Raw genomic sequence first — 120,394 nt, 5'->3', positions numbered from 1 at the left:
CAAGTCCCTTGTCTGGTTCTTTTGGTTAAAGACTTGCATATATATATATATGCAATGTGTATATATATATATATACACACATATGTGTTTTTGTTTTTTGGTTGTTTTTTTTTTTTCCTTGAATAGAGGTGGCCGAAGTCCCGATGTGGGTGGCCCTGCTCTGGCAGGGACACACGGGGACGCACAGCTTTTGGGGTGTTCCTGCGCCCTCGGCGGCGGTCGGTGGCAGGCCGAGGGCCGCGCTGGGGCTCTGGCCCGGCCCGGGCGGCCCGGGCGGTGGCGGGGCCCTCACGGCCGCCATGGCGGGCCGGGCCGCGGCCCGGTCGCCACACGCTGACGTTGCCATAGCGACAAGAGGGCGCTCTTCCCTTTCCCCGCCCTCACGGCGCTGCGTGCGTCTGACGCCACATCCGGCGCCGCGGGATGGCTCCCCCCGCCCCCGGCGCGCTGAGGCGGGGGGGCCGCCATCTTCTCAGGGCCGGGGGGTCCCGGTGCCGCCGCCTCCCCCGGGGCACGGTGGGGCTGGTGGTCCTGCGGCCCCTCCTCGCCTCCGTAAGGCTCAAGCGGGCTGGGCCGAGGGCTGATGGCGGGGTTAGTGGCGCCGCTGCCCCCCCTCCGAGGCTCAAGGGAGAGGGGTACGAGGCCTGGTGGGGGGTGGCTGGTGGCCCCACTGCTCCCATAAGCCTCGAGGGGAAGGTGGGAGGCCTGGTGACGGGTTAGTGGTCCTATGCCGCCCCAAAAAATGCTCAAGGGGGGGTACAGGGCTGGATATGGGGTGGCTGGTGGGTCCTGTTGACCCCATAAGCCTCAAGGGTGAGGCCTGGGTGTGGTGTCAGTGGTCCTGCTGCCCCCATAGCACTCAAAAGGTGGAACAAGGCCTGCTGGGGGGGTTAGTGGTCCTGCTACCCCCTCATAAGGCTCACAGAAGGGGATGCAAAGCCTGGTAGAGGGCTTGATGGTTCCTTGAGGAGGTGTATGAGGTCTTGGGGGGGGGGGGCAGGTAGTGCTGCAGTCCTGCCCCAGGGGTCAAGGCCTGCCTGTGCTGCAGGGAGAAGCAGGGTCCTCTCCGTCAGGTTGTTCTTTGGGGTCTCAGGGCCTGCGAGGCGATGGCAGAGTGCAGGTGATGTTGTCCCAAGGCAGGTGGGGCAGCGGTGTGCTGTCCCCAGTGCCAGCGAAGAGCACAGCTTTACAAGGGGCTTCTTACAAACGCCTGTTTCACAAGGCAGCGCGCAGCTGAACAGCGCTCGTGTTTTGTAGGTAGTGAGAAATAAGGACGGTGGCACCGCACTTGATGTTGGTGATGTGCTGGCATCTTGCTTTGTTCTCCCCTGATCAAAGCCATCCGCGTGGATTTATTCCAGTAACACTCAGTCGTATTGAGGTGAGGAGAGAGAGCACTGATTCTCTACTATTTTCTGACCTAGCTTTTAGCAGTTCTGCCTAGAGGAGTTAAGAGTTCAGTCCTGCTTCCTGCAGCGCTCCCCCTAGGCTGCGCTAGAGCCCTGCAGCACCTACACCCCTGCTCCGACAACCAGCTTTTTAAGACAGAGGATGTTTGCGGGTTCTGCCCCCTGCCCCCCCGCCAAGAAATATGCTCAGTTTGCAAGGAAATTACTTTTTTTTTTTTTTTTTTTTTTTTTTTTTTAAAGCTACCTGAGCAGCCTGGTGCCTGAGCATGTGGTTTGCCAATCACTAGCATCAGAATTTGGGCTGGGAGGTTTGCTTAGCGCAAAGCAGAATATAGGCTCGAATTAAGCTGTTGTGTGAATTAAGCAGAACCAGTGTAAGAATGAGCAAAGTTTCTGGCTTACTATTAATGACAGAGAACCATATGCATGTAGAAGCAGGGCAGGTGAAGAGTTTAGTGTGTTAGTTTAGTAACTTCATTTTTACAGTTACTCCTGTAGATACAGCAGAAAACACATAAATGTGGAAAGCAAGAGAACTTTGGAAGATCAGTGACCATGAGCTGACTGTAGCAGAAGTAGCGGTGTATGCTTTCTGTCAAATGATCTTCAGCTAGCGTTGAGCAAAAGGGTGACTGCTGCTCTTCTCTCTTTGCTCTCGGAGGTTTGACAGACCTTTGACAGGATGTTGGGATTTCTGAAGAACCCAGTTGTGGTTACTGCGGAGATAAATATGAACCTCGTGGCATTGACTGTGATGGGATTAATAAGCCGTCTTTGGGGACTTTCCTATCCACGGGCTGTAGTGTGAGTAGAATAGTTTATTTTCTACTTGAATGACACAGACTTTTGTTTTTTAAATGTTTGTGAGTAAGAATGCAGGAGCGGAGAGCAGAGCTTGCCCGATGTCAGCCTTTGTAAATAGTGTTTCCCTAATAGAAACTCCTGAGGGGAAGGCAAGGGGGCAAAGCCACCACGCTTCATTGTATTCTTAGCCTTTTGCCAGCAAATTAGTCTTTCCTTCCCTAGTATCCCCATAGCCTGCAGGATACTTCCAGTTAGACTTGACATGTTTCTGCCTCTTGTGTTTCAGTTTTGATGAAGTTTATTATGGCCAATTTGTTTCCCTCTACATGAAGAGGATCTTCTTCGTGGATGACAGTGGCCCACCTTTTGGCCATATGCTGCTAGCTTTGGGAGGTAGGGCATCTCCTGAAACTGGGAAGTGTCTATTGCCTCTTGCTGTGGAAGAGAGAAGTGCTGGTTAGAAATGAGTTGTCAGATCCTGTTACTGGGGAAAACCTGAGAGATTCTGATTCAGGATTTCCCTTATTTAGTATTGTTAGGGGGCTATAGCATAAGTACTGGGGAGGTGACGGAGCCATGTGTCCATTACCTCATTGTTATCCAATCCTTTGGATAAAGAGAGAGGTAAGATGAGAACTGCTAGTGACTAGAAACAGTAAGCAGACTTTCAGGCCTGGGTTCCTTTCTGTAGCTGAGATACGCACAACATAAAAGTGTCTGTATGGGAAGGAGAGATTAAATATACACATAACTTTGTCACCGAGAATCTGTTGTTCCCAATTAAAATTCTTCGTGCCTCTGCACGTTATCAAGGACTGCTGCAGGCAAAACAGTATGAAAGAGGACCCGTTTGGGAAAGAGGGCTTTAATGTGTGGAAAAGCTATGTGTTTAGGAAATGGTTCCAGGACCAATTTAGCACCAGATTTTATACTTGTTTTGAGACTGGAAATTCTGAACTGTTGCTTATGTTGTAGGTTACTTAGGAGGATTTGATGGAAACTTCTTATGGAACAGGATTGGAGCTGGTAAGAGCTGATTTTAACTGTCTCATTCTTCTGAGAAAATAAGCAGTATTTCAGCAGCTGACAGATTCCTTGTGCCTAACTAGTGGAAATGATGCTTTATCTGAAACCGTCACTTCTCCTCTTAAGTAAGACTTCTGCAGGTCTCTAACAGAAGTTTAAGGCATTATGATTCCATAGCACAGATTTTTTAAATTAGTTAAAACAGTCCAACAAGATGGACAATAAATTACTAAGAGTAGGAGTTAGATTCAACAACTTCTTGTAGTCATAAGGAATTCTGTATTGATCCGTCTTCTCTGGAATTAATAGTTTCTGAGTTTGTGCACCACTGTTGCCTCCTGTTTCAGAATATAGCATGAATGTTCCTGTTCGGTCCTTGCGACTCCTGCCAGCACTGGCTGGTGCTCTCTGTGTGCCTTTAGCCTACCAGATTTTGGTAGAACTGCAATTTTCCCACTGTGCTGCACTTGGAGCTGCTCTTCTGATTCTCCTAGGTAAGATTATTCCCCTGGGCCCCATTCTTCATGCAGGGGGAGAAGGGTCCCTTTTCCCCTTGTGAATTTTTAAGGCACATAAAAGGCTGGAGTAGCATCTCCCCACAGAATGCTAACAACACGTCGGAGCCCACTTTCGGCCCTGGCCTGTATCAGTCTCCGGTCCCCTCAGTCCTTACAGCTCTGCAGCAGGCTGCCATTCTAGGCTGAGGCTTTATACAAATTCATTTCATTATTAAGCAAAGTGGGCAGCCTTAATAGCCTCACAGAAAATCATGTTTCTTGTATCCAAGGAGGCCCGTACTCTCTTCCTCAGAGGTTTACAGGATGAGTTACAACACACTGGTTTTTAACAGCAGGGTGACCCTAGTTACAGTCAGAGCTCATCAAATTTCTTCATCTGCAGCAAACTGCAGCAAACCAGTCTGTGTCCTTAGCACCATGATTTGACACTGTTCTGGTGCGTAGAACTCAGTTGTTTTTTTTTCTCTGAGGGTCTGCCGGCAGCTGCCTGAAAGGGAAAGAGCCTCTCCACAGCCCTTTAGCAGTCTGATAAGAGAAACCTCTCCTTGCTACCAGCTGCTCTGATTCTGGCTCAGGGAATCCTGCACAAAGCAGCTCGTTGCAGCTCCCTTTCTTGAAGATTTGTCATCATGCTCATTGCCTGCTGCGCTCACTGCCTTGACTCTCTTTGCCTCGAGAAGCACTTCTCGGGATTTCCCAGCATTGATTTCCTTTGCCTTTGCAGGCAAGCACAGCACCTTTATCTGCCTCCTGCCAGACTTTACTACTTGCCCCCCTCTTTGTCCTTGGAGACAGTTATGGCCATGTACTTTGCCCCTGCTGGAAGGTTTTTGTCCCTTTAAACCCAACACCTCCCTATTACAGCCAGTAAGTTTTTAAATGAATTGGCTGCCCTTAAAGGGGCAGGTCCTTCTGCTGGATAATGATGTGATTGTCTGAGGTAGCACTTGCCTATGGATAAATTTCTCTAATTTTGTGTCTGTCTCTCTTTTCCAACAGAGAACTCTTTGATCACTCAGTCAAGGTTCATGCTCCTGGAATCAATATTGATTTTTTTTATCCTACTTGCAGTTTTGTCCTACCTGAAATTCTACAATTTGCAAAGGCACAGGTAAAGCTGGATTGTCTGCCATCCTTTTGGATGTTCTTGTGGTGACTCTTTTTTTGTCACAGACTGTGTGTTTTTTTCTGTAAGTCAGTTCATCCTTCTGCAGCTCACCTCATCTGTCTGTAAAATCCAATGCTTTGACAAAGTTTTCTCTTCTGAGCAGTGTTAAAGACTGTTTTAACTGGTAGCAAGGTTGTCTTTTTTATTTTACAATAAAAATAAAATCCCTTTGGAGCGGTCCTTTGCCCACCCAGATTTTTTATTGTCCTTCTGTGCACAGAAACACTGATGATAACAGGTTGCTTAACGCTCCTTTGTTACTGTTTACAGGCACTGAATTTAGAGATCTTTGTCGCTTTTCTTGTGACTTCACATGTTCTCTGATCCTTGCAGAGGATAAAGTAATCTTTCGTAAAGTAAAATTATCTTTAAACTGAGCCCAGCAAGTGATTTAATACATTTCTTTTATCTGTAGTGTTAGAAGGCAGGTAGCGTTCAGTTTTGCTTTCCAGGATAGAGAGAAGTACATTTCACAACACTCTGTACGTCAGGGCTGAGAGTTGGTGGCATGGGAGGTTCAGAATGAGATGTCTCTGAGTAGAATAAGGAATACTGGAGTCGTGCAAGTTTTTTTCAAGTTAAATTACCTGAATTCAGGACCCTAAGAAGGTGCCCAGCATAACATCCTTTCCTTTGTCCTTTTATTTAAGTTCCTTCTCTGGAAGCTGGTGGTTTTGGCTTCTGTTGACTGGAGTAGCTTGTTCTTGTGCAGTTGGGTAAGTGATGACGTCTTTCTTACTTTTAGAAAGCTGACTTTCCTGCCTGCCATCCAAGGTATCAGTGGGGCTTTGGATTTTGAAGACCGGTTCTTGGTGCTATTCTGAGCAGACATCTCCATGACTTTTTAGTGAGTTAGATCGTTTCTATAGAGAGGATGTCGGTTCACAGTGGGCAATACCAGGCATTAGAGGGTACTGTCCAGGGAAGAACAAAATGCATTTCTCAGAGATGGCTTTATGTTATAAATTGGCATCAGCATTTCACTCCTCCCTCCTAGTTGCCTCAAGCTTCAGTAAGTCTGAATTTAGGGACTCTATGCTTTGTGATCTGCCACCAGGTTCTCTGTCACTGCAGTTATTTAATGTATTTATATATTTAATGTAATGTTGTGAGGTTATGCAGGGAAAAGATTAGAAAGGCGAAGGCCCAGCTAGAACTTAAACTGGCCACCGCTGTTAAAGATAACAAAGAATGTTTTTACAAATATATCAGCGACAAAAGGAGGGCCAGGGAGAATCTCCATCCTTTGTTGGATGCGGAGGGAAACATGAGGTACTTAATGCCTTCTTTGCCTCAGTCTTTAATAGTCAGACTGGTCATCCACAGGGTTTTCAGGCCCCTGAGCTGGGAGATGGAGATAGGATGCAGAGTGAAGCCCCAGTTTTCGAAGAGGTGGCAGCTCCTCCACCTGGATGCTCACAAGTCCGTGGGGCCAGAAGGGATCCACCCGAGGGTACTAGAGGAGCTTGCCAAGCCACTCTCCATCATTTATCAGCAGTCCTGGTCAAGCGGGGAGGTCCCAGATGACTGGAAGTTAGCAAATGTGACACAAGAAGGGTCGGAAGGAGGATCCGGGGAAGTACAGGCCCGTCAGCCTGACCTCGATGCCGGGGAAGGTCATGGAACAGATCATCTTGAGTGCCATTATGTGGCATGTGCAGGACAACCCGGGGATCAGGCTTAGCCAGCATGGGTTTATGAAAGGGAGGTCCTGCTTCACTAACCTGATCTCCTTCTATGACAAGGTAATTGTGTAGTTTTTAACCGTGTTCATTTTTTTTTTGCGCTTTCTTCTCAGAGTGAAATACATGGGCCTGTTTACCTATATGCTGCTCTTGGCCATCGCAGGACTCCACTTCTGGCACATGATAGGAGACCAGAACTTGTCAAATGTAGGTAGCACAACATGCAAAATATATTATGTGTAACTGTTCAGTACAGGAGCCAGCCAGCTCTGCAAACCTGCAGATAACAATGCTGTCTGTAGCTGGGTTTTGTACTAAAAATCCTTGTCATAGTCTGCAAACTCTTGTGTCATAGAACAGTTTCCCAGCTCAGTTGCTGGAAAAGATGGAGTTAAATTTAAGATAAGCATGTGTGCGCGGCTGGCTTTTCTGCTCTTATCCATGTCTTGGTGATTTGTGGCTCAAAACCTATAGTGTTTCACATACCTCCTGCTGGCGCCAGTTCATATCCTCGGAGGAAGTTATCCAGCTGTCCACGAAGTTAGAGCCGAATGAGGGTGGTTGCGGAAACTTAAAAAAGACAAACAAAACAAGCCAAGTGCACTGGTATTTTTAATATTTTTAGTATCTGGAGCACGATACCATTGAGTTCTCCATGTTCTTCTAGGTTTCCTTGATGTGCCATTTTCTAGCTAGGGGACTGGCCCTCATCATCATCCCAGTGGCAATGTACCTGTCCTTCTTCTATGTTCACTTGACTTTGCTGTATCGCTCTGGGCCTCATGACCAGATTATGACAAGTGCTTTCCAAGCCAGCTTAGAGGTAAAGGAAGCATCGTTATGAAACTGATTTATTAGGGGAGAAGAGGAGGAAATCTGTCTTGTGTTCACTATTAAAAGAAAGGTGTGCATTCTTGTTCCTTTGGTCCTGCATATTTGTTCCTTTTATGTCATTTAGCTACTTTGCTGCTGTAGTACTGCTTTAAGATGAAGCAATAGTGACTGAAATCCTAATAACGGATGAAAAGCTTTTCCCAGTGAACCAAGAACAATATGTTCACTCTTCTGCTGAAGATTTGTCCCTTCCTGCAGGAAACTCCACAGAAGCGGATACAGTACTGAGCTCTTAAGTGATGACGTTGTATACTACAGGATGATAGTATGATTTTCTGTAGAAGAGTGCTTAGCCTGTCTTTTAGAACAGCATGGCTTTAGGGATATTCCCTAAGACCCTGTAGCCTTTCAGGCATTGCTGTACTTAGTCTGTTGCAAGACTTGATTTTTGTAGATAGATAGAACCAAAAGAGAAGGCATTGTGCTAAGATACTGCTATGACTAGTGACTCTTAATAGAATTTAAACAGTGTCTGGGTTCTTTCTTCTTTCCACTTATCCTATCATTATGCTTCTTAGGGCGGGCTGGCTCGAATCACTCAGGGTCAGCCCTTAGAGGTGGCCTACGGCTCTCAGATTACCCTGCGGAATGTGTTGGGCAAGCCCATGCAGTGTTGGCTCCATTCGCACACAAATACTTACCCCATCAGGTGAGGAATCTGGTTGGGTGGGTATTGTTAGGGTGAAAGTATGCTCTGGTCCTTCACCTGCCAGCCCAAGTATCTCAGTTTGGGTTCTGGCAATCTCTTCACTAATCCTTCAGAGCACACTGCAGATGCGCAGATTCTCTGTGCTCTGTAGGAATTCAGCCAGTGATCTGGTGCTGGTTTGTATTGCTGTGACTCTGTTGAGCTCAGAAATGTACTGTTACACACTTGTGGGGTTTTTTTTAACCTTCTGTACAGGTATGAGAATGGCCGAGGTAGTTCCCATCAACAGCAGGTGACCTGCTATCCCTTCAAGGATGTGAACAACTGGTGGATTGTCAAAGATCCTGGAATGTGAGTATGCAAGAGATTTAAATGCCAATTTAATGCGTAGCTTCTATATGCTTCCAAAACCTAACCAGGGCATAGCTTGGATTGGACATAACTATTCTCTGCTTATGGGCGTAGAGGCCATGTGTGATCCTGAGCAAGTAATTTCAGCTGCAGAGTTGGTAAGGGCAGCTGTTTGCACAGTCCTCCTCAATATGGTAAAAGCATTATTGAGGACTCCGAAATTCTGTCTGAACTGCTTCTGCCAGAACGTGGGCTGTGCTCTGCGCAAGGGGAACTTTAAAGACTCATGAGACTGGTGGGAACTCTGCAGGTGCTTTGCATGAAAGGGAAGTTCTGCTTTTTGAAGTGTGTGAGCCATGGCATTAGAGTGCCTTGATGAGTTTTATGAAACTTGAATGGGTCTCAGAAGAGAGTAGAAATCACTTTTGCAGAATGAGTATTTCTTTGTATTTAAAGTGTGGGATGAGCTGTAGAATCTGCCACATGGGGAGAGGGATTCCAGGTGGGTGCCTGTGCCTGAGAGGCCTGGTTCGTGCTGAAGTGTTTTTCCATTGTAACTGTCAGTGAGGAGCAGGACTCTTTGTTCTTGTAGTTTTGCCAATAAAAGCCCTTGTGTGATCATTTCATACTGATCAAAAAGTTGCTTTTGTAGGCTTCTTATGTTGCTCTGGGAACTGTATAAACAGTCCTACCAGAAGGACTGTGTGCCACTATAAATCATATCCACATTGGGAAGGTTTGTCCATAGTGCAGACCTTTCAAGCAGGGACTCTACCAGAACCACAGAAACCCGGTATCTTCTTAAAATTCTTCAAACTTAAGACTCCTACGAGCCCCGGAGGATATGAAGTCCTTCTATAGAACAGTAAAACAGAGGCAGCATTTAGGTGAACTGCAGCGTTCTCCCTTGCCAAAGGGGGGGACCTGTCCAGAAACAAGATGAGAGTTTGGTCTTCATGGTGGAGATAGCCATTGATCTCTCTTATAATTCTGCCAAAAGTGACATCAGTTGTAGTAAGAACACCTGTCAGATGTCACTGGAGCACTTACTCATTTCACAGAAGCCACCAAACAGCTGCGTGGTGGGAATAATCTGAATTCGCTCCTGACTGACCTAGATTCAGATCACTGACCTAATGGCTGGGGTATCGATATCCCATTACTGATCCTCTGAGTCATTCTGCCCTTAACTCACCTTTGGCTCGATGAGCTTTGTTTCTATTCTGATACAATCTATAGATTGCTTGAATTTCTCATCTTAACTGCCCAAGTGTCTGTCCCTGCCTACAGCTTCTTGACCTAACAGTTTGGTCATGACAAGGTTGCATTATATAGAAAACAGAATGTAACCACTTCCTCTTGGCTGTCACTCCACCAGGCAGCAGCTGGTGGTGAGTAACCCACCCCGTCCCGTCAGGCACGGACACATCGTGCAGCTGGTCCACGGCATCACGACTCGGTACCTCAACACGTAAGTCCTTTCCTCATCCTCTGCTCTGCCGAGCCTGCTGCCTCATTCTGCTTTGTTGTCTCAGAATAACTGTTGAGGGGTTGATTCAGATGTGCTATAAACTGCCTGTTATTCATGGATTCTTAAAAGGGTGGGACTAGGAGGGACCTCACATCGTTAGTTATATAAGCCATCCCTGTGGCCCAGAGAAAGGACGCTGTTTATTTTTTGCAGTTAACTTGGCAGTAGGATTTGATACTAACCACAGACTGTTCAGTGGCTTCTAGCTGTTTCTGTCTTCTCTACTAGTGGCCTTTAGAGGGGCTAGTGGTGGTTTCACCCATGTTCACAATTCCATGATAGTTCTGCAGAGTCCTAAATACATAGTCCCCTTGATGAGCCTTCATCCTTGCCCCTTCACTGCTTCTGCTCCAGGCAGGTGCAGATATTTAGTATTTTGTGTGACTGTTAACCCAAAGTCATCTACAAGCTCCACTGATTTTGATGGCATACTCCTGCATGAAGGTTGTGCTCTGAAAGTTAGGAAGATGTGTTGGAGCTTCCTGCAGCATGAAATTGCCTCCTCACTGCTTCCCAAAGGGTGTCTGCGTGTACTTGAATATCACTCAGATTAGGAAGGGGGTTGTTCTGACCTTGGGTTTTTGCTATGTCGCTTCCAAACCTAATTTGTTCATTATTGGAAACCCCAGTGAACAGCATCTCTGTTTGTCACAATCAGAGCTTGTTTTTCAGCCTGGCATAACGTGCATCTGTAATGGCTTCCTCTGAGCCTGTTCCTGGCAGCTCTTGGTAGTGGGGAGTGTTCTCTTTCACAATAAACAGTGCAATCTGCCTAAGTGAGTTACTTGGTTTTGCGTTATTACTGAATCTGGTCTAAGCCAATTCAGTATGGGTTTTGCTTTTTATATTAATTTAGGAAAGGTGTTGGAGGATCTTACTTTACTTGTCTTCTAGGCATGATGTTGCTGCCCCTCTTAGCCCTCACTCCCAAGAAGTTTCCTGCTATATTGATTATAACATCTCCATGCCAGCACAGAACCTCTGGAGAGTGGTGAGCAGTCAAAGGGAAGGGAGGAGCTCATCATGTTCCAGCAGAAACAGCTGAGGCAACATGATGATCAAAAGACATCTTTCTGTTGCAGGAAATTGTAAATCGGGAGTCTGACACAGATGTGTGGAAGACGATTCTGTCAGAAGTGAGGTTTGTTCATGTGAACACCTCTGCAGTGCTCAAGGCAAGTGGATTTATATTTATTTGCCTATAGCTTTTCCTCCATGGAGCTTTCGTTATCTCATAAACTACTAATCTCTCTGCTCCAAAATGCCTAAACCACTAAAACAAATGACCAAGGAAACATTAAACTTCTGCAATGTGATAAAAGGGCAGCGTGTGTTTCAGGTAGTCATACTCATACCTCATTCCTTTTCAGCCTGCAGAGCTGTCCTGCTTCTCAGGAGGTTGTGACCACTGTTCACAACTGGGCCTTAGATACTGTCTCAGAAATCGATGCTGAGTCTGTGTAGTATGACACACAGCAGCTGGAATAGTTACGGATCTCTTCACGGAGTTTGTCAGAATGACTGACTTTATGGCTCTAGCATTTGTTGAGACAGTATTGCGTGGTGACTCTTCACATACTTTCTAGCAGTCCCTTGCTGTGATCCACTGCTCAGGCAGGGCCTAGGAACTTCCAGCCTGAAGTTCAAATTGGCAGGAGTGTATGTTTACAGTCATCTTTCACTTTCAGCTCAGTGGAGCATCTTTACCCGAGTGGGGATACCGGCAGCTGGAGGTGGTTGGAGAGAAGCTGTCGAAAGGCTACCACCAGAGCATGCTGTGGAATGTGGAAGAGCACAGATATGGGAAAAGTACGTCTCAGCCATGTTCTTGAAGCAGATTTCTGTGACTGTCTGTGTGTGTTCAGCAGGCTCTGGCTCTACCATGATGTCAGAATCCTTACAAATCCCCTTAGAGCACTCTTGTAGTCGGACTATGTATTGGAGAAGGACTCCCAGGAGTCTGAGGAGCCGGGGGTATATCATCTGTGCCCTCTTCCCTTTCTAGCTTTCTACCTGTTATGTGGTTATCTCTGAGCTATGCTGTTTCCTTCCAGGCCAAGAGCAAAAAGAGAGAGAAGTGGAACTCCACTCTCCCACGCAGATGGACATAAGTAAAAACCTCAGCTTCATGGCAAAGTTCACAGAATTGCAGGTGAGTGTCTCTCGTACTCCCTTCATCTTTGCTTCTGCTGCAGAGCGGGAACCTGGGCATTTCTGCAAACTCTGAGCCTGAGGACTCATTGTTTATTCCTTGCTGATAGAGTAGTTTGGCTTCCTTGCTGAAAAAAAGTATTTCTGAATGCACTTAGAAGGGCATTGGAGAACTGTGCAACTATGCTATTCAGTAACGAATACCCAAGTAAGTGATTGTGTAAAAAAAGGAAGGGGAGGAAGATCAGTTGGGCACCCAGAAGCTGTCTGAAACTGAACTGTAACGTGTTGTATATGCAATCAGTGGTGTTGAGACCCCCTACTAACATTGCAGAAATTCACTAAGGAAAGTGCATTATATAACAAAATAAACCCATTATATTGATTGGTATTCAGTATGAGATAGGCAAAAATCTTTCTCCACTCCCAGGTTAAGAACTTGCCATCTTACATCTGGAGCTGTTCACCCATGCCTGCTCATTGTTCCAAGTCTGAAAGCCTTCTGTTTACTTTTTTCCCTAGTGGAAAATACTCACATTAAAAAATGAAGACACAGAACATAAGTACAGCTCCTCTGCTCTTGACTGGATCACAATGGACACAAATATCGCCTACTGGCTCCACCCGACCTCTGGTGTAAGTACAAGAGGTAGAAGTAAACGTGAACCTGGTGAAGAAAGCAGACTTCAGGTCAGGTGTGAGCTCCATGAGTGTGGGTGAGAGCAGGGCTGCAGTTCCAGCCAAGGAGCTGCTCCAGGATGGACTCTTCCTCTATTAAGAATATATTTTTCCCTGAGGGTTGGGAGTGTTTTTTTTAGCATGTGATACAGCTTTGACAATAGTTGGTTTTAATTAAATTATGTCGTCTTGCACATTTTTTTGGGTAAAGGAAAACTGCAGTTTAATATATTTCCATTTTTGATTCCATTTAGAAGATGAGTTCATCTCCAATAGCATCTTTTAAATGCCTTACTTTACAAAAGAGTCTTAAAGCAGCAAAGTTTATCAACTGGCTTTGTTCCAGGAAAGATCAGGTTACTAGCCAAGCACATTCTGACATTTAATTTAACAAGTATAAGTAGTATGTAAACTTACCTAAAAGAACTGCAGCATGCTCCTGCTTCTGGCTTAGACCATCTTCTGTTCTTCAGGCCCAGATCCACCTCCTTGGGAACGTTGTCATCTGGGCTTCAGCTAACGTTGCTGCCCTGGTCTACACGTGTCTGTCCCTGTGGTACTTGATACGACGAAGGAGAAAGATGTACGACATTCCCGAAGGTCTGATTCCATTGTGGGTGTCTGCGTCGAGGTTGGGGGGTTGTCTCTTGTTGTGCTACGCTTTAATGGATCCAAAGCCACATTTTTTTGCAACTATGTGCTTGGCTATGCTAGCACTTTTCCTGCCCTCCAACCCTGAAATTTTTATTTGGGACACACAAACATCTAGAGTAGCCCACAGAGAGACCGATTACGGTCATCACAATGTGCCCATCACCTCATGAGACAATATAGTAGCCAGCATAATATTTATTTGAATCATTCCCTGGATGTAAGAAATCACCAGGCATTAGATTTGGATTCTACTGAGCCCTTTTGTGATGACTTAAAAGAGGTGGGTGCTGGCTGTGTGGGGAGGGGTTTATTTTAGATGTTCCTTCCAGCAGAGGTACCATCTCCTCTGTGTGGCCGGGCAGTTTACGCCTTTCTGGCAGTACATTTTGTTGTCATGCCGTGAAGCTGCCTCACGTTGGCTGTAATCGGCCTTGATGGGTACTTCATAAAAGTGTGACAAAATTTAACCATTTCCCTCCGTTGAGTGTGGGCAAGTTAAAGGTCATATTAGCACAAACCCTAGAGAGTGGGGGGAAAAAAAAACCAAACCGTGCAAGGAGGCAACCTCTTGGAGACCTTAGGTTTCCAGGGTCCATGCTTTGAGATCTCTCCTGTCTCCTGCAGGTGCATGGCAGCTGTGGGTGTCAGCCGGGGGGATCTGTGTTGGAGGCTGGGCTGTGAATTACCTGCCCTTCTTCCTGATGGAGAAAACACTTTTCCTGTACCACTACCTGCCTGCCCTCACATTCCAGATTCTTCTGATTCCCATCGTATTACAGCATCTCAGCGATCACCTCTGCAGGTACTTAACAGATGATAGACAAGTGATGCAGTTCTTCTCTCCAGGGTTGTCACCTTGGCCAGCTGCTGCAGGGAAAGCAGTGATTTTTTTCCAGCAGTGGCCATACTTTGGCATTTAGAGAAGATAGGCCATTTGTAGGTCTTCCTTTTGGTTGAAGTGTTTAGCCAGCCTTGATGTAACTTGACTGCTCTTTCCCTCTCTCATCCCAGATCCCTGCTTCTCAAGAGCATGTTCAGTGCCTTGATCGTAGCCTGGTTCTCCTCCGTTTACCTTGTCTATTGCACATTCAGCCCCGTGACCTATGGGGAGCCCTCGCTGTCTGTTACCGAACTCAAGGACTTGCGCTGGAAGGACAGCTGGAACATCCTTATCCGCAAACAGTAACAATTACACTCTTGTTACAGGCAAAAGGGAACGCCTTTTATGCAAAGCCAAGAATTTATTGTTAGTATAATTGAAATCTTAACAGTCTGATCAAATAACTGATAGTAGTCCAGATTAATTACAGAAAAAGAAAATAAAAGAATACTGTTACAAAAAAAAAAAAAAGGTCTCAACAGTAACATAGCTGTTATGAGCACAATTCCCCATCTCTACCCCGGTTACATTCACCCTTCCACTGCCCCTCAGGGTCTGAAGGTTGCTGACTTTAGTCAACAGCATCCCAGGCCCTTTGCTGGGAAGAGCATGCCGCAAGGGTTTCTTCCTCCTCTTCCCTGGGAGCATGATGTTGATGGTGTCTTCCTTCTTGCACTATGTTGCACTTAGGGCTATTCTGTATGTTCCCTAGCACCTTGGTCTGCAGTTCCACCTTACAACAAGTTACTATAAATGGATACTCTCCGACATAGCAGATACTTTTCTGTTTTCTTTGTTACTCCTAAAAGCTGGGTTTTCCCAGCTCCAGAGTTTACACATCTTTAGCTATCAGTAATCAGCCCTGCAGTCTTCAGCATCATCCCATGACTCTATTCCTCAACAACGCGTTATTTGCCCCCACTTTCAGTACTCTGCTATCGGTCATCCCTGTTTCATTACATTACAGCATTAAGCTAAGTTTATAAATAGTTCGTTCTGCATAGAATAATGACTTGTTACTATTATCTATGTATAATCATTTGGCATAACCATAATTTTTATGAAGCTAAGCAAAAATAAAACAAATAGACATTAAAAAATTGCTGTTACAGCTAAACAAGCTAAAACAAAGCTTCGGGCAGGCCAAGAAGCCAGCCAAAGCCAGAAGAATCCTGTGGCCTGTTACTAGCAATGTCAATGTTGTATTTACTGGGCTGCAGGGTTACACCGCAGATCTCCTGGGAAGAGGAACTCTGAGCAAGATAGACCTGATCATGCTGACAAAGAAAGAAACCTGTTCTAACTTGTACACGTGGGTTCAGGGTAAAAACAGTGTAGGTAACTCAGCCCGTGCCCTGGCTTGCACCAGCAGTGGAATTCACAGGGCAGGAGGAGGTGCAAGTGAAGGACTGGGGAATTTGTAACAACAAGGGTTACAGTACCTACGCCACAGGTGATTTTTTTTTTTTCCACGTGGCTGCAGCAGCAGGATCTTGCACTACAGCTCAAAGCTGACCAAGAACAGCAGTCCTAGACAGACCAGGGTGTTTGTTACTGCTCTAACAAATGCTATTCAAGGCTGGTTTTAGCCCCCTCCTCCCCCCCACCAGAGGAAGGCATGAGCAACCACCACAGTCATTCAAAGTGACTATTTTGCTCCTACTTAAATCAGCGCCAATAGCTAATGCTTCAGTGCAGCAGCTCACACTCTGTCACCCTGAGCTAAACAGCACCCAGCAGCAGTTAGGAGATGAACTGCTTTCTCCTCGGCATTACAGAGGCGCACCACTGAACCGCGGTGATCGCTAATAGCTAACGAACCTTTACCAATTTCCAGTGTTGAAAAGACTATAGAGATGACAGTGCAGACTGCATTTTTTAAGTTTTCGCTAAAGCTTCAGCCATTACAGAACTAAAGCTACCAATTCTGCATTAAGGGGAGAAAGAACTGTTGAGTAGAAGAGCAACCTGAACACCCGAAGTGTTCCCTTCTGTACCTTTGTGCTGGTGTCGTGCAAGTAGCACAAACACCTTTTATATAAAATGGTCATTTCTGCTGTTTGTTCACTTGTTTATTAGCCACAGTAACACACCCACAACCAACACAGCCAGACCCTGGTTTTAGAAAACTAGCAAATAGGAAAAAGTTCCTCTTAATATTTCCCCCCCACCCCCATTCTTAAAATTACACCGTAAGTCCAGATTCAGGAAGGATACCGCAAGGGCATTGTCAAAGGCCCACCCGGCACTTCATTTCAGAAATTTTTTCCAGAAACTTCATGTTGCTGCAGTATCACTTATCCAGAGTAAGCTACAGAAACTGGGATGTCACTGTTTATACTTCCAGTCTCTCATCTGCTCTTTTTAAAAAACAGACATTCTTGAGTTTAAACTGCCCGAGTGCAAGGCAAGCGCTTTGGCCCTGTTGGAGGGTAGGAGCGTGTCCAGAGAGCTGTCTGTGCCGTCAGAAGGAGGGTCTTGCAATTCACAGCTTTCCCCCTTGCTGATCTCACCTCCCAGCTCTGGAAGTGGATGGATTCCGCACAGCAGAATCTGCAACCAGCACTACAGAAATTCCCTAAAAGCCACTAATACTGACAAGGTCAGGTTTCTCCTTCCATGAGCAACTCAATCCAGCTGGAGCTCACGCATTCAGTAACTCTGGTAAAGGAGACTATTTGGGTACAAAAAACCAATCATCATAGTTGTAGCAGGGTTCAGGAGCTTATACAGGAATACATTAAGAACCAGAATCGCACAACTTCTCGGGCCTGTCCCCCGATGAACTGCGAGTTCCCATTTGTCCCAGACAGTCCCTGTTTCGCCTCTCTCTTGGGAGAGATTCCTCTACAGGCAATCCTTCTGCCCCCACGTGCTGCTACAGGCTAACAAGGAGGCTGGCCAGCGGGAGAGCAACGCTCAAGGTCCCAACAAGGTACAGAAGAGTAAGGACTGCACCTGCTTGTTAAAATTAACAGGGTGTGAGCTAGTCTGGGATAAAAAGAGACTGGTTTTTCATTTGAAAAAACAGGCAGCTAATTTTCCTGCTAAGGAAGATCAGCATCAGGGAAATGGGGTATCCTGCTAATCACCTGGTAGCACTTAATTTTCAGGGGAGACTTCGGCATTAGATCTCATTTTGAAAATTAAAAAAAGGCAAGTAGCACTGCCTTTAACCAGTTCATCAAGTAACATAATTACTCCAGACATTGCAGGGAGGGGTTTTGGAGGGGAGAGGGGCTGTAGGCCAACTCCCTCCTCTCCCCTCTGCGAGAATTTTCCACCATGGGACGATTTAAAGGGCACTTCACCAACCGTTCTGTTGAAGTCCTTTCCCAAAGTTGTCTTCAGTGTTGGTCTGGACCAGAGGCAAATCCTTCAGCCGCTGACAGGTTAGTGCGGCCGGCTGCTGGACTCCAGGTGGGAGCGCTTGCCGGCCGCCAGCACGCTGCTGCTCTCTGTTTGTTCGGGGAACGGGCGCTTGTAGGTCCGACCGTGCCCGTTCATTGCCCCTCGCTGCCACTTGCAGATGTCTCCATTTAGGATGTCCTGGATGTGCTGCACTATGAGGTTTATAGCAACTGCAGAGAGGAATGGGAAATGTAGGACATGAGGGCTTTCTTGGTCGAGATATCTAGAAAATGCGGAGCACCCAGCCCTGTTCAGCTCAAGTTTTAACAACAAGCCCTTAAATGAAACCATGCCTGCCCTCTGCAGCGAGGCCAGACAGAAACCAGCAACCGCAGCACCAGCTTTGACACTGGTGTCCTGCTCCGCGTCTCCGATGGCATGCCACTTTTCCCAGCCCTCCACAGGCCGAGCAGCTCCCTCCCCTCCAAACACCTTTCCCTAGAAGCACGCAGGCAAGGCGGCCGCGTGCCGCCTGCTCTCCTCCCAACCCCAAAGCGGTCTCCCCAGAGAAAGCAGGCGCAGAACTGAACTCCCTATTTACCCATGTTGTCGACTCCTCGGGGGATGATCACGTCCGCATACTTCTTTGTCTGCAAAACAGCAACGGTGGTGGAGACTGTTAATGGGAAAAGTCAGCTTTATTCTAGGGAGAGGCTACCAAACGCCAGAAAGCTGGGGGCAAAGATGGAGGGGTTCCTGTGCTCTGGGGCTGCAAGTTAAAGCTCTCCGTCACGGTAACACCTAAACGAATCGAGAAGTACTGGCTAACACGCACTGGATTTAAGGTCAGGGATTGTTCTTACTGTCCCTTTGCAGTGAATCACCAGGTAGAAGCAGCAGGTCAAGCGCTTCTACCAAAGCGTACTTGCTTTTACACTTCTGAAGGGTACGCTGCCTTCAAACGGGTCGCCCGCTTCAAGGCTGAGGTCTGTTTGCTAAGAGCTGGTTCTAATCAGCCTTTCACAAGCCATTGCTAAATCTCTGCCGAGGTGCATGTGAAATCCCTTCCTGCCGCTGATGACATTTTATTGATCTTTACCACCACAGAGCCCCTGCTTTCCCCCCGCACCCCCTTCTAAAAAGGCTGGCAAATTCAGCATTTCTAATGAGTGCTTTTACAATCCCAGAATTGCTTTGATCTAGAGCAAGAGGCGCCTGAGCTAGCCTTTTCCATCTTCTTTAAGCCAGACACAGGATTTTGTTCTCAAAGAGTTGGGTTTTTTTTTGTTTGTTTTTTCCAAATTAATTTGATTATGTGAGCACCTAAATTGGCCCTACATGATACGGCATAGCAAGCAGATGCTATAATGGTCTGCCCCAGCTTTTCACCAGCGTTCCCTGTTGAGAGAGAGTCTGCTGGCAACCAAGCTCGTCTTTCTTCCTGCAAGACTTAAGAACAAATGCAGAGTGGGAGTGTTTCAGTCAAAGGGACCCACACTCAAACAGCCACGGCAGCCAGCCGTGAGAAAATGCACGCAGCCTCTAGGGATTTCCACGGTGCTTGGCCAGCAGAAGGGACCGACGGTTTAAGTTCCTTAAACAAGCAGCTTGTAATGGTTACGTAGATGAGGAAGAGGGGAGAGCGTGGGACCCGTGAAATACGAATATCAAAAGCCGCCGCTGCTGCATCTACAGTGCAGCGAAGCCCCAGGTGACCCTGCTCCTTCTCCCCCCCAAAAAGCACAAATCAAATTAGTGCAACATTCAGTACCGGTAAGCAGAACTCCTCAAAGGCAGGCTTGACGAACGTGGTGTACTGGCTGAGGATCTGCTCGAGGTCCCTCCCACGTTTCATATCTCGCAGAACTGGGACGGGAAGATAAAACCCATGAGTTTTACCGCATGGCGGAGTACGGATAAGGAACACGAGCTGGCTGACGCTGCCCGTGACGGCAGAGCGTTACCTCTGCGGGACAGCCGGACATCGGAGTCCGTGTCGACAAAGAGCCGGAGGTGGAACATGTCCCGAATGTCTTGATTGTAGAAAACCAGGATCCCCTCAAAGAGAACAACGTCAGCGGGATAGACCACCGTCGTCTCTGCCAGCCTGCCAGGAAAAGACACCCAGCGCACGTTGGGTCTCGCACCACGGTCAAGCGGGGGGACACCCACGTGCACGCCCCACGACTTCGCACAAAACTGAAACCCACCTAGAATGGGTCACAAAGTCGTAGGTTGGTACCTCAACCGTTTTGCCCTCGACAATATTTTTCAGGGTTGTATGCATCAAGTCATTATCGAACGCGTCTGCAAGAGGAAGGTTTAAAGAGGAGGAAGTTCAGATGTTGCTATATCCAATGTTCTGCTCAGATTTTCTGCTCAGATTTTTTTTTTGAGGGAAAAAACTCTCTGTCCGGTACTACACCGGGAAAAAAGGAACTTATGGCTTATTCTTTCCTACCAGCAGCAATCCAACGCTCCCTGCCCAACCTAGAATTGCTGTACTTGGTTACAGAGTTAAGGAAGAGAGAATTTGTTGTTTGTAAGCAGCTACAATACAATGAAATTAAGAACCCAAATGTGAAGTTGGTACTTGCATAATTTTGCCAAACCGCTTGGTTAATTGTATAATTTTGTGCAACTCTTTTAGTCCGTTAGCTAAGAGTAATTTAGAAAACCTCAGGCATCTTTAAGGCTTTTCATCATCCACCCTGGTGAGCCTACAGCGGGCTCTAGGCTTCAGCCAAGGGCAGATCGCTGTCCCGTTTGCAATCCCGAGCGAGGAGAGCAGCTGTTTATGTGGACGAGAAATGTCAGGGAAGGATTTGGGGAGGGATGCAGTTTATTACAGATCCTCTCAACAGCCGAGAAGGAGGAGACGGAGCGCCGCGCAAACCGGGACGCCCTCCAGCTCCCCAGCATCGCTCTCCGCAAAGGAGCGCCCAAAGGGCCGTCGGCTCTCACAGCAACGCGTGCAGGTGACAGACAGGCGTTTTGGTGGGGGAAAGAGCATTTCTGTTATCTGATATTTCCCATTTTCTACGAGCCCTTTCAGGAAGCCCCAGCTGCTCTCCGACCGCTGACCCAACCGCGGCGGAGACGGGGGGAAAGGGCCGCGGGGCCCCAGGGCGAGCGGCCTCACCCGGGTGGTCGAAGTTGTACTGGCCCTTCAGCGCCTTGGCCTGCTGCTCGGCGGTCAGCACCTTGTAGAAGCTGTCCTGGCTGAGGATGAGGACCTTCCGCTGCCGCCGCTCCACCTCGTTCTGCCCCAGCAGCTCCATGATCTTCTCGCAGACTGTGGACTGAGGGGGGGGATCGGGCAGGGCGGCAGGGACCCCGCCCGCGCGCCCCCCCCCCCCCCGGCACCGGCCCGAGCCCTGCCCGCCGCCTGCCCGAGCCCCCCGCCCGCTGCCGGGGGCGGAGGAGGGAAGCGGCGCCGGCCGCCGGAGCCCGGGCCCGCCGCGCCGCGCTGCCCCGGGGCCGGCAGCGGCGGGGCCCCGGCCGGGCGCTGAGCGCCGACCGCGGGCCGGGGTCTCACCTTGCCGCTGGCGGTGCCGCCGCTGACGCCGATGAGGAAGGGCTTGGGGCGGGGGAGCGGCCGCTCCGGCTCGGCGCCGCCGGCGGAGGCCATGGCGGGGCGCGCGGCGGCCGCGGGGCCCGACGGGAGGTGTAGTCCGGGGGCGGGGCCGGGAAGGGGCGGGGCCACAAGGGGCGGGGCCACGGCGGAGCCACGGGGCGGTGCCAAGGCGGGGCCACATGCGCTGAGCGCGTCCGGCCTCAGCCCGGGGCGGTGCAGCCCCGCCGCGGCGGGAGCGGGCAGAGCTCATCGCCTATAGACCTCCTATAGGGCACCGCTCACCTAGAGACCTCCTATGGGGCACAGCCCATCACCTATAGACCTCCTATAGGTCACCGCTCATCTAGAGACCTCCTACAGGTCTCAGCTCATCACCTATAGACCTCCTATAGGGCACCGCTCACCTAGAGACCTCCTACAGGCATGTGTGCACGCAGACAGCTGCGCAGGTATGCGTGTGTGCACGCGTAGGTGCGTGCAAATACACGCGTACGCACGTGAGGAAACGCATGAACGCACAACATAGAAGGGCACGGACACAAAAACGTGTATTTGTCTGCGCATATATGTATTTGTGTATATATAAATACGTGTATTTGTGTGTATTTCTGTATATGCCTATACGCGCACACACGCACGATGTGCATGGGAATATACGTACGCGACGAAAAAAAGGGGTTTAAATGGGTGCAAATGCCCACCGGCCCCATCGCCCCCCCCGGCCGGGGGGACCCCGCTCCCCGCCCCGCTCCCGGGGGCGACGGGGCCGGGGTGGCCGTGCCGGGCGCGGCCCTCGCCCGCCCAGGGCCCTGGGCAAACACCCGGTCAATGATTAACCCGCCCGGCCCCGCACCCGTCCCGCCGGCGCTGCGCTCCCGGCCGGGGCCATGCGGGGGCCGGGGGCCGCGGCGGGGCCGTAGCGGGGCGGGGGGGGGGGGGGAGGGGGGTCCGGGCCCCGAGCATCCGGCTGCGGGGACCCCCGCGGGCACCGACGTGAGTGGGGACGCGGCTGGGGAGGGGGGGCGTCTCGGCGGGATGGAGGGCGAGGCGCCGGCCGGGCCCCGGGGCCGCGGCCCCGCGGGCGAGGGAGCGGGGCGGGGGGCGGCCGCGGGGCCGCCCGGCTCCGGCCGCCGCTGGGAGCCCCCCCCCGGCCGCGGGGACGGGCCCGCCGTGGTGGCGGCGGTCATCAACGCGGCCTTCGAGGGGGACCCGCCGCCCTACTCGCCCCCGGAGCCCAAGAGCGTCCATCTCCTCTACCCGCCCTTCCCGGCCGGCTTCTCCCAGCAAGCGTCCGTCCTCTACCAGCCGGAGCCGGGGCTGGGGTCCTTCCCGCCCCAGGGCATCCCGCCTGCGCCCCTGCCCTACCCCACCGTACGTATCCCCCACCCGCCCCGCTCTGCAGCGGGGTCACCCCTTATCCCCCCCGCCCCGGGTTCCTGGGGTCCCAAGCGGCGCCTGGAGCACCACAGCCCGGGGGGGGGACGGGGGGCACAGGGGGGCTCGCGGCTCTGACCACCGCCCCCCGTGTCGCAGTACGACGGGCAACCGAACGCGGGGCCATCGCCCGCCGGCCACGGGCAGCGCCTGCCCAAGGACTACATGGTGGAGTCGGTGCTGGTGACCATCTTCTGCTGCCTGCTGACTGGGGTCGTCGCCCTCGTCTACTCCCACGAGGTAAGGATGGCGCGGTTCTGGTTTACACCGAGCCCGCCTGGCGCCTCCAATCCCCCCGCCCGGTGCCGCGGGTCTCCTCTAACCTCTCCCCTTCTCCTCCTGTGCCAGACGCGGGCTGCGCTCAGCCGTGGGGACATGGCCCAGGCGAACGCGGCATCCAAAAAGGCCCAGTCCCTGGTCCTCTTCAGCCTCCTCTTCGGGTTGTTCGCCTCCATCAGCTGGGTCATCTACGTCCTGGTAGCCCTGTACCTATGACAGGGGCCCCGAGCCCCGGGGACACGGCGCGTGCGGGGGGCTCCTCGCGGCTCCCCAGGGGCACGGGCAGGTGGAGCGGCCGCAGCCCCCGCCTGGCATTGCCGGGGCTGCCGCGGAAAATGGGCGACCACAAAGTGTTATCGATGGGTGACCGCAGCGCGTTATCGGGGCTGAGGGCCGGCGTCCGGCCTTCCTGGCGGGGCAGGAGCCGCTCCGGAGCCGCCCGCGCCTTCGCCCGCCCGCTCTCAGCCCCACGAACCACAGCATGGGCCAGACAAACCCAGACTGAAGCCATGCCGGTGCCGTGCCCCACCGGAGCCGGCTCTGGGCAAGGAGCCTCGTCGGAGCGGCGGCGCCACGTACGGGATCAGGCTCTGCTGCGGGATGCTGAATCCCATCACCGTGGGCTGTCGCCCGGAGATGCAGAAGGGGACTCTGTGGCACGGGGAGCGTCTTGCTGGAGCCGGAGCAAAGGGCCGAGGCGTAAGGGAGAGGCCGAGGTGTGCGGCCGCTCCGCCGCAGCTGCTGCTCTGGGCGTGAGAAGCCCTCGCTGGTAATTAATAATGTGAGAAGATACAAACCCACGTATTTAGCTTCTGTGGTAATTTTGCACGCAAATACACACACATGCTGTATCACCACCTTCTTGCTGCTTCCAGATTGAAATAAAATACAGGTGTAGCCAAAGCTGCTGTTTTCTCTGCACACCAAGGACCTTCCCCCCACCCCGTGGCTTTTGTCCGCCACAAAATTCAGGGCAAGTTCTCCTGTAATCGGGCAAATCAGGGCCTCCTCCGAAAGCAGGGGGGTGCCGGGGCTCCGGCCCCCGGGGAAGGGGAGCCCAGACGGGGCCGTGGTGGGGACGCAGCGGGTGCCACCCGCAGAGCCGCTGCGGGGACGGGGAGGACGAGCCGCTGGGTCGTCCCAAGGCTGCTCCGACGAGCCCCGCGGGGATGTAAGCGTGCCCCGTGCCAGGCCCCGGCTCTGCTGGCGGCCACGCTCACGTCTGCCTGCCGGGGGGCTGTGACGGACCCCGCGGCCCCCTCGCGCTTGGCCGGGCCGGTGGGATGCGGCACCGCGGTCCAGCCCCGGCGAGCGAGCGGTGGTATGTGCTCGGTCAGTGTCTGGGCATCCTCCTCCCGAGCTGGCCAATGCCGATTATTTCCAGAGGAATTTTGAACCCCGTCCAGGACTGAAATAGTGCGGGAGCATGCTCAGCCGCCCCGGGGGTTATTTATAGCCCTCAGCCGCCCGGCCTGCGGCCGCTGCACGGGCTGGGCCGTGGCCGGGCACGCGCCTGCCAGCGCGCCTCTGGGGAGCAAAGCCCCCCGGCACGGGGACATGGGTGCCCGGAGGAAGGTGACGGGAGCAGATATCCCCCCTCAAGTGTAGGGCTTGTACGGGGGCGAGACCATCTCCCTGGGAGGTAAGGAAGAGATTTACAGGGGAAAAGTGAAAGGGGAAAGGGCAGAGGAAAAGCCCGAGGGGCACACTGGAAAACACGAGGCCACACCAGCGCCAGAAGCGGATTCGATTGTCACTTTAATCCACAGACTGCTGCATGCACTGTAAACAGGATCATCAGGCAGGTTTGTTATCGGTGTTTATTTGTCTTCAATATAAAAGGTACAGGTCTGAAATGTTCACAGAAGATGCCACCATCGAGACTCAGTTAGTGGTGAATATATATAATACATCCGAACAGCTGGGGAGAGGCCTGGGAGCGGGGCCGGGGGCTGGCGACCGGGGCCATGGCTTCTCCCCGCTCCCTGCCCTGCACGGGGAGGGGACCGAGACCCTCCCTCCCCCAGAAAAGAGAGGCGATGGCCCCCAGGACCCCGCCTGCGAGACAGGCGAGCATGGCCATGGCCAGCCTTGCAAAGGGCTCCCGCTCCCCAGGGGGGGTGCCCTGGCGGGGGGCGTCTCTGGTCAGCAAACCTGAAGCTGGCCCCTTCTCTGGGGCCCTCCCAGCCCTCCCAGCCCGGCCCCAGGCCGGGGCAGGGGCCAGGAGCCGTGGTGGACACCCCGCGCGGCTGGGGCTGGCCGCAGAGCCAAGGGGAGAAGCGGGGTGAGGAAAGCCGGGGGGCTCAGCCCCACCGCGCTGGACGAGGTGCCGCGGCCGTGCAGACCGTGCCGCGGGCTGAGCCTCCGGCTTTCGGGGGGCTGGCGGAGGGCAGAGAGCGAGACCCCCCCTTTGGCACTAAGAGGGCTCGGGGTTTCAAGCGCAGGGAAGAACCTAGAGACGGCGAGAGAGGAGGCGAGCACCCCGGCAGGGCTGAAGACAAGATGCACCCTCCTGTCCCCGCCGTGGCATCGAGCCCCAGCCATGACCGCCGCACCCCCGCGGTCCCCGCACGGGGAAAGGGGAGCGATGGGCTGCGGCTTTACTGCTACCACCACACACGACACTCCTAGCTACGCCGCAGCACGCCGCCCGCGGGAGGTGCTCGGAGCTGGCCGGGGGGAAGCCTGCGCCAGACACGGCCTGTATTTGCCTTTTCACAGTCTTGCCATGTTGGGTTTTTTTTTTTTTAATCTTATTTACAAAGGAAAGCACAGGCATTACTTCCTGCGTGGAAGGCTGGGAAGCCTTTGGGGATTGCAGAGCCTCAGCTGGACCCGACACGCTGCTCCAATGTGCTGTAAAAATAAACCGGTTTTGAAGTGTTCTGGCTTGGACGCCGCGTTTCAGCGCAGGAAGATCCCCGCTCCTCCGGCTCGGGGGTTGCACAGCACAAAGCAGTGCTGTACCCCACGCTCTCCTCCCCCAGAAGATGCCCTCGTGGGTGGGGGGGGTCTCCCTGCGCTTCAGCATTTGGCCACGGCGTTGAGTACTGTACATAAATCTTCAGGAAGATAACCGAGCTGCGTACGATCCTACAAACAGGGCAATGCCGCTGTCGCTCCCTCCTGCCGCCCGTCAGGCAGAGGTGCCGTCTGCAGGGAGCTGGCTAAGACTTTGCAAACTGTTTGTAGAAGGAAGTGTTTGCAACTCTGATTCACCCAGAATAAACCGAGGCTTTAGCAAACACGGAGCTGCTATTGAGAAATAAGTTAAGGATGCTCTGTGAAACACCCCGTCTGTATTCCTTGCGAGCCGCTGCCCTAAAACCACAGGATTTTGTTAGACAGAACTCTGTAAAAACCTGTGACCGCACGACACAGTGCTGAGAAAGGCCTCGCAAGGCTGCTAAGACCTACAGCGTACGCTGAAACCCACAACCCATGCCGTAAACCATCGGATGAGGAGCGAGAGGAGGGACGTGGAATGGCCTGGCTGGGGCTGCGCTGGCGAGGACACCCCAGGGGACACACGGAGAGGGGACAGAGGGGCTGAATAAGGCACACCGAACAGATTGGGGTTAACGCCGCGTGGGTGGGAAGTGAGACCCCTCCTCGCTCTTCCATGCCGGGCCGCCCCTGCCCTGCTGGCTCTGGCACGGTGGGACTGGGGATGGGGACCTGCTGGGGCTCCTGCCAAAGCACGGATGACAAAGCACAGCACCAAGGGTCAGCCAGACGGGGACCCCCCGAAAGAACCATTTGGCAACAGTGAGAGGAGAGAGGAGTGGGGTGGAGGGGACGGGGCGGCTCGGCCGGGCGCAGGGCTCCTTCCCGGTTCCCATTTCCAACCCCAGTACGGCACCCGCTGGCTCCTTCGCCCGGCTCCTGCACCTGCTCCGCAGCCAGCACCCACGCGGCCGCCCCGAGCCTCCTTTCTTCCAGCACTTGGAACAACATTATCACTGGTTGTGAATTGTATACACACTGTTTTGCACTTTTGTTTTTTTCCTATAAACCCATCAGTATTCAGACATGCATCAAAAAAATCTTCAATGGATTCTAACACTAGCTATTTACAGTCTTGTATACTACAGCATTCACTGTGCAAAAGCTAGTACCATTGCTAAAAGATACGGGTTCCCAGGACAGGTGAACCGCAGTACCTTGGGTAGACGATGTTTCCAGGGTTTGGAGAGATTACTGTTGCTTAAATAACGAGATCTGAGAGGAGGAGGGGGATACGATGACTGGAGATGGCGGGTCCCTGCCCACATTTTCAGTGCCTCTTCCGTATCTACGACCGGTGCCTTCCTCCCACGAAGAAGGCGCGAGAGATCTGGGGTAAACCGAAGACCCCTGTAAACACAAGCAGCTCTCTGAAGACAGAGCTCCTCTGGCAGGCAGCGGGAGACTCTTTCGTCCTCATCTCCTAGGGATGAACACGTTTCGAGGTGGCATCGCAGGGGAGACTCAAACCCTTGGCTTCCACGGCTGCTGCCTGCTGAACACCACTCCGGAGACAAATTTGGGGGTGCTGAGCTCTTGCTGACCCTCCTTCGTGGATGAAAACAAAAGCCCGGGTATTCCCGGATGCAATCGGCCAGCAAACCAGTAACACGCTTGCATGGGACCCTCCTTCCACAAAGCTCTCTCCCCGGGTTTAAAGCTGATTCATGGCACAGAGGGACGGGAGGAGAAGGAGGGCGAGTGCAGCGAGCACCGGCTGATCTGCACCCTTCGTGGCTGACGCCTGCGGTCACTTCTTGCCTGCCGCGAGAGCCCGACATTCACACGCCCAGGGATCGCTGCCAGCTGGGAGGGAGGGTGCGCCATCCAGTAACAGGTACAAACACTGAACTCCAGTCTCATAGCTGCCCTCGGTGCGTCTGCGGAGCAATTCTCGCTCGCACAACCCCTCCTCCTAGGTTTTCTCTTCTCGGTCTGTTTTCCGCCTCGTAATGTTCCGAGGTTTGATTTTGAGGGACAGTTCCCACAAGGCCTCCTCAGCCAGGTGGTCGCTGAAATCGTTGAAGAATGACACTATGTCGTCATTTCTTTTGATGTCGTAATGTCTGGAAAACCACAGAGTAGGGTGGCAGTTAAACACGGGGCGACCTGGGGACCTCTCCCAACTTCGAGCCACCCCTGCCCTGCTCTAAGGGACGTTCAGCGCTGTGGGGTCTGCATTACCTGAGCCTGATACTTGTGACTGCGGCGTGACACCAAAAAGGGGAAAAACCATCATGCCCATCGCTGAATTGGGGAAAAAAAAAAGACCCTATCATGCTGAAATCAGCAGTTAGATCTGCTGCCTCTGCTGCAAGACAGCAGTGAAGAAAACCCTCCGTGACCTAAAGAACATAGGAACCAGCAACAGCAAAACCAGGAGGAAAAACTGTTGTCTGAAAGAGCAGTGGCAGAACTTTACTGCACTGGATCTCAAAAGTAATACAGGAAAAATGTCTTCACAACTTTTAGTCATAGCTAACCTAGCGAGGGAAGGAGATTGTGACCAGAGCCCCGTCGTTCCCAGGTCTCCTTACATCTCCATCACCATGCTTTCACCTCAGACTCCCTTCCCTCCCACGGGGGCTCCCGTGCCCCAGCCACCCCCACCCACACCAGTCCCCACCGTGCTGCCTCGAAGCCAGCTCTGCCCCCCTGTTGCTGCACTTACACTTGTTGGAAGCACCTCATGCTGTCCAGGATGTTAAACTGCTGCCAGCGTTTGGAAAAGTTCACTTTGCTGTCAATGTAATCAGGGTTTCCCAGATGAACAAAGGTCAGGTCCTGCAGAATCAGGCCTCTGAAAGAGAGAAAGGGGCAGCAGGCCAGGGAGCAGGCAAACAAGTACAGAGGTTAGTCACACAGGCAGGACGGCCAGCAAAAAGGCAGCCACAGGCAATTTAACGGCCTCCTGCTGCTGCCACCATCGGCACTGCAACTTTAAGCTAGAGGGGACGTCCCCCCGGCAGCAGATCCAAAGGTGTTCGGGTGCAAGGCGCCCACCATGCCCAGCTGAGGGACCTCTGAGGCGAGGCACTCATGGTCACACCACGGGCGCCGAGGTTGCTCTTTCGCCCTCCATGGAAAGGATGACCAGGCTGGAAGAAGGTGGTGATGGGAAGTGCCTGCCAGGGGTTAAACCTTCCTTCCAGTTTTAGGCAAACCTCAAGCTGCGGTTTGGCTAGTGAGGGGGTCTGTGCTCCCTTCCTCCCTCTGCTTCCCCGGCTCAACCATGTCTCTGCACAGTCCTGCTGCGGCCCCCTGCCAGATGAGATGCCATGTACCTATGCAACCTCCTCCTACAGAACTCTTTCCATGGAAGAAAGCAAGACCTTTAGTGGTGTAAACCCAGAGTAAATCTGGTGTTTAGATCAGAAGCCCCTTACGGAGAAGGGCAATGGCTTCAACCTTTCTTCTAGAAACAGGATGAAGCAGTGTGTTTGACAAGGCAGGCTTCTCATTTATCAGCTCTTGCAGTCAGCAGAACCAGAGCTGTCGCAGAGGAGCAAGCAGCAGCTTGAAGCTGTGGGATCTGTTGCATCTCATGGGAAAACTTCTCTTTCTGCACACAGACCCCAGAGAAAATAGTCAAAAAGCATCAACTAAAGATCCAGGCACTTGATCTTTCCTTTTCCATAGTAATTCACAAAAGCCTTCTTTACCAAAAGACAGCTGCCACCCTGCTTTCCTCTGCTACAGGACAAATTGCTCCAGAGAGGGCGCGTGGGTTGATGTGGCACATTGCCGTCTTACTCTAGATGTTGGGCAAAAGGCAAGTGCTGAGCTGAGCAGAAGCTGCTGAGAAATCCTTGAAGGAACGATCTGAACATGCAGAAGTAACGGCAGAGGAAAGAAAGTACCAACTCACAGGTAAGGTATGCAGGGAGGCTCCACATCAGCCAGAGCTGCTCGGTAGGCGCGGAAGGACGAGGAGCTGTCGATCAGCGTGCAGTACTCAGCCAGGCCCTGGCAGAACACAAAGCCCATGGTGACACCACTGCTGCAAACCCATCTTCTTTGTAACCTCTCCCCAGAGAGCCATGCAGGCCAGGGAGTTAATGCCATCCTGCAAACACCTCCAACTGATTTCCTCAGCCTGACCCCGAGTGCGTATACACAGAGCCTCGCTGCCTTCAGCCTCACCAAGCCTTCGATTTGCAGGGAGGAGGAGGAGGAGGCTGTTCTCACCCGTGACCGCGCTGGCACTCCTGCAGCTGTCAGAACGCCCAGCCACGCTGCAGGCTTCCAGCACTGTGGCATTACACGCACTGGAGAGCGGTTATCCGCCACCCGTTGCCGAGCTGTTAAAACTACCCAGCGGTGTCATACCGTTAACAGTTCTCTTTTTCCCCTGAAGGTGACAGCCCTCGCTGCTCCTCACCTCTGAGGTTTGTTTCTGCCACTCCAGCCTTCGGATGGGTGCAGAATCCAGTGCAGAAAGAATGGCCAGATAGGAATTAAAATTATTCAGCTTCCGTAAGTGCTGTGAAGAGGGAGAATATTCCAGTTACTCCAGAGGTCTGAAAAGTCTTCTAGCATCAAACAGCTCTACCAAGCAGAAGGTCCCACTCCCCTGCTCCTTTAAGGAGCAGTGTGTCCGATTCACAGCAAGAACAAAGCTCATACCTTCATAATCTTTATAAATTTAAGGAGCAGCCTCTCTCGGTCTTGGGCCTTCTCTTGTAGCATAATTATTGAACGGACCCTGGAAGAACAGACAGAAAAAGAAGATAAACCCACTTAAGCAGATCTCAGATTTCTTCTTGTTTCATTTAAAAAACTGATAGCTGATAAGGATGGCCCAACGATACTAAAACGCTCATGATACCTCCAACTTAAATGGAGCACTCTAATTCACAACAGAGTAATTTTGAGGATGACCACAATAACCCTTCACAGAGTACATTTATTTGCAAGGGGAATGTCTGTTGGAAGGGCTCAATGGTACTGACAATAATTCCTCTGGGTTACAGTGCCCTCCATAACCCTCCCGATTTTCTTTCTCGTGTGCTCTGGGGTCTTTGATGATTTCTATTCCTGGCCAAAAATATATGTTATCCCACTTGTAACAAGTGAACCCAATTCTGCAAGGAATATTTTGAATATTTGTAGGGCACTGGAGGTTAAGCACAGTTCAGGGCCAGGGTTGTTCTGAGCTCCTTACCAGTAGGACATGTTATTAAAGTGCTCTGTGAACTGGGTCAGGTTGGGGCTCTTCTCTTCATTTTGCTCCTTTGCCCAAAGCAAAACTTCTGGGATCTGCCGAGGAAGAAGAGGAGAGGGGTGGGAAAATACCACACATTAAAATGGGATTTCTGCCTCAAGATTCCCAGTCGCAGTCTGTGCTCACAGCCACTTGCTGACACAAGTTCAGCTGTCTCCTACAACGCAACAGATGCGCTGGGAGAGCTGGCAGGGCATACCAGGGATTGCAGAGGGTATGTGGTTGAATCCCTCCCACCGCCCTTACCCCATCCTCATCCCTATACCTCGATTTTATAGAAGAGTTCGGCGTCTAGGAGGGTCAGCTGCTCGGCTATTTCATGACTGTGGAAATCATGCAGGGTCCCTGGCCTGTAGGAAACAAGGATGAAGTATAAAGGCTCAGAAAATGTGACCTGGTTTTCTTTTTCTTTCTTACATTTTCGACTGAAAAAACTCTTGTGTCCACAAGAAAGGGATGCCCTGTCTTTCAAAGGACCAAGATATGGTTACGTGCATCTTTCCTCACCTGGCTGCCACCCCACGGGCTGCAAGAGGTTTGATGGAATTGGCGTAGCTCAGCATTTTCTTCTGATCCACTTTATCAAGGATATTCTTGCGTAACACTCTGGCGAGGCTCAGCTCCCCGTTGCAGACCAGTCGGAAGACCAGGTCCATCAGCAGCTTGAGAATTTCCTCCGTCAGCTCCACTAAGCTGAGTGAAAGATGGAAAACCCAGGGAAGGCATCAGAGCTACGACTCTGAGCTAGAGAGTTTGTATCTGTACGAAGTCTTGTTGCTCTTTCCCACAAGCAGAACCGAGTGACTGAAATTCCTCCCCTTCCCAGCTCTTCCCTTTTTACAGATTCCCCTTTTACTAGTTATTTTAAAATCCCTGACAGGCATAGGACACACCGAGAACCTGCTGAAGAAGAAGGTTCAGCACTACAGGTGTCTCCCTGGTCAGGGGAGGGGATTTCAGCTGTCATCATAGATGAGAATTAAACAATACATCTTCGTAACTGCCAGACTTCTGTATTGTTACTGACCCCGCATCTCCCATCCTGAAGCGAAGAACGCAACTCACCACAGCTCATCCACCACTCTGACCAGCACGAAGAAGGTGTTCTTACTGACTCGCTTCTTAAACGTGTCTGGGAAGTGGCAAAACTTCTCATATGTGGTTGCAAATTAAAGAATCAACTGAGTGTGGTCAGATCAGCATCAGTGCAACTAACAGCTGCCTTGAGGAACATTAGAATAGCTACTATTTGGTCTTGACTGAAACTGGTGTTCCATTTCCAGGAAATAAGGGACGCCGACATGGCTCTAATTAACATGGTATTAAGCTGCCACCAGCCGCAGGCAGGAGGGGTGTGAGGAGGTACTTACACCTTGCAGAACTGACGCTAGAAGAGCAGGTGTACCCTGAAACTGTTCTCTCTAAGGTGGGATTTAATGAGCAGCACTCCTCTACTGGGATCTCCCCCACTGGTCTGTGACATCTGGTCTCAACAGATCTCAGATGTCACCTCTACCTTCCTCACTGCCCAATTTGCTGCAAGGGGAATGGCGGCAGGGGAGACGGCACGGGTTGAAAAAGCTTCTGCCAGGTGGACAAAGGGAAAGAGAAAAAGGTTACCCGTAAGTCAAGTACTGACAAGGGCCTGCAGGAATGCCCCAGCCTGTATTGTCACTGACAACCGCTCTGCAGTGAGATCTGCTGTGTCCTTGGCTGCGCTGATCCCAGCAGGAGCAAGGGGAGCAGCAGCTCTGCTGCAGATGGCAGTGATGAGCTGCGACGCAGGACAGGGTGACGTCAGGCTCCCTTTGACGTGCGTGTACAGGACCAAAGCCCACGAGGCCTTTGCACTGCCTTTGCACTGCCTGAACGGAGACACTGACCCGCTCAGCTGATGGCGAAGGGAGCTGCGGGAACAGAGCCTAAGGGAAGGAACTGCAGGCAGCGTGCTCAACAAGAAGCCTTCTCCATACTCTGCCAGAAATGCTAATGCTCACCCTGCCACGTAGGGGCCCTCGCCTTGCCAAGCAGTTACAAGCTCAGTTCAGAACTGGGAGGCCAAGAGGACATTATCTTCCGTGCTGCATGTCTTGTAATAAGAGAGAGAATAGCTCTTGATGGTTTTGTCATCTCTAGTATCAAACTACACCTGCCCAAGCAGGCAATCCCCACGGCCCCTCCGGAAGGCGGAAGGCGGGGTGATCCCCATTCTACAAACGAGATGCCGCAAACAAATGACCAATTCCCCAGTGACGTACAGAAAATCTGCACTGCTCTTCTCCCCTGCCAGGGCCCTCAGGAGACTACTCTCAGGTCTCTCTACTCCGCCCTGCCTGGACCTGCCCAGCAGCGTTTCCCATTTGCAGTGTGCAGAGGTGAAGAAAGTCCTGCTTGGGACACCTCCAGGGCAAGCACATTACTGACCACGTTGTCAGCAGGCTTTTGACCAAACAACTTGCCACCAACTCCCTCCACGATGACTGCTCAGCTCTGGTTCCTGGTGGGGGTGAACTGCCACTCATGCAAAAGGATATCTGTACTGCAGCTTCTTGATGAGCTCCTCAGGGGTAATAAATGTCCTGTACGTAGTCAGAAAGGCTTCACAGTACAGCACCAGATCTACAGAGAAAGACAAGAAAGCCTCAGTCAACCCTGCGTTCAGAAAAAGGAAGCTTCTTGTAAGGTTGAATCCAGTCTTACAGGAAGAGGACACGGACGCATTTTGACACAAATGGACTTTACAGAAATGCTGTGCTGTAGTTTCTTACCAGCAGATGGACCCTACGGCACAAGAGCAACAGCGAAACTGCCCTGTCCCCACCAGCCTGGCTCCCATTTGCAGCACTCAGGCTTGCTGCTTCGCTTATGCGACCACCAAAGGGGTCAGTGAAAAACACCTGTTTGTGGGACAGGAACTTTCAATAATGGGTCAAGGCAAAATGTGGTTTAGACCTTGGGGATACTTTCAAGAGAAGATCTGATGGTGAGAGGTGCGTGCCTGTTCTCTGTCTTTACCGCTTACGCAGCACAGAGCCCTGCAGAAAGACACGGTCACTGTTCCCTCCTGATCAGGAACGCACGTGTTTCGACATGATGATATGGTGCTGCAGACCCTCTGCCCTTGCTATGTTCCAGGAAATCTGCCCCAGGACAGTGTAAATATAAGATTATTTTCAGCCAAAAGAAGAGTAAATTGCACTGCAAAAACCGACGCTACCATGACCATGACCCTGCCACAACACAGACGCTGACGCAGTGCACGTCAACTTCTGTTTATTAATCTGCAGCAGTGGGTGCTACAGGCCCCAGAATCGCCAAGGCTTTGGCCATCATCACGGGCACAAAGGACGGAATTTGAAAAAGCAGGAGCTGCAAACGGGAAAGAAGATTTCAGGTCAAGACTGCGGTACACTCGCAGTCCCGGGCAAGGTTTGGTCACTGTGGACAGCAGCGGTCAAAATGGAAACTTGTGAGCCCTGGTATAAACCACGCAGCGCTGCAGGCAGCATGTGCAGCGGGATGGCACGCTGCCCCTGCCCGGTGCACTGCAACCACTGGCAGAGCCTTGTTAAGGGAGAAAAAGCTTCTGCCGTGCCTGCCCAGGCTAGGCTGTACACGTAAAGCTTGTTTCAGCCAGGACAGGGATCACCCCACACCCATCTGCTGTACCATCCATCCATTGCGTATGGAGGGTGGGAAAGAGCCGGGCACAGTGTGCTAGCTGTGCCTCTCTACCTGAGGTGTTTCTCTTGGCAGGAGCCTGACAGAGACGCCGCTTCCTCCTGCTCTTAAATCAGAGCGCGCTGCTGCCTTTTGGTTAAAGGCAATCAGACATAAGCTCTAAAGCCGGAGGCTGGGTGGTCATGTCAGGGGTGAGTCCTAGGCCTCGTCCAGCTGTAATCCTGCAGGCACAGCAAGCGCGTGTGGCTGCGAGGACTTAACTGACCATGGATTTTATTCCTAAAGACCACAAGTCTCTCTTTATCCCTTATTCCATTTAGCTCTTGAGAAAACTCAAATGGACAAGAAGCATCATGCAACAGGGCGTGGAGTTACATTTATTCTGGGTTCCCATCTGCCCAAAAGGCAACGTGAGGTAATACAGCTGGTCTGCTCTGGCACTTGAAGCTGCCAAGAAATTCATCTTTAAAGGAAAGCCTCTTAACTATACCCCTCTGTGCCGTTTGGCTGATTGATTTACAAGCCCTGAATTCTTCTCATTGTAAGCTTAATTCATTAACCCTCTCAGTCACCCAAACACTGGGTTAGCATAGCAGAAATTCCTCCGTGCTCCATTCAGCTCAGCGGCTTGGCAGAGCCTGCGAGGCTAAGCTCTGTGACTATTCTGAGAAACGTGCCCCGCAGAGCTCCCTCCACCCAGCCGCTCTCCCCGTCCGCACCGCTGTGCATTCAAAATCCTGCTCTAGTTTTTCCTAGTCTTGAGGGGTTCTCCACGGCTTCCACCTCACTGCCTGCAGCACCCTCAGAGCTCCCCATTCATGAACCGGAGCTCTAGCACACATCCCTTCACCAAGTAGCCGTCTTTCAACAGGAACAGTAGGGAAGTTCCTCCAATGTGATGCTTGTTCTGGAGAACAGCAGGAGTAAATCAGAGCTTCTCTGTTCCAGTTTCAGCATTTTTATAAGGGGTATTTCCACCACCTCATTTAGACTTTTTTTTTTTTTAAATATACGTATGTAGCCTTTGCGCAATCAGTTGCCTCCTCCTCTCTAGAATGTTCCTAACTTTGGTCCTTTCTGCCTGGATTCGATGCCTGATGTAAACAGGGAAACAGGTGTCAGGGGAAGGATTTTCTTGCTAGCTGAATGGTGCTGGTAAGTCATTGCAAACACCTTATGCTATAGTAAAAACCCTGCCATTTAAAAATGCACATCGAAGGTATTTCCCCTTTGACTATCAAACCTCTAAAATATGAGCGCTGAGTGGTTCAGCGGGTTAGTGCATTTTGCCTTGCATCCCAGGAGATAAGGAGATCAATTCTGGTTAAGGCCATCAGCAGAAATGTGTTTGGCAGGTTCAAAATCACTCTCTGGAGACATTGCAAAGGCTGTCTTTGCCACAGGTCTCGGAAGAGAGCTGCTTTGTGTGGGTGGTGACTGGGTTTGGAGAGATAAAGCGGGGTTTTAACAGACCTAGAGCTAAGGGTTGCTAGCCTCCCTTTTCCTCCCCCACATCTCCTTTCTTGTACTGTGGATTCCCTCTCTGAACTGGTCTGGGTGGCTACCAGCATGCAAGTGGCACAGAGCGGGACTAGGAAGTAACACGGTAAGATGAAAATGAGGGGTGCCAGCAGACCAGCGCCTGGACAGCTTGCCCGATGCCCACAGGTACTGCATTAGACCCAAACCAACGTCCATCCTCTCCCGCTTTGATGCAACAGTCACTCCAGCAACCCCTACATCACCACTGCCCTGAAGTTCAAAGGGCAAGGAGCACCTCTGAAAACAGGATCCATGCCAGAACACGCCACAGTCCCACCTGCACTCGCAGAGGGCAGTGGCCTACCTCGGCAGGTACAGACACCCCAACACAGCACTGTCACCAGCTCCGCTGGTGCGCCTCGCCTTCCTTTTCTGGGCAAGGGCTATGGGGAGTTAATACCATCCCTGCTGCTAAATGGAATGAACAGGCGCTTATCCAGCTTACCTCTGTTTCACCAAAGATAAGCACAATCCCCCCCGCAACTCGGAGGATCACGAATGCAGTCCTCTCCACCCCGGCCCAGCTGCCTGCAGTCGCATCGCGACTGCGCACGCTACAGAGACGCAGAAGACAAGCAGCAAAAGGCCGCGCCAGGCTGCGCTGCTCAGCGCCGTTTTGTGCACCCACTGTACCTTTCCTGTCGGTCTCTGTCGCGTGCACTAACAAAATATCTCCGGATCCACCGCGAACATCTGGCCCATCATCTCCCTGCAATGAGAACAGAAACACGTAAGGCATGGCCCAAGCTCCCTTCGGCCTGGTTTACCATCTCTGGGGTTCAAGCTCAGCAACAACCGGCAGAGTACGCAATGTTCCTGGCACTGCTCACGGCGCGAGCTGGGACATGGCCTTCAGTGCTGGGCTAACCCTGGAATTTGAATAAAACATTTTGCGTCGCAGATGAGGATCTGGGCTGATCCTCAATCGGGGTCTCTGACTCCTTAAGGCCAGGCTGTGAACCTCAGTGAAAGCTGAATCTTCTGTCCACAGCAGAATGAACAGAAATGTCCCAGACTCCCAAACGCTCCCAGAAGGCCGTTAACAGAGCAGCAACACTGCGGGAACTGTCTCAAAGCGCGGGATCACGTACCGCAGCGGCTGTGGGGTGAGAGGTCATGCATTCAACCTGCATGTTCCTGGAACATCAAAACCTAGCAAGTTAATTCCCTAATCTGGAACTATTTGGCTGGAGGTCACCTGAAGTGATCCAATAACTGGGAGCAGAAAACAGCCCTGCTAACGGCTTGACCTCTGCCTTACCACTCTCTAAAAACATCTTTCTTCTAGCTACTGCAATTCACAACTAAAAATATGCAAAACTGATCTATCACTCAGCCAGTGGTTCCCATGCTGCAGGAAACAGCTCACAGTGGCAGTTCTATACCGTTTCAAACACGCAGACCGTAAAGAAAAGAAAGAAAAAAGAAGTGAAGGGTTGACACAGATCTGCTAGTCCCAAATGTTCAGAAATCACTGGTTTTTAATTGTTTTTAAAAGGAAATATTCCTGCAGAGGAGACTGGAGTCGTGCCTGGCTTCCCTTAGCAATGTCTTTGTCATTTCAATATGCAAAACACTGAAAAAACCATGGATTACAGCCACGGAGCAGCTATGTCTAAGATGTGAATTTTTCAGGTGACTCTCTGGCAAGACTCATGAAATACTACTTAAGGAATGAGTAATAGCTTCTCACTCTCTCCTGCACATCTCGGCTGACCAAAGAACACTCCTAAAGTGCCAGTAACTGATCCATTCTCTCTGTTTTTCAGACTAGCGCCCTGACAGTCTGAAAGCTTCAAAAGCCTGCATATTCCCTCAAGCTGCATGTCAAAGACAGCTTGGTTCAAGAGCATAGTGAGCAAAGCTGTCTGGGAGTGCACCCAAGGCTAGAAACAAAGCCATTTCTCAAATATAGAAACAGCTACTTTGGCTGCTCTTCCACATCAGTAATTTAACGTCCTGCTCGGGAAATCTGCTAAACCTGCCTTCAGATTGAAAGGCCAACACCATAAACCCGCACCTGGATTTACTGCGCTCAGGCGCTTTATTTCAGACTGTAGCAGGTTGAAGAGGTGGGAAGGAGCAGACTGGGAAAAGGGCACAAGATGAGCTGGTTTCTAGAGATACCTCACATTTTGTTAAAGCCTCATTCCTTGCTGATGCTCCCTGCCTGTACCAGCATCTCATACTTTCACAACAGCCTGCACACATAAAGCTGCATACCACTTCTGCTGCAACCTAGTTTTTCCCACCAAATAAAAGCTGATGCCTTGCTTGTGCACACAGAGAATCAAATTTCAATACAGCATAAACCAAAGAGTGTGAAAGCAAACCCTGAATGCACCTACCTCTTGCTTCAGTGTTAACCTAGACATAATTTCACTGTGGTCAATAAGGGATAGCTCATCTACCTCTTCTTCCAACTGTGATGATTCCAAAGCATCTGGTGACTGCTGCTGCCTGTAAAAAAAAAAAAAAAGGCAAATACCCATCAGTGTCACTGCCCACCCCAGAGAAGAGATGCTGGGTCCACTCGAGCTCAGTGTACAAACCTTCATTAAATGACAGTAAGTACACAGACAGTCTGGAGGTAAATCTTTTGCAAACAAGCTCAAATGTCTAGCTCTAATTCTGTTGCTTTGTGCATCTCTTGAAAAAGAGAAAGATGAACCTCTAGGACCTGAACACTTGTCTGCTTGCGTTTCTGGCAGACAGGATTTTACTATGCCCTGCATAAATACACGCTTCCATGTCTCCTTAATCCACCAAATTTTTAGTGCACACAAATCTAAGCCCTTCCTCAAATGTATAGAGACTGAGCATACTCTACACGTCCATATCTTAGTCAGCTCATGACCCATTGTGCTGCTACAAGGGGAGATGACAGGCTCTCTTTTTGCAGGAAGACAGAGCAGAAAGCTCTGATCGCTTTTTTGGTGTACATCCACAACTCCAGTATTCCTTCCCCCAAAGGCTGGTACTCCTGAGCCTGGACACATGCTCTCTGTGCCTCTATTCCTAGAAAAAAAAAAAGTACGCAGGTACTTTATAGCTTTCCCCAGGCACAGGCCAAAATCCTGGGCACCAGTCAGTACTTTCAGCAGATAGCGAGCTCTGCAGAGCACTCCTGCATTGTCTCCTTCACTGCAGGGATTAAAACCCTCAAACCAACTGCAGGAAAATGGGGGAGGGAAGCTGACTGTCACACACAAAACAATGCTGTTCTCTATTTTTGCTTTAGAAATGCAATTGAAGAGCAATCTCAAGCAGCAGGGAAGCACGCACTCCGCTCCTCCTGAAGCCCATCTGTTACAGCCTGCACCTCTTTATTTACATAGACAAATGATAGCTAAGAGCATTAGAAGGGATATAAAGCCTCCTGCTTTGGGGCCTCGGCCAGCCTGTAACTGGCAGGGTTTGGAAGAAATTCCCCTCTGAAAGACTATTTCCCAACCAGACTTTTTTTTGCACGTTTCCCTGGAAGCGGGAGGGAGCAGCCACTGTCAATGACAGGACTGTCAATTAGATGGACTTAGGATGGCTAACACAGGCCGCATTAACCCCTACAGGCTCCCTGAGTTAAGTGACGACATCTGGCCGGGATCCTCCTTGTTCAGCAGGATCCCACCGCTCACCAGTTACGCAAAAAAAGCGGGCTTAAAGTTTAGAGAACACCGAGAAGGCTGAGGGCAGAGCAGGCAGCCCCAAGGACGGTTTGGTAGAGGGCAGGGCTAAGGGGACGTTGGTGAGACTCTGTACCCTTCGAGGCCGGGAAGCAGGGGTGCCAGGGGAGGCAGGCTCACCTTTCAGCACCATCTTTGCCCTCCTTCCCCATGGCACTGCTGTTCGAAGTGGAGTCTTTGGAGTGGCCGTCTTTGATAGAGGGAGATTCCTGCGAAGAGAAGGAAGTTTTTTGTTATTATATGGGGTCCTATGCCACAGCTAGCCTTGCATTTACAGTCTGACTGCCTCTAAATGGCCCTTTACTGTAAATTCCTACAGAGCGGTTAAAGACTGATGCAAGTTAATGCCAAATGCCAGGAAAACACAGAAGTTAATTAGACAGGAAATTTGGGACCATCTCTGGAGACTAGTGTAATTAGTACTGTTTGCTTTTAACATTGTGAAATGATGCTGAAAGTTACAACACAAGTCAGCTGTTGTCTTGGATTTTAACCCTCTCTCAACTTTTTTTTTTTTCTGTAGCCCTTACTGTTGAAATACACTTGCCTTCTGCTTTAATCAAAACGGACACAGCCAGCTCTAAGCTCTCCCATTTCAGTTCCCCTCCTAGTCACAGCCCCCCAAACCAGCCTGTCTTAGGGGGTGGATGCACACTGTTCCTACCTCCCTTCTCTCCCATCAGAAGAGGTCACGCAATGATGCAACCTTTCCACTTCACAATTCACGGCTGTGGAAATGAGGCTAATGCAAAAAAGCAGAACCATCTGAACCTGCCGCATGGAACAGCAGGTAGAGGGCTCAAAGCAAAGACATAGCATTTTAAATTAGCCATTTATTAAGGAAAAAAATACCCATGAATGGCAAATGGGAATATTAATCTAACAGTGCTAGAGTTCAGAATTATTTAATACCATGCAGACTGAAACTTGGAAATTCAACCTGCTGAACAGACTGAATGGAAACCACCTACACGCTATCCACCTAGCCTGGAAAACGCACTGGTGAGTTTAGGTTTCTTAGTGCCTGCAGAATTTTTCCAGACTATATCTGTAAAGCCCTTTGCTTCAAAGTTGAGAACCAGCTCGCAGCTGCCCAAAAGGATGGGCCTGCCTAGATGTGTCTCTTGAAGGGAAGTGATGGGAGCATTATCTCTTGGAGTATTTCACACCAGCACGGATAAAGGTCTCGGAGACATCCTGTAGGAGATGTGCCTTCCAAGATGAGGGCAGGCAAAAAGATCGCCACAGACCTCTGCCGCTGCTTCCTATGACCCAACAGGAAGACGGTACCTCCCTGCAATGGAAAACGCCCTGTCTCCTCTAGGAAATATCTAAGATACAAAGCTTGAGTAAAGGAAGAAACAGTGTGCGATTACAATGCTAAATCAATCACTTAGTTTGCATCTAAACGGTGAAGGAAAAAAAAAATAGAGAATAAGGCTTTCTGTATTAAAAAAGGGAAGCCAAAGCAGTTACAAGAATAGACACGGCCCCAGGACAGCGCTGGTCAGGGTGCAGCTTTCTGGAAGGGAACCTCACACAAGCAGCTCCAAACAGACAGCGAAGCACAAACGAAACAGCGCGGCTGGAAAAGCTGTCCCTACCTCCTGCCGGGGCTCACCGCGACCCCGAAAGCATTGCTGCTCTCCACCCAGACCAGGAGGCCACCCAAGCCTGCAAGCCAGGAGTGGGCAAGCAGAGGGACTGCCAGCAAGGGAGCCGGGGCAGCAGGACGGACACAGGAGCTCCACGGTGTGCGGAAGAGGCCGGTGCCAAGCGTGTCAGCCCTGGCGTGAACTCAGCATGCACCAGGCAGCCCCTTCCCGGTGTCCGGCCCTCTCCAGGTTACTTACTCCTTCAGAGCGAGGGAGTTCCCCGTTGCTCTGGCCAGAGGAATACAGATTGACGTATTCACCCTCACCAGCCTCCTCACTGGCGTTTTCACTCTAAGGGAGACAGGACGAAAGGAAATACATGATGGTGTCCCCCGCCAGCACTTAATGTTAGTGAGCGAACGTGCCCACGGGCTGGGAGGAGAAGCGCTCTTGGCGGCTGCTATCACCTAACTGGGAGCCCTTCCTCCGGCTCAGTGGCCAACATTGGCCACCGAGGCTGTACTTTCCCGGAGGTAATTATTTTCTGGTTCTTGAGGACTATCCCGAAGGCCCTGAGCTGCAGCAGGACAGCAGCAAGCACTGCTTTGCAAGAGCTGCCACGGACTCCGCGTGAAGACTGCGAAAGTGCAATATGCACGTGCGGATTTCAAGGTTACGGTAGCTGAGCGTTCAGAGCTTGACACACAAGCGCCTGTCCTACCCGCGCTGTAGTCCTGCCGCCGAACACCCATCAGTCCTGCAGCCCAGAGGGTACCAAATGTGTCTCCCAAACTATGCTGCAAGCACAGACTAGAGCCATCACGCCCAACTAAACCAAATTCGAGGGCTTCTGGGCTGTAACAAGGACCTAACGCAAGGAAGATGCAACAGCAAGGTCAGGTCCAAAGTGTGAAAACTTGATCATTTAGTCTGCAATCTGTGTCCTTCTTCCAAACGTTGTGAAGAGGCAGCACTACGGTGCGCTGTGCTGACAGCTCTAATCCCATCAACTCTAGGCTTTGTAGCAAACAAAAGAGGAACTGCCTTGAAAACAAGGTGTTTAAAGAAGTAGCTGTAATGCACAAACCTGCCAAGTGATCTGCAGAACTGACGTGGAAACTTAAACTAGTAGTACTGTACCAGCGTGGGAACTGTGTTAGTCTAACTTCACCAACACGCCACGCTTTGCACCAACGTGCGCTGCCTCCAAGCACGCAGGTAGGGCTGCTGGTGAGTGGAAAGAGCAGGAGCCTGGAGAGAGCAACAGGTTTATGCACAGGAGAGAGCGAGCTGGACTGCAGCCACCGCTGCTGGGGCTCACCAGTGGCTCAGGAGGGAGCAGGGCAGCAATCACCAAATCCTGCCATGGCAGCAACTGCAGGATGCGAACCACTGTTAGGAGCCTGTGTTTAGAAACCACCAACCTCACAAAACACTCCTTTACCTTCCTCAGCTTGGTATTACAATTGCAGGAAGCTACAGCAACTTCTCCTCTCCCCTTCACCAGCATTTGACATTTTATGTTTCCTACAGATGTGCTAACATTTTCTCAAACCTGCTGAGGTTGTTAATTTTTTCTAGGCACCATTTGTATATGAAATTACCTCTCTGCAATTCACACGCATGTTTGGAAACCAGATCACATTAAGCATGTATTAATACAAGACACATTTTCTTTTAAAAAAAAACCAAAACAAAACAAATAAACCCAGCCTTGTGTTAAGGTGCATTATCTCTTTGGATAGTCTCACCGAAGGCGTCTGGAGAGAATCAGTGAAAGAGGTTTCAGAAGGAAGGCAGACAGGAGCATTCCCGTTAAAGCTGCTCTCCTGAGAAGAGGAGTTTGGCACATCCACAGTGCTGGGTGACTGGCTGGCTGCGGCAGGCACCGCTAGGTCAGAGCTCTGAGATGGATGGACGGACGGGAAAGGTGGGGTGGAGCAGGAGGAGGAGGTAGAAGAGAGGAAAGGAGGTATGGAGACTTGGTTGTGAGGCACAAAGTCCTGGGAGTAGGACCTAAACACAGATTTGTACTACAGGACACAGAGACGTACAACACAAAAACAAGGAAGATGGGGAAAGGAAAGAGACAGACAAAAGAAAAAGTAATTAGATCGGCATTAGCGTAGCAGTGACAGCACAAGGCATTTCTAACACAGGCACCTCTCCGTCGAGAGGCCAACCCGAACTGAGGCAGCACCACTTTATCACCCACACGTTAGAGCAGGAATTGCTACCTGGGACACGTCAGCCAGTTTTTTCACAGAGAGGCATGTTCTTGCATAAACAGCAGCCGGGCTGCTCATCTCAGAGGGAAAGCGGGCATCAGGGAGTTTACCTGCAGGTATCCAGCCTCCGCTACAGAGGGAGAAAGACTGGATATCTCAGTACTGTTAATGACAAAGCGCAGCCTGAAAATCCCTTGAGCGGATGAAAAGATGCGAAGGCATACAGAAACCACAACTGTGAGCATGCTGGAAATATCTAGATAGAGAAAAGTACTCCAAGTGCTTATTGCTTTTCTGGGATTTTCCACAGCATCCAAATTTAAGATGCCGTTTGCTCCAGCCCTGTAATTTAACAGCTACTGTGTCAAGTCTGTTCCAGAGCACACAGCTCCCAGGGAGGAGTGGCTGGATACTGTCTTCAAAGTTACACTGAAGGATAAAGAAGATTACACTGCTACTCCTTCCCATTTGAGAAACACAGGGAGCAAAAATGGTAATTGCCCTCAGGAGCGATGAATTCCTTATCAAACCGATCCTTTAATGCAGCGCCTCGAAGAGTCAGCTGAAGAGATGAAAAGAGATCATCTGCGTAAAGCTTTATTTCACTATCTCTCCTAATCATCAGATTACTGTTCAGATAATATTAAACAGGGTACAGTGGGAATACGTTGTGCCAAGAAAAACAAGAGCAACCCTCTGTCTTTTAACATCTGGTGCTAGCAAGATTTGCCATCAGGGTAAGTCCAAAACAAAGCTGACACCCACAAAAAAAAAAAAAAAAAAAAAAAAAAAAAAAAAAAAAGACAATAATGCTAAATCTGCTGGAGAGGAGTTTATTTTAAAACCTGTAGAGCTCAGCCACTAGCAAGATCTGTGTCATAGCCAAGTGGACTGAAGGAAGAATCACAAAAAACCCCACGCTGAAATGAAGCTGTGTCGCTTGAGTGATCTGCTGCAGAGGCATGGTGCACGACAGAGCTCTCAAGCAGCACAGACACAACTTGCTCAAACCAGGCTGAAAAGTGACACCGCTGTGATGTAAAAAGGAGAAGGGGAAACAAAGGCATGAATCGGAGAATTCGGGCTATATTTTCTCAGGGGAGCTGAGCGGGTGATAAAAAGCAAAGCTCAGTCTGTCACCTGAGCCGAGGCAGCAGCATCCAGTTCAGCAGTGGTATTTTTTTTTTCTACCTAGGAAAGACGTGAGCTTAAAAATCTAAACTAAGAACAGCCTCGGGCCAGAAGCCTGACCAAAAAAGCTTTTCCACTACAAAGGAAAGGAAACGTAAAGGTCAATGGCTAGATTTTACCTTCCACCACCTTAATCCTCGAGTGGTTGCCCTCCGCCGTGTGTGGAGTCCGGCAGCGCTCTGGGTGTATTCTCGCGGCCCAAAACAAATTGCAGGCCATAATACAGAGGAGCAGAGGGAGGTGCTTTAGAAGGAGAGCTTAAAAGACTACTGAAAAATAATTAAAATGCAAATCCCTACCACATGCCTGTGGCTAAAAGGCGACTAGCTCTAGGACAGGCTCCTCTCTCTTCCTGCCCGTTTCTTTCCGGATGAGCAGCCCTGGCTCCAGGGACACCGCCAGCTTTTGGTGCTGCCTCAGTAACAATGACAAGTCTAATCTCTGTATTTACTTTCTGCCTGGATAAATGCTCTACATTTATTCATTTTCACTTGCATGGCACAAAACACTAAATCCCTCATAAGACGCCAGGCTCATGACATCATCTTGGCTCAGCAGATTCATTATGCCTGCCCCATCTCCCTGGTATTTCATGATCTCACCGACAGTAATATGCCAACTATCGCCCCAAGTCCCAGGCTAGACACCCCCCCCCCCCCCCCCCCCAAAAAAAAAAAGAATAGGAGCAAAGCAGATGGAGAACGTGTACTCCCACCAACCACTGCTGCAATGGGTCAAGGTGGCACTCAACAAACTGCTGTCCCGATAACAAGATCCTCTGCTCCAGTAAAGAAAATAATTTGCTCAAACAGAACCTGTGTGCCAGCTCCCCTAGAGCTGGGCTTCCTGCGCCCACATGAGACAGGCGGCATCCGCTGGCCTTCACTTTGTAATTGATGGACATCTTCCACCGAGGAGTCTCAAGGCGTTTTGTCTCTGACCTGCCGAACCCAGAGAAGCAGCCAGGTTTTTGCAAAGCGGCAGCGGAGCTCACGCAGGGCACGAGTGAAAGGAAACCGCTGTCCTCATTCAAGTCACTCTGGGACAGGCAGCTCCCTGCGAAGCTCTCGCGCTGCATGATGGTGCTGGTAGGGTTAGTTCAGGCCAAACGCCGGCCAGGAGGCTCAACAGCTGAGCCGCTGCCTGGTACACTGCCTGCAGGCTGAGCTAGCAGCTTGGGGAGATGAACTACTGCTTCTAGGGCAGGAAAATTTGCACAGCTTCTGCCTTGCATAGTTTCAGAGACATTAATCGCAATTTGAAGGCAATTTAGACCTAAATACAATATAACATTTCATAAATTTTAAAAGTTTGAATGCAGATACATTACTACTGGCAATCACGGTACACTCATCTCTCCTCGGCCTCATCAATACACCTTTCAAAACAATATCTTGGCATGAGATGTGTTGAAAACGCTGGTTTAAGGCCCAGGTACCCAGGAAAACGCATTAATCTTCATTATGTGATCCGCGAACAATCATTTAACGACGCAGACATGCTCTCAGCATGCTGTTAACAAAGGGAACAGTGCAGAGAAGCCTTTGGTGCACTGGCATTAATTAGCCAGGCTGCTCTCGACTTCCAATCCTGTTGTAAAGTTGCATCTTGTAGAAAACAAGCCAGGGAGCCCCCTCCTTCCTCCGGAGCCTGCAAGCAGCTCTGGAATTCCAGCTATGCAGTCGTGCTGGGACAAGAGCCAAGAATGAAGCGTACTTTTAAAGGGGAAAAAAAACCACCCTGGTGGAGACGATGTCCATATGGCACCCATTCCTGCTGCTCCCCAGTCCAACCCAGCCCAGCCCAGCCAGCAGCTGCAGCAGGAATTGCGGCAACGGTTTCCACGGGATTTGGGTGTTGTACATCTCTTGGAAGCCCTGTCACCCTTTAAAAGACATACTTCTTTGGGGAGGGGACAGTCCATTCAACAGAACTGTCACAAGCAAACCAGTCATCCTCTAGTCCTCTCCCCGAGAAATCACAGGCAACAGTTTATCCTGGAAACAAATCAGTGCTTGTTTTAATCTGCTTCTTAGAGGTTTCTTGCAGGGTCAGTAAGGCCTCAGTTACGGCAGTACTGACACAACCTCCAACTCCACGGCTTTGCTTTAAGTGAAGTACTTCAAAATAATCCCTGGGAAAGCCAGAAAGCAGGGTGCAACCGTATCCTTTGAGAAAGGATGCTTTCCTCTATCCAAACTCCGGCTGTGCTGCCAGGCTCCCACCACAGGACCAGAAGCTGGTCTCCCAGTACAAGTGATCCTGACCTACGATGGCAAATGGCCAGCATAAGGAGAAGAGAGAGAGATCCCTCTCCTCTCACCAGTAAAGTGAGTTTTAAAACAGCCTGTCTGCCACCTGGGAAGTACTTCCACAAAGCGTGCTTTGAGCTCGGAGCAATCTCGTCTCCTGGGAGCAGCAGGAAGCTAACATGGCCGGACCGAACGGTTACCACACACCGTGACACACAGAGGTCTTTCAGAGATGGCATCTTTCAACGTTTTCAATTTGCTGCCTTTGATTTTTTGCAACGGTCAATATTTTAGAACAGCTTTCCATCATTAGCAGCAGTGTTACAGGATGTCCCAAAGGTCAATGACATTACGACCATTTATTTGGATTAGATGGCAGGAGATAAACACTCTAATAGAAAACTTATTTCAGGAGTGATGCTCCTGTACATTCACTAGGCATGGCTGACCACAAGTAACAGGGAGACAGGGTGTTTATACGCAGGGAGTCACTCCTTGCGAGTAACAGCAGTCTCCATCCTAAATTCAAAGTTGAATTCGATTATATGGCTGTCAGAGCATCTGCAGCATCAGCAGACACAGTCTTTACCTTTTAAGCACAGCCTTCTCAGTTACCCTACGGCCTACTTCTGCCAAATCAATCTGCGATCCTGCCAGACACTCCCAGATCAGATAGAGCATCAGATTTCCAAAACATGAAGCTATCAGAGGAAAGGATCAATCTTTTAGATCTCCTCTGCTAATGCTATTAAGAGAGCGACATGGGCAACGTGCCAGAACTGGATGCCCAAATTTTAACAGTAGAGAACTATGTTCACAAAATACTGGGTGTTGTACAAAACTGCTACACCCTAAGAATATAATTGCATAGACAACTATTGGAAAAGACTTCCTATCTCATGACACAATGCTGGGCTTCCAGGTACTTTTGCTAATGAGGAAGGAAATGCTCCGACAATGAATGGCTGGAAACACAAGCTGCCAACAGAATGGCTTCAAGCACTGCCACAGGAAAGGCAGCAGCTCCTCATGCTTGACTGTTTCTCAGCAAAGCCTCTGACCTGGCTGCACAGCTGACCTCCCTGTTTTTAAGCGACGGTTAGCATAGCAGATGGATGGATGGGGCTTGCTGTTCCCTTGGGAAAGGGTCTCCTGGCTTCTGCACGAGCAAACATAAAATCCAAACTTCTTCTTAAGTGAGAGGAGTTCTTGTACATCTTTGCAACAAAAAAAATAAGGGGGCAGGGGGGGAAGAAAACATTTGTAAGATTTATTAACCATGCTATCATGCATCTCTCTTTCAAACTATCAGAAGAATTCAACCTGATCCCACCTACAGCGTCAACTCTTGTTTAGCTTGTAGACAGTACCACCATATCTAGCAAGCCGATCTTTAAAAGGCAGAGCCTGGAGACAACGACAAGGCTCCTAAAAAGTCAGTCACACAAAAAATGTGACCTATGAAGTCAATGGGGGACTGTTTAGAGAGATCTGCACAGAGACAGGTAGTGCTCCAACTGCAACAAAAATGTATAAACCACCGGAGGAAGTGGTTCTCAGAAGCAGGATTCAGTGATGCCAGCATGCAACAGCACTATTAATACCACCATCCAGGCCTGCCGTGGGCAGTGGGAACGAAGACAAACGCAGAAGGAACGCTAAACAGGAAAGGCAAAACAATACCTAGGCCTCAGCAGCTGGTTAAATGGATGCAAATCTTTTTTTTCCCCTTCCTTCTGCTCCAAACTAAGGAGCCAAATCCTGCTTAGGACAGAAACGAACTCACACACTATGATCTCCTAGTCCCAGTTTGATCGTGGCTCCCACCATCGGACCACCATATGAGTCAAAACAGCTCAGTCTCTGCTGAGGGCCAGAGCTACGGCGTGTGTTGCAGACTGGAAGCGAGCTACACGAACAGGAGCGAGGCGGGGAAAACATGCGAAGCACGTGTCTGCATTGCGCGCGTCTTTAAACACTTATCTGACCCTCCTTTTCCTGAACATACGTTAGCACATGCACAAGAAAGAAAAACAGTTGCTGTGAATTTTCTGTGTGCTTGCTCAATTTGCTCAAGAATGGTGGGAACAAGTGAGAACATAAACGCTGAACTGGAGCTTTCATAAGGAAATCACTTGCGCCTTCTGCTGGAATCCAACACCCAATTTAGTTTTTGGAAAATTACTGGAAATGTTTCTTAATTAAAAAGAAAACATAAGAAAAAACAGCATTTTGAGAAAGGCAAGTTAATTCTCCATAGTGGAGCACGCGGCCAAATTTCCACTAATGGCATGTACATGCTTCGGGGAAACAACTGCGTTCCTTGTTTCAGCAAGGAAAAACTTCCTAGCTGTAACCGAACGCAAGACTTTCTGCAGTCAGTGGTGGAAGCGTGTGGATGGACAGCAGTAGCGCTTGTCACTGGACTGATTTCCTCTATCAGTGCCGAGCTCCCCAGCTGCCAGGGAGTAACGAGATTTCAAGATTTGATTCCTGCCGTTTGGCTACCTGCCCACCCATTTCCAGTCAAACAGCACAAGGAGTTAATGAACCAAAGGACCGTCTTCACAAGAAGAAGGGAGGGAGATGATCAGCTAGAGAGAAACTACTGCCAACAATGACCAAGGAAGATGATTTCTTATCGCATCCCTCCTTTCCCACTGTTTAGCAACAGAAATTACTTTCAAAAGAGATGGGAATCCCTAAACTGACTCTAGACGGTACCATCCAGTTGTCCCCCCGATATGGGATTTAACGGCTTAGCTGTGCATGGGATGGGGAATACGATGCTGCAGCTCCTTAAAGTATCAGCCCACGCTACAAACACGACCCTTGCTGGCACAGAGGCTAGACACAATCGGACTTGGTTAAAAAACAGGCTCAACTTGCCAAACCCATGAGGTTTGATCCAGTTGCTCAAGATCTGCCTCTATCCAGTAAAAGCTATTACCTCTGACACAATTTCCTGCAAAGAAGGGAAAAGCGCGATTAGTGGGTTGACAGAGCAGCGGTGGCTTCTGGACTGCAGCAGCGTCTGCAGTGCCGATTGGAAAGAAAGAAGTCTAGAAAAGAAATTCATACACTAAAAATGAAAAGAGTACAGATGGTCTGAACAAGTTCACCCCTTTTTTGCTTCAAAACACTGTCTGAAAACAGTCTTTTTAAGCCCCGTAAATCAGTTGTAAGGCACTAGTCCTTCCCCTGGAGAACAAAGTGAATGGGCTAACATGCAAAACATGGTGTAGGCTCGGCTTTCCTGCTACCGGCGCGTGAACAGATGGGTACGGGACCAGGCCCTCCCTCTGGGATTGACTCCTGCTGTCCACCCCAGGACAGTCTCCAGGGAAGGAAAAAAGCACAGAGCACTTTCTGAAAATTGGCTACGCTTGGCAAACCTGGAGCGCATTGCTCACGTTGGGTCAATGGACAGGCATTCCGCTTATCAGCTCTGGCTTCCTGGTATCGATCTAAGGAGGGTTTTGCTTCCTGTATGGAATGGATAATGATTAATGTAGGAGACCTACCATTTTAAGAGATTTGATAATCACCACTGATATATAGGTACATGGGAGGCCAACTCCTCAGTTGGCTGGTGTGCTCTCCCTAGCATTAACTCCCTTGCTGGGACTGGTGGAAAGCTACTGCTTATTTTTTAGCAGGTTTGTTGTTCACCGCGGTGCTCACTTGAGTGGCCTTTCTTTTGTGAAAGAGTTAAAAATGAAGACACGAGAACAAGAGGAGCAGAGCGATGTCCTTAAAGCGTTACTGGTGCAGCTCGTGGCATCCCTGGTGTGAAACCGCACGGTCTTTCCAGCCAGTGCTCGGGAGCAGATTGCAAGAGGGGCTCTGGTCCTTCTTAGTGCCGAAATGCAGGGTGTCACCCTGGGAATGAGCCAAACCTTGACAGCTGTTTCACATCTCTGTCTTATTAGGGATAGGGAAAATGGGATAAACCATGGTTATGGTATTACGTGGGTCAGCTGTGATGCATGTAAGGACATTGGTATTTTGCAGCTCAGAGACAAAGAGACACTGTCATAGAGAAAAATCTCATTTTTGCCGGTGAAAAAATAGACTAGCTAGAGTCATGAGCAACTACTAGATTATCATAATTTAAAGGCACTAATGGAAAAATCACCGTTTTTAATTCAGCTTATTTCCTTTGTGCATTTGACAGTGCACTGCCTAATTGTTCTCGTTGTTCCTCATGCTCCAGCCATTTCTTTTCCCCTCACCAAATCCTTACAAAAACGAGTAAGGATTTTTTAATGAAGTTTTAACATTTCATAAAATAATACATTCATAATAATGTAGTCCAAAGCAAGATGAGAACAGGTCAGAACAATTTAAGGTAGTAACCATTTAATCCAACCAGGACATTTTTTTAAATGAAAGTGTCCACATATTTTTAGAACATTATAGTATCATATTTATAGCCTCTCAATTAAAACAAAAATAGTCAAGTGCTTTTACCTAGTCTTACAGGTCTGTGTTTTGCTTGCAAAGATCACTATCAAACAAGAGAGCTGTACAATTCAGAACTTCTGCATTACTTCAAATTTTAGAACTGTTTACCACAAATTCGTGCAACCTTTCCGCACCTCTGCCTTTTCATCTGTGCAGCAAAACTATGATACTGCTCTCTCTCACGCAAGTGGAAGGCAAAAGCTTTAATTCATTGCTTGTGAAGTAGCACTACTTGTAAAGTACTTGAATACTTTCTTCTTCTTTGGACCAACGATTACCGCTAATTTTTAGAGAATGAGTAAGTGTTGAAATGGGAAGATAGCAGTAGCACAGTGGGAGGATACAATTTTCAAACATTTACTATTAAACTAATTGAACACTTCTGAATTTTCTCAAGTCTTGCCTGATAATTTCTCCTCCAGAAGAAGTCTAATTTATTAAACATCCAGGTCACTGTTAAAAAATAGTCTATTCTCAGTTGTCATCACACAGCAATCAGAGCATAACCACGTAGTTTTACATGCAAACGAGCCCCATACTGATGAGCTGGTGGAATCCCACGGTTAGATTTAATTTCATTATATTAACACTTTGTTATTACTACGATTTAATTTAAGCAGCTGATCACAGATTTAAGCAGTGCTCTAAGATTATTCTTATTTTGATTTAAATCATTCTCAGCTCCTCCTGCCGTTCTCTCAGGCTGCTCACAAGTGCCGTAGGAGAGAAAACCCTGCTCATTCGTCAGCAAATCACACAAGCTTACTGAGCTTCTTTGGGACCATGGAGACGTGAAGGGAAGCAGACAGGCAAATATGAGATGAAAGATCTGGTAGAGGCCATTTTCTAGGAAAAAAATTAAGGAGCTGCAGCCACTGTTCCACACGTTTGACTAAATCCATGTATTTCGGGGATGGCATCTTGTTATTTCTCCAAAGGCCAGGCTCACACAGCAGCCTTTAATCGACTCATCCACATCGCTGACATTATGCAACGGAACAAAAAGACTTTGCAGCTCCAGCACGCAGCCTGGGGAACGTGTAGGTTAAAGGAGTGTGCCTGGGCACACAGGCCAGCTCTCCTTCGTCAGTCCCTCGCCACTAATGTCAATACCGACGTGTATATAAAGTAATGAAAGCCACATCTCCCCTGTGCTCCATTTAGTAGGATTTACACACAGTTTTTCTCACCTGGCTGATTACTACATGAGTCCAAAAGCCCCCAAAAGACCCTTCACCTTTACCTGCAACTGAGAGCATAAGCATAGAATTTGCACGCAAGCGTTAAACCGACACAAATACATATGCACATGTGTTAAAGTGCGGAGAGCAACTCACCGAATGCACAGGAAAGGAGCTGTGCCGGTTGAGAAAGGAGTTAGAGACTGACATAGTGAGGCCCTGAGTGGCACCGGTGTCCTCGGGGGTGAAGGGCACTTTAGTTTGCTGGACACAGTAGGAGACAGAAGAGAAAGAAGAGGCAGCATAGGAGGCCTGCTGAAGAGGGGGGAGAAAGCAAGAGACAGAAGACACAAAGAAAGAGAGCACAGAAAAGGCTATGAATAAAGGATAAGAAATGCTAACTGTAAAACAATGCATATAATGGCTTGCTAAACAAACAGCTATTCATACAGTTCATCAGAGCCAGACACACCAATATGCCTTTCTTGAGCTCAAGAGGCATGACAAAAATCACAGTTCAAATCTTCTTTGTTTCACAAATCCCTCAAAAATAAACTCCCGTGTCCCCCTTCCAGTTCACCCATGGACAGCTGCTGTGGGGAGAGGCAAACTGTTCCTTGTTGCCCTTTTTTCCCCATGGCACAGGGGGCAGATGCCCAAAGGAGGAACTGGCTCTCGCTTCTAGCTGTTAAGCAGTCAACTCTTGCAGATTACTATTTTTCTGTGGCAACCTGCAGACTGGGAACTTGGTCTTCCAGTGTGATCTATGGGCCCTCACTGGTACTGCTGAGATACTGGATAACAGTGATGTCCAGCCATTTTTCAGTCCAATCCAAAATGATGTATCATTTGCATCAGAGGGAGATATTACACTGTAAGTAACAAATACTATTAAGGAATTTCTCCTGAATTCCACTATAGTAAAGAGTGTGAGGGAAGCTGAGGTATATCTAGGTTTTCTCAGCTCTGACTTCTTTAATATAATGTACAACTGTTTTATAAATAAGATCCGAAGCTCACAAGAAGGACTTCCTAATTATTATTTTATAGAGGAGTCCATCCAGCAAAACGTGCCTACTGCTAGAGCAGCCGATGCCCACGTGATTTGCTGTTTCAGAAACTCTCACGGCAGCAGGAGCAGAGGAACAAGAGTCTGGTGGCTTTTACAATGATTGCTGAATAAGTCATCGTCTGCTTGCACCACTTTCCCAACACAGGGATGAAGGTAAGGGTGGGAGGCTGCACTTGAAGAAACCTTTGCTTCAGGGGAACTGCAAGCAACACCTTGATGGTATCAGCTTGTGAGACTACAAGGATGCCTAGCAGGCAAACCAGTGACAACTTGGCTGCCCAGACAATGATTAAAGGGCAGCAAAGAAATGCTTTGCTTCAGCTGACAAATTCAGAAAAGGAGCAGAATTTCCCGTCTGCACAATGGCTACAGTAAGTCTGTGCTTTACACACCCTCTCTCGTGACCGTGTAGACCAAGTCACCACTGGAAACTATCACTAGAGTGTAGCCACCTCTAGGAGGAGGAGGTAAGGCAAGGGACTACAACGTACAAGTGACAGCGCAAGGATCACACTGACAAGGGGCCCATGGACTCTGGAGAACTGCCTGATCCTTCAGAGAGGAGTCCTGTAGACTCTTCAGTGCCCCTGCAAAGCAGATGGGACACGGGCATTTAAGGTCTCATCCCCACAAAGCAATAATGCATACTACTCGGTTTAGCTTAGCTGGAAATGTTACTTTATCTTTTTAGGACTCCTACCTGCATCACAGGAATGTAGTTATGCAAATAGCAAAATTAGAGTTCTTGGTTGCTTTTCCCATTTGATTAAAAAGTAACACCCTGGGACAGTCAAACTTTAGCATAGATAACATGAAGAAATACTGCAACAGTCACTCTCACGATGGTAAGACCATGGCTCTGTTCCCACATTTGCTCCTGTTTTGTTAAAGCTATGGCGAATTTGTTCGCTACATCAGCACAAAAGATACTTTTTTTTTTTTTTTTTAAAATAGAGCAAATCAGATAATTAATATAAACAAAACTCCTAAGGCTGGAGTTAAAAAAAAAAAAAAGAGAAAAGAAAAGAAGACCCTTAAAAAGAAATAGGACAAAATCCCAGCTCCACTGAGGTTGGAAACAAAACTGCTGCCGCCATCGCTGAGGCCAGGATTTCATCCCCCACGTGGAAAATGGCGCTCGCTGGACTGTTAAACCCACCACCCAACACACATACACTTGTGGATGTGCCTTTTTGTGCTGGGAGTCTGGGAGGGCCAGCAGAATACTGAAAAACAGGTAAAATCCTGATCACACAAGGGGACTAATGTGGAGAAAACATGCACAAGTTCAATACTGGCTCTACCAAAGCTCTGTGGCTCTGGCAAAGACTGAGCCATAAAAGCAGTTATTATGTTTAAACGGTTATTATTAGTGGCATCCTTGACAACAGTTTCAAAACAGCATTGGGAACAACAGTGCAGTAATCTCTTGAAAATCGTCTTGCCCAGCATGTCAAAATCTTCAAAGCAATTGTCGTTACACAAGCCTGTAGTCTGGCATAGATTCAGCCATGCCATGTGGAAGACTAACATTTCATTTTTAGGGCATTTTAGGACTTTCGGAGTTTATGGGGAACAGTCTGAACGTGGGGTGAGAAAGCAGACCAAAGTAGATGATGCAAAATGCCGAAAAACACGTTAACAAGATGACAAGGAGAATGATGTGGTAACACCACCGAGACATCCTCCCACCACCATAGCCTGTCAGAAACAGGAGCAGCAAGAACAGAGCTGCTCCCGGGAGGCTGGCGTGCCCCGCCAGGGAGGGCACTGCGGAGGTCACTCACCAGCTGCCGCTGTTTCGGTGGGAGAGCAGGAGGAGGTGCCAGATCTTGAGAGGGGTCTAAGCTGATAAAGGAGTCATTGAACCCATAGACTTCCATGAGGTGCTTGTTCTTCTGCTGGTAGATGTGCTCGTTCTGAGGGGTCTGGTAGAACATGGACGGCTGTGGCTCTGAGTAGTCTTCCACAAACTGCATATAGGCCATCACTGCAAAAAAAGGTCACATCACTGCTCCTGGCCCGCACGCTGCAGCTGCAACAAGCAGGCATTCTCAAAATAACGTAAGAGCAAGGCCATGCCACTCTTAGTCGGGCTCTGCTGCAGGCCGGGAGCAGCAAGGCATCCGTGCCCTCTTCACAGGTAGCTCACACAGCCAGCTGCCATCCACCTTGCAGGAAAGGATCTGAATATCCCGTCCTGCAAGCCAGCACGCAACAAACATAATCACAGGCCACAAACACATCTGACAACAGTTTCAGGAACCAGTGAGGTCTCCAAACAGCTACTTGAGAAGTCTGATTCACTGATTCTTAGCCCTAACCCCTTTCTCATGTAACCCACGGCAATTTTGAGAACGTTCCTCAACAGCTAATGCCTAAAGTCACCAAAAAACCAGAATAACTTCAGTCTGCTTTCGAGGAGGCACAAATCATCTTGTACAAAGATGCAACCTTGACAATAAATCTATAATAATTCTTGTACCTATAATAAGGCTCATGTGTAGTCAGCAAGCTTTCTAGAACGAGGAGGCTTACAGCCTTTCTCCATTCTGGCAAGCTGATAAAACTGTTATCAGAAAACACCTACCTGCGAGACTGGGTGTACCCCTCCCTCAGCTATTTATATGCCGCTGCCAACGCTGGCACAAGAGACTTACCTTTTAAAAGCACCACTGACCATGCCTTCCTACCTCCTTAGCTCAAATCCAACACCCTTCGCTCGCATCCCTTTTTAAAGTATCTTACGATCTCCAATTCTCGAATCCAAGTGATTCAAAAGCTTTTCTGAGATGTGGTTTGATGGAAATATTAAATGGGACCAAATTTCATTTAGAGGACCTTTCCATCTGTACAATATCCTTCCAAAATCTATGAAAAAACCCACACGGGTCTGCCCATGCAGTTCTGACAGAGGATTAGTTACTGCTGCAATATTTTAGTGTTGGAGGGGGAGAATGACACCCAGTGTCACAGGAAGACTACAAACCCCCAAAATTATTAAGGATCAGAAGTGTACTTAATAAACGTAAAATAAATGAAGAACTCTCTTCTATATACCTGAGAGCAGGAGCAATAGATGTACATAAGTGTCATAAAAAGGACCAACGTAGGGCTTTTTGTAAATATGCTGTCATGCACAAGATACTCTGTGATCATTCCTCCCTTTTTCCTGAGAAACAAGCAGTTGTCAGTTTTTGTAAATCTGGTCATTAGGTGACAATTGTTCAGCTTCTGCTGGCATTTCAGCTGTACAGCTGAAATGAATGGATGACTTCAATGAAAGCTATAAATACGACGACCAGAACGCAGGATTTGCACATCGTGAAGCCGGTTCCCACACTAGCTGCACGGCAAAGCCCTCTGTTCACCTGCCAATGCAGATCTACGGGCCAGCCTATTTCAAACAGGATGCAGCCGTGCAAACGTGTCGGCAGGAAGGAGTCGCTTTGCACCTGTCTTTTGCACCTTTTTTCAGATTTCCTCTAATATTTTAAACTGCATTTAGAAATGGAGCTAACACAGCTGCCCCTTCCCACAGAATGATATCCCTCCTCCAAAAAATAGAATAAAGAGGGGGAAGAAAAAAAGGTCGTGGCAATCAGAGCGCAGGAAACCTCAGCTGATGGATTTCAATCCCGACCGGTAACACCTGCTGTCCCCATCCTGTGACCCCACACGGTGCTGCCAGTGGACAACCTGTTCGTGTCCCGCAGCACTGCCAGCTCCCGCACAGCTCTGCCAAGCTGAAATTCTGACCTCCAATACTCCCTGCTACCCGAGCCTCGCTCCTCTTCCTCCCTCAGCCGCCCTCCTGCCTTCCCAGCACCACTTCACAGATGGAAGTCACCACCCTCGCTGGTTCGGACCTCTCCGTTTTGAAGGGAGCGTGACAGAGGTTTCAAACTGCCCGCACAGGCGTGTTGGTGTGTGTTTGTGCCCCCTCACCTGCCGGTGTCGGCACTCACGTTAAAGCCAAGATCAAATTTGCTCATGCATGTGAATTCCAGCCTAAGTCCTAACAGTGAAAAGAAGCACGTTCTGGCAGTATTCTCTTATTTGAATTCATGGTGAAGGAGTCTTGGTGTAGAAAATACAGAATTCCGAAAATACTGTTTCCAAATATCAGTGATTCGGTTGAGTAAGGTACTCCTATTAATACCCATGCCCTGAAAAATGCCTTGGTATCATACAACAACTTTAGGGGATAAGATCGAAAGAAGGCTTATGAAAGGTATTTCTCTAGCAGCAAAAGTGAACTTAGGATCAAGACTCCTTGCAGAAGTGTAGAGGACAAGAGCTTGAGGGAAAAGAGCACATTTTGAGTGCTCATCAACTGAGTAGGACAAAAGCCAAGAAGTCAGGCTTGGCAGTCTTGGTATCATGCAGCTGACATTGCTGAATTCAGACCAGCCCTTCATGTGGAGTCACCTACAAAAACAGTGCTTCACTGAACGTCCAGATCTGAAGACAACACTCAGGATCGATAGCCGTGAGTTCCCCGGTTCAGACGTCTGTATGACACTACAGCCCGGGAAGTGTTGGCGAAAACGGTATCACATTAGACACTTGCGTAAAATCAAATTACTGTAACTCAAGGTAGTAAGCCTGAATGCTGTTGAGAGCCTTAACTCAATCTGCAAGGGAATAATGAAGAGCTCTTTTATCTCAGCTCTTTATGAGGCTAATGCATCCCATCGCCATGGCAGCTCCCCTGCCTTGCTTGTTACAACTAGTCCGGGGCGGGTGAGCGTGTCTCTGCTTCTACTTTGTCTTCTCTGTTTTTACGTGAAGCGAAAAACAGTTGGGATGGTGAAATACAAACCTGGCTCGGGAGTAGAGACTGCACAGCGCAAATTAAAATGCGCGTCAATAAAATGCTGCCAATCTGGAACAGGAGAGTAAGGGAGCAGGACCACTCCTGAGCCTGCTGTTTGCAAAGGGTCTTCTCTCCCCCCTCTCCCTCCGTCCCTTCCCCTCTCTGCCGTGGTATTTAACAAGGCAGAAATTTAAAAAGCAGATGGGAAATTACATCACCAGCTCAGATCAGGCTGCACGCCCCGCAGCGACTCTGTGCAGAGGGAGGGATGGGGGCTGCAACCTCCACGGTGAGCAGCCGGGGTGGAGTGATGCAGTCTGAAGGCAGCACCCCCGGGAGAGAAGGGAGGCGTGAGAGAGAAACCTCTCCCATCGCAGTACCATGCCAAGCTTACATCAGTTCTGAACCTAGACAGAAAATATTTGAAATTAAAAAAAAATAACATCTCCGAGGCTAGGAACACCTTCCCAGCAATCTGCTTGCAGTGCCTTGGCTGCCGTTTCTGAAGGAGCTAAAGCTGCTCAGGGATTTCTATCACACGTGGCAGAAGTCACAGGTATTGCTCGAGTGCACCAGCAGCACCCGAGCCAGCTCGCCATGCAGCTGCTGGTCCTGGAAGCTGTAAGGAATTGCTAGGAGATTATCAGCAATAAGGCACATCTGCAGTATAGGTAAGGTATAGGAGTACCTGATGAGGAGGACTCACTGAAGGTCTAGCCTGACTCCTGGCACCATGTCAGCAGCCTGTGTTACAATTGGCCTTGAACAAGCGCAACAGATTTGTGTGCATGGGCAAGAGCCAAAATAATGGTAATTCTTAAGCTATACCGCACATCGACTCACTGGAGAAGTCAAGGTCAAGTAAGCCCGTCTTTGCTGTCACCTCTGGGAGGAGAGCTGTTTTTCAAAGGACTCGCATTATCCGCTGGCTAAGCCCAGGCTGCCCTCAGCATGGTTCCTGCAGTTAAATACCAGCTGCTTACAGGGCACCAGGCTGCATTTTGTTCCCACTGACAGGGAGGGAAACATGAATAAGTGCCTTGCTTCTAGTCTGCAAGCTGTTTGCGGGGAGGAACTTGTTATTTCTGACTCTGGGCTCTTCATGGCAGAAGCTGCTCCGTGCCTTCGTCCTGTACAGCAGGAGCAGGGTGCTGGTGCTCAAGCAGAAGTCTGGAGTAATTTGCCCTTAGCACAGTAACATGCACTCTTACAGCACAGTAAAATAACAATAATTCATGCCAGACTAAAAGGCTTATCACTCCTGTTTAAATTATACAGAAGTCAACTCTTAGAGGTCCCTCTGAGCACAGCTCACAGCAATACACATGGTTAACCCTACCAGGATTTGCTGTATATTATTAATAAAAAGACCATTAAAGTCTCTGCTGCAACATTTCCTGCCAACTACCAAAACATGACCAACAACAAGGGGACTACAACCAAGTCCCATCTGTGAGAGCTCTACATCTTTTTAATAAATGCATGCATCTCCTCCAGATCCCAGGAGTTTGTTGGGGCTGTGGAAGCAGCACTGCCTCACCTATGTGATTACACAAGAATATCTACATGCATCAGCCTCCAGGCAAAAAAATCCTGGGTGCTACCATACAGCCTGAGTAATGTTTTACTGCCCTTTTAATGTTGAAAATAAAAGTAAAACTAACAACCACAGATCTGTGGTATGATATACTGTGGAGTAAAGACAATCTAAAACAAGTTCTCAGTGACACATAAATGCAATTAAAAACTCCGCAGCAGGTAACAGCCCAAATACTACTACAAGCTTTGCAGCGAGGGTGCTTTATCAAATCATCAGAGCTGACAACACATGAGATAAGAGCTTCTACCTTTCCTAACAATGCAATCTGATCAATACTATGAGAGCTTCTGATAGTGCCAGATGACCAACGACAATTAACTCTATTCTAACATCAAAGAAAATTCACAAACAAGGCCTTGGTATTGAGGTTAAAAGGGTGCACGGGCAATAATGGAGAAGATAGCTTTTAAAATTGTTTTTAAGTAACTCCTTGACATCTCATATGATAAGAGAAAACAAAGGTCTCTCTTTCAACTGTCAAATTGCCTCTTACCCAAGGTTCACGCAAGCGTCTCCCCCTGCTAAAGCTGCCTACGTGTACCGAGGTGCGTTTCCCTGCATCCATCCCAGTCTGCGTGGTGTAAAACCACCTGGACCCAGCCCTTGTTATTAATATGCAGAGCCCACAAGGCCCTGATCCTACAGCAAGGAGCCGCTGTACCACATCCCCTTGCAGATGGTACTGCTGGCGAGTATTGCGAACAGCACGAACCGTAACAACCAACCCTGGCTATGCCCTGTGCCAGCATTTGTTTCCTTTCTGGTTTCTACAAACACCTCAGCTCCTTTTTAGCTGCTTTCAGTATCTTTTAACTGCTTGCTTGCCAGAGAGAGATAAAAGTCATTTCCTACATATGGGGACACTGAACTACAAGACCCTCACTTTCAGGTGGGTCAAGTCTTGTGGTTCGATTAAAATCCCAGAGGGTTACAAATGTGGACTCGTCACTTAGGGATAAGGGAAATGCTTTTAGCCAACGCAGTTTTAAAAAAAAAAAGTGACTGGCACAGTAAGCTACCATAGAAACGGACAGAATACTGACCCTGCCGCACAACACACCAGTCTCGCTTCCCCCTTATTCTCAGTGACAAGACTATGAACTGCAGAAATGAGTCAGAAGGCCAACTCGGCACTTTCGAATCAGCTCTTCACTTGGGCTGCCAGCCATACAACGTAACGCTGTTGATCCAGATCTCGTACACGCTACCTCCTCATGCAACATACAACTGCAAAGCAAGGCAGTGACTAGAAAACTAACATCTGCTGGATCTCACTATGTAGTCCGCAGCCTTCCTTGGCAGGTCAGCATGGCTGCTTTTTTGGCAATAGGTTTCACATGTTTTCAGCCATGAACATTAAAAAATCAGAATAAGGTCGTGTGCTTGAGTCGCAGTCAGTACTGGTGTGCCAGGAGTCTGGCTAGGGATGGCGAGCCTTCACATTTAGAGGCTGCTCATTTTAACGATGTGGGAAATTCTTAGGCATCCAAAGGAAATGAGATCCCCTAGCAAAACAGCCGTACTGGACACTAGGTTAATAGTGTTGTCTTGCACAGCCATGTGGGTGACTATGTTCCTATTGCCAAATAACTGCTCTGGCAATGCTCGCTTTTGGACAGAAAAGCAGCCCTTTCTCTGAGGTCTTGGAGAGCACCCAATTCTTTTCTGCAGTGGGAAAACATTTATAAAATGGGGGCAGGGGGGAAGGAATGGACACAAAAAGGGAGGATGAACCAGGAAGATTTGCAAGGCAGAGTGCCTCAAAGATTCATGCTCAGGTAAACAGAGAAGTAAAATGGTCTCACTACAGTAATGAAGATGCTGTGTGATGCCAGCTTCCCTGGGCCCGGATCGTTCCTGGCTCCAAGAGTCACTCCCTGCCCGCCAAAGGACTGACACTTCCCTTCCATGCCTTGACACTCACTAACTGATTTTGACACTCAGCCTCACGTAAGCAAGGGCATTACCCTGGGGTTACCATTACTTAGTGGTCATCAGACGTACAAGAACTGCAAGGAAAGGGAAAGGTGAAAGTAAAACCCAAACACAAGAACTTGCTTACTGTGTTTGTTTTTCTTCTCTGGCAGAGGTGGTGGCTTCTCTGGGTCACTGTTAGAATCTGGAGCAGCAAAGTCAGCAATGAATTCAACTGGTGCTGAAGAGTTTCCTTGCTGGAAAGGCAAAACAGCAGCAAATGGTGTGAAGGGGACTGATGGGACAGACGCTGCATTCTGCATGTCATCCTCCGAGATGTTATCGTATTGGGAAGGGTGCCTCTCATAGGACACCCTGCAGCCTGAGTTATCTGAAGTCTGAGAGGCTGCGCTCCTCCTCTTCTTTTCTGGTAAAGCTGGAGGAGTCTCTGTTGGCTGTGCTGCTCCCGAGAGGCTGCAGAATTCCAGTGGAGGAGAGCTGCCCTGCAGGAGCTGGAAAGCATGTCCATGGAAAGGGGAGCCAGACTCACCCAAGGACTCTGGCAATGGGCTGAGGATACCTGGCATCTGCTGAGGTTGATCAGCGTTGGAGAGGTCCTGCTGCAGGAATTCATAGTCCGGATCATAGTGATCTGATTGATCTGGTTAAACAGAGAACACAGGAGAGTCATGCATTAGTTTCTCTCTTTCACTGTTCAGCCCTTCTCTGTTCTGCCCCTCCCATTCCATCAGTTAATTAATCAGTTCATTTAATCAGAGTGGTACTTCCTTGCAGCAGGGACCGTCTTGCTACACCTTCTGTGAAGTCCAGCCTTAATAAAACTCTTATTATTTCTTTACACTAGCAAACAAACAACAAAAATTCAATAGGTAGACCATTGCAGAGATTATTTATATTTCTGTTTTATTTTCTTTCCTAGTACGTAGAAACAACATCGCTTCAGTCTACCAGGACTGTCATTTCTTACTGATGTCTGCAGACAAGGCTGAAATCAACAAAACATTCCACTTGAGAGCTGAATTGAGTTTGAACACACAATCATCTATAGCTAGGGAAACACATTCCCCTGGGCTTTTTCCTATCCGACAGAATGTAATTCTGCATAGAACTGCCTGCAGCAACTACAAGATGACAGTTGCAAGCACAATCCATTTACTTCTGCATCACAGCTATGACAGCTCCCAAACGAGAGTGATGGGGGCTCCTCCAGCGGCCCTGGACAACCCCCCGCTTACCTAACGTTTCACAGCTTGTGTTGCGGGAGCACTGACCACTGTCGCGGTCCAGAGAAGAGAGCTGCTCGTCAGACTTGCTGAGTTTGCCGATGCTACTGCACGGCGAGAGGCGAGGAGATTCCCCCCCATAGGAGTGGCTTCCACCCGACAACCTTCTCTGGGCGTAGCAGTCAACATCAAAATCCTTAAGCAAAAAAACCAAATCACCGTCATTCTTGGCAGCTTGCTAGGAAGCTAGATGCAGCTCGAGGAGCAAACACCTCACAGCTGCATTAAGAAAACCAGGAGGGGAGAGGATCGGTGCTGCTAGCTCTAGTTAGACAAGCTGGTCGGGACCACAGAAAACCTCTGATTTGGTAAAGAGCCCATGCCAGGGAGCTCTGTGTGTTCTTGCTTCCAGGCAGGGCATGCTGTGACCCACACTGGACTTCACAGATGCTGAGAAGATGACCGTGTTCCTCACCGCTACACAGGTCTGATGACTGCTTGTCAAGACACTGATACTAGGTAACCAGACTGCAAGATTGCTCATTAAATAACTGGGGCTTCAGCAAATATTTGGTTAGCTTAGGTGCATGCAAAGGGAAAATAAGCTATAGTGAGATACAACTTTCTGTGCTTATGACTACGCATCTATTTTGGAGATTACCTCAAGCTTATCAACCTGCAAGTGAACCCCTCAAGTATTCCCACTCGTGCAAAACAACCTAAGTGTGATTGTACCAGTAACTGAAGAACTGCCACAGCTTTCTCTGGGTCAGCCAAACAACTGCAGAGGCTCCCTAAGCCAGAGCTGAGGCTTTGGGGATGAGGACAAGATTTGATTTTGGTGCAATTTAATATGGTTCAGGCCCTCACTGCTGAGTTAGTAAGTTCCTGAATGTGTAAAGCAAACCCAGCCATTTACAACCTCATAAACCCCAGACTAGCACCAGCAATGGAATATGATTAACACACACATAGTCCCAAGTTTTCCAGTTTTCTACCAGAAAATTTACAAATTTCCCCAAAGCACCAGTGGTCAGAGCAGTTGCTCAAACTACCACTTGGGTTAAAAGATGCTTTAAATTGTGACGGGATGAAGACAGACTTCTGATCTCAATATGCCACACGCTCCCTTGGCCTGTAAGTAAACCTTGGCAAGATCTCAGTAAGCTCAGCCAGCCGCTTTGTACCCTGATCTATTCAACATGGCAACACTCAGCCGCTCACATCTTCACACTCTGGTACAGCTCAAGGCAACAAAGTTTGTAGCAATTTGTTAATTAAACCCAACAGCACTGTAAAAAAAAATTAAGCTATTCACATTATTTATTATACTGATGTTCCTGCCACTAAAACTCCCGCTCCAGAGCTCTCCCGTACAGGGACAAGCAGAGGCGTGCAGGGAACTGCGTGGCTGCACATCACAGCATCTCTCTCAGCTTTTGCTGCAGTTCACAGCACGTTTCCCTTGGCTTTCATAAAGCAGTTATGCCATTACCTGTCTGTTGATTCCAACAGGTAAACTGGACCCACTGGTGGCTCGACTCATGGGGGCCACAACTGCCACTCTGGTTGGGGAAGGTGCCGACTGCCGTTTTTTAGGGGGCAATGCTGGTGGAGGGCTGCAAGACACAACAGGCATTGATGCTTCCATTACTCTTCCAGCAAAAAGACTTCTAGGGGCTTCATAAGCTTGTTTTCCAGAAAGCCTTTGACTTGCCAGGCTCAAAGCTCACAGGTTCTTCTTCAAAGCTGGCCATGAGCTATTCAGCAAAGTGTATCCACTAACAAATACCAATTTAGGAATACTCTCACACGTAAGGTCCTGTTCAGTGATTTATTTTTTAATGTTGGAAAAGAGTTGGTATTTCTCAAACAAAAACAATTGCTGTTTTAAAAATTATTTCTAATGGAGCTAATTAGCATGGTAATTATTTCTTAATAAAAGTGGTGAAAATCCAAATTAAATGTTTTGGTTGACCCAAGTATTGTTTCCACTCACAGAAGTCCCTCCCCTCCTCAAACCTTCCAGCTTTGAAATATGTTCAAAGTTTCAAAAATTTACAGGACAGGAAAATTCTTTTTCTGCCCTTTTACTCTCCTGGTGAGCTTCAGGGAACAAGACGGTCAGTGTTGCTCTCACCATATGACAGCCCATGTTTTGGCATGAATCTGTTTCAGGTACACACATCAGCAGTAACTAGTAAGATTTTAACCACTGTACTTTTAGGTTTTGCTTCTAATGACTCATAGTTCTGGTAATCGTGAAGCCTGCGAGGTTCCCAAGAGCACACGTATTCTGTTCCTGGAACATACCAGGAAATTCTTATATAACCCATGAGAATTCATAAAATACATAGAAATGTGATTCTTTTTGCCAGCCACAGCCCTTGATGCCACATTTTCAAATTAGCACAACATGTATTTTTCACACCATCCATTAACACCAGTACCAGGGAAGAAAAACATCATACACACAGACCAAAAACCTGTAAATTGGGGGTTTTCTCTTCCTTCTCAAAATAGAACACAGAAACTTTCATGTGGTTACTCGTAGAACAGGGTAAGAACAACCAAGTAAAAGATTTTTTTCACGCACTGTTGGCTCCTTTCACTCTTAAGCTTATAAGCAATGCAGACAAGCTGGATGTGCAGGACAGATTGATAATTGCCAGCTAAGGTTAACAGAACATTTCCCATTGGATACAACAGCACCAGACACCTTTGTACAGTGCGGTTTTCACATCGTTTTAAGTAAGGTTCTTATGCATTTATGTGATGCCTCTCATGCATGGATCTGAGGGCATGGCGCTATCCTCACATAAAAGGAAGGAAAGGGTAATGAAGGGTACTGCTCAAAACAAGACAGAGAGGACACAAAGTCATAAACAGAGTCCAGGAGCGGAGAAGAATTACTCTGAAGGACTGGAAATTCAGAGGCATCACTAACCCTGCTCACGACCTCTCTTGTGCACATTTTGCAAAATTGTTTAAAAACCGAGAAGCTGGTAAGAGCCACTGGTATTCTTCAGTTAGCTGGTTGGGCAGTATTACCTGTTTTCTGCCACACGAATGCTAGGCAGAGGGGGTTTAGGAGGTGCAACTTCTTCATCCATGGAGTCAGTCAGTAGCTCGTTGGATTGAGTCATATTAGTTGTTTTGTTGAGGATCTCCATTTCTCGGTCTGTAAGGGGAAGTTCTGATGGGCTGCAACAAGCAAAACAGAGATTGTAGATCATAAAACACAGTTGGAATGCAGCATGCTGACAGTTAACTACATATTTTAAATCATATGCAATATGAGAGGTACCTACAGCAGAAGGCAGAATTTGCATCTGCAGGTGGAATTTCATGTATATGCAGAATACAATGTGCACGTGTCACGGCCAAGCCATGTTTCATTGCCAGATTTTGGTATCCTCCCTATCAGAGCATATTGTTCTCTTTAAGTGGTCCCACTGTAACGGATGAGGCTACATAAAGAACACTACGCTACCCTCTGTGAAGAATAACTGAATGCTTTAATCCAACTATCAGTAGCCAGAAATTATCCTTTCTATATTTGTCCTGCACACAGAAGAAATCCTTATCAGGGACCCACCTGTCAGAGTTACATGCTGGTAAACTGGGTTTAACTGGGCTTGTGGGAGAGGGATGCTCCTGCTTCTCAATCGTGAGTCTGACCAGCTCCTGATGGATGGAGAGGAGAGAAGGAAAAGAGAATAATTATTTTTCGCTGAATGTTGCACTCAAACACCCTAGAACAGAAAGGGATGCTACTGCAGTAAACTCTTGGTTACCCAGGTTATGGATTAATGATGGCGTGGACACAGAGAGAGCCGAGCTGGGTGTAAGTCTGGTACAGAGCCATGCAAATGATGCAGCACTGCCTCTAAGGAGCAGCCTGCACCCAGCAGTAGTTTAACCATATCTGAGTTAAGTTCATAAACCCGGGCCCTGTGGGGATTCTGCACAAACCCGCATACATGTCTTCTTGCTGTGCTTCCTCTTTCCTCTATCATCACAAATGTCCTCCAGTCCCCACAACACCCTACATAATAGCAAATTCACTTTACATACACAAATATAAGTACAGAAGTCTTACACAGTGAAGTACTTCCCCTCGCCAGTAAAAGAATTAAAGAATTGCATTATATTTTATAAACAAGTATGTATTTGTTTCAGAGAGCGAGTTTTCTGTAAGACGCCCAACAACAAATTAAATAGTGAACACTTTTATTAAAAGGCCTGCTTCCCCTGAAGCCATCTTTTAACATGTTAGCAATGGAAGTCTTAATCATTCAAGGAACTGCTGTAATGTATCTGTTATAGGCAGATAAGGCTCTGGATAAAGAGATAAGGGCATGATAATCCTGAACTACAAGTCTGCCAGCAGTCAAAACAACAAGCATTCACGCCAGAAAGATGGAGAGAACATTTTATGGATGTCTGAGGCCGACAAATAGATCTACTGCTAACAGATAAAAACGCATGCCCTCTTACAGGCAGGCTGGAAAACTGGCACTGCTTCCTGACAGTATTGGCTTCCCAGCATATTATGCAAAAGCAACTATATGGGATCAATTTTTAAATTTTTTTTTAAAGCAGCCTGAAGTACAGTGTCATCATTCCAGTGTTGTCTTCACACCCACGTCTGTTGAGCTTGGAAACAACCATCATTGCTCTCTCAATGCAGTAACTGCAACTGGAATGTCGTCGTCATCATCCTTCCGAGGAAGAGAAATACTCTAGTTCTCGTATTTTTATATAAGGCTCTATTTAAAGCTGAACTTCTATGGGTCAACACATGCACAGCAAGAGGAACAAAGTACTGCACTGGATGTGCAAAAGATGGCAAATGCAGTCCAAGTGTCCACCACAGCTGATACTCGTTTCAATGTTCTACTTACATTCTTGGTGTGAGCTTGTGCTCAAAAATAATTTACACCATGTCAACCAAAAACACGACAAAGTCAGCTTTCCAGTTGTCCTGGAAAATCCCACACATGGGGAAGGAAGAGAGAGCACAAACAGGGCACCTGCAGATGTCCCTGCGGGCTGACGCTATGAAGATGTTCCTGCCTGGGACAGACAGACAAGAGCCCTGGCGAAGAACAGCACGTCCTGAGAAGTGCCCTGATGAGAAAAAGCACAGCACCAAGTCGCCCACAGCCGACCAGCTCCCACCTCCAAGGAGGGCCGCGTCCCCCAGCGGGGAAATACTCTGCAACAGGGAGCAACAGACCGCCAGGGCTTTTGGCAATCCATCAGCTCCACGGTGGTACTGTACGTTACACAGCATATAGGAAAGTAAAATAATTGAGGCCCTTCAGTCACAGAAGAACTATGGTGGTAACAGGGACACTGAAATGACCTCAGACTTCTCTGCTGAGTGCCCCCAGTTACTCAACAGAAATTATTTTTTAAAAAATGTACTTTCCTCCGTTTCATCCTCTCTTTCAGAATGAACAATCTTTAATTAAAAACTTGCTATTCCTTTTAGACTTTAGAAATTCCCCTATAAAGTTAACAGAATATCACTAGGAAAAACAACTGTAGGACCTGGGAGCCTACAAAGCCCAAACAAGGCTTTTCTGTAAATCGGACGATTTGGAAATCCCACAGTGACACCATTTGACTCTTCTGGCGGCAGCTGGCACCATGCTCCGAGTCGCCATCAGGAGCGAGTGATGACACAACGGATTGCCACCTTCCTGCCCTCTGGACAAACTTCCACCGCTGAAGAGGTTTCTGGAGACGCTCATGCACTTCAACAGCCTCGGTGTCAGACCCCGTGGGGCTATCGGGTACCCGCCAGCAAGAACAGTCGCTCCACACAATGCGTAAGAGCACAATAAGGGAAATAAAATGTATGGGCATTCAAACCAAAAGCCAGAATACTCCTTAAACATCCCCCTGACAGGGCTATGGAAGGGAAAATGTCAACATTGCCTTTTTGCTTAACTCTCTTCACCACATTTAACACCTTAAACCAAACCAAGGCCAGGGTTGCAGACTGCGGTGGTGGCAGCTGTTCTGCAGCGGCGCTCATGAGCCCCTGACACTCGGGGCTGAAGTCCTCAGTTCTCCTATTTTGCCAGTCGTAATGGGCACACCCTGGTCCACCATATGGGAGTGTAGGTTACAATAGGGGAGAAAAACAATCCAATTTGGCTCAAAAGTATCTTTAGAATGATTCAAACCATTGATGCTGTGAAAAAAAAAAACCCCAAACACCTCCCACCAGAGACACCGAGACAATGTGATTGACAATACATGAGAGGATCCCTTTTTCCTCTAAAATTTAACAAACACCACCAGATTCCCTGGACCCTGACTTTTTCTCCTCTCTACTATTCCCAAAAATGAGAACTAGTGTTTGAAAAATCAAGCCAAGATCTTCAGTGCACATACAGAGGTAATCAGCACGCAACCAAGCCAGATGCACATTATGCTATGCCTTAGCAGCAAGTAGAGAGATTCCTGCAGCAGTAATTAGGGATAATTAAAGCCTCTCTATAAACTTATGCTAGTTCAGCAAGCTGGAAATTCCAAAATGAAATGGATTTTTAAGAAGTTACGTAATCAAAACAAGGATTTTTTTCTTTTTATATATGCCTAGCAAGGCACTAAAACCTGAGATCAGAACAGCAAGTAACACAAGTGAACAAGTGACTCCTTTACGCTCAATTTTGAAAATAAAGGGGGAAGTAAGCACTGAAATGTGGAAGTGGATCTTGTGTGATCTGCCAGAAAACCAAAAAAAGGCTGTCCACAGCAGAGAAGTGTCCAACTTCTCAGTTCTGCTTCCAGATCTGAAAGCTGGCTTGGCCCTTCTAAAATAAACCTTGTTCCTCACTATGCAGTAGGAGATGAGCGCACACCGCTTCCAAATGCTGACCTGTTGATGGGCAGACACATTCGCGCCTACCCAGACAGCCACACATCTGCTGATGCTCCAAGCTGACCAGACATAAGCCAGCTCCAACTGGAAGGCCAAAATAACTTTAAGTCTTACAACAAAGTAGAGACCGATATAGCCATGCCGCTCAGCGGGGCTTAATAGCTCAGGCTTAGCACTGCACGGACATGCCTGCATCGCTTCCAGCCTAGGCTGGCTCGCAGCGCGGGCAGAGCAGGCATCCGAGACCTTCCCCCCATCCGCACAGGCACGCTACTTTGGCTGGAAGGCAACAGGTACCGAGGGTTTAAATATTGCTTGAAGCGCAAGGACAGCGGGTGTCCAAGACTCGTGCGATGAGACTACACAACTCTATCCTGGATCCGTGATAACACAGCTCTCCATGGGATTGTGCAGATTCATTAAGTGATAACAGAATGAACCGTCACGCTATTTGCTGGGGTATTACAGTTCAGATACCACAGCGCAGATTTTCACGTACTGCAAATTGCTGCTGAATTCCAACACTAACAGCAGCTGAGACTTTACGCTGAACTCTTTTTCTCCATCCTGCTGTGCAAATTTAAGATCGGCTTTACTTTTCAAATCTGGAGCTTAAAGGGCATATTGTGCAAAATAATCCTGGAAAATCTGTCTTCTTTAGGTGATGAGAATAGTTTGTTTCAAAGATATTTGTTTAAAAGGCTTGATAAGTAATAGTAGATTTTAGTATCTGTGTTTGAGCAACATTAAAGAGATATTCAGAGAATGAAAACACCACACCAAGACTCCTGAAAATGTGACAGCCAAACCTTGGGAGATCCAATTCATTTTTGCATTCAGCTCCAGTTAATAAAAACTAAGCTGAGTTTGAGTGCAGTGAAAGATGCCTGTTCCTGATACACTAATCCAGGTGAAACACCTGCTGCAGTTCTCAAAACTCTACCCCAACTTTCCTTCTGTACTTGATCTAAATATTCCCCTTCAGATTCAGCCCTGCTGTTGAAAGAGGCTTAACTTCCTTTACAGTTTGCAAAATAAGGTTCCCAGGAGACATGATGGTCTCTCCGCTGGTGCCCTGAGCCCGGGTCAAGCAAACTTTTAACTGCAGTGCTAGGACAGCTGAACGAACAGCCTCCGCGGCCATCAGCCCAGAGACGAGCCTGGGAAACAGAAATAATGGGTACCAAAAGCTTACCGGGAAGTAGAAGGAAAGCCAACAGCTTTCCCTGGGTGGGGCGGGGAGGGAATGCTATAAGCAGGTCTCACAAAGGATACAAAGGTTTCTGTTAAACGTTTCCATTAGTTATGTAAAATTAATCTCCAGAAAACCGAGCTTAGCTCATCACCTGTTCCACACCCTAATCCAACTGCTGAAAGCGGTGATGTACCACTGACGAATGCCTTAAAATTTATGATAAAAGATGGAGCTGGAGTCTTTGATTCTCTGTGGGCATTGAAAGGAAGCATTTCCATTATATTTTTGCCTAAACAGAAAATATGCAAACTCCATCCTGTAATCTGCATGGGAGACTGGGAATGACTTGCTGAAAACTTAATACAACGCTCAATAAAGACTTATTGTTTCTTCCAATTCATCCAAATGCCAGGGTGAGCATTTCAGAATTGCACACTAATAGCCAAACCGTTTGTGTTAGTCTTTAACCAGCGCACCAAGCAGGATCATTTCACTTATGAAGCAGTTGATTTAAGAGGTAGTTTACTGAAGGCAAGAATAGGATCTTTGTATTTTACCTGCACTTGAAAACCTCTTTCAACCAGATCTCTTCTAAAATACATTATGATATACTTTATATAATATCATTTACAATATTTGTCTCATGTACCTTGACTCCATCCAGAACAGCTTTTATGACACCCTTCACTGTTGTCACCATCTCCTTGTCTTCTGAATTCACACCTTCCAGCATCACTTGATCAGACCAGCGAATTAGATTGGCCAGACTCTGGTACACGCGGCTATAGCAGGACGAGATGGCAGAACTGGATGGCAGGGGAGGAAAGAGTTGAGGAAAAAGAACAAAATGAAATTATGGAGATACTATCAAATGTTTCAAAAGTGCTTGATTTAAAGCACATTTCACGCTGTTAAAGATGTGATTGCTCTCCTTTTCTCTCTGACATTCAGAATTTGTGCTTAGCAGGTGACAAAGTTTCTCCTCCGCTGCAGTTGCTCTCCTGTTCTCCAGCACCAAATGGGATGACAGTACAAACAATCAACAGTTTATTCTCGGTTAGCAGAAGGAATTATCTGGGCTGCGGGTTAACACAGCAATGCTAAAAAGAACGTGCTTTCCATTTAAAACAGCTCCATCCTATGCCTTAACTTCAAAGGTAAATATTTAAGTCCTATACTTAAGTCTAAGTTATATTATATCAGTTTTATCTATGCTTTCCTTCTTCCTTATTTACTCTCCCCAAAAATGTCTCGGATAATTGAGAGCTGACTGTATTCATTCCTTTACAAATCATTTCCTCACTGTTTATAATGCCTGAAAACATATAATTAAAGCCTGCTTCTTTACAGAAATTGAACTGAATGAATTTCAGGTTCGGAATAGGAAGGGTGTTGCTTTGTTTTGTTTTTAATGAGAAACAGAATTGAGGCTATTGTTCTGAAGGGGAAAAAAAAGGAATTTTGGAAGGATGACAACTCTAAATAAAAGTTAACTGTAACAACAGTGCTCACAGGCATTTTCCTGGCCATTCTGAAAACACTTACTTCATTACTAAACAAGGTGTGTTAACAGTGCTGCTGATGGCAACGCTTCAACAATTCTTTGTAAAGCTAAATCAATTTCAAACTGCATCAAAACCATAAACAGATAAGAGAAGGTGTAATCTTGCCATCATTACTGATACAAGCGTTCCAAATCGCCCCATTTCTCTTTGGTATCCATTTTACACTGGCTTAACTCCACTAATTTCATTATCTGTGAGAAGAGAATCAAGCCCACAAGCTTCAATGAGATTATTTAGGTGACTGAAGTTTGCAGGACCGGGGAAAGAACTATTGTGAAGTTGCAACCAGGGGGATACAAACAGCGGCAAGCACTTTTTTGTTTGGCTGTTTTTTTTTTTTAAAGCATGCTGCTTGCCATTTGTTCTAATTTCAAATGAAATTAGCTTGGTAGGAGATATTTCCTAAATAGGGCCCTCCCCCATCTCTTTCTAAGGCTTTGATTTCTCTGCCATTAATCTTCAGCCTGTTTCCTTCTAAGGAGGCGGTAATTGAAAGCCCATTTTGTGCTAGATTTAATTACTTTTTTCCTTGATGCAAATGCTTCCCCTAAAGCGAAAAGAAGTCCAACAATAATTGTAGGGCTTTCTACCACACTGACACAAGTCTTGCTCACTTTTCTTGAGGGAGATTTGCTATCAAAATCACCCCTTTGTGTCCTACCACTACTCAAAAGAAATAAAGTGCACAGGTAGGCACGAAAGGACATGGCTTTTTGAGAATGCCAGATCCCTTTTTTTCTGTGAGGCTGAACAAGGCAGAACACACATATGGGATCTGTGCTGTAATACATACCGCTTCCAGAAAGAGAGACTTAACACTATGTCGAGGACTCCATTGACTACCAACTATGAAAATTCTGCTTATATGGGTAAATACGGATATCCAACTGTCAAGGTTGCATTAGTTCACTGCTAAGAGAGAGTGTATAAGGAATTTGACGAATAGAACTGTCTGAAATACTGCTGCTGCTGAAGACCACTTAGTTGATATTTATTTCCAAATATATTCTCGGAAGGAAAGATCACCCAGCGAACACCCAGTGGATACACAAATCAAAGCAAGCAACTATAAAGATGACATGTTCTATCCTAAAAATATTTGCTGACATTTTACATGTTCTCCCGGTGTAAGGAGAAAGTTCATTCTTTCTTTTAGTAAGTGAAAGCAGGTGCTTGTCAGGAATTTAATGGCTGTGGGAAACCTGATAGCAACTGAAGAACCTTTTGTGTCTCTATCCAGAAGCCTGATGAATGTTCCCATTCCAACAGCTATTGCTCTTTGTAGTTCTACAGATCTAACCTGAATTAGGTTAGGTCTCTCCTGTCCCAGCCACAGCTGTGATACTCACCCATTGCCTCCTTCCTTTCGTACTGTCAGATACAACCCTGGCCTATGCATTAGGGCCAAACACAGCCAAGCATCTCTGTTTGCAAAATATTTGGCACCCTACTGTGGTCTCGACCACACTATAAGCCTTTCTTGCACCAGAACTGAAATAAGCATCCTGAAACAAAAATTTTGGAGATGCTTAATGGGAAAACAAATAGGAACACCACAAAAACTGGCAGGATTTCAGGAACCAAACACCTGCATTTCTCTGCCTAGTTTTGTGCTTTTCTCTGTCTGTGCTAATTTTGCTCTTTCTATATTATTCACCGACATTTGCTTGTTTTGTGTGAATCAATTACTCCAGCATCTATGGAATGCTTGGCACCTCTACAAATTCTTATATCCATGCCGAGCTTTGCTGTGGCAAATTTATACTTCTTTTCTGGCTTCAAACCCACTGTCTAACTGGTCAAAACATAATACACATCATCTGTTAAAATGTAAAACAAATAATCTGTTGAGAGTGCATAGGAATGAACTTGGACTGGTTAATCTACTGAAGTACATCTGTTTACTTCTGTATCCGATCCAGTAAAATCAAAAAAAGCAGTTAAGAGTGCAGGCTCAGACTTCTCTAGTATCAGGCTGGATAAACTGAACACAAAGAGGGATTACTTTGAAGATAAGCTCTTTTTCAGGTAAAAGCTATTGGATTTGTTAGCTTTTAGGATACCATCATGGACTGCAGAAACAGTATAGCATCTGAGGAGAATCCCCTGCTAGTAAATGATGAATGTCCAAGTTTATGCTAAGAATCAGCCCTTCCTCCTCTCTGAAACCATTCCGATTTGCTTTACCTTTCCACAGCACGGGCTTCTTCGCAGCAGGGAATCTGCTTTTAAATTATGTTTGAAAACTACCACATAATTAGTAAAAATAGCCGTCACTTCATTAGCCACTGCAACATTCCTGTCTCCTGCGCGATGTGATTCTTCAGACACAAGAAGGGGAGAAGCTGGGAGCCTGCTCGTCTGTCACAGTCCCAAAACCCAAGAAGGAAACTCACCTTTGCTGGATGCGTGGATCGGTTTGCACCAAGGGCAGGATGGCTTCCAGCACTTTACTTGCTGAGCCTGGCAGCATCTCTAATACTTTCTTATCAATTGCCATTTTGTCCACAATAGTCTTAAAGTAGCGCAATGCACTGACGACTTCCTTCTCCTTCTCCTCTAGCCATGACACATTCTGAAGAGGAGGAAAAAAGGAGAGATATGTTAAAACCTCAGGATTTTTAAGGACAAGGTTACTTTAACTTACCTGAAGTACAGCAACCCTGAATGAGGTACATTCTATGAGGACTGGAGAAAACCCCTTCTACCACAAACACTTTTAAATTGAATTACTACTCTGTCAAAAGAATAGTCAGTGCAAAATTGCACCCACGCTTTAACTTTCTGAATTACGTGCATTCCAAACTGAAGGCTAATCTTGATCAGTTTTAGGCCAAGATTAACACTACTGATGACATGAAGGGCACTGCTTTGAAACCCACATGCCAAACTGGGAGGGTGAAAGAAAAATAACATATCATTACTATCTGCACTTGGTAATGCAAGAAAGGAAGCAACAGCTACTGGTTTTAAATAGAGTTGCCCCTCTGATGAGATCAAAATCCTTTTACCTTAAGCACATCTCACTATCAAAAGGTCTTTTCCATCAGTAAATGCAGTGGATCAGCCAAAGGGAAAGAGAATAACAAACCAAAATCAGAAAAACTTCCAAACTCCAGAACAATCCAAACAAGATGCCTCCATTTTTGTACTCATCCCTGATAGTTTCAACGACATATGCGGTGTTCACCTGTATTATTCCATGTAATTCTGCTGATTCCAATATGCCTACTTGTATGAAAGTGGGCGATAGTCTTGTCTCTCCATTCCCAAACAAAAAACTCCATTCTGATCAGCCTCCAACCTAAGTCATTCTGTGATGCTGCTGCAACAGGGGAACTCACACGCTTTCCATGGGGACAGACTGTGAAAGCTAAGTTTTGGCATCGGTGAATGAATGTTGCAGAAGGGAACAATTCATTGGAATAAAGCTGAGTTGTGGTCACCAACTTCTGTGCCACCACCAACACTAGAAGAGGAAATTCAGAAGTGATACATGATATCTTAATGGCATTCTGGACAGGGTTATTTTTTAAAAGTTTACCAGAGTATGCCTGGAGGACTTTTAAAGCCACAAGTGGTTCCTAAGTGAGATTTAAATTAACTACTGAACACTGCTAGAAAAGGAGCAGAGAGCTTAGCAGAGTCAGGTTTCATCCATTATCTTCTCAGTAAATTCAGCTTCAAGAATTAATGACCTATGGGCGTTGTGTGCTCCCCATACTCTTGTCAGCTGTTAAACTGCTGCTTTTCTGCAAAATCAGGCCAGCAGCCCAAAAGGTTTTAGGAAGAACAATTTATAGGCAGCACTGGTTAGTAATTTGGGGCCAGTTGCATAAAAGGATTAGAGTCCCAAGTCCCATCTAGCTCCAACTTTAGAAGTCCCAATCCAAGACCTGCAAACCACCCTGTCGTTTTCCATCTCATCTGGGAAGTGCCCAAACTCTGCTGCTGCTTCCACTTTTTGACGATATTGCTTGCCAGGCACCTCAAGTTCTGCTCTGCAGCCCTCAGCGCCCCAAACTCCCTTGCTGAGGAGCATCCCGGCAACTCGATGATGCCGAAAATGCCGTTTCCCATTTTTCAGGCACGTGCCCTCACCACTGCACAGTTTATTGCAGGATATGGAGAGGCTCAGTCCCTCCCATGAAGGTTTTGCACTTCACATGAAATGATCACACATTTCAGGGATGAGGGAGCCCGTATATTCCCCGAGCGAGTATGACTATGGCCCAGTGGTCAGAGCTCTCAAACAGAAGTGAAAAAATGTGGATTGCAGTTCCTGCTCTGATGGCTGTTTATGTATTTCATTCAACAACTGTTTCCTGTAGAAAGGCTTGCGACTTAATAGCTTAAACACTCTCCTGGCGCAGAGGAGGGATGGGCTTCACTCTGAGAGTTCAGTGCTGAGAATGACAAGTGGAAACACAAATTCTTCCGCTGAGCACATCAAGGCATGCAAATCCAGCCGCCGGACGCTATTTGGGACACAGCCCTTTTTTTGGAACTTCCCTTTTAGCTCTTTGAGTAACAACCCCATAGGAGCACTTTTTATGAATCCATTTTTGAGGTCCAAAGGTATCCTATATATGTATGTATACACATGCACACAAACACACCCAAAGAAAGCCTATACATCCTACACAGGATTGCAGGTTCTGCTACAGAGGTCAGAGATATAAATGTCAGTTGTTGCTACGAGGCTGAAGTTTCTGGTGTTCAGTGCTTTACTCACTGAGGCCTGAGAACAGCAGCAATAAACGTAGAGAAAGGAATAATAACCTGGTGGGACGGATGGATATTAACACACTCCCGTGTCTGCATCTCACCAGACTAACGAGATTAAGCTCTTCCACCAGACAGTTTAGTGTGTTCCTAAAGCCAAAGTAAACATGCAGTGGTACCCCTCTGGGTTGGCAGAGAGGACCTGAACTAATCTCTCATTTCATTTCTCAGTAGAGGTGAACTCGCCCCAGCAGTTACCTTACCCCAGCAAGAGAGCAGACTGCTAACTGGGAGCCGCTAAAGCAGCAGGACCACTTGATTCACCCGTTTCCCTTTTGGGCATTAAAGGAGATCAACTTAACGTTCAGGCAAAGCAGCATCTCCTCTCCACTCCCCCGCCTGCCTGACACATACAGATATTTTTGCATGATTTTTGAAGTTTTCCCTTAGATAATCGTTACAAATGCATCACGTATGAGATACAGCTGACCCAGAAAGGGCTGCAGCAAGCTGTACAGAATACACCTGATTACAAAAGCTGGAACAGTCCCTTTTTTTCCCTGCATTTTGGCAGTGAAAAACCTATTATAACTTTATGCATATAGTGTTGAAGGACACTACTGGTCCTACAATATGCCCTAGAATAAGAATCAAAGATAGGGTCCATGGGACAAAAGAAAGCTCTGAAAAAAACTCCCCCTACATTGCCCAGATCTAGGTATAAAGGGGAAGAGGAGAAGATGTCTGCATGGCTTGATCATAACCTTCAGGTTACACGTAGTGATTTTGCATTAATTTTTGGTATTGCTATTTCTGCTCTACAGTGATTATCTACTTCAAAAGTATAAAAATAGCATCTTAAGCACTTAAGAGGGAAGAAAGGATGATATTTGGTTTATCAAGTGTGTCTTCTGACAGAAAACCTCCTGTTTGTCAACTGATGTCTGCATTCCAGTGAGAGAACCTGGGGACAATCCAGGCATATCCTCTTCTCCGCTCCCTCCTCACAAAGCTAACAAGCTGACTACATCCAAATAATCGTTTAGTTGGACAATAGCTATTACAATAGATAAGGAATGAGCCAGAAATCAACAATATTTCACAGTATAAAAATGTATACAGCTTAAATAATCATGTACGATAATAAAATTATTGCAAGTGTTTTGTTTCCCAATAAACAAACTCCCAATCTGTACATAAAAAAAGGTTTTACATGTTCAGCACGCCTTATCAGTAAATCCTCTTGCATTGTTTTTTAGAGAAAACAAAGAAAAGCAAAAACTTCACCTATTATTAACATGCTAATATATATTTGCTATAGAATAGCATTTTGAAAAGGGCTCTTCATTTTCTAATTTATTTAATATGTGGTCAGATATCAATTTAAAGGAAGGCCTCTAAATTATCTCAATATACCATCCTGTAACATCATTGGAATTAAAAGCCTTCAAGGAGTACTCCCAGATTTTTTTTTTTGTTTTATTTTTTAGTAGCAGTCAGCAATAAAAGGTGCTTGGCTCCCTAGAAAGCATATCCATAGCCTCCTGAGGAAAAAAACCCTACAGCCTAGGAAATAAAAGCCTCATCATCTTCCACCTGATGGTGCAGAACAGGGCTAGGAAGCCCTGCAGCAACTTCCCTGGGTGTTAAGAACATCACACAGCATAAGATAACTGTATCTTCCTGACTGCTCTCAATAACACTACAACAATCCTCAGCAGAGATTATCTAAACAAGTTTGCATGCTTGGCGCTGCACATTGGATGAGACTTTCAACAACAACTGGGAAAGATTTTGAATTATCATAAATAACCTTGACTATTCTTAACTTTTGGCTTAGATTTATACTTGAAAACTGACTGCAAGAGTACTGTTGCAGAGATAGTCTCCAGTCTACATCATCAGGTCACAACAGCAGAGGAGATAACGCTTTGATAGGTTTGTGCTGGGAAAGAGTGGTGACCTCGGCTCTTAGAGGACTTGAAATACGTTGGGTCTGAGGAACGGTGTGCTGGAATCAGCAGCTGCTTGAATGCATCTGTTTGTTTGACTCTCCCTGCTGATGTCGTCAGGATTGAGCACATCTTTGGACCAGCTTCAAGGATGTGCTCGCCTGGGTTTTGGGGTTTTTAAAAAGGATCACACCCCAAAATCAGGCAGTTATTTGGAAGCTGTAAGCCTAACCATAAGGTGCGCACGTGGGGAGGATGTGTCAGGCCATAAACTACATTCCATAATGAGATATTTAAACGCTTATGGAAGGAGGTCTCATCAGGCTCTCCAAAGGGAAGTACACGCCTTAGCTGCTCTTAATTTATACTACACAGTGCAGCTTATAACTAACCATAAAGTACCCCTGGGAATTCCTGAAGAATCTGCAGAATTCTGCAGAGGACAAAGTCACGCACTGAAAGCAGGGCTGCGGATTTTGATAAACTGAGTACCACCAAGCAAGAAACCAGCAAGACTAACAGAACATGTCCTTCGTGCTTACTTTGTTCGCTGACTTCTCTGGTGTTTTCACTGTCAGGTCAGCTTGCTTTCCTTTCTTTGAAGGGGTTCTCTTTATTTTTGGTGAATGAAACTTGCCCTTCAACTTCATAGTGAACGAGGAGAGATGGGAACGCTCAGAATCTAGAAAGACACAGAAATGTGTTACTGGATTAGGGTAAACTTATTGAAACCAGGGAAGTTGTGTTACAGCATTATCTGGAAGCCCAGGCTATGAAAAACATTGCAACCATGTAAATTTATTGAGTGGAACAGGATAAAAAAAAAATTGTGGCTCCCTATTATGTTTCCAACCGCAATATCACCATCATTTCCCGCTTCCCCTCGGAGGCAGCAACGCTGCAGTGCAAAGGCAGGAACAGTGGGATTGCTACTGCTCTGTGCCTTGGAGAGAACAGGAAAAACACCCCTCTTAAAAGCACTTCTCTCCAGCAGATCCCAAAGTACTTTACAAAGGAGGTAATCATCGCCCCTCTTTTGCAGATGAGCAACTAAGTCAAGGGGATGAAGTGACTTGTTCACAGACCTCTGGCAGAGCAGAGCGCCTGCCTGTGTCTTGGCTGGGGGTCAGGAGCCACCGTGGGTCTGCAGGCAGGGTCCTAGCCCGTACCCAGGACCGGTGGCTGCTTCAGGAAAGGAAAACAAGTCCGATGTAATGCCTTTCCCTGCTGCTGACCCCTTCCTCGACCCACTTGGTAGCATCACCTTTGAATGCAGCTCCATGGAGAATGTGAACAAAAATGCCAGCCCTTGTCGTTCGCAATGGGTTTCACTTCAAGTGTACCAGACAAACCAGAGAACAGGGGAACTGCTTCAGTACCAGGGCATCCTTGAAGAAGCTTAATTACAGAACTGCTCAACCCCTTTAAAAAAATTTATTTTCATGGGCGTTTTTTAATATCTAAAAGCAGAAGTCTCAAAGGTTTGCAATCATGCCGTACGCAGGCTTACTGCTGAAATGTATTTTTATCTGTTTAGCCATAAAGCTAAATAAAGCTAAGCTGCCTTGTAGAGAGCAATTTAGAATGTATTTTGAGCAAAGAGCACTTTAATAAATGAAGGTCTCAATTGCTCTCCAGTGACCCAGATAATTTAGCAGAAGACACCAAACTTGTCTTTAACTACGTTATCAAGAAAAGTAAGCAGTTTTGCTGCATGTTTCATTTTTCTTATACATTATTTAGGAATTGACTGCACTGGCTGTAATGAGTCAAAACGACACAGTCCCATGCATGCAGCACTGCACCACCTTGTTAGCATGCAGACTGCAAACAGAAAAGGCTGCTGAGTCAAATCTAGCACCCAGAAGCTAAATACCACAGTGCAGCGCAAACACCGCCCCTCGTACTCAGAAACTACCTAACCACAACTCGAGGGAAGGAACCTGTGCTTGCCTCCCCGTAAGGGCTGTCTCCCTTGAAACGTGGTTTCCTGGTAAGGTGTTAAGACCCTGCCATTAACACCTTCACCGGAGCCAAAACTCCGCTTAGATATGTCCTCTAGATCAAAATTTTGCAGGCATCCTATTAATGGAAGCTGTATCAGCACCGATTCTAATCTAGTCTGGCTGCAGACCTGCTCTCCATTTACAGGAGTAAATGTTTTTCAAAGTTTTCTTTGTATCATAAAGTCCTGTTTAATGCACTGAGGAGGGAGGCACTAAAACCTTGGTCACTGCAAATAAATCCAGACCTATCAGTTGGCCTCTGAAGAATCACTTACAGCAGCTGGCACCCTAACTTAGCAACAATTTACGTCACTGCTTTACATCCACAAGGGGATCTCCAAACCTTTAAAACCTCTCTGGCTCCACAGGCTGCTGAAGGTCACCACTGAAAACAGCTCCTGGCTGCTGTGATAATGCTCTTGTACTGCACACACACCCCCTTCATATTTAATTCATAGACCATATAAGAATTTCTATACATGCACGTGTATGCACACTTGCCAAGAGAAGTCATGGCTTTGAATTTATTTTTTTCAAGAACTAGCAAACAATTACAATAATTAATCTACAGGGAAATAATGGTAGCAGCAACAAATTGCGTCTGGCTCCTCCATGGGCTGCAGTGAGATCCAAACTGCTAGTCTGAGTAAGAAAATGTTCAATACTCATAAAACCCTTGGTTGCTTATGGTAATAATTTCACCTCGTAGGACAAGAAATTTGGAAGGGAGAAAGACTTCAGAAGACTACAATTTCCTTTTCTCCTTGCCGCCAGACATCTCTACCCACCTCTATGGGGCAAGCCCACGAACAGCTGAACCAATGTGTGTGTATGGTCTGGAACCTCTAAAAGGAGATGTCTTCTCAGCAGAGAAAGTTTCTCTTCTGCTGACAGCAGATTCCCTTCACCACCACTGCCAGCCTAACCATTGCCCTTCGCTCTCTTTACCCTTCTGTCACATCAAACACTGGATCATTTGCGCTCCGAGGGGATACAGACCAACAGAGCGAGGACAGGAGCGAGTGACTGGAGCAGAATAGGAACTTCTTAAAATAGTACTAATGAAGTAAACCAGCTGACATTTGCAAAAATAATAAACGTTATTGTTTGAGCAGCCCTGCTAAGTTCTACTTTGAAGATCACAAATGAATGCAGCTTTTTACTACCATGTCTTTCCATCTACAACAAGCATTTTCCAGATCTTATCTGCTCATAAGTTTCTGATGCATTTGCAGTTAAACAAATGAGCCACAAACCAATATTCCCTTACACTCAGTTACACTTAGCACTTAAAATACTGCTTTTCGTGTTCCAAGCACATTACAAACGTATCTTTCTCATCCTTAAACAGTTAGGTCTTAACCTTACTCTGCAGATGGGAAGCCGGCACAAAGGTGAAGCAAGTTGTCTGAACGGAGCAGAGGGTGGGTCAGTGGCACCAGTACAGCATCTCCATCAAACTGCAGGCCCTCGTCCCCCTCCCCGTATTCACGAATCAAGCGGCGGAGCTACTGTGATTATATTCGTGAAGGCCAACAGACATTATCCAGCACGATGGGCTTTATGGTTTTCAAGCAGATACATCATTCAAGTGTTATAAACAGAATTTGCATTTTAATGAACCTGGATGAAGTGGTATAAAGGAGAAGTTACACTTAAATAGGAAGGTATCCTAGCTCCAAGGTGCAAGTTACCTACGCTTTTACAAATGAAGATGAATCTCTCTTGCAAAAAGCACAGCTGAGCAAGACTTCACTTTCTTTACACTATATCCTAACTTAAACGTCTAACATGTCCTATGTCTGTCCAGTTAAAAAGTTCAAACAGCACAGCATGCCTTTACAGATCAAATAATTTGATAACGTACAGAGAGAAGCAGAAAACAGAGCCATGGCAGTGCGCAAACCACTCCTCCTGTCCCTCTGCTCCTTCCTGCCTGTCTGCAGTAACCAAACCCCTTAATGCAGCATTGAGTTTGTTCCTGAGCTTGGTAGCCTGCCCGCTGGAAATTGTTCTATCGTATTACCCTCGCCTCTTTCTGATGAATAACCGGCAGTGTTTAACTGGAGTCTCGGCACCGGCTTTCTGAACTTCTCTTTCTCCTTTCTGATGTGCAGGAGGGTACTCCGTATTTACTTCTGTGCAGTGTCCAAGTATTTGTAAGATGAATAGGAAAAGACAGAGCAATAAACTCAATGCAGTTATTTCAACTGGAAGGGGAAAAAAAAAATACTGTTGTATCAAAGTGTTTCTGCCTCAAAGGAACTGCTGACTTTCCGTCCCCTCGTATTTTGTCTGTCTGGATGCTCTGTTGCTGCACACAACTGCAAAAAAAATCCCTTCAAAATTACTTTACTATGGATCTGAGTTTCTTGATTTCTGACTGGAAGTTTTAATATGTCACTCGTTTCATTGCTAATTCCATCCCCCTGTTAATGAGGCTCCTGCTCCGTTGTGCTTGAACGCGCTCCAGCTGTTGAGTCACGGCCCTGCTCAGCTCTCGGGCTCGTCTCCCCCGGCCGGCACGCGTCTGGGGTCCCAGCACACACACAACACCAGAAAGCTCCTGTTAGGCGCCTGCTCCAAGCAGCCCCGCTACCAGGTGTGGCCAGAGGGTTTTTTCAGCACCCCTTGAGCCCCCGGGGCCGGGGAGGCCACGGCCGGCCGGGAGCCGCCTCGTCCCCCGGCAGCTCCACCAGCTCCAGCAAAGCGGTGCTGCCTGCCAGTTTGCTGACAGAAAGCTAGATCTGGTGAGGAAAGAACTGCAGATTTTAAACGACGACAGCGGATTAAGAGGCACAAGGGAAGGCAGATAAATCAGCTTATGCGCTTGTGGGCGAAGAAACTAGGCTGCTTAGGAGAAAGCCAGCAAGTCAAAGCCCAACGTCCACCGCTGCCATAGACAAACGGTCACTTTCCACTCGGGTTCAAACAAATGCCAGAAATTAGGTCGAAACACACGCAGGCCGGTGAATTCCACCAACCTAAGCCAGCAGCAAATTATTTACTTTAAAAGTCAAAGTGAAAGTTCAGCCTTTTGCAGAGCTCAGCCACAGCAGACTTTCCAGCTGCCGGGTCCTCCTCGCCGGCCACGCGTAACCAGCACACGGGAGGCCGCAGGGATGGGACACAACCCCCCGTCTGCTTCTGGACCTCCTGGTCATGCTCTTGTCACTACGGCACAGCTCAATGGCAGGCGGGCTCCAGCAGCAGGGATGGGCAATTTAACTGTTCAACTTGTCTAGTGCTTGGATCATACAAAACAAATTGAAAATAGGCTTTTTTTAAATTTAAAAAAAACAGCTTTAAAATACAGTACCTTTTATTTCCTTCACCTGAAAACTAAACCCCTCCATCTTCTCTCACTCTGTATGTGTTCACACACCAAAACCCTGCAGCTTTGGAGGAGACAAAGCCTTAAAAAAGGGTTAGTTCATTTTCCAGCTTAAACTGACTCTTGCGGCTCGTTAGAAAGAACGAAGCAGAGTCTAAAAATCTTATCCCACAAATGGTTCCCTTTTCAAAGGCCACTTGGGTCTCTGCTGGATGCATATATTTAAAAGCTATCATCAGATTAAAAATAACAGCAGACATCTCTCCTCATGTCATAATGAAGCTATTGTGCACATTTTTAATCAACCGCTCCTGCCATTTATGCCACGAGTCCTCCGAAGGCAGAGGTGACTTATGTAATGAGTTACACAACGATGCCCATTAAAACGGCATTTGTTCCCTTGGGCTCAGCTCCATCGTTTGTGGAAGACAAAAGGCAAGTTGCAAGGCTTCAGCTAAACCCTAGCTGACAGGGACTTTAAGAGTTCTGAAGCAAAAGGAAAAAATAATGAGCTAGAGTTCCAAATGACCTTTCCGCTGAGGATGTCTGTTTGGTGCTGCGATGTGCTACCCAGCGAGAGGTTACAGGGTTGGGGCTGCGGCTCTGGCTCCTCTAGACACAATTCTGCTGTCAGAAACACAGGCGGATTCAGGATGGACAGATGGGCACATGAGAGCTTCCCACGATAATCACGAAACATGCCGCAAAGCATCGGTCTTTCAAGATTTTATATGAATATTGCTAGAGTTCCCAACCGTCCTCTTTCCACCTTTAAGGCAAGGGCTGTAGCTACTAGATACCTCTAAGTACACAGATCCGTGGGTTCTCTGCCCTGGCAAAAGCTTTTGGGCTCTCCTGTAACGCAAACATTAAAATAATAGTAATTGACAGAAAATCGAAGCCTTTGAGCTTTGCAGAGATGTTGCTCTAACCTGAAACTCAAACAGCCTCTCCCAACAGCCGAGTCCCTCCGCAGAAGAGCGGGCAGAGCCGCCGCGGGAGGCACGATGTGAAGCTCGCCAGGGGGCTGTGGGCAGCAGAAAGCTACCGCGGGGGCACTTGGAAAAATAATTTTTAATAATTTTATGGTGGAAGGCATCTCTGTCTTTCTTGTGACAAAACATTCAAGCCTGCCAGTGTGTAGCTATGAGGATGGAGAGGAAGCACTAGGCTTTCAAGGAAGGTTGAAGAAAGAGATGAGGAAAACCCCAGATACGTTCTCGGCCCTTTCGCACCTGCAACGTAACTCAGCTCTCGCATTACGCAGCAGAACAGCCTTCTGCTACGTTTCACGCCCTCTTTCTTCAGAAGTCCTGGGGATGTTTAGAAGTCTAAAAATGCTGATATGCAGCACTTGTGCGATGCTCTATGTTCTCAAAAGGATGAACTGGGATCCTAAATACAGAAAAGAGAACGTGACAGAACAGAATTAAAATATTCTTTCTAAACATCTGAGCGTATCACTGCTGCATCAGGGGTGCTACAGAAGCCTCAGACCTACCACTTCCATCTCCGTGAGTTTACTTTTCTCAACTTTGCCATTACCCCCAGAGACTGAAGCAAAGAGAATTTATTCAGAAACAAAAAAAGACCTGGTAGGAGATCCAGAAAGGGAAAAAAAAAAAAAAAAAAGGGAGGGTCCGGTCTCAATCAGGAAGTTTGCCCACCCTAACCTTTGTACCTTAGGTGGAGCTGTTTGTAAGCTGCTCCAAGTCCCTCTCCAGGGAATCCGATTGCTAGGAGAGCCGCCAGGTTTTAGAGGAAAACGGTGGAGGAAGGGCAGCTCGAGAATCAAACAATCATTCTTGAGCGCTAAAGAAACTTTAACATCACGTCACCTTCGAAGCAGCCAGCTTTTGGGAGCGGAAAGACCGACTGCCCTTCTTCTTTTTTGGCAACATTACAGTGAATGAGCATAAACCAGCGAGCATTAATGATGTGCAATGACAGCACACAAACTTCTATGGAAAAGGGAGGCTCAGTTCCCTCTCAGCTGGCCAGGCAATGCTCACTGACTCACAGACTTCATTATTTTTTATGCCGCCCTCTGGGGCCTCCAGAGGAAGCAAAACATTTTTATTTGTCAGAGAGCACATTTTTATTTTGATTTTTTTTTTTCTTTCTAAGCAACCATGAATGAGGCATCTCCAGCTGCAGCAACCTCATGTGGAAAGAGCTCACAGTGTTTGCGAGGGAATTGGGAGGCACAGAGGGCAACTTATGAATTCAGCCACGTCTCCTGACTGCAGCGAAAAGGATTGGGTCAGTCAACAGCATTAATATTATGGTGCATTACTACTACAGCTCTTCTTCCTTCCAGCTTCGTATTCAGAAGCAAATCTTGAGGCTGCAAGGAAGAGAAGATGCACCAGACCAAGCAGCAAGTTCAGAGCAGCTGACCAGGTTCCCTCCTAATTCTCTTTTAGCCTGAAGTATTTCAGAAGAGAGAAATCTCATTGCATTCAGACACATAAACCAGGACTCCTTCAGCTGCTGAAAAATGCAGCAATGCCACCAAACCGATTTACAGGGGAGGGAAAAAAAAAGGAAAAAGGTACAATTAATTGAACAAGGAGGGATATAAGGGAGTAGAACTTTGCTACCCAAGTTCAGTTTCTTCCAGCACACCAAAGCTGTCTTTGAGACTTCTTTTTGAAAAAGATACTGTAATTTATTGATAAGCAGCAGACAGGACTTTTGCTCTGTTTCATCTGAAAGAAAGCCGCTCCAGCAGATTCGTCCCATATCAACTCACAAGCAGAAATGTTGCCGTTTACCGAATCACTAGCAAACCTTTGTGCAGCATCTGGTGAGTCTCTGGTAATTTCCCATTTAAGTACTGATTTTGCACAGCCCTGCAAGCCCAAGAGAACTAATGGGATTACAACACTGGTAACATGACTCGTAACTCCCCCTGTGCCAGCAACACTAAAACAACAAGAGAGTCAAGTAGCTTCCAACATCAACATGACTGCTGTGATCCACGCTCACCCTGCTCTATGCGTAAAAACCACCAAGGTTGTTAACTAAACATTTGATTTTAAATGGAAAAAAATAATCCAGCTACAAGGCATAGCCTCTGCATTACTTCAGCAAACAGCTCTGAGCACAGAAATTGCAACGGTTGCGAGGGAATCTGTTGAATTTCTCTGTTCACCAAACATGACTTAATATGGGGTCCGTGGGCATCCCCACTCGTCTAGCAGCTTTATGAGGATATAGTCATGACAGTGATTCAGACATCTAAAAATAAAGCCCTGCAGGCACAAATATGCATGCGCACTACCTGAGTCACTCCAGGCTGTAGGGAGCATGTGAGCCAAAGCTAATTCGTTTCATTCACGCTGCTGCCATGGCCAAGCAAAAAGTCTTGTTACTGAGCTCCGCTTAAACTCTTTCTCCCCTCCTCTCATTTTACTTGAGCACATTTAGACTCTTTCCACATTGAAAAACCTTTGCTAGGCTTGGGTTTCAGTCGTACGGCTGTCAGCTTTGAAACTTGGACCTGAAAGATTATAACCTGATGTTGCTGAAGCTGTTTATCCATCTCCAAGGTGACAGAATGTCGTCACTGGCACTCTGCAGGTCGGCAAGCAGAAACGCATTATTTTAGATGCTTTAGGGAAAAGCCTAATTGCTCACAACCTGCCTACAGGTTCAATAGCTGAAAAACAAGGTCGTAAATGAGAGTCTTGACTTCGCATCTACCCCACAGCACCAGTTTTGAATGGGAAAAACTCAGCCCTCTTTCATCCTCAGAGGGTAACCTCAGCTCTCATTCATTAGGCGATGGAAAAAAAGACAAGCTGGCTTGGATCTGTCTGACACAATTTCCAGTTGCTTTGGACATTACTAATTATAGTCATCTTTATTTTTGACCTCTGATTACAGACTCTTTGCACATTCAGTCTGAATTGCAAAGCTAACCCCTCTTTTCTAGTAGGCTTGGGAGGAACCTTATACCCTGCCCAAAAGCCACCGCCCACACTCATCTGAGCTGAGCCCAAGAAATAAGATCAAAACACGGAAAGCATTTGCTTAAACATGCTCAATTTTGTTTCCTTCTTTAGCAAGTGCCATAGATTAAGGGCAGCAGTCCAGGTGAGAATGTGATGTAAGCTCTTTTCCATGCATGTTAAGAGATGAGCTAACTGCTCTGCAAGGAAGCCTCCTTTGTCGCTGTTCTGACTAGCACTGTATCCTCGGGGCTCAGATGCTGAAAAGCAGATATTCGGTTCGGTAAGATTAAACATGTCTGCACAACTCCAGTGCATCATGCTGGGGGCTCAAATCTCTGCAAGAGAAAGAAAAATGAATTTCAGGAACCAGGCCAGCACTATCTCCTGCAGAGGCATTGCAATACTAGCGTAAACTTCCCTCATATTGCTTACTCAATAAAACAAGGCATCACAGGAGGGCGATGCAAATCAGCAAACTTTGAAGTACTACGATACTGTCGCCCCAAAGGGCCAGCACTCTATCTCCACATACACAGACAAGCATGCGTGCAAAGTGATACAGCGGCACCAGAGGTCTGACGTTGCTGATGTGAGCAGGTCAGAAGCTGCTTTTACATCATTGTTGTGCTGCTTGCATAAAGGGTTAACAAGCTGCAGGCCATATCCTCAATTCCATACCCTATTCTATACCTGATAGGATCTGCAACCAAACCACCAGTTTTATTGCCTGCCTACAGGCAGTAGGAAATTTTAGCCTTCTATAAGCACGATTTGAAACATCAGTGCCTCCAGCAAGGGGAAAATGAGATGTTAATTGAACTGAACAGGCCAGGAGGGAGAAGAAATACAAGGCCTCCTCTTTGTCAGCTGTAGGATTAGCACATCCCTAGACCATCATGGCAGGAAACACGAGGTAGCTTCCGGAGTCTAAGTGGGACTTCTGTCTTTCACTCTACTGCACGTAAACATTAGAAGTTACTTTAGCAGTAAACAATTATTTGTGACAACTCTCTACTTGATGCCTGAATGAGTCGTATCTCCTCATGCCTGAATTAAAATCGCCCGGTTACCTCGCTCCTACAGACAACAGGTTTCGAGAAGGCATACTGCTTACAAACACCTGCAGTTCTCCCCAGTCTTCTCAGCAAATCTCAACTTTAAAACAAACAAAAAATCTTGAAAGATATAGAACAATAAACTTCTACAGAAGCAAATCCTAGCGGATCTGTACAAGCATCACCAGAAACACGAAGGGAATCTGAAGGAATCCATGCTAACACAACCAAGGCTATGAAGGCTTGAGGCCTCAGTAGCGTGGAAACAGTCACTAGGATTTTACTTGTTAATTTATGCTGAAGAAAAAGCAGCTATTCCCCAGGTATTTCAGAATATCATGTAGCCTAATGCAGTGACAAGTTTGGAAACCCACTTAAGGGGACAGCTGAGCCCGATTTCTTTGGAGCTTATTTCTTTGCTGATGTGCAATGTTATTTCTTGTATCACCCTGGCTATCTGTATTAAACAGTTACTGTTATCTTTTATGGAAATTACCAAAAGTGGGCCCTACTAAGAATCAGTTTCTACTTTTTAATGAGCTTCCAGTTTATTGATACGGGAAGCTGGCCTGCATTTCAAGAAGAAACGCCTTCAATGCTAACATACAACAACCAGGCCATACCTAAAGGGAACTAAGCTGAGAGGATATTTTACCAAAAACAAAGTTGAACCTTACCTCAGCATCTCTTTACAATCCTGCTGAAACAATTATTTTATCACCGAATAAATCTTGGTCAATTAACAGCTACTTGAGTGAGGTTTTTACTAACAGCCCATTCCCTTATCATACCGCATCCCAGGCAGAGCATGGCATCGGCTTTCAAAAGCGAGATCTCGCCCAAGAGCCGTACCTGCCCGGGAGGCACAGGGTGCCACACCAGTGCATTCAAAGACCACAAGCCACTCCGTGCAAAAAAGTGCGTTTTAAAACCCCGTGCCCAGATTCTGTGGCAGAGAGACCTTAGGGTTCTATAAATAACAAATAATTTTGTACAGTATTTATATTTAATTTGGTTTTGACAGAGCAGCAAAACCACAACTGCCAAAGCTATTTAAGTCTCTGCAACACAATACGCGATTGTGTGGCGATCCTGCCATCCAGCCCTGAAAGGTGAATCAATACTAATTTCAGCTCGTGGTACATTGAGCAATACTTCGGGAGCTTAGGAGGTCCGGTTGGAAAACAGCAACTACTCTGTAACGAGAAACTTCAGCTCGATGAGGCCTCCGGACGCGCGGCGCTGGGTCTGGCAGCCCCGGGAGGGCTGCGGGTCGGGTCAGGCTCCGCTCCATCACTGCCTCTTCGGTCAGGCTAAGCCTGGTGCTTTGTCAAAGCTTCAGTGTGATTAACTTTATGCTCTTTCACTGTGAAAAACATTCAATGACCTACTGATTTCTGCAGCGGATTTAGTATGTCATAGCAGTTGGGTTCAGAAAGACATAAAGACATGTTTATAAAAACACCTTTGGTGCCATTATTAGAAGGGTAAATAGCTCCCAGACCTTCTCTGCTTAATATTATCAACTGGTAGTGCACAACCACCCTGCACAAGCTTCATCCCTGTTGGATTTTGAGAGGCTTCAACAGGGTCCAGCTAATGAGTCAAAAAAATTACGCTGCAGTAAAGCAACAAGAAATGCTGTAAACCATCTTTCAACTAATAAACAACTGCCTAAAATGTTGCAAACATAGAATTGATTTTGTACATACGATTCATGTTTATTAATATTATTTTGCAGTATAAGAAGCATCTTGTACTAAGCTTTGTGGCAGCCTAGTTAAAAACCATAGCTTTGTAATTGCTATCTAATAACACGAGCTAAAAAATACTTACGCCTAGGAGAGTACGTGCCCGAGACTCTGCAATAACAAAAAAAAAGGGGGCAGACTGGTGGCCCCACAGCCCATTTTCTCTACTCTTATCTGAAAACTCATGGGGGGCATGTGTGGGAGGAAAAAAAAGGAGGAAGAAGAGGAGACGGGGTGCTGCTCGGCAGAAATGGCCGTGAGTTGTGGGAGGGGGTTGAGAGGGGTTGAACACTGCAGCCATCGACTGCAGGACCTCAGCAAACATCTGCTCCCCGCAAGGAGCGCTCTCCCACGACGCCCTGCACGACTGCACAAGGAGATTTCCAACCTGAGCTTGGACTTCGTTTATTTTAGCATGTCTTTTTGGGGAAACTTCCCTCTCCTTTCCAACCTACTTACAAATTTACACAACAAAATCAATTTGCCTCCCTCCCCAAACAAACAAATTTTGCCTTTTTTCTTCTCTGTGTACTCATGAACTCTACTCTGAAGCTCAGCAAATAAACTCTCAGCTACATCTACTTCTAAACTGCTGATTTCTGTAGAAGAATAACAGATCTCTCCTGCTTCATTTTTGGCAACTCTGCAGTCAGGAAAGTCTGAATACACTAAACGTACCATCATTCTTCGTTAACCTGAAAACCAGCTATGTATTTATTGCAACGAGTGCAAAACACGAAGATGTCGCAAACAAATCTTGGAAAAGGCATTTGACTTGGGAAAACCTGCTTCGTTAAAATGCGTTGAGAGTCCCGAGTTCCTCTGCAGGAGGCCCCTACAGTCTATGTGACTTTAAACAATACCATTTCCACATCTATCCTGATATTACACACAAGCCATAGGTACGAAACACCCATAACGGCTTGACTGCTGCTGTTTGTTAAAGAACACCACTATATATAGCAGTCACAACGTTACATTATGAAGCTGAACCCACTCATATGGAAACTTTGAAAGATGCCCCTCACAGAAGACATTTTCAACTGGGATTCACATCACTTATAGAAGAGAATTAGAAAATATATAGAGAAAATACTTCAGTACTTCAAGCACAGTCAAGTTAATTTGCCATTCACTGGCAGAGAACAGAGCAGGTGAGAGCTGAGCTGGTTTTCTGGCAGCTGTACGAATCTCTACTTTTAGGGAGATCACTTGAAACTATAATACACCGGTAATTTATCATGATAAACCGTACCAACATTCAATGCCACAAGAACCTTATAGCTCAGCCTTTATAAATGAGAGGGCTTTTCCATCCAGGAAAGTTAATTCAAATCAAGGCGAAGGTTGGAAACTCACACACAATATTCCCCATTAATTCCCTACATCGTTTTACTTTGGAATAAGACTGCCCACTTGCGAAGTGGAGTTAGCTAATTAGAAGCCAATTTGGCAATAAAGGGAAATATTTAGGGATAATTCTCATATATATGGGAAACGGTTTCTCTAAGTCCAGCTTTGTCAAACAGACGTAGATGACAAACCTCCACGGAGGGAATTTTTCTTGTAGTCACTCTCCCTACAATCCAGCAACCTGTTCTCAAAATGGTTTGCATGTATTTCTTTTTTCCCCGGTTGGTAGGAGTGGTTTTATTTTGTCATTTTTATTTCTTTAAAGGACACTCCTGCGGTAAGGATTCAGGAAAGCAGAGGAACTAAACCTGTTCCTCCAACAACATAAACCCAACATTTTCCATTGTAAAGCAGAAATTCCTGTTTTGTGCTCTCCTGTTAAGAATCGGGTCTGCATTTGCAAAACAACCTAACAAAGAAGTGCCAGCTCCACTGAAATACTTTGTCATTCACGAAGCCAGTGGAAGTCAACTGTAGACCTAGTAGCAAAGCTCTAGGCTTATTGTTTAGACAATAGTCTAAACAAAGCCTAACCTAGCACCAAACAGGCATCTAGTTTTCACATAGGAATCTGCAGAATGTTTCTTTTGCCCCTTTAATGTCAAAACTGCCACCTCTCTGTCTCCGAAATGACTGTGCGATGGTTTTGCATTTTACACAGCCAGAAATTCATGGCACAAATGGATAAGAGGGGGGGATTCAGAGCAAGTGACACTTGACATCAGTCACATGAAAAGCTAATGCAGAACAGGCGCAAAACCACGTCAGTAGTGGCGGAGGACCTACCTGGATGATGGCAGCTCAATTCTTGATGTCACCATGAGTGGCATTAAAGGACAAATGGCCTAACCATCATCCCGAAGCCACGTAATATTCCTATAATCGGCTTGAAATGCACTGCCAGTCAACAGGTAGCAGATAGTAAAGAGTTTGGCAAAGCTGTCCAAGCAGTTACCAGGTTACTGTGAAAGAAATGACCAATATTCACAGCAAATGACCCAGCATAACCAATCTCACCATCCCTAACAACTCTCGAGATGTAACAGTCCGAATGCTTATAGTCGCTTTCAACATTTCAAACCAAGAAACCACTCCCTCATATTCTTAGTTGCTTCCCACAGCAAGACAGACGGGGATTTGGAGCCTCCATAAATTCTTACTAGTAGAGAAATCATCCCGTTAATTTTCCAACATTAAGTCTACCAGGCTTATTTTATAAAATTACTAGCCAAACCAGAGTCCAATAATGAGATGATCTATTTGCAAATAATATTTTGCTTGGAGGAAGAAGAGAAACACTCTTTCCGTCTATAATACCCATAAATCACTTTATTTACAGAGTACACCTTGGGGACTCAGGGCCAATCTAGTGATAGGATTTCTCCTCTATTTGCATCATGTCAGCATCTGCTCTCTTCATGTGAAAACAAAAAGCTGCCCAAGGACATTATAGCACTTTGACACCCTGAACCACCCATATCCCAAAGAGCCTGCCTAGTTCAGTTAGTTATAAGCACACTACGTTTTGCATTTCCTACCATTTCAGTATTGAAAGTGTTTAGCTGAATATATGCTAACACTGACTGGTAGAGCAGCTCTTGTTCAACTTCAAACAAATATAAAACACTTCTTTATTTGAAAAGCTGAAGTCAAATGCTCCAAGACTTCTTTCAGAAAGTGATCATGCGGCAAAACGATGGGCATACAAGGTGAACACCAGTAAATACAGTCAGAAGTACACCCTCCTCCCCCAAGACTTGTTCCTACTGTTCAATTATACTGTGGTAGACATGGCTTGTTAAACGATTTTCACACGCCTAAGGAGCCAAGTCTGGCAGTGATTTTTTTTTTTTTTAATTTAAATAAACATTCTACTCCTATATATACACATAGCGCTTTTAAAGAGAAGCTCTTGATTGTGCTGACTTACTGTATCAAGAAACAGTCATGTCCAAGGTAAAAGGTAACAGCTAAACATGAGAAAAATCACAACAGGAAGAAGAGAAATGATGTTGCAGATATGAGAGCAAACGACGCTGCTTTCAAAGCATGCTAGGGGCTATGCAGAGCCCACTTATTGCAGATAAGAATTCAGATTGAATTTTGGAGGTCTAATCTGAAATACAGAGGGTCATACTACTCCTGGGGGTAAGCAGCTCCAGAGATCATCAGTGTTAGAGGAGGAGGCTTCTTCTACCAAATTACCATCACTCTTACTTGAATTCACATCTTCTGGTTGTGTATTAAACACAACAATCTTGTATTATCTTAACCTCAGTCTATCATTTTACCTCCACAGAAGCACAGGCCAGAAAGGGAATTCCAGAGTTCAAGCTCATTCTCTTGGTGGATCATAAAAATCACAGCATAACCATATCATACAAAAGGTCACCCACTGGGACCTGATGAAAAACAAGGAAAAACAAAACAAGGAAACCAAACAAGGAAAAAAAGCAAACAAGGAAAATCCTTAAACAAAGAAGGAAAATCTTTGAAATCATCAGTCCATCCACATAAGTGCTGTTAATTCACGATGATCTTGATTCTTATAGCTAGTTCTAAATTTTCAACACAGTATGTGTCTTTTTATTTAAAAAATACAACCTACATTTGAATTTCTACATAAGAGCACAGATGTACACAACACTTTGCATGCTAAATACGTGGCTTTATAGTGGCTTAAATTTCACACGTGCCCACTATTTCAGTGGTAAATCTGTTCTGACATCGCTTATTGTTACGGGATCTAAAAAATACAGAGAGTGCCTAACATGCGAGTTTTGATAGCAAACAGGCTATCTACAGGGAGGCTCAACAGACAGAGAAGGAAAAAAGAGGCCGATCAGTCGTCAGTCAGACTCTCTTTAATCAGGTTGAAACGCTTTGCTGCGGAGAGGGGGGTTCAATCTCTCCAATCCACATTCCCATCCCTCATGCTGCTTTCTTAATTAGCAGCAAGTGGACAACAGCTGTCAGTAGCCTGGAGGCCAGAAAGTTATCAGCAAAAAGGGGGCACGTGTTAAGGAGAGGGGCATGGGGGCAGCCACAGAACGGGTCTGTTAAATCCATGAGTGGTCAAGACACGCAAGAGAACTGGCCGCAGCCGAAATGGCACACAAACGCACGGCCTCATACCCTGACACTGAGAGGATGCTCTTCCTGCTGGCTTTAGTCTGGTTGTTTTAACATATGACTAATTGCAATTTTTTTTTTTTTTTAGTATTCCCATAACAGGAAAATTTTAACTGAGAATAGGAGGAAATGGGAAGGCCATCCTAATGTCTTGATGGAAATACATGGGGGTCAATTCGAAGGCACAGCGTAATAAAGTCTTCAAGACTGTTCCTGAGGTTTTAAGCAGAAAAATTGAAGCACAGGAGAGAGGGGTAGAAAAGATGTTTTACTTAAACAGCAGAAAGAAACTTTAGCAGAAGATATAAACTTAATCAGAGGCAACTAGAAGCCATAACCTCAAATAGCATAGAAGAAAAAAAACTCTACTCAGTCATTATTATTTGTGTATTAAATCCTACGAGTCCAAGTCATTGGTTATGACCTTACTGTGCCATGATCAAAAAGAAATTTCTGTCCTAAAGAGATGATACCCTCTGGTCAAGCCGTGTGCTTATCTGACAACACAACTCCCCAGCTCTCTGGATGATCATGAGTCTCTGGGAGATCAAGAAATAAAAGAACAGCTTCCCTGTTGGACATACTAATTACTGTCATTTGTGGCAATGGGGGAACTCGATGCAATTGTAAGCAATAAAATGTATTATTAAAATTTCCCACTGCCCATTTGTTAACAAAAAATTGCCATCACCCTAACTTCAACTTCTTCAAAAAAGCCAGGCCTCTTTCAAATTTGGCTTTAACCTACCCAGCAAGCATAGATTTGGAGCAATTTTCTGAGGGCTGTCTGGCAGGCTGCAGTTCTGCCAGTTCTAAATATATACCAGCTTTCTGAGCTTGAACCTACACAAGGGAAGCTGGCCTGAAGATGGAAGCGTTTCCCCAAGCTGCCAGTAGACTAGCAACACATTTAAAAACCCTCATCAAATTAAGTGCTTAATTACAACTCAGACTTTGAGACTCTGGAAATTAGGATAATCTTCTGGGAAATTTATTAGTCTCCCGCAAAAGCAATTGCAACATACAAGCCAAAAAAAGCACAGGGCTTGGAGAGCGTTAGCCCATCAAATCACACCTTGTACTAGATTCCTCACCCTCATTCCCGGAGAATACGAGGTGAGATCCACAACTTAATTTCAGATTCCTGATCCTCCGTGAAAGATTAGGATCAACATAACCAGGAGGCTAAATCATGAGCAGTAGTCTCATGTAAAAAGCTGAGAAATGTTCGTTGAGAAGAGTTGATGGAAAGCTAGCTGTGCATGGACCTTCTCACACTTGACTTGGTGAATGTACTAGAGGCAGGGCCACAAAGGGCACTGCTTGGAGAAGGTCTCAACCTAGCCATTCACACAGCCACCTCAATTTTGCCAGCACATCATGGCTACAGCCTTGCCGGCCCGCTCCATTCCTCTAGGTGGCATGCTCTGTGCACACAATATTACCTGCATCTTCCCACAAATGGAGAGATGCCACCGCTATGCAGCACGACGTCTTCCACTCTCGCTACCTAATGCGATCTCAAATGCCTTAAAAACATGAACTAACAACCCACTCACAGGGTATACAGCTCCAGTGATAAACTGAAAAACCCACAGAAGCTTATGGAGAAGTAGACATCATCTGACCAAAGTAACAAGTTAAATCATACCAGTAAATGAAATGAGGGCAGAAGTTGTACTCGCTATTCTCACCTCACTATGGACAGCACTTCCCATCACCACCCATCATAAAGTCAAAAGTACAGAATATATGCTTGCACCACGCTCTAAAAATGTAAAGCTCTAGATAAACACTAAGCATTACACATTTTCCTTTTTGATTCATGAAATTATTGCGTCAAGGGAAATTGAATCTTGTTCCCAAAATAAGCCAGAACATCTCCCATTTCCCATTGCTACCACCCTCATGAGCCATGGCCTGAGAATGGCAAGAGAAGCTCTACTGCTTGGGCAAGATGTGTATGTAAGTTCCTTTGCTGTGACATACGTACCACTATTTGCTGGCACATCCCTATACATCTCCAGGACAACCCTGCTGAATCAAAACCCTGTGACACAGGCTCTTAGACAGGATGCACTACAAGCAACATGAGTGTATGCACCAAAAAATTGTAAACTAAGAGAAACAAAGGGCAGTGAGAGGTGGCAAAGAAGGAATCATATCCTGGTATCAAAGACAACAAGGAACAATACAAAATGAAAAGCAGTTCAAACACAGAGCTCAAATGCAGAATGAAGGAAGTAAAACTGAACATGGGTTGGAAGTATCTCAGAGGTTGAGCTAGGAAACTATTGCATTGGGTTCACTTGTACAACGCATCAGCTACACGTGAAGGGTTTTCCCCTTCAGCGGCTTCTCTCTGCATACTCAGCTTCCAGACAGGTTCACATTTGGAGCGCAGTACTTCTTTTGCTTACTCTTTTTTTTGCGAGCCAAAGGTCAGCAGTTCTGCTACAGCCACCCGTAGCCAGGAAGAGCCGACCGGAGCCCGGCGCCTCCTCCGCTGCTCGCAGCTGGCATGGCTCGGAGGGTTTTGGACCAAAATAGTAATGTCTTTTTCCAGAAAATGTCAACTACAGAAATTCACTGAAATATCCATTAATGCAAACCAAACTTTTTGGTGGAAAGCTATGGAAATCCATGTATCAGCCTTGACAAAAGTCAGCTCTGTGATTAAAAACAGAGACAGACTATAACAAAAAAGCCCCAACTTACTGATTAGGAAACTCAGGACAGGGAGGGGACCACAGTTCAAGCATGTGCCCTGTCTAATACAGGCCTTGGTAGAAACCCAGTCTAAGTAACACTGGTGCTACAATGCTAGGGAATGCTAAAAGTCACAGAGCCAGTTGAGATGCCTACTTACAGAGACAGAAACTGCTACATCAACTCAATGTGGGATAAATCAAATAAATTTGTACCCTGGAGCAGGAGTCTGGGGAGTGTCCAGACAAGCCTTTACAAATATTAACTAGCCTGAAGTTAAATACCTCTCTGTAAACTATCCTACAGACTTTGATTCCATAAGAACCAGAACCTTTTTCCAATATAAAATTCCAAGCAAGTGACAATATGAAAGCAGTTCTTGATACAGCTTAACCACGCTGTGGTGCTGATCATTTAAGCTTGCGCTGCTGCCTACTGATATTAAGGTTTTCACAAGATTTTTCATATGGCTTACTCATAATGAACAGCTGCTCTGGCAACTGCTGGAGTCAGCATGTACTTCCTGCCTTGAAAAAAAGCCATCAATATATCTCAGTACAGAAAATCATACTCTCTTTAAAACAATTCATGATAGGGTTTAGATATCAACTGGCTGCATGCCACCGACACTCCCTTAAACAATGGCTACACCCTCTATACAGCTAAAAATGAAATAGCTGAAAGGGAAGACGTTTTATACAAGTTCCCAGGGTGAAACACATCTGAAAAGCACTGGTCTGGGACTGACATTGTTCTACTAAAAGAATAAATATCTGAGTCCAAATCATATTTCCTTCACCACCTTCCCAGACTCGCACAAGAAGAAAATCCATCCAAACTTTCCTTTTACACTTCTGGTGCTCTGTAACAGAACGAAATCCCAGCATTTTATACAACTGTTAAATAAATTAGAAGTGCTGCAGATTACGATTTAACCTTTTGTTAACATTGCTTGCAGCACCAGCGAGACCGCTTGCCAGCTAAAGAGAGGTCTGAAACTCTTTCAGTGTTGACTTTACGCTGAATACAAATGTTGAGTGATCTGCCTGTACAGCGAGTCCTCAACCACAGAGATCTCCTGGCGTAGCAATGCTGCTTACAATGCCGCCACAGTGAGACAGGGTGTCAAGACAAACATCATTGTATTCATTGCATCTGTTGATTAACCGGCCCAAGAACAGCCTTGTTTCAATCATAGGCTTTATAAGACGGTACTGAAATGTTACTGTAAGTGTTGAGATGGATGAGTCAACAGCTAAAATACAAAAGCATTTGTCAGGAGACTCTCACTGGAGTAATTTGATAAGCTGCTCAGCTACACAAAATGATGGTCTTTATTGACATAGCTCTCTCATATAGTCCGTAACTGGGTTTTATGTTTCAGTCTCGGTTTTTGCAAGCTTTCCAGTCAAAGCTGGGCAAACACACATGCACCGTTACCTTTGCAAAGGTGAAAGATGGGTAAAGATGCGAAACCAATCTGAAAATTTTTTATGAAGTTGTATTAGATACTAGTCCTTCTCACTTGGGGAGTTTACAATGGCTCTCCTCTGCATTTTGGAAGCTTTCCTTGACCTTGTGGAGTGAAAGACCTTTCAAACCAACAGAGAATGTAAGACTGGGGCCTTGGGGTTCACACCAACGCAGGAAGCACTGGCCGCACACCGTAGGCAAGCCTTTCCTTCCATTCTCACTTGGCTGAAATGATTTCTGCGATGCCACGCAAGGTCAGTAGATTCAAGTTACTGAAAAATGACATTTTAAACCTGATATCTCTCTCATCCAAAACCATTTGCAATTCATCTTTTAAGGCTGAAATTATTCATTCCGGCGGAATTATCCACTTATCAGCTTTTATCTCCAAACTAGGTCCTCATGCTTGCAGCTAGGCAAGAGCTCAGGCTGGCAGAGGTTTTGGTTCGCTCCGCTCTCACCAGAGGCCACAGTAACACAGAACAGACTCAAAAATACTTTTGATTGCAACTCCATGACAAAAGGCAGGTCTGTGCTAAGGAAACTGGCACCAATTTACTTGCCAACACCTCACATAGCCAAGGTACAGAGGCACAAAGCCAGGCTTCAAGTTTTGAATCCCCTTTACTGGGCTGGGCCTTAGTTCTTTACACCTTCCTGCACAAGGCAACGCTGTGTGTGGTTCTTCCCCACCATAATTTTATAAAGTAGGATAAAAACCAAGCAAAACCAGAAGGCACAACAGGAAAAGGGCATAAGGACTCCAGTATTCCCCCCAAAATACACATAAGCAGAAAGTGGTCAGCAGTGACATTTGGCTCTGAAGCACGCTGGCTCAGTAGCCTGGCTGCTATTCTGTTCAGTACTTGTCACAGTCAAGTGTGAAACTCAAGAGGAGCGTGTGGTCAACTGAGTCAATACCCTGGGTTCTGCAAGTCCTTCTCCCCTACTTATTACATCTCATCCTTTTGCTACAGCCCTGCCCTGTTCCAGCAAAGCATTTCATATCGACTGCTCATTTGCTACAAAAGCAGTCGGTTCCATTCACTCGCCCATACTATGTACCAGCACGAAATTCATTTACCTCTCCATCCCTCAGAGCAGATATCCCTGTTCTGCAGGGGCTTCAAAGTAAGATGTGTCCTTTATTTGCAATTATCATGCAAAAAAATCAAAAATCCAGGCAGGTAAGTCACCTCCTGCATTTCACCCAGAAGCCAAGGCAATTACCGCAAAACCTGCAGTTTGCATCGGCAAACACGGCAACGGAATAATGTTGGTTTATCTGATTTTCAATTTTGAGGAGTATGTAAAAACAAAACCAAACAAAACTCATCTGGATTTCTCCTGACAAGCGAGCTGTTGAACTGGCCAAAAATCATATTTTACCCACTGCAAAAGAGAAATTCTGGAGATTCTTCAGCTGGTATGATTCAGGATAAAGGGCATTTTATAGCTGTACAACTGAGAATATTTTGGGAGAGAGACATGTTTTTAATTCCCTCTGGTTCATTTAATAAAATCTAAACATCATAGCTTAAAATAATCCTGACAGACAAAGCAGGCCAGACCTTCCCATCCAATACAGCATAACCAGGTACTGCATCAAAACTGTTCTATATCCAGTCCTTGGGTAAAATAGCAGGGGTGGAGAAAAAGAAACCATTTACATAGAAGAGCAGGAGTCTCTCGACCCAGACCCATTTGTTTTACTCTGCAAGTATTGACAGATGAGTAATGAAAACTCTGCTGCAGACACGGGCTCTTCTTCAAGGCAGCATCAGTTAATAAACCACAACCACAGCTGCAAAAATATTAAGGAATTTAACTAAATGACTCCTTCAAGGGCACAGGATTGCAGGAGGAGCCAGCTTTTGTGCTTTGTTTTCATCCCAAAGGTTAAGATCATAGTGTGCAGCATCAACACAAACCAGTGTTACTTTTCTGGATATGAGAGCTTTGAATAACAATTTCATTAAACGTATACTACTAGTATTTCTAGCATGATTGTTTTTCCCACTATGATAATATTTGAAACTTAGCATACTAGGTTGCCAAAGCTTTTAGATGAGAAGTACCTCATCTGAGAAGTATTAAATGATAAAAACAAATGAAAATAATAGTAATAATAAAACCCACAGCCCGTTAGCTCTCCCCACAGGACAAGCCACAGCACTGGTAACATTGCCAAGAATGGCGTTTTGCATGAGTTATCAACTTTGGATGCCAAACTCAGATCAGGACCTTGATCAACATTCATGTTACCAGCACATGCACGCTGGGAATGATTTCAGAATCAGTTATGCTTTCAGTTGATGGGGGAATTTTTTTTGCATATTGCCAGTGGAGCTCCAACGGCCTGGATGACCAATGGCTGTAACCTTAGATGGTATTATTTATACCAGCCCCAAGTACTTACAGAACTTGAGAACTATCAAAACAATGACATAAGCGATCAACAACCTTCCAACGTTGTTTTTGTTGTTACTAGCACTCTTACACACCTTGTTGCCAGAGACTCTCAGGACTTAGAGATAAACTCATCTGCCCAGCTGCCAGAAATAATCCCTCAGATGTTTCCTTAGTTTTCCCTTCTTTATCATGTTAACTTCAGCCAGAACAAAAAGTGTAAAATACACATTTGGGTAGTAACTCCGAACACAGACAGTTGCGATCAACTGCCAGGTAAGTATTCTTCCCATGCGCTGCTCCACATAATAAAAAGCCACAACAATCCTGACAACCCCAGGCAATGACACCAGTTACACCAATGTCTGGTCCAAACGATGGGTTTGATCCCTTGGACCTTGGCGCTCCCCAGGCTGCCAGCCAAATGGAAGCTCAGAGTTCTCCTGTGCATCGCTTGCGGTATACCTGATGTCCCCAGGGAGCCCTAGAAGTACTACAGTGAAATGTACACCTCAGATTTGAGGTCTAATGAACAAGGCTGTAATTCAGGATAAAACCTAAGAGTAAGAGCTGCCAATGCATATTTAAAGAATTTATACAAGTGCTTTCACCCAAGACAGACAGGAGCAAAACGTCTTTGTTTAAAGTCTACCTGGAAATATACACAGACAGTAATGAGAACCAAATTCTCTCTTTACGCAGTGTTTAAGGATTCATTTGCCCTGCCATTTTAACTACGATACTTTGGCTTTTAACAGCAACCCACCCTTCACTGCCCTCGATGGGCTCCTCTGAGCTGTCCCCAAAAGACACACATATTTGCTTTTCTCCCAAAGGATTTTGCTTTTCCTTGGTATTCCCTGTTCCAGGCCAACCAGTTCACAATTCAAGTAGTCTTTGTTCTAGCAGCAAAGGAAAACATATTTTTAATCAGTCTTTTTACCTCTCAGCCTGATGCCAAATCATCACAGGCTTTTCCTATAGTCTCTGGTGAAAGATAGGCATTTCCAAACCAATGTAACAACTATCAAATCCTTTTGACAACTGCTGGAATCCACGAGGGACTAGAAATTATTAGAACAAAAACTATACATATATAAAAAATATTTTAGACTTTGTATATACAAAATTGTATCTATTTCAGTACAGGTGCAATTTTGAGCCAGCTTCACAAAACTGACTAAGTCTGCGTAAGTATATTCTCAAATCACCATAAATCTCTCTTTCATGTATTTATCTTACCTTCATAAATTTAGAGGCAAAAGCTTAAATGACACAATCAGTTTTTAATTAATACAAATGTGCTGGTGCAAGAAGTTTAGTGGAGAAATGAGGAAAAGTTTCTAGGGAATAAAGAATTTATATCGTTCATCCTTAGACCTTGCCTATACATGAAGGTTGCATCAATTAATCCAGCTGAGGTTAAACTGGAGTAGCTCACTGCACAATTTTCCTCATATTTTTTTCAAAATACAGTCAGATTTATCTCATGCTTGTGAATTTTACAGTGCAAGATAAACGGAGACAAGTTTAGACTGACAAACTGCTTATGCAACTGAATGAGCATAAGCTCATAACCTTAGTTAAATCATCAAACAGCAAACTACATCATCCAGGTCTTCTTTAAAAAAAAAAAAAAGCTTTTTTCTATGAGCAGCAAAACTAGTGAAACTCTATCTATTCTTCTTCCAACACAAGAAATCTATCTTCTTTGCATCAGCCTTGGCCCCCCTCCGAACAAGAAGCACTGTGTGTGTTAGTGATTCTGAAATGACGTGGGTACCAGTTGACACGTGGGACAGCTACATTTTCCCTTTTGCCATAAGGAAGGCACTATTTGTGGTCTCTTCGTTCTACTCAGTCTTCTACAGAAATTGTGTAGAAATTTAAATAAATTTCTAATATCAATTCCTCTGTAAAGTTTGACTGAAATTGGCCAAGAGGTCCAAAAGTTCTAACAAAGGACGGATAAGCCATCACTATTTCCTTATGAAAAGATGCTACAGATTAAGTAAGAGAGGTACAGACAGAAGCAAGCTTACCTCTGAGCAGACGCGCCAAGTTACGCATCGAGACTCAGTGGTTCTTCTTTAAAGGGATACTGTACACCCGAATGTCACAAAACTGGCCATATTTGAGAGCGCCAGCTCATTGCAAACAATGTATTTTAAATACCATTTCTTATATTCATTAGAACGTCTTAACAGGGTGGTTCTACAACTTTCCAAAGTGTCTCTCCTGTAAACTACAACAGACCGGACTGACAGAGCAGGAGACAGAAGTGCCACTGTTTCCAGTAACAAAGAGAAAACAGCTATTCAGAGCAAACAGAAAAACTAAGCTGAAAACAGAGAAACTCCCCACCTCAGTTTCTGACAGTTATGTCCTCCTAGGTATTGCTCATAAAGACACAAGAAGGTGGGGGGTTTTTTAAGTCATGTAACTCTCAGATGCATAATGGTTTTTTTGGTACTGCAAATTTCTCCCACATAGTAGTAGCCCTGGAGAAGTAATTCCAAGCAGTGAAAGAGTAAACTCAACCCCTGCACCACTCTTACCATGCTCCATCAAAAATCTGGCATCAGACTTAGCATACGATTTCATGTGACCTTTGCAAGGATATTTATACAGACAACCACCTCCTGCACAAACCAGTGCTCTACATTTTCTGTAAGTCCCTGTAAATTCATAGATGAGCTCTAACTAAACCTGTTGGTAGACCTCCCTAGTTCCTCAAACTTATTATTCTTGCATATAATTCAGTTTAAAGCTTCTTCTAATTAGAAAAGCAGAAAACATACACTTAAAAAAATAAGATGGAAAAAATATATCCAGATAGGGATATTCAATTTCTTTGTATAGGAAAGCCGCAGCACAGATCACTCCCAACACTGAAATGCAAGGTCGCACTGTTAAGCAAAAAGTGGACGGGAACCATCTGCACTTTCTCTCCCCCTACTCCAAATGACGAACCTAAGTTAATATAGTTAGAGCACAAAATGAAAGGATAATACATCACCCAAGGAAAACTGTATTTTAAACAGTATTGTCCTGCTAACTGAAGCCCATCATCAGATGGATTCACTGAGCACTGCTCTCTAGAACTGGTTGGAACGTGCATCCAGAACTAAAATATTGATTTCCCCGGGTGCCCTTTATTGCATGATGTTTGGTTCATAAGGGAAACTTTCTAAATACAGAATTAATCCCTGAGGCTATTTTACCACCTCTTGGGCAGTATGGACAGGACAGATTGGTAGACTGAGAAACGCAGTAAAAACATCACAAGGTAGGGGATAAACCAATGCATGCTGTACTTTGGGAACACACTCCTTTTGCTCCCATTTTAATTATTAAAGATTACCTGCAAACTACAGTTTAACAGATACAGAACTACATATTCCGTCTCTTGGTAAAATTTTATCAAGGTTTAAACAACTAACCAAGTTGCAGCATCTCCTTACTCCAACTTTACCAGCTATGGGTAACTATTCTTTGATTTTAACCTTTACTGATTTTTTTCCTTTCTTTCCGGAAGCCTAAAAAGAAAATTCTCATCTCTTTTCTTTCAAAACCCTAGATTTTTGTACATGTGAGGGATGAAATTAAAGATCTTGTTTAGAATATAAATGGGACTGGTTCAGTGAATATGTTAAGTACGCAACAAAGGGCATCCCCACATGAAGCCTTCAGACAGAAAGAATGAGAGCATGAGAGTGCAAGCAAGCTTTAACCTTTCTCCCTCAGCAGAATAATGATTTAATATTTCCTTAGAGGCACTGATGGCCGTACCAAGATGTTAACTTGAATCACAAAATGCAGAGTATTTTCATGATACCAGAAAAGCTTTACACAAAGCAGCAGAGAGCATCACCCAGGTAAAGTAAGATAATGCAAAACATGCATTTGCTTAATTCAAAGAGCCTCAGCCCCATAATTAAGAAATCTCTTCTTCGGGTGCCACCCATGCTCAATCGACCCTCTCAGTGGTATGAAAGGGGAATGAAAAAAATGAAAGAAACGTGCAATGAAAATGCTAGCCAAAGCTTAGAATCTCCATACAGCTCTTGCCAATTCTCAAATCTTTTAGATTACTTTCCTGAATATGATAAAATAGAAAACAAGTGTAGGAGAACCAATTCTCCCGCATACCATCGATATTGTTATCTCCCACAACACTAAGTGAACGCTCTGATACAGACCATCTTTTTCTTATACTTGTTTCTATTCACTTCTTCCTTCCTCTCAACATAAAAACATTATCTTACAAACTCCAGAGAACGTGAGCCATGGTAGCAACGAAAACAGCAAACAGATTTAACATCAAGAGACTGTTTCAAAGCTGAAGAGCTTTAACTGAAATATGCAACGCAAATAAAAGTAGACCAATAATCTGATCCATCGACTTTCTCAGGTTGCTTCACGGATATGTGGGGATATAATTTCTCTCTCACATAGATGAAATTGTTTCCTCTATCAGCATCAATGTCATGCACCGCAAGAAGAGATCTGAAATGTATTTTTGAGAGTGGATGCTCTGGGTCAGGTAATGTAGCTGTAAATTTGTCAGGCTGCAGTAACGCAAATAGCAGAACTGCAGAACATTCCTTTGGCAGCACGTCCCAACCTGCAGGATTCCTGCAGCTTTTCCGGATTGCTGAAATCCATCTTCTGTCTCTTTGCTTTGGAACAGACTCCATGAAAGCTGCCGGGAGCCTCCTCCTTGTCCGCTTTCCCTTTTTGTCATCCATCTGCCTTTTCCTATCTGCTCTACTTGCGCACAACTTGGCCCACCATTCCCTCCTCTTCTAACATCCAGGGCTTGCCCGTCCTCTCGCTCCTTTTCTGGTCTTTCCAACCATTCCATCAACATCTCCACTTGTGATGTCCCTTTTTCCTTCTCTGGCCACCTTTTTATACACCTGGGAGTTCTGGGGCTGCAAATTCAAACTTGCAAAAGTGAATAAATCCAGGTTTCCTCCAACCAGCTCTCCCTTTTCCTCTAATCTCTACGAGAGCCCTGAGAACGACACACTGTTCTGTTACCATCCCCTCATCCCATTATGCTCTTCAGTATTTCTCACCTGTACACCATGAAAGCCAAGCTTTGGTTATTTAGACAAAACTGACAAATAACAAAGCTAATATTCTTGCAATAGCTACATGATTTTAATACTCCTTCCACACTGCTTCCATGACAATGGCTGAATCCTATAGTTTGCTAACGCTAATAAAAAAAGACAGCTGTAACACCAAAGCAGCATTTCCCAAATATTCAGGCACTTACAGAACAACAAATTTTCAATTGTTTTCAGAGAGAAAAGCCTATTCTGTCACAAATTTGAGAAGCTGAAGGATCCCTCTCCATGCACAGGTTTTTCTCCAGATAATGTAAAGTCTCCACAGGAAGAATACAGACTGCATGGATTCATTTCACTGCTAAGCAACAGCACACAGAGGTCAACAGCTTTGCAAACCGGCAAAAGGCCCCAAAACTCCAGATCTCTAGTTTCAGCAGAAGAATGTTGGGATGATTTGCCTTGGAAAATGGAATGAGTTATATCCTCTACATGTACCCAAACTACGCAAAAGGATGGGTGTGGTGAGGAGCATGAGAGGAAGGCGGCTATCAAATCACCTTACCTGTAGCTCTGACATGTAATTTATTGTTTTTAGTAAAACTCCAGCAACTATGTTGTATATCTGGCACAACGACAGGAGACGCTCTCTATCATCTTACCTTTGCTAGGGTACAAGGATCTTCCAAATTAGACGGTATGATAACTAACAGAGCTGTCACCTCTCAGTAGCCCAACTGAGAACTATCCAGACATCTCCTGTAATACACATAATGACTGAGTGCTTGAATTAAATCTGATTAGCCATCAAATGCCTCTGCCAGGGAAAGGTAAAACATCTCTCTAGTTTCTTTAAAATAAAGTCTAGATAGTTAACATTGCATGTTCCTCTACTTGTCTACTTGCAGTTAAGATGCTGCAGGCTTCGGAATCGAATGCTCTCCTTTTAAAGGATTTGTAAGTCAACAGCAAGGCTCGTTTTGCCAATTCTACCCACAGGCTTTCAACTTTGGAATAAATAAGGAGTTAACGTATAGTTTTTTAAAAAGACCCACACCTCTGCACCAGAGTCTTTCCAATACAGCACAGATGTGCTTACAGACAGAGTTATTAGTATATCAGCTGAGGTACCAACAACAATTCAAAACTTCCAAAAAGATGAACAAAACCCCAAGGAAGCCTTGAAAAGCAGTTAGAGACATACTCCCTTTCCTAGGAACAGATACCAGGTTTCTTCTACTCATTGCAACAAGTAAAGCCATGCCGATGGATACCAGGTCCCTTACAAATGGGAAATGTTCTCTGCAAGTGAAGCAATGGACCTGGATGAGGGACATTTGCGTTACGATCTTGACTGACAGCGAACATCCACCCATCTCTCTGCTTGCCAGGAGGTTAGCAAGAGCCAGTAAGTATCACCACATAAAAATCACACCAATAGATATATTTAGTCATTGCGGTTCAAAGAAAACGACTGCTTGCACTGAAAATAAATTTAGCAATTGTTTCCAGTTTCTGCTTTTTCACTGACTAAGGCACAACCCAGCTGCTTCACATTCCAGTAGACTTCAGCTGTCTTTTTTCTCCACTCCTTGTCCACTTCCTTCTTACAACTGCTATGCCCAGCTCAATCTTGCAGCAGTTATCCCACAGGCTACATTTCTGAATGCTCCAGTTTTGAAGCTATGCAACAGAACACCTGCCAAGCCTATGCCGACTTGGAAAAAACGCAAAATTCTGCTCTTTGTGCCATTTTGTAGGAAACACTAAATAGCAATCACCTCGTACCTGTATTTTGCCTCTACGCAAAACAAGACTGAATTGTTGATGCTTTTTAAACAAGTTACAAGAAAACACACGTGTAATGTCACTATCCGAGGGGCATACAGTAGGAAATGCAGTCGGTGCTAAAAGCCCAAGTAAGGAAGACTTGGAACTGAATTTTTAGGGTTGTGAAGTGAGTCTTTAGAAGAGTTTAATTTTCAGATTCCAGGACAAATTTTACAGAGAATTTTTACTTCGTTTGAAAACCACCAGTAGAGCAGCACTTACACTGGTCAACTGCAAAACTTCTAACCTGAAAGCTTTCACGTATACCGAAGAACATGGTACGGTGGTGAACGCACAGCTGCACCGAGAAAGAGTTCTCCCTAGTAACTCACCTAAGCAGACCTTGGACAAAGAGGAACTGCAGAAAACTGTACAGGTGTGAAAAATATGCAGGATAATTTCCATAGAATGATCCAAGAGATGATAACAGTTCAAAACATATCCTCCCCAAAGTAAGATTCCCCAGGAAACTTCACATTAATACAAAAACATTCACAGGCGCATAATTCAGAATCATGTAAATTGGCGTGGCGGACTCTAAACAAACATTAAGTTCCTATAAAGACAGGGATAAGCTGGCCTCCTGAATTGTTTCTTCCATTTTGGCATTTTCCTTAAGAACAGAGTTCTCCTGGGATTACCCCTAGATGTTTATACCACCAATACTAAAGGAGGAGACTTCAGAGATGAATTTGCTTATCAGGCAAATGCTGATGAGTAAAAGGTGAAGACAACAGCATTTTCAGTCTGCTAGGAATAAACACATCCAGTTGAGTCCTGAGCAGGACAGAGATAACTGACTGCACTCCAGGTAGCTAATGCTTGAAACAGTTATCTCAAACAGCCTTTAACAGACAGCTATTGAAAAAGCAAGCTTACGTGGGATATGAAAACCCTGCAAGAAATTACAAGATTAAGACTGAAAACATCAAGTAGAATAAACCTTCAAAGTGTGGCACCCATATGTTCTTTGGTTTTAATAAAGGGCATTCTTGAATGGACCTGCTTCATGGAAGAGCTTTTGTTTTGGACCTGATGGTGTCTAACTGCTCCCTTATTCTCCCTGAGCAATGCAGAATAGCTCAACTCCCTGGAGCACGTAATCCACCAGGTAAATAAACACAGGAATTCATGCATTGCCATGGTAACAGGAAAGCGAAGCAGAATCTGTGACCCTCCCCACTCTTTCTTGGCATCCCTATTTTGCATTTTAGATCAAAACTGTAAGACTAACTAGGGTGAGAGCAAGTATCTCCTGAAAGTGAAGACAAAAAGTCACAGTTTACAGTCACGAAAAACCCCCACTGGATGCCATTCCTTCTCTTCAAATTAATGGGGATTCTGCTTCCAAAAAGTATTTGGAAGCCTCCTGGCTGGAGCCTAACGAAACAGGCGGTCTAATACTAGTGAAAACAAAATATACCGTCTCATTCTACGTTACCAGATGGCTCCCCTTCACTCCAAAGCAGTGCTCTGAATCGCTCGACAGTGACCCTTCTGTTGATTAAACAACAGTACAGAGAGGCTCCAGATTGAGCCTTGTCCGCTCTTCTTGGTGGACAGGATGGTAGCTGTTATTTCTAATCATTTACTATTGTTTTTTATTAAGTGCCGACAAGGTGTTTCATTTAAGGACCCAGGGAGCAGATGTATGTAAGATCTCTAGGGATCTAACCCTATAAGGTAACACTTCTTTTCCCAGCAGCCTGACTAGATGAACATGAGAGTCAAACCAAAGCCCAAGCCAATTTCCAAGTTTGTCAAGATGGCTTGTTATCAGGCAACAGCCTATTTTATTTACAACATAATGGGTTTTGCATGTATTTCCGTTCCCATAAGAAAAAAAACAACTTCAAATGTACACAAATACGCAGACCTTAGACCTCATAGCGTTTGTTTCATGGCTCTGTATGCTTTGTTCTGCTACTGTATACATTTTGACAAATATTATCCCAGAATTACTGCGGTATTACAGACTGTGTTTATTCGGTGACGCTATTAACTGAACTGTTTGTGTCAATCAGAAGTTCAAACACCCAGAAACAGTGATCAAGACTGTACTGCACTGAAACAGCTGGCTTCCAGCCCTCCTTCCCTCCCCTTCCCTGTCTCTTCTCCTCCAGTTTATATTTGGACTGGATTTAATTTTTTTTTAAATACCCTTCTTCAAGAAATGAAAGTACAAGCAGTTGAAAGAGGACAGTTTCCCAGATTTACAGTTTCTCTTGTTCAGCAAATCATCACTATGATACACATCCACTAGAAAGAATGCCTCCACATCAAGGCTTCACCCACTCCATCTTCAAAACTGTACATTTACAGCACTGACCTGGGGATGGATCCTGCATGATGTCTTGAGTTCTTCAATGGGAGTTCAGTGTGTTGCAAGGTCGGGTCTCTAGGTTGCGCAGAGTATGATTTTTGTATGGTATTTTTGGCCTTTCTGTTCTATTGTTTATGGAACCGCACTGCGTTTGTGTGTGTCTACAGAGTCATCTTCCCGCGTTTGAACTCTTCACGCTGCTTCGCTGGTGTGGAGTTATATTTACTATTCTCACAGGGTTATTTACTGCACGCGAATAAACAAAACGTGATCACTTATTTATACATCTGTAATTACTGTCTATAGCGCTATCAGCAGTTACTAAAATCCCAAGCCAAATTCACCTCTAGCATAAACAAGTGGCAATTACTTTAGAGCTGGCCCCAGGTCTACATATGCTGCTAACACCTTCCTCACTCAGTTCCCCACTTCCCAGACAAACAGTTGCAGCGATATACCAGTAAGCATTGAAAAGACATAGCCAGAATCCCAAAGCAAAGCGTTATGTTGCGATTCTATGTAAGGGATCGTGCATCAGATTAACCTATGATATTTCTGGAATAACATTTGTCCCATGATGTGATGCACACTTGTGAGACAGTAACTTAGCGCTACGAGCTGGAAACATGCCTACGTACTGCACTTAAAAGCCGGCTGCCAGGCAGCCAGTCTGCTTATCCCTGGCGGCTGCTCCAGAACCCCTATCGCAGGAGAACATATTCGTATACAGTGCAGCGCAGAAGCCAGAACAAACCAGGACTGAATGATCAAAACCAGAAAGCACTGCTACCAACTTTACTCCTTTGAAACAGGAATCTTCCCTAAATGAGTGGCTGCTGTCCTGGAGAGCTTGAACGCTGTACTTCGCACGTCCTGACTCAGACCGCTACCCTACGTTCCCCAGTTGGAAACTGCCTAGCTATTCCTTACAATAAAAAATACAAAACAGCATTGATTTTTCTCTGCTAATTAAATGCAACATAATTAAACTAAATAACTTCACTGCTTGATTTGCAAAACACTAATTGAATCTTTAAACATACTGCTCCCGCTACACAGAAAAACAGGGGCATTCAACCATCTAAAGTGACAACTGAGAACCAGACACGACTCCAGAAGCACAGAGAGACAATATGATCCGTGCTTGAGCCTTTCCTTGCGAGAGCAGAGGAGATCTCGGCAGCCTCCCCCGGCTCTGGCTCTAGGCGAGCACCCCAGGTTGAGGGGAGAGCTTTGCAAGAGAGAGGAAAAAATGAGCAAGTTCCCTCTGACATTTGCCCACGGACTCATCTTTTCTGCTCTTGCACAAACACCAGAAGAGGAAAGTTGGAGAAGTTGCAATTAATCATTGCGTGTAGGCCCCAAAGCGTTGCAGCGCCCCGGCTTTGCTGATGCTTTGCTACATGGAAAGAACAGCAGGGGTGCGGAAAATAAAATATAAAAAAAAAAAAAAAAGGAAAAAAGGGGGAAAAATAAAAAGGAAAAAGCGGACGAGAAGACAAAAAGCCTGACCCAAACGGCGCCCGGGCAGCCCAGGACCAGCCCGCGGCAGCGCGGCGGCGGGGGCGCCGGGCAGAGCATCCCCCCGCCGCTCCCCAGGCCCGGCCCCGGCCCCGGCCCCGCTCCGCCTTGACAGGAGCCTCCCGCCGGCCCCGGGGCGCCGGAACCCGCCGGGCGCGGGGCCCTGCCCGCCTCCCCCAGCCCCGCCGGGCCGCGCCAGGCCCGCGCCCGGCGGCTCGGGCAGCTCCGGCGGGCCGCGGCGGCGGCGGGGCGGCGCTGAGGGGAGGGCGGCGAGCGCGGCCGACCCGGCGGGCTCCCCCCCGGGCCTCCCGCGGCGCCCGGCCCGCTCACCTGCTTTCTCGATCTTGCCGGACATGTCGGAGCCGGGGCTCGGCGCTCAGGCCCGGCCGCGCAGGTAGCCGGCGGAGCGGCCGCGGCGCGGGGCGGGGGGGGGGGGCTGCCAGCCGCCGCCGCCTCCCGCCTGCTGCCGGCCAGGCCAGCCGCGATCCGGGAGAGGCGCTGCGGCGGCGGCCTGTGGAGCTCGGCGCCGGCGGCGGCGGCGCAGGCAGCGCCCGCCCCCCGCCCGCTACCGCCGGGCCGCGAGGGGAAGAGGCGGCCCGGGGGCTCCCGCCGCACACGCAGCCGCGCCGCCCCGGGCCGCAGCGCCGCCTGCCGCCCGCACCGGGGAACCGCCGCCACGGGCCGCCGGGCGGGGCCGGCGGCGGGGCGGGCAGGGCCGCGGGCAGGGCCGCGGGCAGCCCCCGGGTGCCTCCGGGCGCTGGGGGCTCCGCAGCCGGGGAGCGGCGGCGCCTCGGCGGGGTCCTGACAGGGGCCGGCGGCGCTGGGGGCAGGCGGCGGCCTCGGCAGGGCCCCCCCGCAGCGCTGGCAGGGGACAGGCAGGGGACAGGCAGGGGACAGGCAGGGGACAGGCAGGGGACAGGCAGGGCCGCGGCGGGTGCTGGCGGCGTCCTCAGGGAAACCCTCGCCCGGGTCCCCGCGGCTGTCGGCGTGGCGGGACTCGGGAGGCCGCTGCGGGCCCAGCTCCTCTCCCCGGGCCTCCACCGAGGGGATGGGGGAAACCCGAAAGAAGGAGACGTCCCTGGGGGCAGCCCTGGGCCTCTTGGGCGGTTTTCCCCCCAAAACGCAATCCTCTGTGCGCAGGTTTGGGAAGAGCAGGGACCCGCTGTCCTGCCCGCCGATGCTCCTGGCCCTTGAGAAACTCGTCAGGCCTCACTGGTGTGCTGCTTTTTTCCAAATTTGCTGCTACGGCAGGATCTTTCTCTTAGAGGAGTCAGCAGCAGCATAACAATTAACCAAAGGGGAATGAGGGTGGGATTTGTGCAAACCCCAAGACGTTTTTTAACTCAGACCTGACATTGGTGCTGCTGCCGTGGAGCATCCTGTAAATACCCCAGCTGCAGCACGCACAGCGGCTTCGGCTGACGCAAGCCCAGGGTCGCCCGCTGCCGCTGCTGGGAGCCCCGCAGGAGCCGCAGGCAAGGGCTGTGCTCCAGCTGCTGGCTGCCCGACACCCGGAGCTCGGCTGGGCTCCAGCTGCCCGACACCCGGAGCTCGGCTGGGCTCCGGCTGCCTGACACCCAGAGCTCCGCTGGGCTCCGGCTGCCCGACACCCAGAGCTCCGCTGGGCTCCGGCTCCCGGCTGCCCGACACCCAGAGCTCGGTGTTTGCCATCCTGACCTAGGCGCTGGGTTTCATTTGCGCCCAGGAAGCGGTGGCAGCTCCCTGGGGAGAAGTGGGTTCCCTCTAGCGGGAAGCGACAGCAGGGGTGGCCCTGGGCAACAATAAAACGCTTATGGTCCTATTTGAAAATTAACTTATTTCTACAACTTAATTAGGGACAAATATCACAGCAGTACCTTGACTTGCAGGTAGTGCCCTGTGCTACAGGCCAATAAATCTCTGAAGCCTGCCGAGCCGTCAGAGGCTGTTTACTCCCCCTGCTAGCGAATAAATCATTCACGAGTCTGCTGGTTTTGTAAGCTTTACACACAACTTTTAAAGTGACTTCATCAGCTTGTTTAAACACCTCACACACCTCGGGCCGGGCACAAGCTATAGGAGGAACTCTCTAAGAGGAAGAATATGCATTTTTTTTTTCTCATTAATTTGTTTTTGAGAGGCTTGTGGAGAGTTCCTGAGTGCATTTGCTTAATAAATCTAAATGAAAAAGATTTGGGGACAGATTCTTCTGTTACTTACACAGGTGTAAAAGGTCTTATAGCCACGCTGAGCTGTGCTGAGTCACTCGTATTAGCGAGCAATAGTAACTAGGAGCCGTAGCGGGTGCTGCTAATGTGAGCAGAACCGGCTGTGAGTACACACAGGAAGCAGATGAAGTAAGAAGCTGCTATTCTTACACCCTCTGTTTTCAGACTTGGGCAAGGCAGGAGCGTGTGTGCAATAATGTGTGATATGAACAGAACAGCTACTAAATTGGAAGGTCTTTTCATAGTCTCTGATATAAAAAGCCCCGTTTTGCCCATGATGGATTGCCTTCGGGGGATGCTGGAGTTTCTCTTGTGCTTTCTGCATTAAGATGTAACTCACAGCACCGGGAAAACCTGATGTTTCTATATATCCCATTGAGTCGACCGGGGAGGGAAAAAAAACCACCCCAGAGCTGATTGCGTCAGCGTGAATGTGCTGTTACGGCCAGAGCCGGGGCCAGAGAGCAGGAGGAGAGCCGTGAAGGCAGATGTGACTTTTCATGCTGGTACGTAGCGGCGTGAGACCTTCTGGAGATGTTTCTTGCTGCAGGCTGGGGAGAGAGAGGAAAGGGGATGACGGTAGCTGGTTACCTTCAAGAGGGAGCAATACTGAAGCACCCTGCAAAGAGGCAATTTTTCACGTGCCAATGCTAAGTCAGGAAGAAGAGGAGAAGCATGTGTTGGATCTTGGTACCGATGTGGATACCTGCTTTGCTATCAGATGAGAGTGCGGTGCTAAAGTTCACCTGGCAGCAAGAGGCATGCAAGGCGGGGGGGCAACAACCGGAGCCTCCTTCCCCAAATATTTCTTTGCTGGGAGAAACTACCGGGCAGCAAACCTGCCAGCAACACTCGGCCGGCGGTCGGTCTCCATGTGCAAACCCCTCCGACTGAGTCTGCTTCAGCCTTGTCCACCTGTCCTGACAGCAGCTAGGGAAGGCCAGCAGACACCAACTGCAGCTCCACAGGGTCATTTCCTGCAGTGAGTCACCGAACTTTACGACTGACCCACTGAGCAGGGGAAATTGTGCAAGAAATGCCAATAAAACTATTGAGATGTGCAATTATAAAAGAGCTCTCCTGCCCTCTAGTGCCTTTCCCCCTCGCCCGGGCGGCTGCCTCCCACCCCAGCCCTCGCTCACCTGCTCTCCTCCGGCTTGTGGGGTCGGGGCTGGGGCGATGCAGTGTCCGTCCCTGCAGAAATGCCAGGAGATAGCGGCATTTCACCCCCAAACACAGCTGTCCAGGTGGGTTTCAGTAGCAGGGCATAACTGGGATTACATAGAGAAACACAATTTAGCCGACTACCTTCTTGCACGATGGCTTCGGGACTAGCACTGGCCTTGATAATGTCGCTGGTCAGCGTGGTTGCAATTTGATTAAGACACAACCAGTTCCCCTAAAGACCTTATTCAATATGCACGAGGATCCCCGAGTGACAGCTACGCCACGGTGACCCGATGTACCCCTGCCGCCACGCACGCTCGGCCCTCAGGGTGGAAAGCTTTGCAACGGGGAAGAGGTGAAAAAATTTTAGTGCAAGCAAACTAATGCAAAAGGAAAGATTCCCACCTCCTGTTAATGGCTGCAACTCCTCTGAGGTCTTCGGTGGTGGAAAAAATAGTAGTGAGATTCCAGCATATGGGGGAGGAGAGGAGTTGTTCAGGGAAGGAGCACGATCACGGGCGCTGGGCGAGAGACTCAGAGGGGTGATGCAGAAAGGGCCAGAGCCGTGACTTGATGTAGGCAAAAGCAGAGCTTCTGTACCAGTCCCCTGGAAAAATAGATACGTGATGTGGGCTGCATCACTTCATACGAGCAAAAAAAGCACAAATGGGAGACCTTGCTTTTGGGTACACCCCCACTTTCACCTCCCTGAGGCAGTCTCCCTGTTCTGCAGGGTTTTTCAGGGCAGTGCCTGGCTGGTGGTCCCAGCTGCGGGACGGCCCCTGCTGTGCTACGCGCTGGATGGAGAGGCAAGCCGTTATTCGGAAAGCTGGTGGTCTGGGCAATGGGGCAGGCGGAGACGTGGTTTCCCCTGTGGATCCCCCCCCATCGCTGCAGTCCGCGGCCGTGGGGGTCTCACCCTGCCCCGCACCCCGCCGAGCCCCCGGGGGGGGGGAATTTTCTCTGGTCCAGCCACTCCGACACATGATTGACAGGACTTGCTGTCTACCACCTTTTTTTCCTTTAAAAAAGGGAAGTTTGGGTGCTGACTCTAGAGGGCAGCAGATGCCGGCACATGGGGCTGGGGGGCCGCCGCGCTGACCCCCCTGCGCCCGGAGCCAAGCACCCGCTCCCGTGCAAGGCGGGAGGACAAAATTCCCGGCGCTCGTTATCCCGAGGCAGCGGCCGTGAGGATGCTCGCCGAAGGCGCCCGCTGACCTCCCATCGGAGCGCAGAAAAGGGGGGACCCGGAGGCAGGGAGACATCAGGGTGGGCAGTGAGGGGGCTCATCCCTGTCTGCAGGTGGGACATCCAACCCTGAAACATCTTGGTCCTTTCCCTGCTTGATCACAGACTTTTGGGTTGGTTTTTGTTTTTTTAGTTCCCCAGACAAATCTCCAAAAGGAATGAAGCACCAAAACCAAATATGGAAAATCTCAGCCCAAATCCCCAGCCGCTGCCTAGCCCCGCGAGCTCGTGCCCCTGCCAAGGCAGGGCTCTGCATCCGCAGACCCCCTGCCTCGGGCTCGTCGCTGGCTTCAGGAGTCCAAGCCCGACAGAGCCTTTGGCTGCTCGAGATGTGTCGCTCACTGTTTCAGGGCTCCCCACCCGTAAAACACAGACAGCCCTGCGGACAGGATGCGTCGGTCACTGGGGCTTGGTGGTTTAACCAAAAAATAAGTTGCATTTTCAGATGCCTTAAAGTAGCAGCTTCAAGTGAAGATTTTTGATATCCCTCAGTCTTTTGTGAAAGCAAGTAAATAGGAAACAACTTTTTGGCCTCATGCTGCCCAAGGAGGATGAGGTGGGTTTGAGGAGGAAGGCTTAGAAGAACTTCAGGCCCTGGGATTATTAAAAAGAAAAACAGAGAGAGAGAGTTTAACAACCCCCTTGTACATTTAAAGTAATTAGGAAGGTGAGGGTGAAAGGAGAAAAGGCTATAAAGGTTCTTTCTCTGGCTTAATCTTATCCCTCTTCTGGGAACTATATTTCACAGTCGGAAAATAAGCATGTGAATCACCACAAAATATATATTGGCTAACACTGAGGGGAGAGGCTAACAAGCTGTCTGGTACCCCAAGGTGTTTCTGTCAGCACTTGCTTAATGGTCAGATGTCTGGCTGTCCTTTCACCTCACCGCGCGCAGAGGTTCACGTCGATAGCTCATCCTCTCGGGGTTTATTGAGATAGTGGCAGGTAATTCAATAAAGATCTTTGCTGTGCATGGTTAGATCTCAGCTGCTGACTTCGCTGACCAAATCGTGTGTCCATCCTTGCTGTCCCTGAAGAGCAAGAGCGGGTCCCAGCAGGGACTCTGGAGCCTGTCCTGACTCGGGTGCTGTGAGTTACCTTCTGCCTCTGGAGTCTGTGTTGCTGAGGACAGCAAAGGTGGGAAGACCTCTCCTTGCTTTCAGAGCCCAGGGGACAGTACACCCTGGGCAGTCCTTTCCACTTGCAAACTCTCAGGGCATCTTCCCAGAGACACAGATAGTCCCGAGTCCATCCCCATAGGACGGCTTGCACATCAGCAAGTGCCACTCTGCGTCACAGAGCCCGTAGACAGGCACTGGAGCTGGAGCTACAGAATTAAATGAAAAAAAAAACAAAAAAGGAAAAGAAAATGTGGAGATTTTTCTCCAACCACGAGCTGCTGCTGTTGCAAAGGGGACAGGCTGGGTGGCATTTCCCTGTGTCGCAGTGGTCCACTGGCAGCAAAACTGAAAGAGAAGTAACTCAACCCACTGAAAACAGCACCTGCGTGTTTGCCCACAGCCAGCGGCCACCCGCTCGTACAGACCGTGACCGTGACCGTGACCAACCTCGGCACTGAGCAAGCAGAGAAGAGGGAAGTCTGTCCCATCATGGCACAGGCTGCCGGGTGCATCGGCTCTGCGGGAAATTTAGACTCTGCCTGGTACAACCAAATTTTTCCCTCATCTGAAGCATCGTTA

General features: G+C 47.1%; 4 protein-coding genes and 1 long non-coding RNA gene across 11 annotated transcripts; 2 read left to right on the top strand and 3 right to left on the bottom strand.

Annotated features, from left to right (window-relative positions):
• Window positions 1–425: 425 nt before the first annotated feature.
• POMT1 (protein O-mannosyltransferase 1) lies at window positions 426–14,813 on the top strand. Its single transcript, XM_082327237.1, has 21 exons — window positions 426–635; window positions 1,258–1,381; window positions 2,071–2,213; window positions 2,500–2,606; window positions 3,189–3,239; window positions 3,587–3,733; window positions 4,757–4,868; window positions 5,576–5,641; window positions 6,724–6,817; window positions 7,278–7,433; window positions 8,023–8,153; window positions 8,409–8,504; window positions 9,883–9,975; window positions 10,930–11,026; window positions 11,118–11,201; window positions 11,691–11,844; window positions 12,090–12,187; window positions 12,709–12,822; window positions 13,338–13,464; window positions 14,143–14,320; window positions 14,530–14,813. The coding sequence occupies exons 3-21, from the start codon at window positions 2,092–2,094 to the stop codon at window positions 14,702–14,704; spliced, it is 2,202 nt and encodes a 733-aa protein (XP_082183363.1). The 5' UTR covers window positions 426–635; window positions 1,258–1,381; window positions 2,071–2,091; the 3' UTR covers window positions 14,705–14,813.
• On the bottom strand, window positions 11,117–13,369 carry LOC309597635. The gene is made up of 4 exons (XR_014229812.1): window positions 13,282–13,369; window positions 12,723–12,853; window positions 11,718–11,810; window positions 11,117–11,204 (listed from the first exon to the last, which is right to left on the bottom strand). It is a non-coding gene; the product is annotated as an uncharacterized lncRNA (long non-coding RNA).
• A 61-nt stretch (window positions 14,814–14,874) lies between the features above and the next one.
• UCK1 (uridine-cytidine kinase 1) lies at window positions 14,875–21,387 on the bottom strand. Of its 2 annotated transcripts, XR_014229811.1 has the most exons (8): window positions 21,288–21,387; window positions 20,892–21,051; window positions 19,960–20,056; window positions 19,714–19,856; window positions 19,521–19,615; window positions 18,351–18,399; window positions 17,714–17,979; window positions 14,875–17,356 (listed from the first exon to the last, which is right to left on the bottom strand). XR_014229811.1 is itself a non-coding variant. In XM_082327236.1 (7 exons), exons 1-7 carry the CDS (start codon window positions 21,378–21,380, stop codon window positions 17,792–17,794), a joined length of 825 nt encoding a protein of 274 aa, XP_082183362.1. In that variant the 5' UTR covers window positions 21,381–21,387; the 3' UTR covers window positions 14,875–17,791. The 2 variants fall into 2 exon arrangements, 1 of the variants encoding a protein (XP_082183362.1); XM_082327236.1 differs by having other exon boundaries at window positions 14,875–17,979.
• Window positions 21,388–22,361: 974 nt separating this feature from the next.
• On the top strand, window positions 22,362–23,255 carry PRRT1B (proline rich transmembrane protein 1B; the record flags this gene model as incomplete). Its single annotated transcript, XM_082327229.1, has 3 exons — window positions 22,362–22,697; window positions 22,860–23,000; window positions 23,109–23,255. 3 exons carry the CDS (start codon window positions 22,362–22,364, stop codon window positions 23,253–23,255), a joined length of 624 nt encoding a protein of 207 aa, XP_082183355.1.
• A 1,553-nt stretch (window positions 23,256–24,808) lies between these two features.
• On the bottom strand, window positions 24,809–114,523 carry RAPGEF1 (Rap guanine nucleotide exchange factor 1). Of its 6 annotated transcripts, none has more exons than XR_014229872.1 (25): window positions 114,400–114,523; window positions 80,619–80,758; window positions 75,796–75,974; window positions 72,484–72,640; window positions 67,337–67,425; window positions 66,790–66,942; window positions 65,234–65,357; window positions 63,751–63,934; window positions 62,643–63,155; window positions 55,949–56,151; window positions 42,029–42,121; window positions 40,296–40,384; window positions 38,841–38,952; window positions 37,126–37,201; window positions 33,804–33,888; window positions 32,335–32,427; window positions 31,777–31,962; window positions 31,535–31,619; window positions 31,210–31,304; window positions 30,672–30,750; window positions 30,427–30,528; window positions 29,914–30,011; window positions 28,717–28,845; window positions 27,174–28,111; window positions 24,809–26,294 (listed from the first exon to the last, which is right to left on the bottom strand). XR_014229872.1 is itself a non-coding variant. In XM_082327765.1 (25 exons), exons 2-25 carry the CDS (start codon window positions 112,571–112,573, stop codon window positions 27,961–27,963), a joined length of 3,234 nt encoding a protein of 1,077 aa, XP_082183891.1. In that variant the 5' UTR covers window positions 112,574–112,794; window positions 114,400–114,492; the 3' UTR covers window positions 24,809–27,960. The 6 variants fall into 6 exon arrangements, 5 of the variants coding, with proteins under 5 accessions (XP_082183891.1, XP_082183892.1, XP_082183890.1 ...); XM_082327765.1 differs by adding an exon at window positions 112,555–112,794 and having other exon boundaries at window positions 24,809–28,111; window positions 114,400–114,492; XM_082327766.1 differs by adding an exon at window positions 112,555–112,753 and having other exon boundaries at window positions 24,809–28,111; window positions 114,400–114,422.
• Between the last annotated feature and the right edge of the window lie 5,871 nt (window positions 114,524–120,394).

Source organism: Platalea leucorodia, assembly GCF_965183815.1.
Source record: "Platalea leucorodia genome assembly, chromosome: 15".
Lineage (NCBI taxonomy): Eukaryota > Metazoa > Chordata > Aves > Pelecaniformes > Threskiornithidae > Platalea > Platalea leucorodia.
Note: the sequence above shows the minus strand (reverse complement) of the source record. Positions and strands in the feature narration are given on the sequence as shown.

Bases quoted from the DNA above. Each gene is read 5' to 3' on its own strand.
- UCK1 (XM_082327236.1), bottom strand. From the start codon at position 21,380: ATGGCCTCCGCCGGCGGCGCCGAGCCGGAGCGGCCGCTCCCCCGCCCC. The intron at 21,052-21,287 runs GTGAGACCCCGG...CCCCCCCCTCAG, and splicing joins GCGGCACCGCCAGCGGCAAG to TCCACAGTCTGCGAGAAGAT. The intron at 20,057-20,891 runs GTGAGGCCGCTC...TTCCTCTTGCAG, and splicing joins GTACAACTTCGACCACCCGG to ACGCGTTCGATAATGACTTG.
- POMT1 (XM_082327237.1), top strand. From the start codon at position 2,092: ATGTTGGGATTTCTGAAGAACCCAGTTGTGGTTACTGCGGAGATAAAT. The intron at 2,214-2,499 runs GTGAGTAGAATA...CTTGTGTTTCAG, and splicing joins TCCTATCCACGGGCTGTAGT to TTTTGATGAAGTTTATTATG. The intron at 11,845-12,089 runs GTACGTCTCAGC...GTTTCCTTCCAG, and splicing joins AGAGCACAGATATGGGAAAA to GCCAAGAGCAAAAAGAGAGA.
- RAPGEF1 (XM_082327764.1), bottom strand. From the start codon at position 114,424: ATGTCCGGCAAGATCGAGAAAGCAG. The intron at 33,889-37,125 runs GTACAGTGGGTG...CTTTCTCTGTAG, and splicing joins GACAGAGACCGACAGGAAAG to ATCTGGTGCTGTACTGTGAA. The intron at 32,428-33,803 runs ATATCCTTTTGC...ATTTGCAACCAC, and splicing joins ATCAAGAAGCTGCAGTACAG to ATATGAGAAGTTTTGCCACT.